The sequence below is a fragment of the Scyliorhinus canicula genome, chromosome 9 (genome assembly GCF_902713615.1).
Source record: "Scyliorhinus canicula chromosome 9, sScyCan1.1, whole genome shotgun sequence".
In the NCBI taxonomy this organism is placed as follows: Eukaryota; Metazoa; Chordata; class Chondrichthyes; order Carcharhiniformes; family Scyliorhinidae; genus Scyliorhinus; species Scyliorhinus canicula.
Genome location: NC_052154.1, coordinates 77,028,514 through 77,131,808, shown reverse-complemented (window position 1 = coordinate 77,131,808; position 103,295 = coordinate 77,028,514). Strand labels below are relative to the sequence as shown.

The following is a 103,295-nucleotide window of genomic DNA, read 5'->3' as shown; positions in this document are numbered from 1 at the left end:
TACACACAGTATATCCCTATTTAAACCTGGACAGCTAATTAATTTCCAGGGAAACTGAACACAGTACATTACAGCAATAGTCCTTTGGGGGCAAGGCAGAGGCAAGGTCAAAACACGGACAAAGGTCAGATTACCAGAGTGGGTTCTATTCAGGCCAAAGTCCAGTCTAAATCAGCGTTTTCATAGAGTACAAGGTCAGCTCCATGCACACAGCAAATTCTTCACTCTCCTTCCGCTCCTAACAGGATTGATTGATATTTATTGTCACATGTACCGAAGTACAGTGAAAAGTATTTTTTTGCGACCAAGGGAACATACACAGTACGTGCATAGTAGACAAAAGAGTAATCGACAGAGTACATTGACAGTGGTGCATCAACAAATAGTGATTGGTTACAGTGCGGAACAAGGCCAAACAAGAGCAGCATAGGGCGTCATGAATAGTGTTCGTATAGGGAACAGATCAGTCCAAGGGAGAGTCGTTGAGGAGTCTAGTAACTGTGGGGAAGAAGCTGTTCCTATGTCTGGATGTGCGGGTCTTCTGTATCTTCTGCCTGATGGAAGGGTCTGGATGAGGGCAAAGCCTGGGTGTGAGTGGTCTCTGACAATGCTGTCTGCCTTTCTGAGGCAGCCAGAGGTGTACAGAATCAATGGCAAGCTTATGTGATGCGCTAGGCTGAGCTCACCACACTTCGTAGTTTTTTGCGATCTTAGGCCGAGCAGTTGCCATACTAAGCTGTAACGCAGTCGGATAGGATGCTTTCTATGGCAAATCTGTAGAAGTTTGTGAGAGTCGATGCAGACATGCCAAATTTCTTCAGCTTCTGTAGGAATTAGAGACGTTGTTGGGCTTTCTTGACTGTTGCATCAATGTGAGTGGACCAGGACAGACTGTTGGTGATGGTGACCCCCAGGAACTTAAAAGCTGTCAACCATCTCTACTTCAGAGCCATTGATGTAGACCCATGGGGGGGGGGGGGGGGGGGGGGGGTGTCGTGCTACGCTTCCTGACGTCGATGATCAGTTCCTTGGTGTTTCCAGCATTTTAGGGAGAGGTTATTTTCGGTACACCATGCAACCAAGTGATCTATCTCCCTTCTGTAGTCTGATCTGTCGTTGTTTGATGCAGCGCTTTGCTTCTATAGTCTGGTTAAGTGCACAGCTGATCCTTGTTGCACTGATTCCTAATACACGATGATCAGAGGATTAGATAGGGTGGACAGTGAGAGCCTTTGTCCTCGGATGGTGATGTCTAGCACGAGGGGGCATAGCTTTAAATTGAGGGGAGATAGATATAGGACAGATGTCAGAGGTAGGTTCTTTACTCAGAGTAGTAAGGATGTGGAATGCCCTGCCTGCAACAGTAGTGGACTCACCACACTAAACGCATTCAAATGGTCATTGGATAGACATATGGATGATAAGGGAATAGTGTAGATGGGCTTTAGAGTGGCTTCACAGGTCGGCGCAACATTGAGGGCCGAAGGACCTGTACTACGCTGTAATGTTCTATGGGTTTTTTCCTTCGTCTGCCATGTGACTTCTGGATAGAGTGAAACTCTGTTAAGAAACTGGAGAATATTATGAGAAAAGCCCCATGATTCGAAGATTCTGCCTGTTTTCGTGCTCCTCCACCTTCACCTTCAACGATGTACACAGGCCCCCCAGGGTTCCCAACTCCACCTCCACGGATACAATCCGGTCGCTTTCATTGGAGCCCACCGCTCCACCTTTAGCAGCTCCGTTTCTTGCGCCTTGTGGCCATCTAAAATGGCGTCCTGGAAAGGATGTTGAGAGAATTGGCCAAATTCAAGAACAAGCAGGCTGTAGCTCAAATAAACACTGACAAATAAACTGCAGCCCAGACTCCGGAAAAAGGCCATCTCCAGGCATCCCACGAACAATAGGACTTGCATGACAATTACACCTACCTACCAGACACAACGGCACCTGCATTCCTTATTTGGAAGCGCCTACGTGCCCCAGACATCTACGGACATGGCCGGTAAGGGCATGCTCTGCCATCAAGGTGGCGGGCCTTGATCGACCAAAGTGATCGGACCCTGATCAATTGATTGGTGGCATCCCAGGGACCTCCCAAAAGGGCTCAAAATCAATAAGGATAAAAAGTGCTACCCTACACTTGCTCTCTGCAGCAGCGACGGAACAAAATGACTTTCACAGGCTAACGCGAGAAAGACCATCACCCAACCAACAGGAGGAAGATCAGAGCCAGGAACAGACCTGACTAAGTACCAAACATTGAGGACTTCAAAATTCAGGATACAGATAAAGGCCAATATCTGTCTGGTACTTGCTATTCACTCTGAAGTTAAGGTCTCGTATGAACTTACTCTGTCGTGCAACTTATGTTGAAAGTATGATTGTGTAACAATAACATTGAATGCATGTGAATAAATATTGATTGATTTAAAGAAATAGATTTGCAGTGATTTGTCCACCGTATACAGGTTAAGACACGCTGTGGATAGCAACAGCCTCGAGGCACTTTTCCACACGGTCCATTGTCACTCTCCATGGCTCTCAACCAGTCCCCTTGTATCTCTCTTCTCTGCTGCCAGAGTTCATCCCTGATAAAAGCCATTGGTCGCTCCCTTTGTGCCTTTCCTGCAGGTGTGACCTTTCCCCGCAGGCGCCGATCCTTTCCATTCCGCTGCCACTTTCTCGATCATTGCCGAGCTTTCCCTCCAATTTTTTGGTAGGGTTTTTAACCGATATTTGCTGGGTCTGGTAGCTAACTGGCATAACAATCCGGGGGAGAACCCTACCCCCTTCAACCCCATTGCACCTTTTTCCATTGGAGTTATCCCGCTAACGGGGTTAAAAGTGTCGAAACCATTGCCTCCAAGCTGGAGCCGCCTTCTGTGTGGCTACTTACACCATGGCCACCAACAGAAGTCTCCACCTAGGTTCTTTAATAATATTACTGCAACAAATATAGACCTTAACCTCAGCTTTTAATAACACTACTGCAACAGCTATAAAATACAATATATATAACAATGTCTTACATTAACCACATTCTTTGAGGAGGTAACTAAGTGTGTAGATGAAGGTAGAGCAGTTGATGTTGTATACATAGATTTTAGTAAGGCGTTTGATAAGGTTCCCCATGGTCGGCTCATGAAGAAAGTAAGGAGATGTGGGATAGAGGGAAATTTGGCCAATTGGATAAGTAACTGGCTATCACATAGAACATAAGAACATAAGAACTAGGAGCAGGAGTAGGCCACCTGGCCCCTCGAGCCTGCTCCGCCATTCAATTAGATCATGGCTGATCTTTTGTGGACTCAGCTCCACTTTCCAGCCCGAACACCATAACCCTTTATTCTTCAAAAAACTATCTATCTTTACCTTAAAAACATTTAATGCAGGAGCCTCAACTGCTTCACTGGGCAAGGAATTCCATAGATTCACAGCCCTTTGGGTGAAGAAGTTCCTCCTAAACTCAGTCCTAAATCTACTTCCCCTTATTTTGAGGCTATGTCCCCTAGTTCTGCTTTCACCCGCCAGTGGAAACAACCTGCCCGCATCTATCCTATCTATTCCCTTCATAATTTTAAATGTTTCTATAAGATTCCCCCTCATCCTGCTAAATTCCAATGAGTACAGTCCCAGTCTACTCAACCTCTCCTCATAATCCAACCCCTTCAGCTCTGGGATTAACCTAATGAATCTCCTCTGCACACCCTCCAGTGCCAGTACGTCCCTTGTCAAGTATGGAGACCAAAACTGAACACAATACTCCAGGTGTGGCCTCACTAACACCTTATACAATTGCAACATAACCTCCCTAGTCTTAAACTCCATCCCTCTAGCAATGAAGGACAAAATTCCATTTGCCTTCTTAATCACCTGTTGCACCTGTAAACCAACTTTCTGTGACTCATGCACTAGCACACCCAGGTCTCTCCGCACAGCAGCATGCTTTAATATTTTATCATTTAAATAATAATCCCGTTTGCTGTTATTCCTACCAAAATGGATAACCTCACATTTGTCAACATTGTATTCCATCTGCCAGACCCTAGCCCATTCACTTAACCTATCCAAATCCCTCTGCAGACTTCCAGTATCCTCTGCACTTTTTGCTTTACCACTCATCTTAGTGTCGTCTGCAAACTTGGACACATTGCCCTTGGTCCCCAACTCCAAATCATCTATGTAAATTGTGAACAATTGTGGGCCCAACACGGATCCCTGAGGGACACCACTAGCTACTGATTGCCAACCAGAGAAACACCCATTAATCTCCACTCTTTGCTTTCTATTAATTAACCAATCCTCTATCCATGCTACTACTTTACCCTTAATGCCATGCATCTTTACCTTATGCAGCAACCTTTTGTGTGGCACCTTGTCAAAGGCTTTCTGGAAATCCAGATATACCACATCCATTGGCTCCCCGTTATCTACTGCACTGGTAATGTCCTCAAAAAATTCCACTAAATTAGTTAGGCACGACCTGCCCTTTTTGAACCCATGCTGCGTCTGCCCAATGGGACAATTTCTATCCAGATGCCTCGCTATTTCTTCCTTGGTGATAGATTCCAGCATCTTCCCTACTATTGAAGTTAAGCTCACTGGCCTATAATTTCCTGCTCTCTGCCTACCTCCTTTTTTAAACAGTGGTGTCACGTTTGCTAATTTCCAATCCACCGGGACCACCCCAGAGTCTAGTGAATTTTGGTAAATCATCACTAGTGCATCTGCAATTTCCCTAGCCATCTCTTTTAGCACTCTGGGATGCATTCCATCAGGGCCAGGAGACTTGTCTACCTTTAGCCCCATTAGCTTGCCCATCACTACCTCCTTAGTGATAACAATCCTCTCAAGGTCCTCACCTGTCATAGCCTCATTTCTATCAGTCACTGGCATATTATTTGTGTCTTCCACTGTGAAGACCGACCCAAAAAACCTGTTCAGTTCCTCAGCCATTTCCTCATATCCCATTATTAAAATTCCCTTCTCATCCTCTAAAGGACCAATATTTACCTTAGCCACTCTTTTTTGTTTTATATATTTGTAAAAACTTTTACTGTCTGTTTTTATATTCTGAGCAAGTTTACTCTCATACTCTATCTTACTCTTCTTTATAGCTTTTTTAGTAGCTTTCTGTTGCCCCCTAAAGATTTCCCAGTCCTCCAGTCTCCCACCAATCTTTGCCACTTTGTATGCTTTTTCCTTCAATTTGATACTCTCCCTTATTTCCTTAGATATCCACGGTCGGTTTTCCCTCTTTCTACCGTCCTTCCATTTTGTTGGTATAAACCTTTGCTGAGCACTGTGAAAAAGCGCTTGGAAGGTTCTCCACTGTTCCTCAACTGTTTCACCATAAAGTCTTTGCTCCCAGTCTACCTTAGCTAGTTCTTCTCTCATCCCATTGTAATCTCCTTTGTTTAAACACAAAACACTAGTATTTGATTTTACTTTCTCACCCTCCATCTGTATTTTAAATTCCACCATATTGTGATCGCTCCTTCCGAGAGGATCCCATGAATCAATCCTGTCTCATTACACAGGACAAGATCTAGGACCGCTTGTTCCCTCGTAGGTTCCATTACATACTGTTCGAGGAAACTATCGCGGATACATTCTGTGGTGAATGTAATATCGATGTATATATGTTAATTCACACTGTCTTTGTAAGCGCAGTAGCGCTATCCTACCACTAGGGGGGAGTAGCGCTGGGAGCACTCAGGAACTTGTACTGGGCTCCAACCTTGGCTCCGCCCATGACTCCTCCCCCTAGTGCAGCTGTATAAATACCCGTGTCCAGAGTCAGCCTGAGTTCACTACGAGTTCATCGACAGGTAACAGGCTGGCTCTGAAGTAAGTCGATTAAAGCCTAGATTCACATCGGAAACACGTGTCTGGTGAATTGATGGTTACATCACATTCTATAAACTCCTCCTCAAGGTTGCCTTGACCGACCTGGTTAAACTAATCGACATGTAGATTAAAATCCCCCATGATAACTGCTGTACCATTTCTACATGCATCAGTTATTTCTTTGTTTATTGCCTGCCCCACCATAACGTTACTATTTGGTGGCCGATAGACTACTCCTATCAGTGACTTTTTCGCCTTACTATTCCTGATTTCCACCCAAATGGATTCAACCTTATCCTCCATAGCACCGATGTCATCCCTTACTATTGCCCGGATGTCATCCTTAAATAACAGAGCAACACCACCTCCCTTACCATCCACTCTGTCCTTCCGAATAGTTTGATACCCTCGGATATTTAACTCCAAGTCGTGACCATCCTTTAACCATGTTTCAGTAATGGCCACTAAATCATAGTCATTCACGATGATTTGCGCCATCAACTCATTTACTTCATTCCGAATACTACGAGCATTCAGGTAAAGTACACTTATGTTGGTTTTTGTACCTGTTTTGAATCTTAACATCTCCAGTTTTATTCCTTTTAGTATTACTGGGCATATTCACTGAGCTCCCCTCAGTCTCTGTACCTTGTACAGTCGCCCTTTTTGATTTTTGACTATGTCTTCTCTGCCTTGCGCTTTCCCCCTTACTTCCTTTTGCTTCTGTCCCTGTTTTACTACCTTCCAATTTCCTGCATCGGTTCCCATCCCCCTGCCACATTAGTTTAAACCCTCCCCAACAGCTCTAGCAAACACCCCCCCGAGGACATCGGTTCCAGTCCTGCCCAGGTGCAGACCGTCCGGTTTGTACTGGTCCCACCTCCCCCAGAACCGGTCCCAATGCCCCAGGAAGTTGAATCCCACTCTCTTGCACCATCTCTCGAGCCACGCATTCATCCTATCTATCCTGACATTCCTACTCTGACTAGCTCATGGCTCTGGTAGCAATCCTGAGATTACTACCAGAAGACAGAGGGTGGTGGTGGATGGAAAATTTTCAGACTGGAGACCAGTTATCAGCGGTGTACCACAGGGATCAGTGCTGGGTCCTCTGCTATTTGTGATTTTTATCAATGACTTGGAGGAGGGGGCTGAAGGGTGGGTCAGTAAATTTGCTGATGACACTAAGATTGGTGGAGTAGTGGATGAGGTGGAGGGCTGTTGTAGGCTGCAAAGAGCCATTGATAGGATGCAGAGCTGGGCCGAAAAATGGCAGATGGAGTTTAACCCTGATAAGTGCGAGGTGATTCATTTTAGTAGAAAAAATTTGAATGCGGATTACAGGGTCAACGGCAGGGTTCTGAGGAATGTGGAGGAACAGAGAGGTCTTGGGTTCATGTCCACAGATCTCTGAAGGTTGCCACTCAAGTGGATAGAGCCGTGAAGAAGGCTTATAGTGTGTTAGCGTTTATTAACAGGGGACTTGAGTTTAAGGGCCGCGGGGTTATGCTGCAACTATACATGACCCTGGTGAGACCACATTTGGAGTATTGTATGCAGTTCTGGTCACCTCATTATAGGAAGGATGTGGAAGCATTGGAAAGGGTGCAAAGGAGATTTACCGGGATGCTGCCTGGTTTGCAGGATATGTCTTATGAGGAAAGGTTGAGGGAGCTAGGGCTTTTCTCTTTGGAGCGGAGGAGGATGAGAGGCGACTTAATAGAGGTGTATAAGATGATGAGGGGGATAGATAGAGTGGATGTTCGGAAACTATTTCCTCGGGTGGATGTAGCTGTTACAAGGGGGCATAACTATAAGATTCAGGGTAGGAGATATCGGAGGGATGTCCGAGGTAGGTTCTTTATTCAGAGAGTGGTTAGGGTGTGGAATGGACTGCCTGCTGTGATAGTAGAGTCGGACACTTTAGGAACTTTCAAGCGGTTATTGGATAGGCACATGGAGCACACCAGAATGACAGGGAGTGGGATATCTTCATCTTGGTTTCGGACAATGCTCGGCACAACATCGAGGGCCGAAGGGCCTGCTCTGTGCTCTACTGTTCTATGTTCTAAGGCTGTTGTTTTCTCTGTCTAATACACCAATTGCAAAACCGGTCTAGCAGCTGTATTAAATTTCCCTTTGGGATTTGGGAAGGTGACACTTACCATCTGCCATACCATAACACAATCTTCCACTGACACGTGTCTTGGGCCATTTTACAATTTAAAAAATAAATAAATTTAGAGTATCTAATTATTTTTTTCTAATTAAGGGGCAATTTAGCATGGCCAATCCACCTAGCCTGCACATCTTTGGGTTGTGGGGTAAGATCCACGCAGACAATATGGAAACTCCACACGGACAGTGACCTGGAGAGAACCCAGGCCCTCTGCGCCGTGAGGCAGCAGTGCTAACCACTAAGCCACCGCGCTGCCCTCCTTTTACAATGTTAAAAGACGCTCAGATGATTGTTGTTTCAGTGGTCACTGCTCAACAATGTCTGCTCCTTCTGTACCTGCCACTCACCCACAACCCAGGCTCTGCCAGTGGAGGGTTACTGACCACACCCCTCCTCCCATTGGTTGACGAAGGGACGGGGCGGGGCCTGTGCGTGATGACGTTAGCACGTTAGGGGCAATGGAGTCTAACAGCCGCTTGGATCGGCCAAGCTGAATTTGTTGTGCGGAGGAGAAGGGCAGGGCGCCGGGGTCGGTGTCTGAGCGGCGGCGGCGGCAGCGGCAGCGGCCTCCTGTCCGGTGGAAGGGGGGGGGGGAGTTGCCTGGTGAGTGAGGGATCGGCAGGGGGCTGGGGAGGCATCGGGATCCCCCTCCGGGAGAGGGAGAGAGCAGGGTCAGTGTGAAGGGCAGTGGCCGGTATGAGAGGCCCTGGCACTTCGTCGTCATGGCAGCTCCGAGGCTCTGGGTCCTGGAGGCCAGGTTACTGTGCCCAGAATCTGGCCGTTCAGTCCAGGCTAATTGGAGAACTGGGAACCATTGAATTATGGAATGGATGCAGCATAGAGGGAAGCCTTTCTGCCCATCGTCTCTGTGCTGGCCCGGCCATCTTGAAGGAACAGTTCGTTTCGTGCCGCTCCCCTTGTCCTTTTCTCGTAGTGCTACTTTTCCTTTTAAATAATGATTCCATTCTCGTTTGGAAGACTTGATTGAACCTGCATCCATTGCACTGTCAGGTAGTGCATTCCAGATCCGAACCGTTCGCTGTGCATGGCAAAGTTTCCCCTCATGTCACCATATTACCATATTTATTTTTGTAATTAAATCTGTGTCTTTTCCAACAATGGGAACAGTTTCTCCCTATCTACTCTGTACAGACTACCTCACGATTATGAATACCTCCCCTCAAACCTTCTCCAAGAAGAACAGCCCGAGCTTCTTCAATCTTTCAATTTAACTGAATTTCCTCCTCCCGAGAACAATTCCCATGCGAAGGTATGATGCCCAGGACTGGATGCAGTAATCCAGGCGAGAGTGAACCAGTGTTTTAGACAAGTGTAGCATCACTTTACTTGTGTGCTCCATGAATCTAATTGTAAATCTCAGATTGCCATTTGCTTTTTTAACCTTGCTCTCAATCCTTATCTGAGGAAGGATGTTCATGCTACAGTGGGAGTACAGCAAAGGTTTATCACACTGATTCTTTGGATGGTGGACTGACATATGAGGAGAGATTGAGTCGGTAAAGATTGTATTCGTTGGAGTTCAGAAGACTGAGTGGGGAATCTCATAGAATCTTATAAAATTCTAACAGGCTGAGACAGGATCGATGCAGGAAGCATGTTCCACATTTTGGGGGAATCCAGAATGAGGGCTCACAATCCGAGGATACAGGGTAGGCTATTTAGGTCTGACTGAGGAGAAATGTATTCACTCAGAGAATGCTGAGCCTGTGGGATGTGTTACCACACAATGTTTTATGTTTTTCAAGAAGGAGTTAGATGTATCTCTTGGGGTGATGGGGATCATTGACTTCAGGAAGCGAAGTATCATACACACCCCATCAATGGTGTCAAGATGGAGATGGTTGACAACTTCAAATTCCGAGGTGTTCACATCACCAACAATCTTTCCTGGTCCACCCATGTCGACAGTACAATCAAAAAAGCACTACAGTGCCGATACTTCCTCGGGAAACTGAGGAAATTTGGCATGTCCACACTGACTTACCAATTTTACAGATGCACAATCGAAAGCATCCTATCTGACTGCATCACAGCCTGGTATGGCAACTGTTCGGTCCAAGACTGTAAGAAACTACAGAGTGTCGTGAACCCGCCTCACATCCATCGACTCTTGTCTACATCTCCCACCACCATGGGAAAACGGGCAGCATAATCAGAGACCCTCTCACCTGGGTTATTCTCTCTTCCAACCTCTTCCATCGGGCAGGAGATACAATGGTTTGAGAAATCGCACTAACAGATTCAAAAACAGCTTCTTCCCCACTGTTACCAGACTCTTGAATGACTCAACTCATCTCCCTACGCATCTTCTCTACTGAGTAGTACTACACTCTGTATGCTTCACCCAATGTCTGTGTCTATGTATATACATTGTGTAGTTATCGGATGACCTATTTTTAAAAAATGTATGGAACGATCTGTATGCAGAACAATACTTTTCACTATACCTCGGTACATGTGACAATAAATGCAAATCAAAGTATATGGGGGGAAGGTGGCAATAGCTATTGAGTTGGATGATCAGCCATGATAGTGAATGGTGGGCAGAGCAGGCTCAACGGGCCTACTCCTTGCCCCTATTTTCTGTGTTCCAATGTAATTTCTCCTGCCATCTTAAATGATTATTACACATAGAACATAGAACAGTAAGAAGTCTTACAACACCAGGTTAAAGTCCAACAGGTTTGATTCAAACACGAGCTTTTGGAGCGCAGCTCCTTCCTCAGGAGAATGGCGAGGTATGTTCCAGAAACATTTATATAGACAAAGTCAGAGATGCTGGACAATGCTTGGAATGCAGGCATTTGCAGGTAATCAAATCATTGCAGATCCAGGGAGAGGGATAATCACAGGTTAAAGAGGTGTAAATTGTCTCAAGCCCGAACAGTTGGTAGGGTTTTGCAAGTCCAGGCCTGATGGTGGGGGGTGGATGTAATGCGACATGAATCCAAGATCCCTGTTGAGGCCGCACTCATGCGTGCGGAACTTAGCTGTAAGTTTTTGCTCGGCAATTCTGCGTTGTCACGTGTCCTGAAGACCGCCTTGGAGAACGCTTACCCGGAGATCAGAGGCTGAATGCCCTTGACTGCTGAAGTGTTCTCCGACTGAAGGGAACATTCCTGCCTGGTGATTGTTGCACGATGCCCGTTCATTCGTTGTCGCAGTGTCTGCATGGTCTCGCCAATGTACCACGCTTCGGGACATCCTTTAGAACATAGAACAGTACAGCACAGAACAGGCCCTTCGGCCCTCGATGTTGTGCCGAGCAATGATCACCCTACTCAAACCCACGTATCCACCCTATACCCGTAACCCCCCCCCCCCCCCTGCCATACCCGTAACCCAACAAACCCCCACCCCCTACTTTTTTTAGGACACTATGGGCAATTTAGCATGGCCAATCCACCTAACCCGCACATCTTTGGACTGTGGGAGGAAACCGGAGCACCCGGAGGAAACCCACGCACACACGGGGAGGACGTGCAGACTCCGCACAGACAGTGACCCAGCCGGGAATCAAACCTGGGACCCTGGAGCTGTGAAGCATTTATGCTAACCACCATGCTACCGTGCATATACATTCTTCTGTTCCTGCACTACCTTTAGAATTGTACCCTTTATTTTATCCACGTTGTCTTATCACAATAATTCACTTCACTTCTCTTCATTAAATTTCATCTGCCACTTGTCTACCCATTCCACCAAACTGTCCATGTCCTTTTGAAGTTCCTCACTATCTCCCATGATTCACTATACTTTCAAGTTTTGTATCATCCACAAATTTTGAAATTGTGCTCTGTGCACCAAGGTCTAGGTCATTCAGGAAATGCAGGGATCCTAACTGTGGTGCCTGGGGAACTATAAGCCTTTCTCCAGTTTGAAAAAAATGCGTATATTTAGCTGTGAAATTGGTTAGCTGTAAAATGTGTTGCAGGTTTGTGTATTCCTGACACTCTTAAGATACACACAAATGAGTCTTACACATATATAACTTTACATGGTTTGTATGGAATTGGACCATATCTCGTAGAGCTGAGTTTACAGTGTTCTTGAAAGGCACAGGAAGTTTCTTTAGATTAATAGGTTGGGCGGGTTGTGGGGATGGGGTGGACGCGTGGGCTTAAGTGGGGTGCTCTTTCCCAGAGCCGGTGCAGACTCGATGGGCCGAATGGCCTCCTCTGCACTGTAAATTCTATGAATCTGGAGCACTATACAGAATTACTTTTGTTGTTCAAACCCTGCAATATTTTCACCTCTCTCTATTCCTGTCACCACCTTACAAACTGCAGGGTTTACACTCCTTCCAATTATGGCCTGTTGTACATCCCCCACTTTTCTCCATTGAGGCTGGCTTATGGACTGGAACTGTCTCCTTAAACTTCTCTGCCGTGCCTCTTTTAAGACTCTCCTTAAAATCTGCCTCTTTGATCAGGGCTTTAGTCACCTCTCACCATTTGTCGTGGCTTAGTGTCAGTATTTGTCTGATAATGCTCCTGTGAAGTGGCCTGGGATGTTTTATTCAAATTTAAAAGTTGTAGAAATGCAAGTTGTTCTTAATTTCCATTGTGAAATTTTGTTTTCTGATGTTTTAGGTATTACTATCCTGTCGTTCTGACTATTTCTCGGTATACAATGAGGAGCTGCTCTGTGCCTGGATGGAATCGCCTAAGGGCTGAGGTGCTTCCTCAGCTACTGTCCGATGTCGTCTGCCCTTTGAAACGCCATTTGTCCAGTAGCTGTCGGAGGGGACGCTCAACAGTACCTGTGTCAAACGTGAGCCCATTGCCTTCCCAGGCCCAGGTTGTAATCTGTGGAGGAGGGATTGTAGGTTCCTCGGTTGCATATCACCTCTCCAAACTGGGCTGGAATGATGTTGTGCTCCTGGAGCAAGGGCGGTAAGCACTGAAGAGTACAGTAATGAAAGTGTGTGGAGAAAATATTTCCCCTATTGAATCTGCTAACAGTTTAGTTTTCTCCGAAGAAGCCGATAAACGGCTGCCTCCTCTGAATGAACCCTGACGTTGACCCTCTCAGGACAAACTTAATTTACTCAAGCCTGAGAAACCCAGCCATGTCGCTAACCCATTCTCCCGATTTTTGGGGACTCGAGTCCCTCCACGCCAGTAAGATCCATCTCCGGGCTACCAAGGAGATAAAGGCCAAAACGTCAGCCTCTCTCGCCCCCTGGACTCCCGGGTCTTCCGACAGACCAAAGATCGCCACCTCTGGACTCGGCGCCAACCTCGTTTTTAGTACAGTGGACATGACGTCCGCAAATCCCTGCCAGAATCCCCTGAGCTTCGACGTACCCAAAACATGTGCACATGATTTGCAGGTCTGATCCACCACCCTCCGGTGTGTCTCCTGGGAGCATTGCCACGTCCGCCTTCAAACTGTTCAAATATGCGAGCTCTCTTGACGGCCCTCTCACATTTCCCCTCCACCCGCCGATCAACCATTACCCTTCTTAGGCCAACCTCCAGCTTGTGCCTCCTCAGGCCCGCCCTCGGGAGTTCACTGCCATTGACCTCCAATTTGTCTTCAAGTGCTAGTCCCTCCCCTGTCAGCAGAAAAATTCCCACCCCACGAACAAAATAACAATCCCAACCCCCCATAACAAACTGATCACCTGCTCGCCCCCCCACTGTGCTTCTGTGAGCTAGCCCGCTCAGCTACCCTGGTAGCCCCCGCCCATAGCAGCAAATATCTTACCCCCCACTAATCTCCCTCCTCCCGCTCGATCATGTATATGCAAAACATAACAATCCCCAACAAACACAAAGAAGAAAATTCCACCCACCACCCCCTATTAAGAACAAAGTTAACCCGCATAGAAAAGTGAGCAACGGCCCAAATATTGGTGCAAAAACAATACATACAAATCCAAAGAGAAAAGAAACTTAACAGCATAGGTACAGAGTTACTTGCCCCTAAGTTCAACATCCTCCATCACCTGCCAGTCCCCTGTCCTTAACAAAATTCATCGCCACATCCGACTATCCAAAATAAAGTTCTTGACCCTCATATGTGACCCACAAACAAGCTAGGTACAACATGTCAAACTTCACCCCGTCTTGAAGAGGGATGATTTAACTTTATTAAAGCTCGCCCTTTTGGCCAGTTCCGCACCCAAGTCCTGGTAAATGCACAGCTCGTTATCTTCCCAATTGCAGCTCCTCGTCTGTCTAGCCCACCTCAAGATCTGTTCCTTGTCCAGGAACAGGTGCATTCGTACCACCATTGCTCTCGACGGATCATTCACCTGCGGCTTCCTCATCAGTGCCCTGTCCACCTCCAAGGGCCGAGTAAACTCATCTTCCCCAACAGATTCTCGAACATACGCGCCACATATGCCCCTGCGTCCGATCCCTCGCTGCCCTCCGGGAGGCCAACGATCCTGAATAGTGCTTCAGACTTGTCTGCCTTTTTCCTTAACTGAGGTTCTCCCTCTGCTCATGGGTGACAGGGCACTCAACCGGATTCAATGCATTTACCGCATCTCTCCCCTCGCCCTTTCCCCGTCCTTCTAGAACCATGACAGGGCACCCCTTGTCCTCGCTTTTCACCCACCAGCCAACTCCAGTATGATTGTACCATGAAACACAATTTCCCCCTTCCCTTCAGCATTCTACAGGGACCATTCCCCCCATGACACCTTTGCCACCCATCCCCCCTTCCCACGGCACTTTCCTTTGCAATCGCAGAAGGTGCAACACCTGCCCCTTTACCTACTCACTGTTCAAACACTCCTTGCAGGTTAAGCAGCATTTCACTTGCACTTCTGTGAACTGAGCAACTGGAATCTATTCAGCCAACACAGTTTATCCCCCTGTGTTTGTATGTGGTTTTTCTTATTAACTTAGCCATACCACTAAGTGTTCAAACTGCCCTGGATTTAAGACAATGGCATGAGATAGTGATATATATATAATCAAGAATGAGTGACCTCTTGTATGTTCTTGACATGCACCATGGCATGGAAGTTGCAGAGGGTGATTGTGATGATCTATTTCCAGCCTGTGTGCCTTTGCCATCTCTCATGATTCCTTTGATGTTGACAGGTTGGCTGCAGGAACCACACGACTCTGCGGCGGGATTGTAAGCACTGTCAAGCACATCAGCGTAGAAACAAAAATGGCTGATTATTCAAACAAACTTTATCAGCGGTTGGCACAAGAAACTGGAGTCCAGACAGGTAAAGGCTTTCTTTGGATATTGCTCGGTACTTTCTTGGGTTAGGATAAATGGGCACCATCATTTTCAGTGGGCGGGGGAGGGGAGGGGTTCTTCGGTAGATCCAAATCGATGAGCAGAACGATTTTTTCACTTCGAGGAGAAATTCAATTATTTCAGTAACTGGGATACAGAAATTAAATTTTCAAGGACGCAGTTAATATATGATGGAGAATGATAATCTGAATGTTTGGTGTTCGGAGTTGTGGGGATTTAGCAGGAATTCTGGAGAGATGGTGCACGCTGAGGAGTGTTTCTTTTTACACAGTACATCATTACAAAATTTCTTGTTATCCTGTTTGTGGGAAGTGACTACAGTGTTTGTGCAGCGAGCAGTTTGTGTTTCCTTACATGATTCTTTCAGTTTGTGTGGCCCGAGGCTCCAGTCTCCCTGGTTGCGCGGGGCGACGTCTGCCGTCTCCCTGGTTGCGCGGGGCGACGTCTGCCGTCTCCCTGGTTGCGCGGGGCGACGTCTGCCGTCTCCCTGGTTGCGCGGGGCGACGTCTGCCGTCTCCCTGGTTGCGCGGGGCGACGTCTGCCGTCTCCCTGGTTGCGCGGGGCGACGTCTGCCGTCTCCCTGGTTGCGCGGGGCGACGTCTGCCGTCTCCCTGGTTGCGCGGGGCGACGTCTGCCGTCTCCCTGGTTGCGCGGGGCGACGTCTGCCGTCTCCCTGGTTGCGCGGGGCGACGTCTGCCGTCTCCCTGGTTGCGCGGGGCGACGTCTGCCGTCTCCCTGGTTGCGCGGGGCGACGTCTGCCGTCTCCCTGGTTGCGCGGGGCGACGTCTGCCGTCTCCCTGGTTGCGCGGGGCGACGTCTGCCGTCTCCCTGGTTGCGCGGGGCGACGTCTGCCGTCTCCCTGGTTGCGCGGGGCGACGTCTGCCGTCTCCCTGGTTGCGCGGGGCGACGTCTGCCGTCTCCCTGGTTGCGCGGGGCGACGTCTGCCGTCTCCCCGGTTGCCCGGGCCGACGTCTGCCGTCTCCCCGGTTGCCCGGGCCGACGTCTGCCGTCTCCCCGGTTGCCCGGGCCGACGTCTGCCGTCTCCCCGGTTGCCCGGGCCGACGTCTGCCGTCTCCCCGGTTGCCCGGGCCGACGTCTGCCGTCTCCCCGGTTGCCCGGGCCGACGTCTGCCGTCTCCCCGGTTGCCCGGGCCGACGTCTGCCGTCTCCCCGGTTGCCCGGGCCGACGTCTGCCGTCTCCCCGGTTGCCCGGGCCGACGTCTGCCGTCTCCCCGGTTGCCCGGGCCGACGTCTGCCGTCTCCCCGGTTGCCCGGGCCGACGTCTGCCGTCTCCCCGGTTGCCCGGGCCGACGTCTGCCGTCTCCCCGGTTGCCCGGGCCGACGTCTGCCGTCTCCCCGGTTGCCCGGGCCGACGTCTGCCGTCTCCCCGGTTGCCCGGGCCGACGTCTGCCGTCTCCCCGGTTGCCCGGGCCGACGTCTGCCGTCTCCCCGGTTGCCCGGGCCGACGTCTGCCGTCTCCCCGGTTGCCCGGGCCGACGTCTGCCGTCTCCCCGGTTGCCCGGGCCGACGTCTGCCGCCTCCCCGGTTGCCCGGGCCGACGTCTGCCGCCTTCCCGGTTGCCCGGGCCGACGTCTGCCGCCTCCCCGGTTGCCCGGGCCGACGTCTGCCGCCTCCCCGGTTGCCCGGGCCGACGTCTGCCGCCTCCCCGGTTGCCCGGGCCGACGTCTGCCGCCTCCCCGGTTGCCCGGGCCGACGTCTGCCGCCTCCCCGGTTGCCCGGGCCGACGCCTGCCGCCTCCCCTGGGGCGTCCTCCGCCGTCTGCCCGGCGGCGCGGAGCGACATCAAGGGGCGATGTTTCGATCCTCTGTAGGGGATTGTCATTGCCTGGCACTTGAGTGGTGTGAATGTAACTTGCCACTTGTCAGCCCAAGCCTGGAAATTGTCCACGTTTTGCTGCTTTTGGACATAGACTGCTTCATTAGCTGAGGAGTCGCAAATGGGTCTGAACATTGTGCACTTATCTGCAAACTTCCTATCTTCTGAATTTATGATAGAAAGGAGCTCATTGATGAAGCAGATGAAGATGGTTGGGCCTGGGACACTACCCTGAGGTACTCCATCCCGGCATTCAGCTCTTTTGTCCATGTTTGAACCAACGCTGTAATGAGGTCAGGAGCTTAGTGTCCTTGGCGGAATCCAAACTGAGCATCTGTGAGCAGGTTATTGCTGAGTATGTGCCGCTTGATATACTTTTGATGGCTCCTTTCATCACTTTGCTGATGTTGGAGAGTAGACGGATAGGACGGTAATTAGCTTGGTTGGATTTGTCCTGTTTCATGTGTACAGGTCTTGGGCAATTTTCAACATTGCCAGTGTTGTAGCTGTACAGGGACAGCTTGGCTAGGGGTGTGGCAAGTTATGGAGCACAAGTCTTCAGAACTATTGCCAGAATAGTGTCAGGGCCCATAGCCTTTGCAGTATCTATTGCCGTCAGCTATTTCTTGATATCACGTGGAGTGAATCCTATTGGCTGAAGACTGACACCTGTGACCTCCCGAGGAGACCAAGATGGATCTTCCAATCGGCACTTCTGGCTGAAGATTGTTGCGAATGCCTCAGCCTTGCCTTTTGCACATATGTGCTGGCCTCAATTTAAGATGGAGATATTTGTGGAGCCACCTCCCCCAGTCAGTTGATTAATTGTCCATCGCCATTCGCGGCTGGACGTGGCACGACTGCAGAGTTTAGACCTGATGTGTTCATTGAGGAATCACTTAGCTCAGTCTTATGTTATTTGCATACAAGTAATCCTGTGTTGTAACTTCCCCAGGTTGACACCCCATTTTTTGGTATGCCTGATGCTGCTCCTGGGATGCTCTCCTGCACTCTTTATTGAAGCAGGGTTGATCCCCTGGCTTGATGGTAATGGTAGAGTGGGGGATATACCGGGCCATGAGGTTGCAGATTATAATTGGATGCAAAGTCTTGAGTTGCTTGATGTGTTCGAAGTCTATCCTATTTAGCACGGTGGTAGTACTATACAACACAATGAAGGGTATTCTGAATGTGAAGATGGGACTTTTCCTTCGCAAGGACAGTGTGGTTGTCACTTCTACCGATACTGTCGTGGACAGATGCATCTGCAGCAGGCAGGTTGGTGAGGATGAGGTCAAGTATGTTCTTCCCTCTTGTTGGTTTTCTCACCACCTGCTGCAGTCCCAGTCTAGCAGCTATGTCCTTAGGACCTGGCCAGCTCGGTCTGTGGTGGTACTACTGAGCCACTCTTGGTGATGGAAATTGAAGTCCCCCACCCATACCATATTCTGCGCCCTTATCACCCTCGGTGCTTTCTCTAAGTGGTGGTCAACATGGAGGAGTCCTGATTCATCAGCTGATGGCGGCTGGTATTCACCAGTAAGATTCCAGTGCAGCAGTGAGGCTGTCCTTGCATCTGGAGTTACTGTCTTCACAATGAGAAGATAAATTGAGGTACTATCTGTTTTCTAAGAAAATGGCAAGTATCCCATGGAACTATTTCAAAGGAGAGCACTGAGTTCTCCTGGGTATTCTGGCTAATGTGTATCCCTCCATCAACATTACAAAAACTGATAATTTGGTCACCCTCACAACCGGGAACCACTGCATTAGTGTGTGTGGGAGTTGCTATGTGCAAATTCGCTGCCGGGTTTCCTACACTAAAATGGTAACTTAAGTGTTTTGGCTTTAACGTGCTTTGGGAGGTGCCGAAGTTGTGAAAGCTGCCATGTAATTACAATTCTGTCTTCCTATGGGTAGAGGTTACAGTGTTTCTGCCTACATGTCTCCACATAATAATCTTTTATTGTCACAAGTATAGGAGTTGTTAGAACATTTGCATAATCAAATTGACTGTGCTCAGAAGTGTAGCTTAACCAGGTCTCTTTGCATTTACCAGGTTATATTCAGACTGGTTCAATCTCACTGGCTCATACTCAGGACAGGCTCATTTCCCTGCGTCGTCTTGTCTCACGATTACAGTAAGTAAAACAAATGGCAGACTTGAAATAATTGATCTGAAGTCCCTTTGGAGTGTTCAATGGTTTGAAGTTACTCCACATTTGTAGCAGTTACTTTATTTAAGTTTAAGTAAGACTTGATGCACTCTGTACCGTGTATTTAAGCTTTACAGAACCAGCACAGACCATTTGCTTCAAATGCTCTATTTGTGTGCTGTTACCATTTTTTGGTAACTCGTTGCCCATGAGAATGGTGTTAGTGGAAACAGTCAATGATTTCAGAAGGAGATTGGGTTGGCACTTGAAGGAAGCAAACTTGCAGAACTGCGGGGATTGAGCGGGGCAGTGGAACCGACTGGATTGCTCCACAGGATGCCGGCATGGACTCGGTGAGCCGGTTGGCCTGCTGCTGTGCAGTAAAGGACTCTATAACACTACATATCATGCGAGGCTTGGAGGTTTTACATTAGAGATTATTTTGGAAATGGCTTCCATATCTCCTCTTCTTGAGCATCTGTTTTAGAAAATTGCAAATGGCCCTGAATGGGTTAAGCCGCATCTTTGAATGGCAGAGCTTTGACTCCAAATCTTCACTGTGCTGACATTGTCTGCCAACGTCCACAGTTTACTTAATCAATTCTTAAAACTGATGGTTCACCACCACCTTCACAATTAGGAATGGGCAGTAAATGCTGGCCTCGCCAGTGATACCCACAGCCCAGAAATGAATTAAAAATGACTAACTATTACTATATTTTTAAAAGGCTGTCAAAATATTGCAAAATGCCATTGCACCACTTAATGTAACTTTCAGAAAACTTAACTATTTCGAACAATAAATGCTAATTTAACTTTTTCCCCAGCCTTTGTATATTTTTTTAAAAGTGTTTAAAATAAATTTCAGAACCCACTTATGAATTGTTTTCCAAATGCAATTCACGAAGGCAGAAAAATTTCTATCAATCCCTAAAATTTAAAAATCAGTTTTAAAAACGGGAATTGTTAGCAGCACAGCTATTAACTTTTTTCGGATCGCTACCTTTCTGTTGGATAGCAGTAGCAATATAATTTTAACACATTCCAGTACCACCAAGCTGAATAGATAATCAGAATCACCTTAAATCATTGAATCCAATCATTCAATTCAATCCAAAATTGCCAACTGTTTGTTTGACAGCCCTGTGTCAGGAATTAGACTAAAATTTACAACAACCAAAACTTCATGGTATCCATACTGAGAGTCTGTTTTTTACAATATAATAAATTAGTTGACCTCTAATTCCAGTTTAATTCAAAACTCATTTTTCAGGATTTTGGTGGCGGCCATGGTTTGATGGATCGCACACAGGGTGGCTCCTGCATGGAGGTGGTGGGTTTTTTGAGCTTTCTGCCCACCTGATGGGTGATTTCTGGTGGCAAGTTGTGAAGAGAAAGGTGTGTGGTGCATTCTCCCCCAGGCTGGAATGACTATGGGTGCCAGACCGGGCAAAGGTCGATGAAAGCCCTAGCCAGTGAGGCTTTTGAGGCCTTTTATCGGGGTTTGGGGAGATGGCAGGGAAGAGCGGATATAGGATGCTATTTGGATGTGTTAGTGCTTCCAGAGGTGAGGGTGGAGAAACGGCGAGCGAGGGAGGAGCCATTGTGGTTGCAGGAGATAGTGGGAGAGGATGGGGTCGATGCAATCAAGGAAGGCTCTGGGACTGAATGGCTTCCCCATATATAAAAGGTTCTTGGGGGAATTGACCCCACACTCCTGAGACTGGAGGGAGACTGGACTGCTGGGTATGTTGTTTTACTCTGGTAATGAGGGTGCTGGTTGCAGAATCCTTCAATTGTACTGTATTGGACAGTGGCTGCAGATCTACTGTGTGTGGAATTGACTGGTTAAAATGGTACCTGGACTTTTGAATGCTGAAAATCGTTATAAGGTTAAGGAATTTGAAAGTTCCACAAGTTTCCGGTTTGGGGATGATAATACTCTGAAGTCGCTGAAAAGACGGTGATCCCTCGGAATATTGCCAGAGTGAATCATTTCATTAGCACGGATGTTGTATGAAGTGTGATACCTTTGCTGAGCTGACCGTCGATGAAGAAAGCACACATGAAACTGGATATGGAACAGGATAAGGTAACAGTTTTTGGAAAGATGGTGGATTTACAATTTACACAGTCGGGATACTATTGAATTCCATTACTGACAAATAATATTTCAGGTGCAGTTGTTAAGGATGCGTTAATGGCAGTTGGAAATGGGACTTCAGCTGCTAAAAAGCTTGTTGTATTAAAACAGCACAGACAATTTGCGCATCCGTCTCCTCAGAGACTGAAACATTTATTAAAGGACGCAGGGGTAAGCGATGAAGACTATACTAAGCTGATAGAACAGGTTAGTGATTGCTGTGAAGTTTGTAGGAAGTACAGAAGGACACCATCACGACCAATAGTAACCTTACCTTTGGCCAGGGATTTTAACGAGATTGTGGCCATGGGTCTTAAGATCTGGGATAAAGCTAACAATATATTTAGTTGCATTTTGTAGATTTTGCAACCTGATTTAGTCAATCAATTATTGTACAACATAAAGAAAAGAGAGTAATTCTGGATCAAATCGTGGAAAAATGGTAGGGACAGGAATGGGCCCACCGGCAAAAGTCCTTACGGACAATGGGGGAAAACTTGCTAATGATGAGTTTAGGGATATGTGTGAAAACGTGAATATCACAGTTATGAATACGGCTGCGGAAAGCCCATTTAGTAATGGTGTGTGTGAAAGAAACTATGCCGTAATAGATGACATGCTCTGGAAAATTTTGGCAGATAGACCAAACTGCAAGTTAAATTCAGCTTTAGCATGGGCGGTACATGCAAAGAATTCATTGCAGATGGTTGGGGGCTATAGTCCCTATCAATTGGTGTTTATAGAAATCCTAAAATTCCGTCCATTTGGATGACCAGCCTCCAGCTTGGGAAGGGACTACAATTAGCTCTGCCTTTGCTGAGCATTTAAATGCATTACATAGCAGTAGAAAAGCTTTTTTGGAAGCAGAAGTCTCTGAAAGAATTCGCAGAGCTTTAAGGCATAATGTACAGCCATCAAATACTGTTTTTCAGCAAGGAGACATAGTATACTGTAAGAGAGACAATTCTAATGAATGGAAAGGCCCAGGGAAGATCATAGGCATAGATGGCAAAACAATTATTTTGCAACATGGCAATCAAACTAACTGTTCGGGTACATTCATCAAGGATAATGAGTACAGATTTCAAATTTAGACAGAGCAGACAGACATTCTTTTCTCTTTTTTAATAAATTTAGAGTGCCTAATTCATTTTTTTCAATTAAGGGGCAATTTAGCATGTTCAATCCACCTACCCTGCACATCTTTTGGGTTGTGGGGGTGAGACCCACGCGAACACGGGGAGAATGTGCAAACTCCACATGGACAGTGACCCAGAGCCGGGATCGAACCTGGGACCTTGACGCCGTGAGGCAGCAATGCTAAGCACTGCGCCACCGTGCCGCCCAGAGCAGACAGACATGACGAGGAACCAGGGTCATCAGGTCGGCACATGTTACAGAACTATGAGGACCAGTTAACTGATATGGACAGGGTTTCTGTAGAGGAACACAATACTTCTGATGAATAAGAACAGCCCATTTTTCCGAAAGGACAACTGCCAAATGTTGGTACAAAAGTAACATACTTGCCTGAAGAGTCTAGTCAATGGAAGGATGCAACTGTCATTAGTAGAGCAGGGAAGGCCAGTGGAAAGTATAAACATTGGTTGAATGTACTCCGTTCAAGGGAGGGTGTTAAGACAATGGATTGGGAACATGGCGTTCAAAAATGGAGGGCACAGAAACGCAGTGCCAGTTCAGATAGTACATCAGATAGTGAACAGGTTCGCAGGAAAAGGTCGAGAACTATTGAAAGGATATCCCATAGCAGAAGGGAAAGATCAAGCAGTAGCAGTACAGAACGAGATATTAGGTGAAGATGGGGACGTAGTTTATTAACATCTTGGACATTGGTAAGACTATAAATACTACCAGGAGTAGAAGCCCACATGCACATGAGATTTTGGTGGCTTCCAATAAATTAGATGAAAAAGTTATCAAAGATGCCAAACAGTAAGAACTGCATAGTTGGAGTGAATTTGGGGTATACACGGAAGTACTGGATAGGGGACAAAGAGCTCTATTCCAGAGATGGATTTGTACGGAAAAGGTTCTTCCAGATGGAACTTATAAGGCAAAGGCCAGGCTTGTGGCAAGGGGATTTAAAGAAAACTTAGAAGATCAGGATTTAAGGGTAGATTCACCTATGGCAGGAAAGGTTATTTTAAAAATCTTCTTGGCTCTATTAGCCACAAAGGTATGGAAATTCAAATCTATAGATATAGAAGCTGCCTTTTTGCAGGGGCATTTTTCTCTGTCCTCCAAAAGAGGCAGCTAACACAGAAGGGGTATTCTGGAAGTTGAACAAATGTGTATATGGATTAATGATGCATCTAGAGTCTGGTATTTTTCGGTAAGGTCAGTTTTGTTAAAGTTAGGCTGTTGCCAGTTAAAAGCAGATCTGGCAATGTTTTACTGACACTATAAAGGAAATCTTTCTGGCATCTTTATGATGCATGTCGATGATTTTTTGTGGGGTGGGACTAGTGATTTTGAAGCTATTGTAATCTCTGGTTTGAGGAAAGAATTCAGGGTTGGAAGTCAGGCTTCCGGTGCATTTAAATATATTGGACTGGAAAGCGGACAGACTTAGTTAGGGGCAACTTTACATTAGCAATCTTATTTGGAATGCATCAGTCCAATAGCAATTGTGGCCGGGTTTCACAAAAAGACGCAGTGGTTTCAAAGATGGAAAAAGAGCAACTGCGAAGTTTAATTGGGCAACTGAATTGATTAGGTAGACAGACTAGACCGGATGTTAGTTTTGATGTCTTGGAGTAGAGTACAAAAAATGAATGATTGCAAAGTGGAAGGCATAACAAGAGCAAATAAAGCGTTGGTCAAACTAAAAATGCGGGAGTGTGTTTTGAGGTTCCCGGTTTTAGGTGACCTTAGGCAAATGAAACTCATAGTTTATAGTGATGCGTCCTATGCAAATTTATGTGATGGGGTTTCAAGCGCAGGAGGTTTTATAATTTTCCTTTTGGGGAACAATGGTAAATGTTGCCCTCTTGTGTGGTAAACAAAGAAAATAAGGAGAGTGGTCATAAGCACTTTGGCTGCTGAGACATTAAACCTTGTTGAGGCGGTGGATATGGCCTATTATATATCTCCAATAGTGACAGAAAATTTGGGATTAGGGGATTTGGGTAACATACCCACTGAGTGTCACATTGACAATAGATCCCTATGGGAAAATGTGCACTCTACAAAAAGTGTCAATGAGAAAGGGTTAAGGATAGATATCGCAAGTTTGAAGCAGATGTTGGACAGGGGAGATAGCAAAAATTAAATGGGTCGACAGTAGCTTTCAATTGTCCCACTGTTTTTCGAAAGGAGGGGCTCGTTCACAGAAACATTTGGATATTGTTGTAAAAGATGTTTTATTTTTTATACATATATACGGAATGAAACAAAATGTGTAAACAAAGTTCAAACAGATCCATCGATGGGACAATACGAGTTCCAGTTCCCCATATTATTTCTGCTGCATGACAATGTGTACACTCAACCTATGAAGTTGATCACCACCAGATGAAGAATGGTGCTGGCAAAGAGAAAGTCTGCAAATGCTCGTTCAGGTGAGATGCCAATGAAGTCTCCTTTGTTCTGAGGGTTGATCTGTATCCGCAAGCAAACTGCCAGCATGAAGGCCCCCACACAGGCGATGAATCCGGTCAGGAAGGTACCGACTAGCGCGTAGTAGAGAAACTGAGCTTCTCCGCTCAGCGCCATGTACAGCAGGTACAAGTCCAGCAGCTTCAGCCGGAGCGGAGTCCCCGCCGCGTATTCCTGAGAAAAGCGACTGAGCACTGACAACACCGAACCGCGCGCGCATCACTCCAGAGAAGCCGAGCCTACTTTTGGATATTGCTAATGAAGGGCGCCTATTTCTGTGACTTTGTTTTGTTTTCCTTCCAAAACTAAAAAAAAAGGGGAAATTGCATGTGTTTTTGAGTTTCTTGTAATTTTATTTTCACCAAATTATCGTTTTTTCTCCAAGGAAGGGGAGACTTTTTTCATAAATGTCTCATTTATGTTAAGTATCCAGTAATTCACAGTGATATGTAAAGAAACAATTCACCGGGCGGACCGCACCGCGTAATCAGGCAAAGCAAAGGGTGGAGGGGTTTGCCTCCTCATCAACACCTCCTGGTGCTTGGATGTGGCGACCTACTGCTCCCCGGACCTGGAATACCTGACCGTGAAATGCCGCCCATACTGTCTTCCACCTGAGTTCACTTCAGCCATTATCACAGCGGTCTATATCCTATCTCAGGCAGAAGTGAGGAAGGCGCTGGACGAACTGTACACAGTTATAAACAACTATGAAACAGAACACCCAGAGGCCTTGTTCATCGTGGCTGGAGACTTCAACAAGGCCAACTTCAAGAGTGTACTGCCAAAATTCCACCAGCACATCTCCTGTCCCACCAGGGGCGACAACACTCTTGACTACTGCTACTCAAAAATCAAGGGCGCCTACCATTCCATCCCCTGACCGAACTTTGGGACATCAGACCATAAGACGGTGCTCCTTCTCCCGGCTTACAAGCAGAAAATCAGACGGGAGAATCCAGCTAAGAAGGTCGTGCAGTGCTGGTCCGAGGAAACAGAAGACCTCCTATGTGACTGCTTAGCGACAGTGGACTGGTCCATATTTAAGAACTCAGCGACCGACTTAAATGAGTATGCCACCACCATCATAAACTTCATCAGTAAATGTGTGGACAACAGCGTGCCAAAGAAAGCAGTACGTACGTTCCCCAACCGGAAACCATGGCTCAATTGCGAGATTGACTCCCTACTGAAGGACGGGCCTGAGGTGTTCAAGTCAGACAACCCTTGCCTATACAAGAAATCCAGGTACGACCTCCGCAAAGCCACCCGAGATGCCAAGAGAGAATATCAAATCAAGCTAGAGTCACCGACAGACTGTCGGCAGTTGTGGCAAGGCCTAAACAACATAACTGACTACAAAGCGAAGCCAAGCAGTATCTCCGGCAGCAGCGCACCCCTCCCTGATGAACTCAATACATTCAATGCTCGGTTTGAGCAGGAAACCAACATTCCGCTGTCGAGTGTCCCAGCAGCCCATAACTCACCCACACCCACCATCACAGCTTCCGAAGTCCGATCGGCCTTCCTGAAAGTGAACTCCCTGAAGGCGACGGGCCTGGACGGGATCCCTAGTTGTGCACTCATAGCCTGCGTGGACCAGCTGGCAGATGTGTTCGTCGACATCTTTAACCTGTCCCTACTCCACTCCGAGTTCCCCACCTGCTTCAAGAAGACCACCATCACACCGGTGCCAAAGAAGAACCAGGCAACGTGCCTCAATAACTACTGCCCGGTGGCCCTGACTTCATTCGTAATGAAGTGCTTCGAGAGCTTGGTCATGAAGCGCATCACCTCCATACTCCCAGAACGCCTTGATCCACTGCAATTCGCATACCGCTGGAACCGGTCCACAGCAGACGCCATTTCCCTGGCCCTACACTCATCCCTAGAGCATCTCGACAACTAGGACTCCTACATCAGACTCCTATTTATTGACTACAGCTCTGCCTTCAACACCATAATCAAAGCCAAGCTCATATCAAAGTTCCAAAACCTAGGACTTGGCTCCTCACTCTGCAACTGGATCCTCGACTTTCTGACCCACAGACCACAATCAGTAAGAATAAACAACAACACCTCCTCCGCAATACCGGGGCCACGCAAAACTGCGTACTTAGTCCCCTTCTCTACTCCCTGTACACACATGACTGGGTGGCAAAATTTGGTTCACATTTTGAATCATCTACAAATTTGCTGATGATACGACCATAGTGGGCCGGATCTCAAATAACGACGAGTCCGAATACAGGAGGGACATAGAGAACCTAGTGGAGTGGTGGAGCGACAACAATTTCTCCCTCAATGCCAGCAAAACTAAAGAGCTGGTCATTGACTTCAGGAAGCAAAGTACTGTACACACCCCTGTCAGCGTCAACGGGGCCGAGGTGGAGATGGTCAGCAGTTTCAAATACCTATGGGTACACATCACCAGAAATCCACCCACGTCGACGCTACCACCAAGAAAGCACAACAGCGCCTATCCTTCCTCAGGAAACTAAGGAAATTCGTAATGTCTAACCAACTCTAACCAACTTTTACAGATGCACCATAGAAAGCATCCTATCTGGCTGCATCAGAGTTGGGTATGGCAACTGCTTGGCCCAGGATCGCAAGAAATTTCAGAGTCGTGAACACAGCCCAGTCCATCACACGATTCTGCCTCCCATCCATTGACTCCATCTACACCTCCCGCTACCTGGGGAATGTGGGCAGCATAATCAAAGACCCCTCCCACCCGGCTTACTCATTCTTACAACTTCTTCCATCGGGCAGGAGATACAGAAGTCTGAGAACACGCACGAACAGTCGCAAAAACAGTTTCTTCCTTGCTGTTACCAGACTCCTAAACGACCCTTTTATGGACTGACCTATGACTCATTCTATGCCGGTGCATGTACGTAGTTACATTGTGTACCTTGTGTTGCCCTAGTATGTATTTTCTTTTATTTCCTTTTCTTTTCATGTACTTAATGATCTGTTGAGCTGCTCGCAGAAAAATACTTTTCACTGTAGCTCGGTACACGTGCCAATAAACAAATCCAATCCAATCCAAGAAACCTCAGGTAGCCTTTGGGGCATGTGATGAGAGGATAGAGTTTTTGTACAGAGTTGTGTTCAAAGAAAATAACGGTGTTTGTGAGAAGGAGTAGAACTTTTGACTCTTTATACAACAGCAGCTAAATGGCTAACGCTCCGTTGTAAATCTACCGCCTCTCAACCTATACCTGTGACCTAGATTGCCCCACAAGGGGCATTTGTCTAATCAATCCCTTTTAGTATCTTGTATACATCGAACAGATCCCTTCTCGTCCTTCTGAACTCCAGCAAGTCTAAACCCAAATGGTTTAATCTCTCCTCATACGTCAACCCTTTCATCCCCGGACTCAATCTGGTGAACCTCCTCTGAACTGCCTCCTATGCCACCACATCCTTCCAAAAATGAGACCAAAACTGGACACATTACTCCAGATGTGATCACACCAACACCCTATACAATTGCAACAACACTTCTTTACCTTTATACTTTTAGCAATAAATGCTACCATTCCATTTGCCTTTTTAATGACAGGCTGTACCTGCATACTCACTTTATGCAATTCATGAACAAAGACACCTAGATCCCTCTGCACAGACGCATTTTGAATTTGCTTTCCATTTAGATACTTTGTCTTTCTATTTTTCAGCCAAAATGAATAACCTCACACTTAACTCCATCTAGCCTATCTATATCTGTCTGTAAAATATTTGTCCATTGTTGCAGGCGTGAACCTGTGGTTGTTAGAGATGGGAGCCATAGTGGGCATTTTGGTCGAAGTGTTGTCTCATCAGATACCACGTTCGGCGTGTGGCTGGGCTTCTTGAGTATTTGGCTCGAGCGGATGGGAGTACGGTTATAACTCGGGCTCGGAGGGATGTCCCTATGCAGGAACTCTCTTCCAGTCTCACCCATTCCGCTCCAGGTTCTTTCACCCATCTCCTCACTCTTTCTGTGGCCACCCAGAGGTAAAACTGAAGGTTTGGGAGGGTTGGGCCTCTCATGCTTCTTCTTCTTTGCAGGACCCTTATCTCACACACACACACGCATGCACACACAGACACCCCCCCCACACACACCACATACTACACTTACACTTACGCTTCATTTGGTCGTTTGCATTCTCCCTGCTAGTGAGAGTGGGAGTGTGTCCCACCTCTACAGGTCCATTTTTACGCCCTCCACTAGACTCATCAGGTTCAATTTGTGAATCCGTGTCCAGTCGTGGGCTATTTGGATATCCAGGTAACGATTTGGGCTTGTAGTCCCTCCAGTTCTGTTCCTCTCCCTTGTGGGTTCACCCGGAAGATTTCACTCTTGCTCAGGTTGCATTTGTAGCCTCAGAAGGCTCCAAACTCCTTCAGCATATTCATGATCGCTTCCATGCTGGCCTAGGGGTTCGAGATGTAGAGAAGCAGATCATCCTCATAGAGTGAAACTCTATATGCTCTCTGTCCCCCTCTGAATACCTCTCCAGCCGTTTGTCATTCTCAGGGTGATCGGCAGTGGCTTGATTGCCAGAGCGAACAGCAGTGGGGATAGCGAGCATCCCTGCCTCGTTCCCTTGTGCAGCTGGAAGTATTTAGAGCTGGTGGTGTTTGTCCGTTCACTCACCATGGCTAAATGTCACCTGTGAGGAACTTTTTTAAATGCCTTCTGGTAGTTCATAAAAATAACATTCATATACATTACTGATCTATTCGTCAGAGAATGTAATCAGATTCAGCAGGCATGACCTACCATTTACAAAGCCATGCTGACACTCACTAATCAGCTGACAATTGTCTAGGAGTTCAGTTGCCCTATCCTTAATTGTAGATTCTAATAATATCCCAACAACAAATGTTAGGATAACTGCTCTACAACTCCTCTGTAACCTTTCAGAAGTGGGGATGTCTGCGGATGACTGTACAATGTTCGGCATTGTTCATGACGCCTCAGATAACGAAGCAGTCCATGTCCAAATGCAGCAAGACCTGGACAATATCCAGGCTTGGGCTGACAAGTGGCAAGTTACATTTGTGCCACACAAGTGCCAGGCAATGACCATCTCTTACAAGAGAGGATCTAACCATTGCCCCATGGCATTCAATGGCATTACCATCGCTGAATCCCCCACATTCAACATCCTGTGGGTACCATTGATCAGAAACTGAACTGGACTAGCCACATTAATACTGTAGCTACCAGGGCAGGTCAAAGACTAGGAATCCTACGGCGAGTAACTCATCTCCTGACCCCCCCCCCCCCCCCCCCCCCCCCAAAGCCTGTCCACCACCATCTGCAAAGCACAAGTCAGGAGTGTAATGGAATACTCTCCACTTGCCTGGATGAATGCAGCTCCAACAACACTCCAGAAGCTCGACATCATCCAGGCAGAGCAGCCTGCTTCATTGCTCCCCCTTCCACAAACATTCAAACCCTCCACCACCGTCGAACAGTGGCAGCCATGTGTACCATCTACAAGATGCACTGCAGTAACTCACCAAGGTTCCTGAGACAGCACCTTGCCTACCCACGACCGCTACCATCTAGAAGGACAAGAACAGCAGATTCCTGGGAACCCCACCACCTGGAGGTTCCCCTCCAAGTCACTCACCACCCTGACTTGGAATTATATCATTGCTTTTTCCCTGTCGCTGGGGCAACATTCTGGAGCTCCCTCCCTAACAGCACAGTAGGTGTACCTACACCTCAAGGACTGCAGCGGTTCAGGAAGGCAACTCGCCGCCACCTTCTGAAGGGCAATTAGGGAAGGGCAATAAATGCTGGCCTAACCAGCGACGCCCACATCCCGTAAATGAATTTAAAAAAAAAAGAAAGCCAAGATCAAATGTCAAAATCCTCGTTTGTTCGTGGTGATTAGAGTGGGCATAGATGGAGCTCAGCTGGTCGTGGTGCAGTTGCTGCTGACCGTGCTCTTGCCTTGGCAGTACTGTGTGCAACCGAAGATGTTGCCTTGACTTGAGAATGTCAGCTCTGCTGTGCAGGTCATTAGAGCTCACTTTGAGGGATTACAGGGTACCTGTGGAAGAGTGGTGGAGGCACTCTTGCACTCAAAAGAGCACTGTCCCTAGTTAGGGATCACCTTCGTGTCGTAGAAATCCTGCTGCACGATGTATTGGATATCCAGACATATTCGGAAGATGAAGACCAGGTGGAATGTGGTGGGCAGCAGGGTAGCATGGTGGTTAGCATAAATGCTTCACAGCTCCAGGGTCGATTCCCGGCTGGGTCACTGTCTGTGTGGAGTCTGCACGTCCTCCCCCTGTGTGCGTGGGTTTCCTCCGGGTGCTCCGGTTTCCTCCCACAGTCCAAAGATGTGCGGGTTAGGTGGATTGGCCATGCTAAATTGCCCATAGTGTCCTAAAATAGTAAGGTTAAGGGGTGGGGGGTTGTTGGGTTACGGGTATAGGGTGGATACGTGGGTTTGACTGGGGTGATCATGGCTCGGCACAACATTGAGGGCCGAAGGGCCTGTTCTGTGCTGTACTGTTCTATGTTCTATGTTCTAATGTCACCTGATCCCGGTCCCTGGCAAGAGGTGGGAGATTAATTCCTGATTGAGTTCGAGAATTGGCTGGCCTGCTTTGGTAATCTTGATTTGATGGCTGGGAGTACCAGATTTGATGGAACACAGCGTATCCCGTTTGCGAGGCCAGGGGTCGGTAAGGTCGACTGATTATCTTGTTCTCAACGCTTATTGTGAGGGTTTAGAAGAGGCCGAATGGGTCAAGTTATTCCCCCTGGCTGGGGCCTAGATTGTGGACTGCTTGGGCGTCAGAGAGATGGCACGGTAGAAGTGATGGTGTCTTATGTTTCGATCGTTGGAATCCTTGAGAAATCATGGAGAGTGCTCATTGATCCTGCCTTATCCTTTTCCTTCTCGTGCAACATGGAAGACGCCTTTATTCTGCTATTTACCCTGTGGTTCTTCAATAATCCTGATTGACACTCTGTTGATCATGTGTTGACTTTTTACTGCTGTCTTTTCTTGTAGGGGAGTGCAAAATGTGAGAGTGGTGACCTGTGCAGTTGATTATCCTTATCCTGTTATTCTGTTCCAGCAAGATCATTTTGAGTCAATTATGGGAAGTGTGATTTGTGCACAATTTTGCTCTTTCTAGTTATTGAGTCTTCTAATCCTTGTGCTTGGGGGAAGGGAGTGCTTTTTGTTACCCCTTGTATCGTGTGTTATGAAGACGAGTGGAGCTGGGGTGGGGTGAAGGGTGGGTGGATATGGTTAGTTCAGTCCTCACTAAGATTGAGGATCGCGCTTCAGGTTTTTTTTGGTTTTATATATTCTTTAAATTAAGAATTTGAGTCTTCATCCTTCTTTGGCCTGGGCAGAGTTTGTACCGTGGGTAGGCCTTCTGTCTCCTCGAGATTGAGCTTTTCCTTTTCTCTGTTTGGATCTCATGGTGGTACAGAGGTTGTAGCACTGCTGCCTCACAGCGCCAATGCCCGGGTTCGATTCTGGCCTTGGGTGACTGTCTGTGTAGAGTTTGCACGTTAAGTTTGCACGTTCTCCCTGTGTCTGTGTGGTTTTCCTCGGGGTGCTCCGGTTTACTCCCACAATCGTTTCTCCATTTCTTAACCGGGTGAGCATAGTGTTGGTTCCTATCCTGATTTAGCCTGTTCGTTGGGACGGGGGTTGGGGGGGGGGGCCTTTAAGGGTGTTGTCATAATTATGGAGGCACGATGATACTGTGGTTAGCATTGCTGCCTCACAACGCCAGGGACCCAGGTTCAATTCTGGCCTTGGGTGACTGTATGGAGTTTGCATTTTATCTTCTTGTTCTGTGTGCTTTCCTCCGGGTGCTCCGGTTTCCTCCCACAGTCTAAAGATGTGCAGGTTAGGTGCATGCCCTTCGTGCCCAAAGATGTTTAGGTTAGGTGAGGTTGCAGGGATAGGGTGGGGAAGTGGGCTTGGTAGGATGGTCCTTCAGTGGGTTGATGCAGAGCTGAGGGGCTGACTGGCCTCGTACTGCACTGTAAGGATTCTGTTGTCTGGTGGAATTGCGTGAGTAGGTTTTTTTTCTGCTCTTATTTTCCTTCCTTTTCACCGTGGGAGGTCCTGTAGGCCTGACCATAGTCTGAACATGTTGTTGTTGCCGATACTCTCTTTCTCCATTCTTAATTGTGGTTGGCCCTTCGGTGTGTTTTCGGGGTTCAGTTATGTTATGTAGTATGTACGTAACTCCCTGTAGATCTGGGGTTTCCATGTATTCTCTTTTGTTTTTGCAATGACTAATCTGCTCCTGGTTTATGTATGGGTGCAGGCGGTCTGGAATCCGAAAAGAGAAGGCTGTGTTGGGTCATTGGTGGTAATGGTGTTGAGGGGGATGTACATCGATGCGCATTGAATGGTATGGGAAGTTTATTCTGATCTCCGTTGATGATTGCGGGGCTGAACATTGTAAGTGGGTGTGTGACAATTTGTCATGCTATCATGTTTTCATGATCTTATCCCGTTTCTCCATTGATCTCTGGTAGGGCGATATGACTTATCTAGTTTTGTCTAACGGTGGTATTAAGCCAGTTGTGATGATGATCCCCTGTTCCATGCTGTGCTCATGTGCGTTAAGCTGTTTGGTTTTTTTTGTTCCTTAATGTTTGGTGATGTATTATTTTGTAATTTTCTTTTATTATGCATACTTAGCCTGCTACTATACTCCCTATACATACACGATTGTGCGGCAAAGTTTGGCTCCAACTCTACCTACGGGTTTGCTGACGACTCGACCGTAGTGGGTCGGATCTCGAACAACAAGTCAGAATACAAGAGGGAGATAGAGAAAGTAAAGAGTCAGATAGAGATAGAGTCAAAAAAGAGAAGAGAGCTGGTCATTGACTTAAGGAAGCAAGTATCGTACACACCCCTGTCTGCATCAACGAGGCTGAGGTGGAAATGATTGACAGCTTCAAATTCCTAGGTCTGCTTATCACCAAAAATCTGTCCTGGTCCACTAACGTCGACACTACGACCAAGAAACACAACAGCGCCTATACTTCCTCAGGAAACTAAGGAAATTTGGCATGTCCACATTGACTCTTACCAACATTTAAAGCTGCACTATAGAAAGCATCCTCATAGAATTTACAGTGCAGAAGGAGGCCATTTGGCCCATCGAATCTGCACCGGCCCTTGCAAAGAGCACCCCACTTAAGCCCACGCCTCCACCCTATCCCATAACCCCACCTAACTGTTTTTTTTCTTGGGTACTAAGGACAATTTAGCGTGGCCAATCCACCTAAGCTGCACATCATTGGACTGTGGGAGGAAACGGAGCACCCGGAGGAAACCCACGCAGACATGGGGAGAACGTATAGACTCCGCAGAGACAGTGACCCAAGCCGGGAATAGAAGCTGGGACCCTGGAGCTGTGAAGCAGCTGTGCTAGCCACTATGCTACCGTGCTGCCCCATCCTATCTGGCTGCATCACAGCCTGGTATGGCAACTGCTCAGCCCAGGACCGTAAGAAACTAGCTACAGAGTCGTGAACACCACCCAGTCCATCACATGAACCCGCCTCCCATCTATTGACTCTGTCTACATCTCCTGCTGCCTTGGGAAAGCAGGCAACATAATCAAAGACCCCTCCCACCCGGCTTACTGACCCTTCCAACTTCTTCCATTGGACAAGAGATACAAAAGTCTGAGAACTCGCACTAACAGATTCAAAAACAGCTTCTTCTCTGCTGTTACCAGACTCCTAAATGACCCTCTTATGGACTTATGGACTGATCTGATCTCTTCACACATCTTCTCTACTGAGTAGTGCTACACTCCTGTATGCTTCACCTGATGCCTGTGTCTATGTATTTACATTGTGTATTTTATGTTTACCCTATTATGTATTTTCACGTACGGAATGATCTGTCTGAGCTGCACGCAGAACAATACTTTCCACTGTACCTCGGTACACAAGACAATAAACTAATCCAATCCATTTCAAATGTAAAACCTCAATAAACGTCCATAAAAATGTATTTCAGTTCTTCTTTTTATTCATTCATGGGATGTGGCATCGCAGGCTGTGCCAGCATTAATTGCCTATCCCTAATTGCTGTGGATGGATCTGGAGTCACATGTAGGTCAGACCAGGTAAGAATGGCATATTTCCATCCCTAAAGGACATCGGTGGACCTGATAGGTTTTCACGACAAACAACAATTGTTTTGCGGTCATTACCAGATTTTTTTTTGTATTGAATTCAAATTTCACCATCTGCAGTGGCGGGATTTGAACCTGAGTCCCCAGAGCAGTACTCTGGGTCCCTGGATTACTAGTCCAGTGACAATATTACTACGCCACTGTTCTCTGGTTGTACAATCTTAAAATCATCTTATTTAATTAACCACATTCACACTTTCATGCAATTGATCCTATTAGGAGACTTGTCAATAAAAGATTCTTAAACGTTCAAGATAAGGAAACTTTCACACTTGCCTGCAGTATCCTTTCAGTTTCCTTTCACTCAGCAATTCTTGTTTTAGTTTTCTTGGCACAGAAACTGGCAGCATTTGTCATCAGCTTGAACTCTGGTTTCAACTTTGTCATTATTTTTCAACTTTTGAACTCGTTTCAGCAGCTCATCTCAGTACTCTAACTCCTTATTCTTTCCCTTCATTTCTGAGTTCTGGGAGCACTTCCAGCTACTACCTCAGTTGCTAGTGCTGGATTAATGTACAGTGCAAATCACCATTCCTGGTTTCTCGCTGCTGGTATTCTTTATTTCCCTTCTCTTTCATATTTCTGAGAATTTGTATATCTTCTGTTGTGCAAAAACATGGGCTGCATAGTTGTAGCATATGCCTGTCTTTATCTCACTCGAATTTGCCCAGGGTTAGTTGGCTGGCTCTGGATTCAGTCTGTCGCCTTTTGATAAAGGACTTTTCAGGACCTGCTGAAAAGTGACAAAGCTGCCACACAATACTTATCAATTTAAAAAAATTTCTCAACACTGCCGTTGCTTAACTGTCACTTTCTGGTACAAGTCCAGGCCTAAACTGCTGAAAAACAACACCAGGTGTGCCACAAGTAACTGTTCAAATTTCTTATCTCTGGCCCTCTCAGCATTCTTTAATAAATTTCTGTAATAATGCTGGTAGATTAATGCTCCTTGAAGCTTTTACTTCCTTAACTGACTAGGCAGCTAACCATAATGGCCAGAGGATCGACTTAGACCAAAGTATATAAATAACTGTTAGTCAGCTCCTGGTTGTGCACTAAATTTGGAGGCCATTAATTTGAAGTAAGTGTTCTTTTTGTCTGTTCATAGGTTCATAGCTGACCCCCTATTTTATTTAAGCTTTAGTGAGACTTGAAACACTCAATATTTGAGCTGGGATTTGCAATGTGCAAATCAGATTCATACTATGTATTGTTCACCTTTGGATTATAGACATGGCCTAATCTTATTTCTCCCACTTGCATGTGTGTTTACACCTAGAACATAGAACACTACAGCGCAGTACGGGCCCTTCGGCCCTCGATGTTGCGCCTACCTGTGAAACCATCTGAAGCCTATCTGACCTACACTACTCCATTTTCATCCATATGTCTATCCAGTAACCACTTAAATGCCCTTAAAGTTGGCGAGTCTACTACTGTTGCAGGCAGGGCGTTCCACACCCCTACTACTCTCTGAGTAAAGAAACTGCCTCTGACATCTGTCCTATATCTATTACCCCTCAATTTAAAGCTATGTCCCCTCGTGTTGGTCATCACCATCCGAGGAAAAAGACTCTCACTGTCCACCCTATCTAACCCTCTGACTATCTTATATGTCTCTATTAAGTCACCTCTCAGCCTTCTCCTCTCTAACGAAAACAACCTCAATTCCCTGAGCCTTTCCTCGTAAGACCTTCCCTCCATACCAGGCAACATCCTAGTAAATCTCCTCTGAACCCTTTCCAAAGCTCCCACATCCTTCCTATAATGTGGTGACCAGAACTGCACGCAGTACTCCAGGTGCGGCCACACCAGAGTTATGTACAGCTGCAGCATGACCTTGTGGCTCCGAAATTCAATCCCCCTGCTGATAAAGGCTAGCACACCATATGCCTTCTTAACAGCCCTATTAACCTGGGTGGCAACTTTCAGGGATTTATGTACCTGGATGCCGGGATCTCTCTGTTCATCTACACTACCAAGAATCTTGCCATTAGCCCAGTACTCTGCATTCCTGTTACTCCTTCCAAAGTGAACCACCTCACACTTTTCCGCATTAAACTCCATCTGCCACCTCTCAGCCCAGCTCTGCAGCTTATCTATCTCCCTCTGTATCCTATAACATCCTTCAGCACTATCCACAACTCCACCGACCTTCGTGTCATCTGCAAATTTACTAACCCATCCTTGTACACCCTCTTCCAGGTCATTTATAAAAATTACAAACAGCAGTGGCCCCAAAACAGATCCTTGCGGTACACCACTAGTAACTGAACTCCAGGATGAACATTTGCCATCAACCACCACCCTCTGTCTTCTTTGAGCTAGCCAATTACTGATTCAAACCGCTAAATCACCTACAATCCCATACTTCCTTATTTTCTGCAATAGCCTACCGTGGGGAACCTTATCAAACGCCTTACTGAAATCCATATACACCACATCAACAGCTTTACCCTGATCCACCTGTTTGGTCACCTTCTCAAAAAACTCAATAAGGTTTGTGAGGCATGACCTACCCTTCACAAAACCGTGTTGACTATCGCTAATCAACTTGTTCTTTTCAAGATGATTATAAACCCTATCTCTTATAACCTTTTCCAACATTTTACCCACAACCGAAGTAAGGCTCACAGGTCTATAATTACCAGGGTTGTCTCTACTCCCCTTCTTGAACAAGGGGACAACATTTGCTATCCTCCAGTCTTCTGGCACTATTCCTGTCGACAAAGACGACATAAAGATCAAGGACAAAGGCTCTGCAATCTCCTCCCTGGCTTCCCAGAGAATCCTAGGATAAATCCCATCTGGCCCAGGGGACTTATCTATTTTGACATTTTCCAAAATTGCTAACACCTCCTCCTTTTGAACCTCAATTCCATCTAGCCTGGTCGACTGAACATGAGTGTTCTCCTCGACAACATTGTCTTTCTCCAGTGAAAGAACTTTCCACTACTATCCTTGATTGGCCCTAATCTTACTCTAGTCATTCTTTTGTTCCTGTTATACCTATAGAAAGCCTTAGGGTTTTCCTTGATCCTATCCGCCAACGACTTTTCGTGTCCTCTCCTCGCTCTTCTTAACTCTCCCTTTAGGTCCTTCCTGGCTAACTTGTAACTCTCAAGTGCCCTAACTGAACCTTCACGTCTCATCTTTACATAAGCCTCCTTCTTCCTCTTGACAAGTGCTTCAACTTCCTTAGTAAACCACGGTTCCCTTGCTCGACAACTTCCTCCCTGCCTGACAGGTACATATTTATCAAGGACACGCAGTAGCTGTTCCTTGAAAAAGCTCCACATTTCGATTGTACCCATCCCCTGCAGTTTCCTTCCCCATCCTATACATCCTAAATCTTGCCGAATAGCATCATAATTGCCTTTCCCCCAGCTATAATTCTTGCCTTGCGGTATATACCTATCCCTGCCCATTGCTAAAGTAAACATAACCGAGTTGTGATCACTATCACCAAAGTGCTCACCTACATCTAAATCTAACACCTGGCCGGGTTTATTACCCAGTACCAAATCCAATGTGGCCTCGCCCCTTGTTGGCCTGTCTACATACTGTGTCAGAAAACCCTCCTGCACACACTGTACAAAAACTGACCCATCTATAGTACTCGAACTATAGTATTTCCAGTCAATATTTGGAAAGTTAAAGTCCCCCATAACAACTACCCTGTTACTCTCGCTCCTGTCGCGAATCATCTTTGCAATCCTTTCCTCTACATCTCTGGAACTATTCGGAGGTCTATAGACAACTCCCAACAGGGTGACCTCTCCTCTCCTGTTCCTAACCTCGGCCCATACTACCTCAGTAGACGAGTCCTCAAGCGTCCTTTCTACCGCCGTAATACTTTCCTTGATTAACAATGCCACCCCCCCCCCTCTTTTACCATCTTCTCTGTTCTTACAGAAACATCTAAATCCTGGAACCTGCAACAACCACTCCTGTCCCTGTTCTACCCATGTCTCCGAAATCGCCACAACATCGAGATCCCAGGTACCAACCCATGCTGCAAGCTCACCCACCTTATTCCGGATGCTCCTGGCGTTGAAGTAGACACACTTCAAACCAGCATCTTGCTTGCCGGTGCCCTCTTTCGAACTTTTAACCCTATCCCTGACCTCACTACTCTCAACATCCTGTACACTGGGACTACAATTTAGGTTCCCATCCCCCTGCTGAATTAGTTTAAACGCCCCCGAAGAGCACTAGCAAATCTCCCCCCCCCAGGATATTGGTACCCCTCTGGTTCAGGTGAAGACCATCCTGTTTGTAGAGGTCCCACCTACCCCAGAATGAGCCCCAATTATCCAGGAAACCAAAACCGTCCCTCCTGCACCATTCCTGTAGCCACGTGTTCAACTCCTCTCTCTCCTTATTTCTCACTTCGCTAGCACGTGGCACGGGTAACAACCCAGAGATAACAACTCTGTTTGTTCTAGCTCTCAGCTTCCACCCTAGCTCCCTGAATTTCTGTCTCAAATCCCCATCTCTCTTCCTACCTATGTCGTTGGTACCTATGTGGACCACAACTTGGGGCTGCTCCCCCTCCCCCTTAAGGATCCCAAAAACACGATCGGAGACATCACGAACCCTGGCACCTGGGAGGCAACACACCAACCGTGAGTCTCTTTCGTTCCCACAGAACCTCCTGTCTGTTCCTCTAACTATAGAGTCCCCAATGACAAGTGCTCTGTTCCTCTTCTCCCTTCCCTTCTGAGCAACAGGGACAGACTCTGTGCCAGAGACCTGTGCCCTATTGCTTACCCCTGGTAAGTCGTCCCCCGCAACAGTATCCAAAATGGTATACTTGTTATAGAGGGGAACGACCACAGGGGATCCCTGCACTGCCTGCCGGTTCCCTCTCCCTCCCCTGACGGTAATCCATCTACCTTCTTATTTTACCTGAGGTGTGACTACCTCCCTATAACTCCTCTCAATAACCTCCTCCGCCTGCCGAATGATCCGAAGTTCATCCAGCTCCAGCTCCAGGTCCCTAACGCGGCTCTCGAGGAGCTGGAGTTGGGTGCACCTCCCGCAGATGTAATCAGCAGGGACACTAGAGGTGACCCTTTCCTCCCACATTCTGCAGGAGGAACATTCAACTGCCCTAGCTTCCATTCCCACTGAACTAACTTCCCAACTACTGAAAAATAAAAATAAAAAACTTGTTAGTTTAGCAATCCAACAGACAGAACTTTTTTTTGGTTAGAGGAGGAGGATGGGTGGGAGACACTACGTAAGTAGTGTTTTGGGTAAAGCTGTCACTCGAGAACAGCCCCTTCACAAACCACCTTCAACTTACGCTGACCGCACTGCACGTATGCAAATCTCCCCGGAACAGCCAATCAGAAGCTCTGCTCTGCTGCCCTCTGCTGGATACTTGCCTTCCGTCGAACTCCTCTGGTCACTTGTGCAGGTGCACCTTCATCTTACGCTGACCGCACTGCACGTATGCAAATCTCACCGGAACAGCCAATCAGAAGCTCTGCTCTGCTGCCCTCTGCTGGATGCTTGCCTTCCGTCGAACTCCTCGGGCCACTTGTGCAGGTGCACCTTCAACTTACGCTGGCCGCACTGCACGTATGCAAATCTCCCCGGAACAGCCAATCAGAAGCTCTGCTCTGCTGCCCTCTGCTGGATCTGTTCAGATCCATGTCCCTACTGCAGTGTTTTTCAAACTTTCTTTCCCGGGACCCATTTTGAGCAACCTTCGTGACCCATGCAAGCCAACCTTTGCGACAAACGCCACATTTGCTTATCTTAAATGCAAAAGGGGAGCCTGCTTTGTCCTCACGATCTCACTTAAATCAGGTGCAAAGGAGGAGGGGAAATGCGTATATCAGGTACAGACTTCAACCAGTTCCTTTGTGCCGTCTTAATCCAACCGTCGACATGTAGGTCCTCACAAACGACAAAGCCATACCTCAAAAAATCATCTTTATTACTGCTTTGTTCCTGAGTTAAGTTTCTGCTTTGTCGACTGTAGATCAGAGGCCTGGAGAGTGTGCAGAGCAAACATTGGTACTGCTCTGCCCTGCCCTGGACTGTCCTGAACAGATTCTGTTGTGAGATCCTGTCCAATAGGTAAACTGCCTATTTGAGTCTCTGGCCGTCTCTTACTTTGCAGAAAACCATTCATCTTCACGGTTCACTTTCCCTGCTTGCCAGCAGCTGGAAAATGGAAGCAACATTGCTCCGTGATTTGGCGCCAAAGGCACATTCCTGGAGGGTGCTTAATGTCAAGTCTGTGCAGGGTGCATGACCTGCTCTCTGCTGCTGCTTATTTTCATTTAAAAGGTGGCAGTGGCCGCCAGTCTCTTTTTTTTTTTGTTTGCAATATGTATTTTGTTTTGGATAGGTAGACTGCAAGGATCACAACATAACCAATAGTAAAGAGCATTATTTCAGCTGGTATCGCAATCTAGCTTTAAAAATCCATTATCTTTCCAGAATGCAATTTCATTATAATTCACGTCAAAATGCAAAAATGGGAAATTTCTTCAAGATAGCAATTTCGAGTCGTGACACAAAAGTTTAATGCTCGAGAAAGTACAACACCGAAGCCTGCTTTTTCCAAACATTATGCTGTTCTCTGTGAATACCAAAATAAGTGATAGACTTTTCAGAGTTCATATCATTTTACATCAAAGTTCGGTTTATATCACAATAGGGCAATCCTTCTCAGCAGAGACAGGGACTTATTTTCAAATTGCAACCTCAAATACTAAAATAAAATGTAAAATGCCGTGGACTCCATGCCTGAGAATAACCATGTTAATTGTCGTTTCTGAGCCCGTCGCTCAGTGAGGCCCAGGGCTTTACCAAATCCAGCCCCCCCAAAATAAAACCTGGTGCCCAGTAACCTCCAAAAACCAAACCACAAACCAAGGGCTGGGTCTCACCTCAGACGGGGCTGAGGGTTCAGTCACCAGGGCCTGTCTCAGCAGATGAACTCTCAGGCCTAATTTCTCCAGATAAATCACCGAAAGGAGCAGCACATGGAGCCTTGGGCGCATGTGCACCAGGAATCGGATCAAAATACTCAAGGGGGTATCGTCCTCCCGACCGTGTGGATGGAGCGGCTTCGCCTCCCCCCTCAATCGCCGGGTCTCACTCATCCCCAGAGCCTGGCACGAAACCTCCCGAACACCAGCGGACACTCAGTCGTCCCCACACAAACCAGGGGTGAGATCTGACCCGGACATTTAAGTTTCTCTCTCCACCCAGCTGACCATCCCCCATTGCTGACCTGCCCTCTCCACTGAAGCCGCGCACGTTTTCAAACGTGGCCCCCATTCTCAAAGTAAAAGTCGGGCGCTCCTCCTGTCATTGGGACCACCGCAGTAATGGCACGGACAATAGTATCGCGACCCTGACTTTGAAAAACCCTGCTGTACTGCACTGAGCGTGTCCCAAATCTTCTGATATACTCTAAGAACAGACACTACAGAAAACTTCATTCAATAGTGTATCTTTAATGCTCTCATTCTACCCAATTTTGTGGTTGGGTATTTCTGTTTCCAGTCTTTGGTCTCTGGGCTCATTTAGCACAAGCTGTCCTATTTCTTTGTTTCTATTTCAATGTCTGTGGCACACCTAGGCACTTGATAACTGTATCAAAGCTTAGTGCGTGAAAATTAGGTTAAAAAGCATTTGGAATTGATTATATTTCAACTATTCACAAATTTCTTTGTGTGTGGCTCCATTCAGAAAATAGGATTTCCCTTTTTCCTAGTGATACATAGAAACATAGGCGGCAAATAGAAACAGGAGGAGGCCATTCGACCCTTCATTGTTATCATGGTTGATCATCAAGATCAATACCCTGATCTGGCCTTCTTCCCCCATGTTCCTTGATCTCTTGGGCCCCAAGAGCTCTTATCTCATTCTTCTTTAAAATTACACGATGTTTTGGCCTCAACCACTTTCTGTGGTAGTGAATTCCACAGATTCACCTCACTCTGGGTGAAGAAATTTCTCCTCACGTCAGTCCTAAAAGGTTCACCCCATATCCTCAAATTATAGACTCCCCACCGTTGGGAACATTCTTTCTGAATCTACCCTGTCTAACCTTGTTTGAATTTTGTAAGTTTCTACGAGATCTCCTCTCACTCTTCTAAACTCCAATGAATACAATCCTAACCGACTTAGTCTCTCCTTATATGATACTCCCGCCATCCCAGGGATCAACCTGGTAAATCTTCGTTCCACTCCCTCCATCGCAAGACAGCCTTCCTTAGATAAAGACACCAGAACTGCACACAACACTCCAGGTGTGGCCTCACTAATCCCCTATACGATTGTAGTAAAACATCCCTCTTCTTATGCTCAAATCCTCTTGCTGTGAAGGCCAACATACCATTTGCCTTTTTAAAAAAATTTAGAAAATTAAAAATCCAATTAAGGGCAGTTTAGTGAAATCCACGCAGTCACGGGGAAATATGCGAATTCCACACAGACAGTGACCCTGGGATGGGATTGAACCTGGGTCCTCCGCGCCACAGGCAGCAATGCTAATCACTGCACCACCGTGCCACCCAGTCATTTACCTTCTTTACTGCCTGCTGTACCGGCGTGGTTCCTTTCAGCAACTGATTCACAAGGACACCAAGTTCTCGCTGAGTATCCATCTCTCAATTTACACTCGATGAATAATAATCTGCCGTACTATTTTTGCTACCGAAGTGGGCAACTTCACATTTATCCACATTATACTGCATCTGCCTTGCATCTGCCCACTCACTCAGCCTGTCCAAATCCCAAATGATAAGTGTGTTTTTGTAGCATCAATGCCCCCTTTTCACACCTAGAACCTTGAGTCAGTAGAAAATCCAAGGTAGTGTTTTTCACAGAAGCGTTTCAGAATAAAGCTTATTCATACAACTCTTGCAATGCCGAATCCCTCGAAATATCCTCAAAAGCTCATATCCTTTCAGACCTCCAAATTGAATTCTTAGACTTTCCATAAAGTGGTTGCTTTAATGAGGGAGGTGTGGGTTAAAACGGCCTACAGAGTGCATGTATGGGGTTGATTAGCAGCGCCACACGGCTTTGCATTTGAAGTTTTTATATCATCAGAATTTCAGGGTTGGGTCTGAAAACTAATCAAAATGTTACATTGTTTTTATTGCAACACGCAAACCAGACTCTCACATGGACACTTCGTTATGAGTGTTAAAAGCTATCATGTTTTATTTGGTGAAGAAGTTTTCACTGATTAATATATTAGAATCTTTGTCCAGTCCTGGCCATACAATGCAGGTCAGAAGAAATGTATGTGCAACTTGCTATTAAAGAAAAAAGACCTGTATTTGTAGAGCGCTTTTCACAACCACTGGATGTCTTGAAGCGCTTTACAGCTCAGGAGGTACTTTTTTTGAAATGTACTTCTTATTGTAATATGGGAAACTCGGAAGCCAATTTGTGCTCAGCAAGCTCCCATGAACAACAATGTGATTATGACCAGGTAATCTGTTTTTGTTTTGTGTGATGTTGATTGAGGGATAAATATTGTCCAGGACCCTGGGATGACTCTCCTGTTCTTATTGAATGTACGTTCTAAAGTTCACAATCCAGTCATGATTCCCTATATTCGTAGGTTATTAATCTTGAATGTGTGATTTATGTACCAAAATCTGTGCAGGATAGCAGGTTCAAATTTCTGAAGATTTTTATTGTATTTCAATTAAACTCTGTTAAAAGCATCTCCAATGCACTCTTTCAAATATGCAGGTTCAAGACCTACACTCTTGAGCTCTTGATCTTATAGAGAGGAGAGTAGACACATATTTCTCACTCGCACCTGTGTAAGCCATGGAATGGCAATGGAGCAAGTCACTTATCTTCACCCATGACGATAGAGATATGTGGATTTTTGGAGGAGCTGAGAGAACAGAAATGTATGGGTAGCTTCCACAAGACAGCAACATACAAAAACAAACAAGGTGCAGTGGCTCAAGTGAACAACTGTGAAATCACATTAAGCTATTAAGTTTATGTAACCTCTATAGCAGTCTTGAAGATGTTCTGGCACTAACTGACACCCTGGATTTTATTCGAGCTGCTTTGAGATCACAGGCTTTAATCGAGTAAAACCAGTGAAAATGCAAAATAACCATCTTGTATTAATTGTATATGTGAAATTTATTCAGAAGTCTTCACAATGAGGTATGATGGCCCATGATGAAGGGTCCTATGATCAGCACTGCTGTCTAATTGTATTGATAGCAGTGCACACCAACATGCTCACTTTTCCACTTGGGAGTGTGTGTGTTTTGTAAGATTTGTATTACACAGGGTATTGAATGTGATGTTCCATGTGTGTTATCAGGGTTATGGGAATCTCTTGTGACATCATCAGTCCGAAACAAGTCGCACAACTGCACCCTCTGGTAAATATCCATGACCTGGTTGGAGCAATGCACGTCCCAGGGGATGCAGTAATTTCACCACCAGATGTTGTTCAGGCACTCGTGACGGCTGCTGTACACAATGGTGAGTTTCCATTTCAGTCAGATAGTCTTTGAATAGTGAGCAATCAAATGACACTTCCACAGAGGAATTCTGTTTGGTACCTTACAGTTTGTACACACCATCCCATATATTTGGTTTGCTTTGTGATATGATGTGCATGTACTTTTTGAAGGTGTTTGTATCTTAAAACTATTGTCATTCAATACACACCTCAACAGGATGGGATGTATTATTGCCATGACTGGTAGACAGTCGGCAAACAGCAGGATACGATACTTAGTCCTTTAGTAAATCCATCTGAATGCAATCTTCAAATAAAACGCACACACTATTGTTTCACCAATCCCTGTATATGATTGGTATGTTGATGTCAAAGAGAAGAACGTAACAACTTTTCACAAGCAATAGAACCTAGAGTATTCATCTTCATCACTCTACTGGGTGGCAGGTTCAGTAGGATGGCCGCATGATGTAATGCTGGATTTTTGGTGGGTCTGTTGAGTCTGGAGACCATGTTCTTTGTCCCACTATTGGATTTCCACTATGGTCCCATTCTGTGGCATTCCATAGAGGTAGGAGCATAGTAGATCATATGGCTCCTTGAGCTTGCTTTGCCATTCAATGTAATTTTGGCTGATCCTCTTTCTCAGTTCTACTCCCCATATCCATTGATTCCTCGAGAGATCAAAAATAATCTATCCCAGCCTTGAATATGATCAATGATGGATAATCTACAAACCAAAGATTCATTGTCCTTTGAGGGAAGAAAGTTCCCCTCATCTCAGTCCTGAACGATTTATTCCTAATCTAGAGACACTGCCCCTGTGTTCCAGATTCCCCAGTGGGGGATACAGCCTCTGTGTCCGCCCAAGCCCCTACAAAATCTTGCATGTTTCAATGAGATCTCCATTCAATTTAGAGAACATAGGCCCAATATACTCAGCTCCTCATGACAACACTTTCACCCCAGGAAATAATTTAGTGAGTGTTACAGTGCAACCTTTGTCAAGTAGGTCCCGACATTTGGAGCCCAAAACTGCACACTACCCTAAGTATGGTCTCATCAAAGCAAATTGTGGCAAAATGTCCTTATTCATGTACTCTAATCCCCATGTAATCAAGATCAATATGCCATTTGCTGTCCTAATTTATTGCTGTACCTGCATGCTAATTTCCGTTGTTCCTTATATGGGTCCACCCAAGTTGCTCTAATCATCACCTTTTAGAAATTTCACATCTTTAAAAATTAAAATTGCTTTTTTCATGACTATTAATATCAATGTGAATAACCTTGCGCTTCCCTGCATTATACTCAGTTGCCACCTGCTGCCCCATGCACTTCACCTGTTTATCTGCAGCCTCTTTGCGTCTTCACAGTGTACATTGCCACTTTGCATCATCAGCAGACTTGGATACATTATTTTGTCTCTCTGTCAAAGACATTAATTTAGATTGTAATAGCGGAGGGCCTTGAACTCTTTCCTGTAGCACTCCACTAGTTGTAGCCTACCAACTTGAAAATGACCAGTTTATCCCTATTTTCTTCTTCCTGGAAATTAACCAATCCTCTATGCTAATATATTATCCCCATCTCCCATGAGCTCTTATCTTGCGTATCAACATACGTGACACTTTATCGAATGCCTTTTGGAAATTAAAAGTATGCTACAACTACTGATTCCCCTTTATCTACCCTATTTCTTACATTCTCAAAGAACTCTTAGGTTTGTGAAGCAAGACTTCACTCTCTTAAAACCAAATCAACTCTGATCATTTTAATATCTATATTAAATACTTGGATGAAAGGACCGTGTATTGCAGCTAAATTTGCTGCAATACAAAGATAGGTAGGATAGCAAGTTGTGAGGAAGACACTAAGATTATGCAAATGTAATGTAGATACGTTAAGTGAGTGGGCAAGCATTATTTGACCTTTAGAATATAATTTGGTAAAATGTGAGATGGGCTACTTCGATAGGAAGAATGAAAAAGCACAATTTAAATTTTAAATGGCGAGACTGCAGAATGTTGCAGTCCTGAGGGATTTGTAAGTGTCCTTCCTGTTTATTCCGTGTCTATTCTCTTATTTCTTATTTTATTTTTGCCACTACATTTTTTGATCCACGGATGATATATGAACATGTGTCTTTAAGGCAGCCTGTATCTTTAATTTAAGGAGAAGAAAGCAGTGGCCTGTGTCTTTAATTCAGAAAGTAGGCTCCAAAAGGCCGTGCTATTTCATTTTTAAAATAAATTTTCACCGTTGTTTCCAATTAAGGGGCAATTTAGCGTGGCCAATTCACCTACCCTGTACATCTTTGGGTTGTGGGGGTGAGACCCACACAAACACCGAGAGAATGTGCAAACTCCACACGGACAGTGGACCGGGATCGAATCCGGGTCCTTGGCGCTATAAGGCAGCAGTGCTAACCACTCCACCACCGTGCTGCCCGAGGTTGTGCTATTCTAGATTGGTGATTGCAAACTGGCCAGAGTCAGTGATGACTCTGTTTGACAGATTTGGCTGGCGGCCAATGTATGGAACTAAAGACTGTGCTCTGCCCGGTAACTGGTGGTGATTGGATCTGATCCAGCTGGATTGTTTTCAGAGTCATGAGGTTCCAGTTTGAGTTCACTTTTGATTCAGCAGCCTGGTTGAAGAGGTCTAACAAGCTCTCCAAAAATATCTAACTAATTCTTTACGTAAGACCACTGTGAGGGCTGACTCTCTCTCCAGGACTGACACCCAGTCAGTCTCTTGAGAATGCAGAGGCCTGAAGTCAAACCATGGGCTGGAAGCAGTGTTTGACGTGAAATAAAGTGTGTCAAGAAAGATATAGGCCTGAAAGATATAGGCCTGAATGATATAGGTGACACAGTAGCACCGTGGTTAGCACTGTTGCTTCACAGTGCCAGGGTCCCAGCTTCGATTCCTGGCTTGGGTCACTGTCTGTGCGGAGACTGCACGTTCTCCCTGGGTCTGTGTGGGTTTCCTCCGGGTGCTCCGGTTTCTTCCCACAAGTTCCAAAAGACGTGCTGTTAGGTAATTTGGCCATTCTGAATTCTCCCTCTGTGACCCAAACAGGTGCCGGAATATGGAGACTAGGGGCTTTTGACAGTAACTTAATTGCAGTGTTAATGTAAGCCTACTTGTGACAATAAAGATTATTACAATTATTATATGAACCTCGAGCTGAAGGCCCAGTTTGCTAAAACTAAAGTTATTCTCCAGAAGGCTGGCGGCTGCTTGAGAGTTTTGAATTTTTTAGCCTGTGGGGACCCTGAGTAAATAATTCTGCAAAGAAGACCACTACCAGCTGAAAACCAGAGACTTCAATCAGCAAGCGTGCTAAAGAACCACCATTTTAAGCAAAGACTTAACTTTAGACCTTCATCCTTATTATTTTACCCCTTTTCACCTCTCATTGTGTTTGTGTGGATAGAGGGTGGAACAGTTAAAATGGGTAGTAGGTATTAGCTTGTCGTCATTCAGTTGTAATTACAGCATATTTCATGATCGTTCTTGGTATGAATAGACAGTGATTGCGTTTCAGCTTACTAACCTGGTGACTAATTATTGGGCAACCAAGGGCCAAAGACTTGGGGAATTTTTATAAGAATTGTAATGGGCCAGGGTTTAGAGAACTCCCAAGTATATCATGGCGTTCACCTGACCTGTAACTGTTTATTAATTTTGGTTATGATGAGCACAAGGGTCTGTCTTTCAGGTGTTATTCAACAGAGGCCTTAAGCACTTTTAATCAACAACAAGTTTTATTCTACAAATTTAGTTAACATTTTTATAAACGCACACAGTAAGCATTTTTATAAACTACCAACATAAATACCCCACACAGCTACAGTAACCTACGTATAATCCTTAATAAATTCCCCCCTTAAGCTGTTCCAATTTAATAACAAGATCCCATAAACCAGAAAACTCTTTTTCAAGGTGTGGCCCAGCACACGGCACTCAAGACCTGGTATGGATGCCCTTGTTTCCTTTTCAAAACAGCAGGTTTGAATTCCTTCCAGAAAACAATTATTTCTTTTAAGTTGTCAAGTAATCTGGAAACAGCTTTTAAAATGCAAATAGAGAGACACTTCTTTTTCGGCCTATACTGTACAAACCAGTTCAAACTCGAAGCGAAAGTAAAACTAACTCCCAGAGCCACAGCCCAGCTCCACCCACACAATGACATCACTGAAGCCATGTGATGAGACAAAAACATTTCTTAAAGGGACACTTCCATGACAGAATTGTTGGTTAATTCACTTATGTTGTGACTCTGGGGGATGCGGGGCTGGAATTGACTGCGCACTTCCCGTAATAATGACGTAACAGATCTGGGTGTCCTAATACATGAATTACACAGTTTACATGCAGGTACAGCAAGTAATTAGGAAGGCAAGTGAAATGTTGGTCTTTATTGCAATAGGAATGGAATATAAAAGTAGGGAAGTCCTGTTACAGCGATATAGGACTTTAGCGAGACCATACCTGGAATACTGCGGACAGTTCTGCCTCCTTATTCGAGGAGTGTTGTGCTTGCATTGGAAATAGTTCGGAGAAGACTCACTCAGATGATTCCCAGGAGCGAAGGGGCCATCTTTAGAGGAAAGGTTGAGCATGTAGGAAATTGGAGATCAGGCCAAAATCCGATTCACCAGGATCTTATTGAGTGACTTGTCAGGCTCGAGGGAACAAATAGCCTATTTGTGCTCCTTAAGACTTTCCTGATAATAGATCCTAGCATTTTCCTGATGGCCTTTATCAGGCTAACTGTTAGTTCCCTGTTTGCTCTCGCTTTCCTTTATTGAATATTGGTGTTACATTTGATCGCTTCCAATCTGCTGGGACCTAGAATTCTGGGGACTTCAGAAGAATCGTAACCAGTGCATGCTCCATCTCTGCAACAACTTCTTTTAGAACTCCAGGGTGTGGGTCATCTCTTCCTGGGGATTTGTCAGCTTTTAATCCCTTAAGTTTCTCTAATACTTTTTCTCTGCTGATATTAATTGTTCTTACGTTTCTCACTCTTGTTAGTCCCTTGGTTATTCTCTATTTCTGGTATGCAACTTGTGTCTTCCGCTGTAAAGACATATTCAAAATATGTTTCAATGTCCCTGCCATTTCCTCCTTCCTCAAGATGATTTTCCTGTCTCTATCTCTGAGACCAAAATTTACTTTAGCTTCTCCTCTTTTATATACTTGTAAAAGCTCTTATAACTTATTTGTTTTATATTGCATGCTAGTCTACTCATTTTCCCCCTTTTCATTATGTTTTCATCACCCTTTGCTGTTTTCTAAAACAGTCCTAGTCCTCAAGCTTACTAGTATTCTTTTCAACATTATTTTTTCAATCTAATGGCATTCTTAAGATGGATCATTCTCACTGAACTTTATTTTTGTTAGATTTTTAAAATTTCTACAAATAAACAGTAGGAAAAATTTACCACCATGTTTTTCTTGTCTATTTACCTCATCATCTTTAGCCAGCTCTCTACTCATATCTAGATAATTTGTTTATGTTTAAGATTCTTGTCTTATGCTAAAGAATATTGCTGTCAAACTTAATTTATTTCCCAAACCTCCTTTTTTGACTCCTTAAGACCCACTTATTTGACCAAGTCACCTCCCTGAAACACTCTCTTGGGCTTAGGGTCTATTTTCCTTGTGCCTCATTGAAGTACTTGGGGATAGTTTTCTACATTAAAGGCACTCTATAAATAAGTGCTACGATCATACCAGAATAAACTTGGGAATGTCTAATCAAACCTTCTTTACCTCTCTACCCGTCTCTCCTCCTCTAAGTTACTTCTTCAAACCTACTGTTTTAATAAAACTTTCGATGTTCTGATGTCTCTAATTCTGTGCTTCAAGATCAAATTTTGATGGATAACACTCCTGTAAAGTACCTTGGATGTTTTTTACTATGTTAAAGGTGTTAGAAATGTAATGCTCTGAATTCTGAGATCTATTTAAACGTTGTTTACTGCAGGTGTCCAGATTTTCGAAGGGGCCAGTGTCAATCATGTGATGGTCGAGAAGGGTCATGTGACTGGAATTGAAACTGACAGAGGGCATATAGAATGTGAATACTTTGTGAACTGTGCAGGCCAGGTAAACAATACAGACTCCATGGATCAGTGGAACACTCTCCATTCTGTCATTTGCACAAATTAGGATGCTACTGACCTCCATTCTGTCCATTTTCCTCCTGTCATTCAGAAAAGCTGAACGCAACTTAATTTGAAAACAAAATAAAATCTTGTCAGTTCTCTCATCGCAGCAATATAAATATCTGGGGCTGAATTCTCCGCCGTCGGAATTCTCCGTTTTGCCGGCAGCCCAGGGGTTTCAGAGAAGCCCCACAATGGGAAATCCCATTGACCTGCTGGCGTAACGGAGAATCCTGACGGCAAGCTGAACCAGAAATCTGGCACTGCGGAACGGAGAAACCCGCCCCTCAAAAGTGTGTTTGAGTTATGAAAGGTTGCTGAATGCTGCTCTTTAATTTCAAGTGGCATACAGTGGAAAATATTCTACATCTCACAAGTAATTTTAAGTTTGATTTACCTGCCTACAGGGATGCCTGCTACAAAACAAGACAATTTTAAAATGTCTCTGTTACAAACATGTATCAGAACAGGTTACAACACCCCCCCACACGACGAGCAGTTCCTCAAACGCGGTCGTGAACATCCCGCATCTTTTCTCAAACCCCTGTGCAGAACCCCTTAACTCATACTTTATCTTCTCCAACCGTAGAAAGTCATACAGGTCACCCAACCAAGCCGCTACTCCTCTGTGACAACGGTGACTGCCACTCCAGTAAAATTCGTCACCATGCAATCAGAGAGGCGAAGGCCATGACATCGGCCTTCTTCCCCCCATGAGTCCCGGTTTCACCGAAACCCCAAATATCGCCACCAAAGGGTCAACCTCCTCCTCCCTGCCCAGAATCTTCCCAATTTTTTGCAACCCCAAAACATGTGCGTGTGATTTGCTGGTCCCAGCCCACACCTCTCACTCTCATCTGCTACCCCCTGAAAGAACTCACTCATTCTCGCCTGAGTCAAATGCACCCTGTGCGCTACCTTAAATTGTATCAGGCTCATCTTTGCACAGGAGGAGGTCCCGTTTACCCTATGCAGGGCCTCACACCATACTCTCCAATTGATCTCCCCTCCCAACTACCATTTCTCCTTGATCTTCACCACCCTCTCGCCTCCCTGTCCCCCCAGTCATTTGAATATATCCACAATTCTTCCCTCCCCTTCCACACTCGGAAGCAGCAGTCGCTCCAGCAGGGTGTATCCCGGCAACCTAGGGATCCTCCTCCTTTTGTGCAAAGTCCCTAACCTGCAGATACCTGAACTCACTCCCCCTCGGGAGTTCTACCCTCTCCCTTAGCTCCTCCAGACTGGCGAACCCATTCTTCAAATACAGATTCCTCACCTTGGCCAGCCCCACTTTCCTTCACCTCCTGTATACATTATCCATCCCTCGGCTCAAACCCCTGTTGCTCGTACAGCGGCGTTAACACTGACATGACTTCCACCTTAAAATGCCTCCTCAACTGATTTCATGTCTTCACCATGGACTGCATCACCAGACTCCCTGAATACCTACTCAGAGCCATTGGCAACGCCTTCAAACTGGACCCCTTACAAGATTCCTTCTGGTCCTCCCAACCCGTGGCACCTTCCCTGCCCATACAAAGTCCGAAATGATCCAATTTCCGAAAAAGGGCCTTTGGTATAAAGGTCGGGAGGGCCTGAAAAATAAACATGAACCTCAGCTGAATATTCATTTTCACCACTTGGACCCTCCCCGTCAACGTCAACTGCAGTGCATCCTACCTCTTAAGATCTTCTTTGGCTTTCTCCACCAGCTTCCTCCCTGGCTTCCTCCATCAGCTTCTGCAAAACAAGACTGACCATTTCATGGTGATTCATTCTAATACACAGTCAGAAACTGGACTCTTTTACTCCATACCTAAACTTTACAATGTCATGTTCCAAACTTTGAATTTGATGACTTGCATACAACATTCAGAGGTTTTCTAAAAATATTGGAGCAGTTTTCTACCTTCCATTTCCCACATTGGCTTTATATTATTCAGCATCAAATGCTCAGAATGAAGCAATAACCATCTGCATAGTAAGTTGGCCAAGGTTTTCTTGTAGAATCAAAGTGCTGCAGTGCATTTTATATGCTTGGGTTTGGTATGTGAAGTTAACACTCTTTCTCTCCCCTTGCCCAGTGGGCCTATGAACTCGGGTTAATGAGTGAGGAGCCCGTAACTGTCCCGCTGCATCCATGTGAACACTTTTACCTGGTGACACGGCCTCTCAAGCAGGGTCTGCGTCCTGACACACCAGGTAGGGAGACTGACTTTACACATGCCTGCTTGGAATTAACAACTTGTTTACATCAATGTGGTTTTTAAGTAGGAATTGGTGTGCTTCCCGAAGAGGGTTGATGGCACTTTCAGAAAACCGTGTCTATTGGAGCTGATATATGAGCTCAAATATTGAGCTTCAAACTGGTTAACGCAGCATCAATCTAAAGCTGACCAGACAAATATCTTATTAAGAATAAGATTGAAAGCTATGGGGTCCATTTTTTGTTGATTTCCCCGTCAAATTCCTTTTTACATCCGCTGGTGGAATTCTTGTATCCACACAACCTCTGCTGTTTGGTCAGCTAAGGCAGTAGCTCTTGTGCATCAAATGCTGAGCCTTCATCCTGTGGGATTGTTACCTGGACCATCCAGGCCAGAACACTCCTGACTTTTATGACCACATAGCTGGAGTGTTTGGCAGGGCTGAGGCTCAAATTCGGTATGTTTTTAGTTTATGAAGCCAACTTTAAGCATATGAGGATTGAACATTCATCACAACATTAAACGTGAGGTACTGATGAGATGCACACCAGAAACTCTATCCATGCTGTCTAATGGCCTATTTTGAACAAAAACAGCTTATAATTATAAAGCACTTTCAGTGCAATAAAATATCTCGGGGACATCACTTGGGCATTATAAGACAAAGTATTACAGCAAGGAACAAAAGGAAATTGGTCATTTGACCAAAAACTTGGTCAAAGAGCGAGGTTTCAAGGTGCTTTCTCCAGGAGGAAAGCACGGTGGAGAGATTAGGGAGGATACACCAGAGCTTCGGGCTGAAGGCACAGCTTGCAATGATGGAGCGATTGAAAGTATGACACCATCTTTATTGGCTTGCAGTTTACACTGATGTATCTTTTGTCCGAACTCTTGTTTGCAAAACTCTTAATCTTCTCCCCCGCATCTTTCACAGGGCTGTGTCCTTTCTGATGAACTGTGTTCCTTCCTTTCCCAGTAATCATGGATCTTGACGGTAGGATATATGTCCGCAACTGGCAGGGTGGCGTGCTCTCTGGGGGCTTTGAAAAGAACCCCAAACCTATCTTCACAGAGGGCAGGAACCAGCTGGAGTTCCAAAGCATGCTTGAGGACTGGGATCACTATGGTACGTGGTCGTAGGGAATCTGGGTGGGGGATCTTGCATGATTTGGACATCAGACAGGCAAGTGCAGGGAATGGAAATTGGAAAATGCAGCTAGATGTGGCTAGTTCAGTGTTGAAGCTGGACTCAATATACATGTCTGTCAGTCAGGTGATAGTTCTGTGTATGCGTGTGCATGTCTAAGCCTACTGAACAGGAGATAAAATACATGGGTAACATAGAATCCCCAGGCGGCCCAGTGGCACAATGATTAGCAGTGCTGCTTCACGGCGCCGAGGACTCTGGTTCAATCCTGGCCCCAGATCACTATCTGTGTGGAGTTTGCGCATTCTCCCTGTGTCTGTGTGGGTCTCACCCCCACAACCCAAAGATGTGCAGAGTAGGTGGATTGGCCACATTGAAAGTGCCCCTGAATTGGAAAACATTTTAAAAAGGGAAAGAAACATAGAATCTCTGCAGTGTAGAAGGAGGTCATTCGGCCATCGAGCCTGTCTAACCCTCCAAAGGAACACCCTTCCTAGGCCAATTCCCTGCCGTAACCTCATCCAACCTGCACATATTTGGACTGTGGGGGGGAAACCAGTGCACCCGGAGGAAACCCACACAGACACGGGGAGCACATACAAACTCCACACAGTCACCCAAGGTCAGAATCAAACCCAGGTCCCTGGCGCTGGAAGGCAGCAGTGCTAACCACTGTGCTACTGTGCCATCCATGAGAGTCATGAAAAAATGGCAGGTTAAAATCTTTTATTTTCAGTTCTTTAGAGATGGGACTAACTGCTGCTCATTCATCACCTTACTTTTCTATAAACAGACAAGACATCGACATGACCTCCACTTCCCACTGCAACTTTCCTTTTTTGTCCTGTAGAGTCTGCATTAGCCCAGAAATCCATTGTTAATGGGCTGCATATAGTTATATTATTATGATATGCCCGTCGAGATGGCAACACAGACTTGGCACAGTGCCACATCAATGCTTGGGCCAATTTTCCTACTTGGTGTTGGCAATGTAAGTGCTGTGAGCATACAGAAATGACAGGCATGGATAGACCTCTGGTCCACAAATCTGTCCCATGCAGTCATGATGCCTGTAGTATTGTGTTTGGACATCTCTCCCTATCCACCAGCAGCCACATAACGTAGGCAGGCGAAGAATCAGAATAAAAACTTGATGCATTGACAGTTCCTCCCAAAACTATTCCAGATTCCTGTTGACCATGCTATATTACCTTGGAAGGGAAAGACCATTCGGGGAGTCCTGCACTTTGTTGCCCTCCAGTGACGGTGTGGTGGATCGCTTGACAATTATGTCTTTGGGAGAGGTGGCTATGCCTTTAGATTGGTACCCCAGCATATTCGGGGCGTGTAGGTGTGCCAGAAATTGAGCCTGAGAGGAGTTAATGGGATTATTACTCAATGTAAATACTCTGGAGGCCTCAACTGGTTTGGGTCACTGTGCGTAGTCTGCACGTTCTCCCTGTGTCTGTGTGGGTTTCCCTCGGGTGCTCCGGTTTCCTCCCACAAGTCCTGAAAGACGTGCTTGTTAGGTGAATTGGACATTCTAAATTCTCCCTCTGTGTACCCGAACAGGTGCCAGAGTGTGGCGACTAGGAGATTTTCGCAGCAACTTCATTGCAGTATTAATGTAAGCCTACTCGTGACAATAAAGATTATTATTATAACTGTCAGACCCCAGAGACATGATGTTGAATAATGAATGTGGTTGAATGCTCCAATTTATTTTTGCAACTATTATGTTGACAGAGCCACTCCTGAGTGCGTTGCTGCGACGGATGCCATCTCTGGAGTCAACTGAGATCCTGCAGCTGGTAAATTGCCCAGAATCCTTCACTGCCGACATGAGGTGCATCATGGGAGAGTCAGCAGCTGTGCAGAACTATTTTGTTTTGGCAGGAATGAACTCTAGTGGCTCGTCCTTCGCAGGCGGAGCTGGGAAGTGAGTGGTTCACTGAACACTGGGTGGGGCACAGTTATAATGTATGAACGCAAATGGGTGAAACGTTTCATAGCAAGTGTGGCCACAGGAGATGCGATGGGGCATGGGTTCATTGAGAGGTGTCAGGGAAAATAGTGATGACATGAAAATGTGAGAGAAATCAAATCAGTTGGAATGTTTTCTGATGGTTATATATTTAAAAAAATAATTAGAAAATGTAAGCTGCTCAAGGCAGTGATGTTTGGTTATGCAAATGGAACTAGTGCTTGTCACATTGATGACCCTAGCAACACTGCAAGCAGATGTTTATACAAGGCAAGCTGGTTACAATGGGAAACAGAACATAAGGATTTTGAATAAGGGTTGAAGGAGGAGGCAAAGTGTGAACTTTGCATTTACACTCTTTAGTAGACTACGAAGGAAGTGCACACTGACTTGTAGAAAGAAGTAAAGTTTTATTACAATAACGATTATTTACATGGCACGAAAGATCCCAACCGGGTATCTCCTCTATGTAGGTACCCAAACTGGCCAACTTTATACAGAGCTACACGTGGTTTAGGGTTCCCTGCCCCCTTTAATGAGGGAGTTCATATTCAGCAAGGCTCACGGGAAGTTTAATCATTGCCACTTTGTAAATCCTGTGCGCGTTATGACACACTCTAAAAGGTAGACTTGTGAAATGAAGGTAATTAAGTTTGACTTCTGAAGAGGTTCGTTCAGATAAGGGAAGATCAAAATAGAAAAAACTATATTTGGAGATGATTAAACCAATGCAAGGTTAGCTGTTTCAGACCTCGGGCACAGCAGGAATAGCTGTTTAACTCCCAGCAAGTCGTGTCTGTGAAGAAAACCTGTCTTGAGAAGCCAGTTAATTATTTTACCTCAGAAGCAAATCCCAAGGAGCTATAACTGCCTGCTGTGGAAACACGTTGCTGGGTTTTTTTTAAAGTTGGAAAAAAAATCTAAGATGTTGTGGAATACTTGGGGTGATTTAGTTCTAGAGTTTCCAGACTTGTGTCTATGTCAGAGCAGTCAATTTCAAATTTTCCTCAATGCTATTGGGAATTTGCGTTTTAAGTATCAAGTCTTCAGTCGTTGGTGAATCCCTGGTAGAAATTCTGCAGATATTTTGTTGAAGCATATAATAGCAGCATGCAGAGACTAGGAGGGAACTGGACAGAGGAGGAGAAGATCTGACCTGTTTTTAGTTTCTCAGACTGTCTTATCGAGCTAGTACCCTTTAGCAATTGGTGCCAGATCATCCACTCCAAGGTTTGCTAAAATCAAAAAACCTAAAGTATAATGGCTTAGGATGTCTTGAATTCAGCACAAAATTGAAGCAGATGGAGAAAATCTAAGATGCATGGTGTTAGATTCACTCGGGCTTAGCTGCTAGTCACCCTTTTTCTTGTAACCCAAGATGCCTTCCCTTGGACATGACGTGAAATGTTCAGACATGACTTTAATTCCACAAACTCACTTATTTGAGGGATTATTTCTTTTTACTCCTGGACAATATTTTTGGGATTTCAGTGACTGACGTGCTAGACTGTGACATATACTGCTTCTTCCTGAACGTATAGGTGGGATTAGTGTCCGTAGTCCTGATGCCAATACTTCCACCCGGAGTGTGAAGGTGGGACTAGAGAGTCCGACAGTGATCAATGTTACTATATGCATCGGCTAGATAGAGGTGTTTATCTATGATCAGGTGGCTCTAGTGCAACAAGGTTCTTAATTGATGTATCTGGTAAAATGGGCATAATGTTAGCCCAGATCATCATGGAAAAGAGTTTTTGATTAGTTGGTTTTGATATGATGTTCACTGACAAGATATGAGGACGCCATTACTGCTGATTCATTGAACATAGTTGTTCCCTTTCTTAACTATTTATTAATTTCCATTTAGAACCCTGTTCTTGTGATTCAGCAGCTCCTATAGTATGATTGATGGGTTTTTTTAATGCTCATTTCCTGAAAGCTTTTGGTTGTTTTGACTTTGTCTTCTTTCCCTTTGCAGGTACTTGGCTGAATGGATGGTGCATGGATACCCTTCAGTAAATGTCTGGCCATTGGACATCAAACGCTTTGGGCGGCTCCAGAGCAGCCGCACATTCCTTCGCCATCGTGTCATGGAAGTGATGCGTAGGTTTCCAGAGAACCGATATGTAAAGGAACAGTGATTGGGAGAAGGAGCGGGGCCTGACGCTGTGCTGAAGAGACCTTTATCCCTGATGAGTATATCAGATGTAGAAAACAGGATGCTGGCTGGGTGGGGTATCTAGCAATATTGTTCACTGAAACTCCAGTCTTTGCTGAAGTTCCTTTAGGGCTAGGGGTGTTGGCAGAGGTTCTGTTGATTTGGAGGCTTGAGGATGTATTTATGGGATTACCAGACGCAAGGGAAATGGGGTGGCGGGGTGCAGTTTCTCACCTGTTGTTCACAGAATAAATTCTTAAATTCAACCGGGGCTCCATTGCCCACCAGGAGAAAGGGCGGCAGTTTATTGGGTCAGTCACCTTGATACTGTCCCGCAAACCCCTGTGAAGTGTGATGTGGCCGATTGTCCTTTTTGACTCTCACATGGCTTCCAGTATCTAGCTGCGTACAATGTAAGAGGATTCCATCTTGTCATCCTGGATGGAGAGTGGTTTTGACATTGATACCGAAAATGGAGAAATAACGGAAGATGAGCAGAAAGAACAGTCTAATTTTTTCCCCCAAAGGTGTGCAGGTTAAGTAGATTGGCCATGCTAAATTGCATCTTAATGTCCAAAGATCTGCAGGTTAGCTGGGTTACGGGGATAGGGTGGGGGAGTGGACCAGGGCGGGATGCTCTTTCGGAGGTTTGTGTCAAGTGGTCTCCTTCTGCACTGTAGGGATTCTATGGTTTCTATGAAAAATGCAACGCAAAGTTGTTTAATTTGACCTTTGTTTATCTGACTTTTTAAATTCAATCACTCTCCCCGTGCTTGTGTGGTCTCACCCTCACAACCCAAAGATGTGCAAGGTAGGTGGATTGACCACACTAAATTTCCCCTTAAAAAAATAATAATAAAATGCAATCACTGCTGATATGCCAAGCATGGGAGTGTTTTATCTTAGCTGTTGTTCAGCTTGTCTGCTGTTTTGAAGATTGACAATTTGTAGTCTTTTTGCTTAGTTGACAGCTTTAAAACCACTTATAAGAGCAGCTGTAATTTGTGGTGTCTGATCCTTTGCTGCCTGTGCATTGTGACTGGTCTGGGTTGCAGACAGGGAGAAGCTGAGGGCAACGCAGACCTCTTTTTAAAAAAAAAAAGCTCACTTTTTGTTTCCCTTTCTGATTGCAGCTCTCATGTTTGAACTGAAGGTTCCTCGTTGGGATTTCCAGACTGGCCGACAGCTCAGGACCTCCCCCCTGTACGATCGCCTGGATGCACAAGGTGCACGCTGGATGGAAAAGCATGGTTTTGAGAGAGTCAAGCACTTTGTCCCACCTGGAAAGGGTAAGCATATCTAATGCATTTCATAAGTGAGTAAAGCAAAGCATCTTGATACCTGTATTGTGGCCGTCAGATATGGCTTTGGGTGGTAGTATGACATTTTTGAACCTAAATCTACATCATTAACAGTGCAGGTTACAGGGCGAGGGGATGACTTCAGAGATGGCGATCTGTACAATGATAAATGGTAACTGGCTCTGCAGAGAGGAACTAAGTAATGCGGCTAAATCTTAAGTGTCTTTCATAACCGGGCATTCAAAAGTGGTTTACAACCAATGGAATACTTCTGAAATGTAATCACTGTTGTAGTGCAGAACTTAAGTAAGTAAAATCTTCACATCCATTCCATTGGAAATAGACCCATTATGCAACTAGTCATTTTAATGGTTATCTGTACTTGCTCTCTCTATTTTTAGGAATTGTATGTTTGAAACCTTATAACCTTTATTAGTGTCACAAGTAGGCTTACATTAACACTGTAATCAAGTTACTGTGAAAATCCCCTAGTCGCCACACCACAGGGCCTGTTTGGGTACATAGAGGGAGAATTCAGAATGTGCAATTCACCGAACAAGCATGTCTTTCGGGACTTCTGGGAGGAAAAGCGGAATACCCAGAGGAAACTCACAGACACAGGGAGAATGTGCAGACTCTGCTCAGTGACACAAGCTGGGAATCGAACCTGGGTCCCTGGTGCTGTGAAGCAACAGTACGAACCACTGTGCTAACAGCCATCCAATTCACACCTCTGTATTTTTCTATGTTTTTCTTTCAAAATGAATTACCTCATATTAGTCTACATTAAATTGCATTTGCCTTCTGACTGCCCAATTGGCTAAACCGTCTCTTTCACAGCCCTCTTCAATGTTGGCCAAACCTCGATTTTTATCTTGTTAGAAAATATCAAGGTGGTGCTTTCTATACCCAAATGGAAGTCATCTATAATAACAATATTCTGTATTAGTGTCACAAGTAGGCTTACATTAACACTGCAATACACCAAGTGCAAAAATGGGGGCCATCAGGACACCAATTTCAACTCTTTTGAAGTCCAGGAATCGTGACTTTGATGTCCAACATTAATTTTTGTGCTTTATCCTGTTGTGTGTCCCACAATCAGTCTGTGGTCTGTATGTGCACCTTCTTCCCTTGTCTGTCCCACATTTATCTATAGCCTCTTATGCACTTTCTGTAATTGGCTGTCCCTTGTTAATCTGAAATCTCAATCTCTGAACTACTTATTTTTTGTCTTTCCAGATTTATTGGAATTAGACCAGAGTAAGACGTTCTACAAACCAGACTGGTTTGACATTGTAGGAGCAGAGGTCAAGTGCTGTAAGGAGGCTGTTTGTGTCATTGACATGTCATCTTTCACCAAGTTTGAACTCAGTGTAAGTTTCTGCTGAAGCAGGAATGCGTGCTACAGCTGGATCAATACTGATCCCCTCAAAAATATCCTAAAGGCTGAAAAATATAAGTGGCTGAAAATTACAATAGGGTAGCGTGCAACTAAAGAAGGTGAAGTATAGCAATACTTTGCTGTAGACTTGGGAACATGAATTGAGGGTGAAATCCTGAGGATCTGAATTGTGAATCCCTTACCAGATCTCCCCTACCTCTGTGCCGTTTAAATCCATCAGAATGGTCTTGCAGATTGTGGGGAGGAAAGAGAACATAAAAACACAAAATAGCAGCAGGAGTACCTGCTGAACATAACCTTTTTGACACAAAATGTGCCCAACTCAAATTATCCAGCCTCCACTGCTCTCCGAAAAGAAATTCCTCCTCACCTCCGTCTTAATTTGAAGATACCTTATTTTGATATGCCCCTAGTACTAGATTCCTGCAAGAAGAGTACCATGGGCGAAATTCTCCGACCCCACGCAGGATCGGAGAATCGCCCGAGGCCGACGAAAATCCCGCCCCCGCCACGGCAGAAATTCTCCGCCACCCGGGAATTGGCGGGGTCGGGAATCGCGCCACGTCGAGCGGCGAGCCCCCTGCGGTGATTCTCCGGCCCGCGATGGGCCGAAGTCCCGCCGCTGAGAGGCCTCTCCCGCCGCTGAGGTTTGAACCACCTCTGGTGGCGGCGGGATCGGCGGCGAGAGCGGGGTCCTGGGGGGGGGGGGGGGGGCGCAGGGCGATCGGACCCCGGGGGGTGCCCCCACGGTGGCCAAGCCCGCAATCGGGGCCCACCGATCGGCGGGCGGACCAGTGCCGTGGGGGCACTCTTTCTCTTCCGCCGCCGCCACGGCCTACACCATGGCGGAGGCGGAAGAGAATCCCCCAGCGCCGCTGACGTCACCACCGGCGCATGCGCGAACCGGTGAAGACCTTTCGGCCAGCCCCGGCGGCGGGCGTCAAAGGCTGTTGGTGCCGGTTTTGGCGCCAGTCGGCGTGGTGCCAACCGCTCCGGCGCGGGCCTAGCCCCCAAAGGTGCGGAGAATTACGCACCTTTGGGGAGGCCCGACGCCGGAGTGGTTGGCGCCATTCCGCTACGCCGGTACCCCCCCCCCCCCCCCTCCCTGCCGGGTAGGGGAGAATCCCACCCCATGTTCTCAGATCTACACTGTCATGCCTCCTCAGAATCTTCTGTTTCAATAAGATCATATCTTGTGCTTCTAAATTCCAATGAGTATGGTTCCAACCTGCTGAACATTAGCTCAAGGCAACCTCTTCATCCCTGGAATCAAACTAATGCACCTTCTCTGAACTGCTTCCAATGCAAGTTGAAGAAGATTGTGGAGTCATTTGGTCATTTACAGCATAGAAGGAGGCCATTTGGCATATTGAGCTCATTCCGGGCTCCTGCAGAACAGTCCAGTCAGTTCCATTCCCTGCTTGATCCCTGTAACCCTGTAAGTTTGTTTCCTTTAGTGCATATCCTTTTGAAAATTATTGATTCTTTTCCTTCCACCATGCTTGTGGACAATGAGTAATCATAGAATGTTTTCAGCTCAGAAATAAACCATTAGGCCCGTCTTGTCTATGCTGGCTCTGAGAAGCTCAAATACTGAGTGTGTTATGCTTAAATAAAGTAACTTCCAAATGTGGAATCTGCTTCAAACCATTGAACAGACAATCCAAAGGGACATTTTGTACAGGCCTGTCACTGGTTTTACTTATTGTAATCATGAGACAAGGTGACCCTGGAAGATTAACCTGTCCTGAGTATGAGCCTGTGAGATTGAACCAGTGTGGATATAACCTCTCTGAAAGGCCTGGGAATTCCAGTGGTGGATCAGGAACAGGCAATCATTGAGGCAATAGGAAGTTGTAAGGATCACAATCACATTAATTAATTCACCATTGAATAGGTTGTATTTCACACGGTTGCAAAAGTGCATGGAACCAAATGCTGTTAAGTTGACCTAAATTGGGAGATTTCAGGAAATGAGAAGTCCACCCACGTACAGTGAAAAGCATTTCAGAAGTTGATCTAGGGAAATGAAATATGGTTTGCAAATAAATGCAAAGCTCATAAGTGAAGGGCGGAAGAGGCAAATTGTGGAGGCTCTGACCACAATGTTCCAATTCTCCTTGAATTAGATTCTGAAATGGTCCAATTAGATTGGAAGTTGACAAATGTTGCACTGTGTTTCAAGAAAGAAGGGAGAAAGAATATAGACGAATTAGCCTAACACCAGTTGTTGGAAAAGTGATAGACTCTATGATTAAGGAAGTCTTAACAATACATTTAGAAACGCATAGTATGATTAGAACAAGTCAACATGGTTTTACTAAAGGGAAATCCTGTTTGACAAATGTATTACATATTTTTGAGAATATAACTAGGAGGATAGATAAAGGAGAACTAGTAGATGTAGCATACCTGGATTTCCAAAAGGTTAATAGGCAAGATAAGAGCTTAAGAGAGTTGGGGCAGCACGGTGGCACAGTTGTTAGCATTGTTGCCTCACAGCATCTGGGACCCGGGTTCAATTCTGTGTGGAGCTTGTACTTTCTCCTCGTGTCTGCGTGGGTTTCCTCCGGGTCCTCCGGTCCTCCCATAGTCCAAAGATGTGTAGATTAGGTGGATTGGTCATGCTAAATTGCCGCTCAGTGAGTTTATAGAGATGTACAGGTTTGGTGGGTTTACGGGGATAGGGTATAGCAATGGGCCTAGATAGGGTGCTCTTTCAGAGGGTCGGTGCAGACTCCATGGCCTCCTTCTGCCCTGTAATGGTTCAATGTTTCTAATATTTTAGCATCGATAGAGGATTGGTTAATGGATAGAAAGCAGAGAGTGGGCATGAATGGTTCTTTTTCACGTTGGCAAGCAATGAGCAGTGAAGTGCTGCAAGAATCAGTGCTGGAGCCTCAGGTATTTACAATCAGATAAATGTTTGCTGATTCTACAAAGTTAAGGGGAAAGGTAAACGGTGGGGAAGACAGGCTGCAAAGAGTAAGGTGAAGTGAGTAGGCAGCACGATTGCAGATGGGTGTAATGTCGGGAAGTGTGAAATTATTCACTTTGGTTGTAGAAATAGAAAAGCAGAAGATTTTTTAATAGGTGTGAAACTCGTAAGTGTTGATGTTCGAAGAGACTTGGGTATGCTCAAAAGAAATGCAGAAAGTTAGCATGCGGGTAAAGCATGCACTTGGAAAGAAATTGCATGTTGGCCTTCAATAAAGGGGATTGGAGCACAAGATAAAGAAACCTTACAATTGTAGAGGGTTTAGTGAGACTGCATCTAGAATACTGCATGCAGCTTTGGTATTCACAGTTAAGAAAGATATACATAATTGGAGGCAGTATAACTAAGGTTCACTAATTTGGGATGAGGGGGTTGTCCTCTGATGAGAGGCTAAGTAAATTGGGTTTATATTCTCTGAAGTTTAGAAGAATGAGGTCTCATTGAAACCTGCAATGTTCTGAAGGGGCTTGATGGGGCAGATTTTATACCCTGGTCAGGGGACACCGTCTCAGGATAAAGGGGCCAGCCTTTTAGGATTTTAGGATTGAAACAAGGAGAAATTACTTTACTTAAAGGGTTGTGAATCTTTGTATTTCCCTACCCCAGAGGGTTGTGGATGTTCTATCGTTCAATACATTTAAGACAGGGATAAGTAGAATATTGGTGTCTCAGAGAATTTTTAAAAAAAAAGTATTTTTATTAAGGTTTTGCAGAATTTTTCATAATAAAACAGTAGTAACCATAATAACAAAACAAACTAGAGTGAACATTAACATAGTACAAAAAGAGAATATACAATAACAATTAAATAGACATTACCCCACGCAACCCAGTCTTCCCAAACCATTGAGTCTCTCCACATTAATAAAATCCGTCTCCGGGCTACTGGGGAGCCAAAGGCCAAGACGTCGGCCTGGTGTCTCAGACAATTAAAGGATATGGGAAGCGGATGCGAAAGTGGAGTTAAAGTCCAGGATCAGCCACAATCGCACTGAATGATGGAACAAGCTTGACAGACCATATGGTCTCCTCCTCCCATTTCTTGTGTTCTTGTGACACTTCTGTTTAAAAAGGGGAAGGTGGGTGGGGTAAATCTGGAATCTGTGGACCTGTCAGCCGAATGCAATGAAGTTACTGTGAAAATCCCCTAGTCACCACATTCCGGCGCCTGTTCGGGGAGGCTGTTACGGGAATCGAACCGTGCTTCTGGCCTATCTTGGTCTGCTTTCAAAGCCAGCGATTTAGCCCTGTGCTAAACAGCCCCTTTTTTTTTTGCTGCTTTACAACCCTCTGTGTGCACTCTTTTTATCCATGGATCCCTTTGATCCTTGATTCTGGTAGGATCTTGCTGTCATTGGCATGTTACTTTGGACTGATTTTTTTTGGTTGTAAAATTGAACTGCATTTTCAAACAATAGAGCCACTGAACTGTGCCAGACTGCAGTCCTCATGAGTTTGACATGCCTCTGATCTGATGTCAGTAGCAAATATCCTTCCTTTTGTGCATGTCAAAATCATTTGGATAAATGGAAACAAAAGAGGTTCAGCTGCACAGCACTACTGTGTCTCACCAATCTGCAAAGTGTCAATTTACACCCATACAATACTTTCTGAGCTGCCTTCATACACCTCTTAATACAATGATGTCCAATATATTGGTCATTTGAGAATCCAGATATTGCTAATTGCATTTATGATTAGTAAAATAAAAGAATAAGCATTTATCTCCATATTGGCATGGTATATGAATGTTTATCATAGTTTTTGTGTATGTTTATAGGTTAAAATGGAAAAAGCAAGCATTTTTTGATTCAGTCTTTAGTTCCCAGTATATAGAATGGTGTTACTAAATAAATCTACACATGTGAAGTATGTTTATGTGGATATGAGAATGTACCCAAATTGATTTTAACCAGTACTTGTGCAAGTGGCTAAAACAATGTCTTTGGAGCTACACGTGGCTAGTCAGTAATTTATTTTAGATAAAGCTGCTTAATCCCTTTATCCTGTTCCTCAATTTCTTTTAATGTGGGACCTTATCAAATGGCTTCTGAAAATCTCATTTCAGCTCATTGATATCAGTAGTTTGCCATCACAGAAGTTAGACTTTAATTTCCTTATTCAGCCACTTCTTTTGATGCCCAGTTTAGTAAGTGGATTTGCCCAAGGGACTTACAGTGGAATTGAAATTCTTCACTGTCAACCTTGTTTTAAAAAGATTTAATCCAATCAAAAATCCAAAGGATGAAACTTCACTTTTTAAAAATAAAAAAGTCTAATTTGAAGTCTTGGAGTACTTTTCCATGTAATCCTGTTTACTGGTTATGTAATGGCATTATTTATGTCATGCCAACATTTTTTTTGGGATCTACTGGAGCGGCCTTTTGAGACTACACCAGTTGCCATCTCCAGATGCAACTGATGGTGCGCAGACCCAAATCTCATAACTGAGAAATGCTTTGCGTTTCTTTAGTTTCTTACCACGTCTCAGCAATATATGAATGTCCTTCACATGCATTGAGCGTCTCTGAAGTGACTGTTACGCGAGTAAAATCAGTAGCTGCTGTGTGAATAGGATTCCACAGCCCTAGCTTCCAGTTACTCTTCCCGATGAAGAGGAGACTGCATTAGCTTATCTCTGGAGTTTTCAAAATTAAAAAAAACAAACATTTTTTCCATTTAAGGGGCAACTTAGTTTGGCCAATCCACCTACCCTGCACATCTTTGGGTTGTGGGGTTGAGACCCATGCAGACACGGGGAGAATGTGCAAACTCCACGTGGACAGTGACCCGGCACCGGGATTGAACCCGGGTGCTCGGCACTGTGAGTCAGCAGTGCTAACCACTGAGCCACCTTGCCGCCCACCATCTCTGGAGTTGGTGGTTGAAAAACTAATGTTGATCAGGACCAATGTTTCCTCTGAACTGCGTGAGTTCATGATTGCGCAGAAGCCTAGAACTTAACCAAACAGGCCACGCACAGAAAGCCATTCCTTTTAGTTCTGTATATGCATTGTGTGCTGATCAGACTCTCTGCTCAAGTCCTCAGGTGGCCAGGCACTAGAAATACTGCAGCACCTCTGCTCCAATGACTTGGATGTTCCTGTGGGACACATTGTGCACACAGGAATGCTGAATGAACGGGGCGGCTACCAGAATGACTGCAGCGCAGTGCGACTCAACAAACGCAGGTACTTGTTCACATGTCTGCTCAGAAGCCACTAAAGTTCGTCACCAGGGAATCACACATTGTCATTTGAAACCTGCCATCAGAATATTATTACAGCTTCCTTTACGTACAATGGCTGCAATAGTGTTTATTGAGGAAATGATCAGCAGAAAGTGTGACTGCTTCTGCTTCCAATCTTCTGCTACCATCCCACTCCTCAAAAAGAACAATGACTCTTGACTCTTTTGTTCTTGCAAACTACCACCTCCAACCTCCTTTTCCTCTCCAAATTCCTTTAGCATACTGTCAGCTCCCAAATCTGTGCCCATCTTTGTAGAATGTTTGACAGGTATGCTGATACCCAACTATCCCAACACCAAATCTCTTGATTCCACAGTCTCTTGTCAGACTTCTTGTTAGACACCCATACTAGATGAGAAAAATGTCCACCAATGAAATATTAGGAAGATCAAAGTCTTTGTTCTTGCCACAGACTTTGTTCCCTAATTACTTATTCCATCCCTTTCCTTGGCAGCAGCCTGAGACTGAACCAAACATCTGTAACCCTGGAGTCATATTTGACAATCTGTTGAGCTTCCAACTACACATCCGTGCCATTTTGAGACCACCTCTTTCATTTCTGTAATATCATCTGGCTCCATACCTGTCTCAGTTAATTTGCTGTTGAAACCCTTATCCATGCCTCTTGACTACTCCAAGATATGCCTGGCCAGCTTCTCTCATTATACTGTTCGTAAACTTGAAGCCAGCTACAACTCTGTTGCCAAATATCTTTCACATGAAGTCCCATTCACTCATCATCCCTATGCTCACTGGCGTTTATTAACTCCTGATGAACAACACCATGATTTTAAAATTCTCCAACCTCGTTTTCAAATTCCTTCATGGCTTTGCCTGATCTCTGTAATCTACTCCAGCCCCGTAGCCCTCCAATGTCTGGACTCCCCAATTCTGACATCTTCAGCATTCCCAATTTTGAATTGCTCCACCATTGATGTCGTGTCTTCCATCCTTAAAACTCTGTCTAATTCTCCTTTCTCTTAACATGCTTCTTAAACTTAGGGTGGCACGGTGGCGCAGTGGTTAGTGCCGAGGACCTGGGTTCGATCCCAGCTCTGGATCACGGTCCGTGTGGAGTTTGCCTATGCTCCTCGTCTCTGCATGCTCTCACCCCCACAACCCAAAGATGTACAGGGTAGGTAGATTGGCCAAGCTAAATTGTCCCTTAATTGGAAAGAGATTATTAGGAACTTTAAATTTAAAAAAAACACTCATCAGGTGCTCCTTAAACTTGCATCTTTAGTCAAACCTTTGGTCACGTACCTGACTAATGTCTTGGTGTCACATTTGGTTTGTTAATGCTCTTAAGAAACACTTTGGGATATTTTATTACATTAAATACAAGTTGTGTTTGATTTGGCAAGTAAAATGTTGCCACAGTACACTCCATGTACAAGGATAGGAACTTCGGCCTGCTTTGTTCAAAGAGGTCCAGTCGATATAAAGAGTGTCTAAATGTCGGAATGGTGGGTGTAGTTGAAAAATGCAAGTCCAGGAAGTGTTGGCCTTGTTCCCAAGTTTCACAGTGCACTTTGAGAAAACTTTGATATCTATGGAGACTTTGTGTTGACCTGTTGCTGGCACCTTCACATTCATTTTGCTATTTTGTCCCATCCCAGTCCATTACATGGTGATGTTTGACATGAGATGCTGAACTAATTTGAGAAGAGTTGAGATCTCTGTCCAAACAGGAGTAAAGTATATTGATTTTTTGCATTTTTCATTGTATTTGGCTTTGTTGACGCTTGCTGAACAAACTTAAAGAAGTCATTAATTTATTGCCAAATGTGTTGCGATTCTGCCTGCTGTCTTTGAAAAGTCTTCTATTTTTGCAAAGAGTTTTTGTGCCGTGTGTTGCAATTAAAACAATTTGTTCCCTGTTTATTGCTGACTTGCATAAACAGTGGGAATACTGTACCAGATTAAAGTCTTGCTTTAAAGGATATTCATTGAAACTGAACATTCAAATGGCAAAAGAGGAGAGGTCTCAGAAAAAAGGCCCCTCAGAGATGAACGTAATTGTGGTAATTAAATTGTAATCCTGCTTGTTGGAGCTCTTTGCCACACCTTTTGAGTAGAGTGAGCGGGGCAGTGAAGGTGTTGTGTTGACACCCCTCTCTGCAGTGATGTTGAGTCTTCTATGTGCTGTAAGGCGAGTAAATTTTGTTGGAATTAATATGTGCTTTTGTTCAATTCTCAGCTTCTTTATCATCTCTCCCACAGACCAGCAGGTACACTGTTGGTCTTGGCTCAAACAGCATATGCCCAAAGATAGTCAGCTACAGCTGGAGGATGTGACCTGGAAGTACACAGGTATTGCACACTTAGTCACATGCCACACCTAACTTGGCTGTTCTGAGAGCCATAAGTCACATTTTCACCTGTAACTACTTTCAGGACAGAGCACTTACTATTTCAGGATGGAGGGCTCTGATTTGAAAAACATTTGAGTCTTACCACGTCAGAAGAAATGTTTTCAGTAACTTCACAGCATTGTGTAAAGTTACTGAATACTGCATAGAGTCTCTATGGCACCAGCGTGAGAGTTAAACAAAGCAGTGTGAGGGAAAAGTCACAACAGAAACTTTGAGCAAGTTTTTTTTTCAGTTGATTACTTGCCTTTCCTACTAGAACCTTTTGAAATAAAATGAACTGCATTTGAGGCTGAAGTGAATGATTTAATTCTGTGACCTCAATAGCTCCACTTGAGCCAGGTGTTGACTTACACAATTGTTATATTTGAGAGTTTTAGCATCAGTGAGTCACACAGTTACTTTTTTTTTCCACTTTGAATTTTCTTTTATTTGAGCTACAGATTAAGGCTGATTGTATGGGGCATATATCACAGCATAATATAGTGCAGAAGAGGCCCTTTGTTTGGCCCATTGAGTCTGCACAATGAATGAAATACTCCTGACCTGCCTGCCTAATCCCATTTGCCAGCACTTGGCCCATTGCCTTGAATATATGACGTGCCAAGTGCTCATCCAGGTCCCTTTTAAATGACGTGAAGCAACCCACCTCTATCACCCTCCCAGACAGTGCAATCCAGACTGTTTCCACCCTCTAGGTAAAAAAGGTTTTTCCTCAAATCCTCCCCATAAACCTCTTGCCCATCATATTGAACTTGTGTCCCCTTGTAACTAACCCTTCAACTAAGGGGAACAGCTGCTCCCTATTCACCATGTCCATGCCCCTCATAATCTTGTAAATCTTGACCAGGTCGTCCCTCAGTCTTCTCTGCTCCGGCGAAAACAACTCAGGCCTATCTTCATAACTTAAATGATACATCCCAGGCAACATCCTGGTGAATCGCCTCTGCACCCCCTCCAGTGCAATCACATCCTTCCTATAATGTGGCAGCCAGAATTGCACACTAATTCAGCTGTGGCCGAACCAAAGCTCAATGCAGCTACAACATGACCTCCCAGCTTTTGTAATCTATGCCTTGATTGATAAATCATATACCTTTTTCATCATCCTATTAACCTGCCCTTCTGCCTCAGCACACCAGAATTGTTCCTCAGAATTTCCCAGTGTCAGGCAATTTATTGAATACTTCCTTGTCCCATAGATTCTGAAGTTCCAGGAAAGAGGACAGAGGATGGTTGATGAAGAAACTGGATTCATGACACTAGGAAAACACTGAGCATATTTGTTTTAAAGAATGCTCCAGATTCTTATCCATGTTGGCCTCAGCTTGAGTTCACAGGCAACCTTGTGACTGAAATGTGGTCCGTTAGAGTGTAGCATTCGGATCTAACTGAATCCTGTGTGCAAGTAGCTACTGAAGTTCTGTACTTGAGTTTTGAAGAGGTGACCAGGTGTGTAGATGAGGGTAGGTAACATAGAAAATAGATGCAGGAGTAGGCCATTCGGCCTTTTGAGCCTGCACTACCTTTCAATATGATCATGGCTGATCATGCAAATTCAGTATTGTATAACTCCTGCTTTCTCTCCATACCCCTTGATCCCTTTAGCCGCAAGGGGCATGTCCAGCTCCCTCTTGAATAAATCCCAACAAACTGGCCTCAACAGCTTTCTGTGATAAAGAATTCCACAAGTTCACAACTCTCTGAGAGAAGAAGTTCTTTCTCATCTCAGCCCTGAATGGCTTATTCTTAGGCTGTGACCCCTAGTTATGAATGTCCCCAACATCGGGAACATTCTTCCCGCATGTAGCCTGTCCAGTCCCATCAGGATTTTATATGTTTCTATGAAATCCCCTCATTCTCCTCAACTCCAGTGAGTACAAGCCCAGTCAATCCAGTCTTTCTTCATATGTTAGTCCTGCCATCCTGGGAATTAGTTTGATGAACATTCACTTGACACCCTCAATAGCAAGAATGCTCTTCCTCAAACTAGGAGATCAAAACTGCACACAGTACTCAAGGTGGGGCCTCACCTGCAGCAAGACATCCCCATTCCTATACTCAAATCCTCTCCCTATGGAGGCCAGCCTGCCATTAGCTTTCCTCACCGCCTGCTGTACCTGCATGCCGACCTTCAGCGACTGTTCCACAGTTTTCACAGTAACTTCTCTGCAGTGTTAATGTAAGCCTACTTGTGACAACAAAGATTATTTATTGGGTAGCACGGTAGCATAGTGGTTAGCACAATTGCTTCACAGCTCCAGGGTCCCAGGTTCGATTCCCGGCTTGGGTCACTGTCTGTGCGGAGTCTGCACGTTCTCCCCGTGTGTGCGTGGGTTTCCTCCGGGTGCTCCGGTTTCCTCCCACAGTCCAAAGATGCGCAGGTTAGGTGGATTGGCAATGCTAAATTGCCTTTAGTGTCCAAAATTGCCCTTAGTGTTGGGCGGGGTTAAAGGGTTATGGGGATGGAGTGGAGGTGTGGGCTTGGGTGGGGTGCTCTTTCCAAGAGCAGGTGCAGACTCAATAGGCCGAATGGCCTCCTCCTGCACTGTAAATTCTATGATCTCACATTAACCACATTTTATTGTATTTGCCCACTAAGCCAGCCTGTCCAATTCACCCTGCAGCCTCTTTGCATCCTTATCACAGCACACACTGCCACCTAGCTTAGTGTCTGCAAATTTGGAGATACAGAATGCAATTCCTTCATCCATATTATTAATGTATGTTGTGAACAGCTGGGGTCCCAACATTGAACCCTGTAGTACCCCCACTAGTCACTGCCTGCCACTCTGAAAAGGATTCTCTGCTCCTTGTCTGCCAACCAGTTCTCTAGCCACGTCAATACATTACCCGCAATACCATGAGCTTTAATTTTGCTTACTAATCTCTTGTTTGGGACCTTATCAAAAGCCTTTTGAAAGTCCAGATACACAACATCCATTGGTTCATCCTTGTCCACTCTACTGGTCACGTTCTCAAAAAATTCTGGAAGATTTATTAAGCATGATTTCCCTTTGGTGAATCCATGCTGACTTGGACTGATCCAGTCCTCGCTTTCCAAATGGTCAGTTATTTTATCCTTAATAATTGACTCCAGCATTTTCCCGACCACCGACTGCAGGCTAACCAGTCTATAATTCCCCATATTCTCTCCCTTTTTTTAAAAAGTAGGTTTACATTAGCTACCATCCAATCAATTGGAACTCTTCCAGAGTGTATAGAATGCTGGAAAATGATCATCAATGAGTCCATTATTTCTAGGGCCACTTCCTTAAGTACTCTGGGATGCAGAGCATCAGGCCCTGGGGTCTTTAATCCCATCAATTTCCCCAATACAATTTCCTGACTAATAAGGATTTCCTTCAGTTCCTCCTTCATGCTCGACCCTCTGTCCCCTAGTATTTCTGGAAGGTTATTTGTGTCCACCTTGGTGAAGCCAGATCCAAAGTATTTGTTCATCCGGTCTGCTATCTCTTTGTTGCCCATTGTGAATTCATCTGATTCTAAGTGTAAGGGACCCACATTTGTCTTCACCAGTCTTATTCTCTTCACATATCTATAGAAGCTTTTGCAGTCATTTTTGTTTTCTGCAAGCTTACTCTCATTCTATTTTCCCCATCTGAAATAAAACCCGCTGTCTTCCTTGCTGAATTTTAAATTTCTCCTTCAGGCTTGCTCCTTTTTCTGGCCAATTTATATGCCTTCTCTTTGGCTTTAACACTATCCCTGATTTCCCTGGTTAGCCATGGTTGAGCAACCTTCCCCGTGATACTCTTGCGCCAGACAGGGATGTACAATTGTTGAAGTTCATCCATGTGTTCTTGAAATGTCTGCCATTGCATATCCACCGTCAACCCCTTAAATATCCTTTACCAGCTTATCCTAGCCACTACACATCTCAAATTTGCTTTCTTCAAGTTCAGGACCCTAAACGGTGTTACTCACCACCTTATTGAAGAATTCTACCACACTATGGTCACTCTTCCCTAAAAGATCTCGCACCACAACTTTGCTAATTAATCCTCTATAATTGCACAATACCCAGTCTAGGATTTCCTGCTCTCTAGTTGGGTTCCTCGATTGGTCAGGAAAACCATCCCTTATACATTCCAGGAAATCTTCCTCCATCGCATTGCCACCAGTTTGATTAGCCCAATCAATATGCAGATTGAAGTCACCCATAATAACTTACTACATACATCTCTAATTTCCTGTTTGATGCCAACCTCAACCTCACAATTACTGTTTGGAGGTCTGTACTGTATACAACTTCCACAAATGCTTTTTGCCCTTTGGCGTTCTGCAGCTCCATCCATACAGATTCCACATTGTCCAGGCTAATGTCCTTCCTTACTATTGAGATAATCTCTTTAACTAGTAACGCAACCCCACCATCCTTTCCTTTTCTTATGTCTTTCCTGAATATTGCATACCCCTGGATGTTGAGTTCCCATCCTTGGTCACCCTGGAGTCAGGTCTCCGTGATCCCAATTACTCATATCCATTAATGATTGTTGGCGCAGTTAAATCATCAACCTTTTTACAAATGCTCTTCACGTTGAGACACCGAGCATTTAGGCTTGTTTTTTTTTTTTGTTACATTTATTGCCCTTTTAGAATTATGATGTAATGTGGCCCTTTTTGATTTTTGTCTTTTGTTTCTCTGCCTTCCACTTTTCCCTTTACTCCTTTTGTTTCTGTTGCCACCTTAGTTCCCTCCGACTTCCTGCGACGGTCATCATCCCCCTGCCATATTAGTTTAAACCCTCCCCAACAGCACTAGCAAACATCCCCTAGGACATTGGTTCTGGTCCTGCCAAGGTGCAGACTGTCCGGTTTGTATTGGTCCCACCTCCCCCAGAACCAGGAATTTGAATCCCTCCCTCAAGCCACATATTCACCTTGGCTATCTTGCCATTCCTATTCTGACTAGCACTTGACACTGGTAGTAATCTTGAGATTACTATGTTTGAGGTCCTGCTTTTTAGTTTAACTCCTAACTCCCTACATTCAGCTTGTAGGACCCCATCCAGTCTTTTACCTATATCGTTGGTGCCTGTATGCACCACGACAGATGGCTGTTCACCCTCCCCCTTCAGAATACCCTGCAGCCGCTCCGAGACACCCTTGACCTTTGCCCCGGGAGACAAAACACCATCTTGGAGTCTCATTTGTGGCCACAGAAACGCCTATCTATTCCTCTCTGAATCTCCTATCACTATAGCTCTGCCACTCTTTTTCCTGCCCTCCTGTGCAGCAGATCCAGCCACGGTGCCATAAACCTGACTGCTGCCACCATCCCCTGGTGAGCCATCTCCCCCAACAGTATCCAAACGGTATATCTGTTTGGGAGGGAGATGACTGCAGGGACCTCTGCACTGCCTTCCTACTCTTCCTTTGTCTGGTGGTCACCCAATCCCTATCTTCCTCAGTACTTTTTACCTGCGGTGTGATCAACTTACTGAACTTGCTATTCACGATTTCTTCAGGATCGTGGTTGCTCTGAAGTGAATCCACCTGCAGCTCCAGAGCCGGCAAGCGGTCTGACAGGAGCTGCAGTTAGACACACTTCCTGCATGTGAAGGAGTCAGGGACACCGGATGGGTCCCTGAATTCCCACATCGCACAGGAGGAGCATGACACTGGTCTGGGATCTTCTGCCATGACTTGACCTTTAAGTTAACTTTCCAACAACGCCAAGAGAGAATAAGAGAAAATAAAATAGAAAAAAAAAAATAAAAACTACTTTCTAGTCACCAGCCAATCACTTACCTGCTGGCTGTGATGGCACAATGACTGAGTTGACTTCTCTCAAAATCCTCTTCTGCTGCCTCTGTTGGATGACCTTCCTCCTGTTTGTCACTGGAGGGGTTCTTCAACTACCCACAGAACAGTCTGAGGTGACTGAGTTGACTTCTCTCAGAATCCTCTTCCGCCTCCTCTGCTGGATCTAGTGCAGTTGATGTAGTTTATATGGATTTCAGCAAAGTCTTTGACAAGGTCCCACATGACTGGGACTGCTTTAGTGACTGGAAGCCAGTGTCCAGTGATGCACCACAGGGATCTGTGCTGGGTTCCCACGAGCCCAAGAAAAATTACCTACTCCCAACAACAATAATAACCAGTGCTTTCCCCACCCCCCCAAATAGCTGATGGTGAATGATTTATTTTTTCTAAGATCAAAACATGTATTTGCAAGAATGTTGCAACCATAGTCGTCTTGACATCAAGGCTGCATTTGACCAAGTATGTCAAGGGCAGTCAGGGCACTTAGAGACAGGAAGGACGTCACCGTGAATGCCATCTTATTGAGCAGTATGGCCGCTCCCACTAGCCCTCATTCTGTAACATGATTGATATGTCTGTCCTACCCAGCTTTTTCTTGCCCTCATGCAGTCCTTCTAGAACATAGAACATAGAACAGTACAGCACAGAACAGGCCCTTCGGCCCTCGATGTTGTGCCGAGCAATGATCACCCTACTTAAACCCATGTAACCCGTATACCCGTAACCCAACAATCCCCCCATTAACCTTACACTACGGGCAATTTAGCGTGGCCAATCCACCTAACCCGCACATCTTTGGACTGTGGGAGGAAACCGGAGCACCCGGAGGAAACCCACGCACACACGGGGAGGACGTGCAGACTCCACACAGACAGTGACCCAGCCGGGAATCGAACCTGGGACCCTGGAGCTGTGAAGCATTGATGCTAACCACCATGCTACCGTGAGGCCCTGATGGTGAATGATTTATTTTTTCTAAGATCAAAACATGTATTTGCAAGAATGTTGCAACCATAGTTGTCACTCTCTGTCGGGAGTGTCTCTTGGAGGAAGATTACATTGGTCTTCAGGCTTTTAAGATGGGCGAACACTCTGGATCATTTCACCATGGGATGGGATTGTGCCCCTCCCCCTCCTGCAGGGTCAACCAGTGGGTATACCCCTGCAATCCAGGGTTTCCCTTTGTTTGGGTGCTCTTTTAGATGCCCATGTTCTTGCTGTCACCATGTGTGACCTGTTGTAACCAGCGTTCTGCCCAATCCCCCCCTCCCCCCGGGCCTGTGTACCCCTCTCGTCTCCTTCTCCCTGTGGGCCTTGATGCTCTCCAGCAGGCCCACAGTGCAGAGTCTGCAATCACCGCTCTGGTTTTCCCCACTGCCTCCTTGAGGGGGGGGCAGGGCATCTGCGACCGCTGCTTTCACTGTTGTCATCATTCCCAGCTTGATCGCTTTCCTGTGCTTCAGGAGCTCCTGCTTTAGGAACTCCATCCACTGACTTATTGGTGGGTAGACCGGCATGGGTGTCGGTGACCCGGTTCGGTCAGCAATGTCTAGCTCTAACTCATTTCACGTGTTCACCGCCCCGGCTTTCCTCTCCTGGCTTCTGCTGGTTTTACCGTCTCTTTGGCCCCTTGGATAGTTTGAGGGCATCCCTGTGCGTTAATGATGATCTTGGAGAGAATGGGGGGGGGGGGGGGGTTTGCTAGCTTGGTGAACTACGTGCGGGCAATGTAATGTTTGGGGTTTTACTGTTTTACTGTTCTTTGACACTGGGTCCTCCGCGATCCTCTTCTCAGTTGTGAGCAAGGTGACTTCTCCCAGAATTAGAGAATTAGGTCTGTGCGCATTCAGGACCCTGACTTTCACGTTGCTTGCCATTTTAACACATGACCCTGCTCCCATGCCCGCATGTCTGTCCTTGGCCTGCTGCAATGATCCAGTGAAGCTCAACGCAAACTGGATGAACAGCATCTATTTTTTGGTTAGGCACGCTACAGCCTTCCGGTCTCCGCATCGAATTCAACAACTAGCTCTGCCCCACCACGACTCCTTTGTTTTCATTCCATTTCATTTTAATTATCTTCTATCTTTTATTTCTTTCTTGTTGTTATTTATATATATTTCCCCCCCACTCTTTCCCCCTATCTTATCCCCCCTTTCCTTACCTTTTCTCCCCTTTGCTTCTTCCTTCCCTCCTTTTTTTCCATTTTACCTCTCTCCCACCCATGTACCCCTCCCCACCACTTCTACATCTGTCACAGCTTACCCCCTGATCTTAGTTTCTCTGTTTAGCCTTTCGCACATTTTATTCTCTCTGGGGACTGCCCATTAGTACTCTTTTCCCTTGGTTTCTGTGGCTATGACTCATCTTTCATTCTCTCACTCCACAGTATAAACATCTCCCACTTTCTATGCCTTTTAGCTTTGACAAAGGCTAGACTCGAAACGTTAGCTCTTTTCTCTCCTTACAGATCCTGCCAGACCTGCTGAGATTTTCCAGCATTTTCTCTTTTGTTTTCTCCCAGACTTCTCCTCAGTTACTTTTCACTACTGCTCTCTGTTGGTTGCTCTTTGACACTTGGTCCTCCAAGGTCCCCTTCTCCGTTGTGGTGAACAAGCTGACTTCTCCCAGAATCGTCACCCCCCCCCAGTTATTACATATGATCCAGATTTCTCAGGTTGTGGATAATTTCTTGTTCCACTTGAATCCTGTAGTAATAAAAGGTTATAGTTCTGCTTCTCCATATTGACACTGTCCCATAGCCTAGAAATCAGGTGACCGGGTTCCAGATTTCACCAAGGATCCAGGATCTGTTATATAACATTTTGTGACAACTAATGACTGCCTATTTTTACACCAATAGAATTGCAGTCATTTAGTATTTCCTGCTCTTACTGACTGCTAGGTGACCAATTCCTTTGGACAACTTGCTTCTGCCATTTTATTTTTGACCTTGCTTTCTGGAAAGTGTTGGGAATCTGCTACTGTCACCGGAACAGCAGATCACTTACTTCATAGACACTGCAGGCTTTAGCTTGTACTTAGCTCTGTCTAAGGAAGCAGGTTTAAACAGTAGGCTGCTTGCTATCACAAAGATCTCTACTACTATGTGGATGAATTGGCAGGGTGGAAATTATGCTTAAACTCTGTAGTACTCAAATGTAACTCCTCTCCGGTCCTATGCCCAGTGCTGGACACAGACATTCACAAACTTGATATAGCTTGGAGGTGAGTATAGCTCACAGAAAAGTCATGTCGTCAATCCTTAGGGTCATAGGTCAGAAACATCAGGACAGGTGCCTGTAAAGTGATTTTGTAAAGCTATATAAAATGTTAAAAGGTACAGAGAAGATATTTCCCAAAAAAACCCTCAAACTGAATGTCAAAAGTAGATGCCACATTTTAGGATTTCTTTAAAAGCATATTGCCACAGGGATGATTTGGTGTAGAGTTTCACTTTTATGTATTGGTTTTTAACTAGCTCAGCTAGGTGGTTAAATACTAAACATTAGTGTTATTGCATAATTTCTTTAAAAACAAAGAAATTCTTCAGCCTTTCTTGCTAGTCAGTAAGCAACTTTCACCCAGACCATGCAATAGAACAAAGAGTATAGAAGGAGGCAGTAGTCTGTCCACAGGCAGAGCAAAAAAGGTAACAAGTACGAGAAGGGAGGTGGTCAATGCAGGACTGAGGGCGTTGTACCTAAATGTGCACAGTATACGGAACAAGGTAAATGAGCTAGTTGCGCACATTGAAATTGGCCGATACGATGTTGTGGGCATCAGAGATGTGGCTGCAAAGGGATCAAGGATGGGTTCTAAATATCCACGGATAGTGTCCTATCAAAAGGACAGGTAGATGGGCAAAGGGGGCAGGGTTGCATTGTTAGTATGGAATGAAGTTAAATCGATGACGAGAAACAATATAGGATCAGAAGGCATAGAATCTCTGTGGATAGAGTTGAGGAATCGCAAAGATAAAAAGACCCTGAAGGGAGTTATGTACAGGCCCCCGAGCAGTAGTCAGGATGTGGGGCAGAAAATAAATCAGGAGATAGAAAAGGCATATAAAAAAGGCAATATTGCAACAATCATGGGGACTTCAATATGCATGTGGATTGGGAAAATTAGATTGGTAGTGGATCCCAAGAAAAGGAATTTGTGGCATGTCTGAGATTTTTTTTTGGAGCAGCTTGTGACAGAGCCGACTAGACAACAGGCAATTCCGGATGTAGTGATGTGTAATGAGGCAGACTTTATTAGGGAACGGAAGGTGAAGGAACCCTTAGGGAGCAGTGAACACAATATGATAGAATTTACCTTGCAGTTTGCGAGGGAGAAGCTGGAATCAGATGTAATGTAATTACAATTAAATAAGGGTAACTACAAAGACATGAGGGAGGAGCTGGCTGGAGTTGATTGGAAAAGGAGCCTAGCAGGGAAGACAGTGGAACAGCAATGGCAGGGGTTTTTGGGGGTTATTAGGGAGGCACAACAGAAATTCATCCCAAGGAGGAGGAAACATGCTAAGGGGAGGACAAGGCACCTTATAGGAAGGATGTGGAAGCATTGGAAAGGGTACAGAGGAGATTTACAAGAATGTTGCCTGGTATGGAGGGAAGATCATGGGCGGGATTCTCCGTTGCCCGTCGTAACGCGGGTTTCCGGCGAGAAAAATCGGTGTTAATCACTCACTCCGGCGTCGGGGCCTTCTTTTAAGCTGGCAATCTCCGTTCCCGGAAGGGCCAGCAGCTGACTGACGCGATACGCGTCAGTTTCACCAGCTGCGGAAGTGGTGAGACCCGGCGTTTTTTGGAGGAGGAGGAGGAGAGAGACAGACCCGGCATTTGGGGGGGGGGGGGTTCCGGCATTTGGGGGGGGGGTTTCTGGCATTTGGGGGGGGGGGGGTTCCGGCATTTGGGGGGGGGGGGAGGTTCCGGCATTTGGGGGGGGGGGGAGGTTCCGGCATTTGGGGGGGGGGGAGGTTCCGGCATTTTGGGGGGGGGGGGGGTTCCGGCATTTTGGGGGGGGGGGGGGTTCCGGCATTTTGGGGAGGGGGGGGGGTTCCGGCATTTTGGGGGGGGGGTGGGGTTGCGGCATGGGGGGGGGGTTGCGGGCAGTGGCGTGCAGAGAGGGGGGGCGACGGATGCCCGGGGCCAACGCACCGTCGCCCCCCCCTCTCTGTACGCCGCTGCCCCCTACCCCAACCCCCCCCTCACCACCCCTACCTCCCTCCCCACCATCCCTACCCCCCTCCCCACCACCCCTACCCCCCACCCCTACCTCCCTCCACACCACCCCTACCTCCCTCCCCACCACCCCTACCTCCCTCCCCACCACCCCTACCTCCCTCCCCACCACCCCTACCTCCCTCCCCACCACCCCTACCTCCCTCCCCACCACACCTACCCCCCTCCAACGCCGCCCCCCATTTCTCGCAACGCCGCAACCCCCCCCCCCCCCCCCCCTCAACGCCGGGTCTCCCCCCCCCCTCAACGCCGGGTCCCCCCCCCCCTCAACGCCGGGTCCCCCCCCTCAACGCCGGTACCCACACCCCGTCCCCCTCCCTCTGAAGGCCGGTACCCACACACCCCCCCCCCCCTCTCTCCTCCCCCCCCCCCTTCCTTCCTCCGTTAGTGGGGGGGGGGGGTGCGGCGTTAGTGGGGGGTGGGGGGGTGCGGCGTTGGAGGGGGGTAGGGGTGGTGAAGGGGGTAGGGGTGGTGAGGGGGGGTTGGGGTAGGGGCAGCGGCGTGCAGAGGAGGGGGGCGACTGATGCCCGGGGCCAACGCACCGTCGCCCCCCCTCTGCACGCAGCTGCCCCTACCCCAACCCCCTCCCCTCACCACCCCTACCCCCTTCACCACCCCTACCCCCCTCCAACGCCGCACCCCCCCCACCCCCCACTAACGCCGCACCCCCCCCACTAACGGAGGAAGGAAGGGGGGAGGAGGAAGGAAGGGGGGAGGAGGAAGGAAGGGGGGAGGAGGAGGAAGGAGGGGGGAGGAGGAAGGAAGGGGGGGGAGGAGGAAGGAAGGGGGGGAGGAGGAGAGAGAGGGGGGGGTGTGTGGGTACCGGCCTTCAGAGGGAGGGGGACGGGGTGTGGGTACCGGCGTTGAGGGGGGGGACCCGGCATTGAGGGTGGGGGGTTGCGGCGTTGCGAGAGATGGGGGGCGGCGTTGGAGGGGGTAGGGGTGGTGGGGAGGGGGGTAGGGGCGTTGGAGGGAGGTAGGGGTGGTGAGGGGGGGTGGTTGGGGTAGGGGGCAGCGGCGTACAGAGGGGGGGGCGACGGTGCGTTGGCCCAGGGCATCCGTAGCCCCCCTCTCTGCACGCCGCTGCCCCCAAACCCCCCCCCCCCGATGCCGCAACCCACCCCCCCCGAAGGCGCAACCCACCCCCCCCCCCCCCCCGATGCCGCAACCCACCCCCCGGATGCCGCAACCCCCCCCGGATGCCGCAACCCACCCCCGATGCCGCAACCCACCCCCCGATGCCGCAACCCCCCCCGATGCCCCCCCATGCCGCAACCCCCCCCCGATGCCGCAACCCACCCCCCCCCCGATGCCGCAACCCATCCCCCCCCCCACCCCCCCGATGCCGCAACCCACCCCCCGACACTGAACGGCGTCAACCATCATCAATGGTTGACGCCGTTTTAAAGCAACTGTGATTTTCGCCGACGTGACCCGTGGCCACGTCGGCGGGACTTCGGCCCATCCGGGCCGGAGATTTGTGGACACTTAAAAAAAAATGAAATCCCGCCGGCGCCAGCTGTTTTCAGAGGCTGCCGGCGGGATTTGCACAACGCCGGTTTTTGGCCGGTGGGAGATTTAAAAACCCTGCGGGAGCGGAAATAACGCCGCTGCCCGCCGATTCTCCGACCCTGCGTGGGGTCGGAGAATCCCGCCCCATATGAGGAAATGCTGAAGGACTTGAGGCTGTTTTCGTTAGAGAGAAGAAGGTTAAGAGATGACTTAATTGAGGCATACAAGATGATCAGAGGATTAGATAGGGTGGACAGTGAGAGCCTTTTTCCTCGGATGGTGATGTCCAGCACGAGGGGACATAGCTTTAAATTGAGGGGAGATAGATATAGGACAGATGTCAGTGGTAGGTTCTTTACTCAGAGAGTAGTAAGGGCATGGAATGCCCTGCCTGCAACAGTAGTGGACTCGCCAACACTAAACGCATTCAAATGGTCATTGGATAGGCATATGGACGATAAGGGAATAGTGTAGAGGGACTTTAGAGGGGTTTCACACGACGGCGCAACATCGTGGGCCGAAAGGCCTGTACTGCGCTGTAATGTTCTATGTTCTATGGCTGATGAAGAATGTCAAGGACAGCATAAAAGCAAAACAAAAAGCATACAAAATAGTGAGGATTAGTGGGAAGCTAGAGGATTGGGAAGCCTTTAAAAGCGAGCAGAGAACAACTAAAAAAAGCAATGGGGGGAGAAGATGAAATATGAGTGTAAGCTAGCTAGTAATATAAAAGAAGATAGGAAGAGTTTTTTTCAATACAAAAAAGGCAAGAGAGAGGCAAAAATAGACTTTGGACCACTGGAAAATGAGGCTGGAGAAGTAATAATAGGAAACAAGGAAATGGCAGAAGAACTGAATAGTTACTTTGCATTAAGCTTCACGGTGCCAGAGCTCCAGGAGAATCAGGGGGCACAGGTGAATGTGGTGGCCGTTACTAATGAGAAGGTTCTGGGGAAACTGAAAGGTCTGAAGGTGGATAAATCACCTGAACCGGATGGACTACACCCCAGGGTTCTGAAGGAGATAGCTGAGGAGATTGTGGAGGCATTGGTGGTGATCTTTCAAGAATCACTGGAGGCAGGGAGCGTCCTAGAGGACTGGAAAGTAGCTAATGTAACACTGCTGTTTAAGAAGGGAGGGGGGGCAGAAGATGGGAAATTATAGGCCGATTAGCCTGACTTCGGTCATTGGCAAGATCCATTATTAAAGATGAGATTGTGGAGTACTTGGAAGTGTATGATAAAATAAAATAAAGTGTATGATTCAGCATGGCTTTGTCAAAGGGAGGTCATGTCTGACAAATCTGTTAGAGTTCTTTGAGGAGGTAACAAGGAAGTTAGACAAAGGAAAACCAGTGGATGTGATTTCTTTAGATTTCCAGAAGGCCTATGATAAGGTGCCGCTCAGGAGACTGAAGTGCCTTTGACAACGTGCCACATAGGAGACTGAAATATGTTAAGAGCCCATGGTGTTAAGGGTAAGATCTGGCATGGATAGAGGATTGGCTGACTGGCAGAAGGCAGAGAGTGGGAATAAAGGTTTTTTTATTTCAGGATGGCAGCCGGTGACTAGTGGTGTGCCTCACGGGTCGGTGACCACAACTCTTCACAATATACATTAACGATATGGATGAAGGAACTGAAAGCACTGTTAAGTTTGTCGACGATGTAAAGATACGCAGAGGGACAGGTATTATTGAGGAAGCAGGGGTCTGCAGAAGGAGGGGCTATGAGAGTGGGCAAAGAAGTGGCAGATGGAATACAATGGAAAAGTGTGAGGTTATGCACTTTGTAAGGAGGAATGGAGGCATAGGCTATTTTCTAAATGGGAAAATGCTTAGGAAATCAGAAGCACAAGTCTTTGTTCACGATTCTCTTACGGTTAACGTGCAGGTTCAGTCAGCAGTTAGGAAGGCAAATGTAATGTTGGCATTCGTGTCGAGAGGGCTAGAGTACAAGAGCAGGGATGTACTTCTGAGGTTGTATAAGGCTCTAGTCAGACCCCATTTGGAGTATTGTGAACAGTTTTGGGCCCCGTATCTAAGGAAGGACGTGCTGGCCTTGGAAAGGGTCAGAGGAGGTTCACAAGAATGAAGGCTGGAATGAAGAGCTTGTCGTATGAGGAATGGTTGAGGACTCTGGGTCTGTACAAGTTGGAGTTTAGATGGATGAGGGGGATCTTATTGAAACTTACAGGATACTGCAAGGCCTGGATAGAGTGGACGTGGAGAGGATTTTTCCACTTGTAGGAAGAGCTAGAACCAAAGGGCACAATTTTAGACTAAAGGGACAATCCTTTAAAACAGAGATGAGGAGGAATTTCTTCAGCCAGAGGGTGGTGAATCTGTGGAACACTTTGCCGCAGGAAGGCTGTGGAGCCACATCACAGTGTCTTTAAGACCGAGATAGATAGGTTCTTGATTAATAAGGGGATCAGGGGTTATGGGGAGAAGGCAGGAAATGGGGTTGAGAAAATATCAGCCATGATTGAATGGCGGAGCGGACATGATGGACCAAGTGGCCTAATTCTGCCCCCATGTCTTATGGTCTTATTGGGATGTATCTCATCCTTTCTGGCTGTGGGCAGAGGCAAATAGAGACCTAGACATGAGTAATTTGACAAATCTGCAAAGGCAGTAAAGCCAATCAGTATTTTTACTCCAAAACCCATGTGAGAAGCTTTGGACAGATTCACAGGAAGAAAACAGGATAAAGAGTCTTTTTAATATGAAGATTGACTCGGAAAATGTTGTGAGCTCATTGTTTTGTGGTATTACGTATTGGTTGATCTAAATGGGTTTGATAAAAGCAGTTGGTATTTCATTTCATCAAATTGTTCTGGCACAGAAGGGGGCCATTCATGCTAGTTCTTGACAAGAGCAATTTAGTTAGTCCCATTCCCCTGCCATTTCCCAGGAACCCTGTAAATGTTTTCCTTTCCGGTGCGTACCCAATTCCCTTTGGAAACCGTGATTGAATTTGCCTCCAACACACACCATGGCTATGCATTTGAGATTGTAATTAATTGCTCCATTAAAAAAGGTTTCCCTCGTGTCACCTTTAGATCTTTCTGTCAATTTGCTTAAATCTGTGACCTCTGGTTCTCAACCCTTCCACTAATGGGAACAATTTCTGTTTGTGTACTGTCTAGACTCCATGTGATTCTGACCACCTCTCAAATCTGTTCGCAACCTTCTCTACAAAGAACAGCCCAGCGTCTCCATTTCACCCACCTAACTGAGGTTCTTCATGCCTCAAACCTTCCTAAAGTGCAGTGCCCACAATTGGGCACAACAGTCGAGGCAAAGGCAGTATTTTATAATTTCCTAGCTTTTGTACTCTATGCCTCTATTTATAAAGCCCAGGATCCCATATGCGTTTTTTAAAATGCTTTCTTAACCTGCCCTGCCGTCTTCAGCAATATGTACACATCCCAGATCTCTCTGTTCCTGCATCCACTTTAGAATTGTGCACTTTAGTTATATTACTTCTCCCTATTCTTTCTACCAAACTGTATCACTGCACACTTCCCTACATTAAACTTTAATCTGCCGCTTGTCCACACATTCCGCTAATTTTGTCTTATGTTCTCTTAATGTCTATCAATATTTTCCTCGCAATTACGATCAAGTTTTGTCATGAACAGTTTTTGAAATCACACCCTGCGCACCCAAGTCTAGATAATTTGTATAGATCAAGAAAAGCAGCAGTCCTAATGGCGAATCCTGGGGAACCCTACTATACACATTTCTCCAGTCTTAAAAAAAAAAACAACTGGTCACAACTACACTCTACTTCCTGCCATTCAACCAACATCGTGTCCATGGTGCCACTGTACCTTTTATTCCATTGGCTTCAGCTTTGCTGCAAGGCCATGTTCACCACATCGACTGCATTACCCTGATCAATCCTCTCTCTTACCTCATCACAAAATTCAATCAAGTTGGTTAAACACAATTTCCCCTTAACAAATTTCTGCTAGCTTTTCTTAATCAATCCACACTTATCCAAGTGACTGCTAATATTGCCCCGAATTATTGTTTCCAGAAACTTTCCCAGCATGACAGTTAAATTGAGTAGCTTGTCATTGCTGGGTTTATGCTTGCACCCAAGTAGGATGTACTCCGCTGCAAATTCCCAGGGCTCAAATCTCCGCCATCGGGATGCTCCGTTTTGCTGGCAGCCCTACAATGGGAAACCCCATTAACCAACCGGTGAAACGGAGAATCCCGATGGCGTGCTGAACCAGAAATCTGGCACGACGGGACAGAAAAACCCGTCCCATGTATCTCTGCAATTTCTCGTTATTTCCAGTGAAATGAATCACTGAATGATTAGTTATCTGGCCACTTTTTATCATGCCTGGATTTTCCAAGAAGCTGCAGTCATCATTAGATTGCTGCTGTGTCCAAACATCTCCCCAACCTAATGTTGCTGCGCATTTCTATCGGGGTCTTCTGAACCCGGTATCCCTGAAATTCAGAGTACAGTGCCCCCAGAAATCTCTAGTGGATCATAAGAGTCAGGGGAAGACAAGACCCCTTTACAGCATACTTGCTATATGGCTAGTTTAAATGTCCAGTCTGCATGCTAGTCATTGAATGTTGGTGAATGAGTGTGTGTGGGTGATTATGGAAAAGACTGAGACCATTTGGCCCATCAAATCCACATTGGATCTCTGGAAAACAGCTAGTCAATCCCTTTGTCATCCTCAGTAGGCCTCTGAGAGTCCAAAGGAGCAGGGAACTGCCCGTCAGAAGTTGGAACTTCCACCGCAATTTTCAGTGGAGGTCTGCATGCCCACAGGTCCCAATGCGTAACTTAGTTGTATGTGCAGTATCCTCCAATCCATAGATTAGAAGATTTGGCCCATGTTTTTTTGCTAAATCTACCGTTGAAAACTGTTATGTGAAATACATTGTTGTCTAGTTCAGATCACAAAGTTGCAGCCCTGGGTTATGCTATTGCATGATTACATGTTTGGCAGTGTGAGCTCACCCCTGGATGTGATGTGTTTAGACCAGTTACAGGAGTGATTGGTACCATCTGCTGCAAAGAGTATCTACCCTAATAGACCCTAAACTCTTAACAGAAGACCAAAGAGATACTAGTTCTAATCAGCAAAAGGTAAATTTGTGGCACGTATTAGGAAGCTCTCTTTCACGCTATGTGAAACTAACCTCTGAATAGAATAGTAAAGTCAAAAGCTGTGGCATTATTTGAGAAACAGTTGGAGATTTCAGTGGATGCTCTAAGTTTATAAAAAGGCAGGCTTGTTGAATTTACTGTTAGGCAGTTCTGCTTGGATACTATCTACCTGTCCTTGGGCCACACTATGTGACCATAATATTGGGTTTAAAGTTTGGAATATGTCGGATACAAAATGACTCCGTGTGCAGCGAGCTGCTGAGAAAGTTCCAAAATATCTCACTTTATTCACTTCCTTCACTTGCAATTCCTCTCTTGAAGTTGCCAACATTACTGACTTCTAGATCCCAAGGCAATCTTGTCCACATGCATCCCTTTTTGAGTGAAGTAATTATATTGAAATTATTCGCTGCACCATTTCTGAGCGTTTTGGATCCTTATTTCGAATTTTAAAAAATATACTTTAATTCAAATTTGAACAATCACACATCACAATATTTACAACTGAAATAACCATGTAGCAAGCCCACCCACCTCCCCATCCCATTAGTAACAACTAGCTCTCCAAAATGTAATATAAACAGGCACCATCTCTTGTGGAACCCCTCACTCTTCCCCCTCGAGGCGAATTTCACATTTTCCAAGCACAGGAACTCCACTCCAAAGCAGATGGTAGAGATTCTGACCTCCACCCTAAAAGGACCTGCCTGCGAGCCATCAGTGAGGTGGAGACGAATACATCTGCCCCTGCACCCGTCTGCAACTCCAGCAAGCCTGACACCCTGAATATGACCACCAGGGGATTGGGTTCACATGTAAGATCACCGCCGAGGTGCTGAAGAACGACCCCAAAACATCTCCAACTTTGGGCAGGACCAGAATATTTGTACATGATTGGCTGGGCCCTTCCCACAACGCTCACACACATCCTCCACCGTTCAAACAACCGTCTCATCCTTGATTTTGTCAGATGCGCTCTATGTACCACTTTTAACTGAACCAGCCCAGCCACCTACATGAGGTTGAGCCATTCACCCTCCACAACACTCGTATTACAATCCCTCCAACACCTCCATCCCCAACTCCTCGTCCCACTTGGTTTTGACCCCCTCCAGAGACACTCTGACCTCCTCCAATATCCTCCCATAGCTCGCCAAGACAACTTCCAACACCCCCACTGACAAAACACTGTTCAACATTGAGGAGGGCGGTGCCGCCAGGAATGTTGGGCAGACCTTTTTTATAAAACCCCGCTACTGCATATACCTGAATCTCTCAACCCAAGGGACCCATATTGTGTCTCCAGCTCCTCCAAGGGCACAAATCAACCTTCTAAAAACAAGTACTTTACTTCCGCCAGCCCCCACTCCTCCCAACCCCGAAACCTTGCATCGATCTTCCCAGGCTCAAACCCATGATTCCCTTGGATTGGCATCATCTTCGACCCCACCCCCAATTTAAAGTGCTGGCAAAACTGCCTCCAACCTTTCAATGTGGCCACCATTACTGGGCTTCCCGTATACCTCCCTGGAGTAAACTGGAACGACGTTGTTGCTAGCGCCCGCAATCCCAACCCCTTACAGAAACCAGCCTCCAACTTCCCCATGGCATCTCTCACTCCCTACTCCAACCCCTCACCTATTAGACGTTTAGCTGCTGTAGTATAAAGAGTCAAAGGTTCTGCTGCTTATCCACAAAACACCTTTAATTTCCTTCAACAGACTTTGCACAAAACCTGAACATTACATCACCTGACCCAAGGGCCACCTGAAGCCCTTTTACATAATCAGTGTCAATTATTGGATGCTTACATAAATGGGACAACTAATTGGAATGTCTCTTAACCCATTACTTAACTGTCTCCCCTTCCTTGGAGGAAAAAAAATAATTAGGTGAAACAAAGTTACAAAAAACTCAAAAACACACACGCTATTCCCCCCCTCCTTTTTTTTTTCTCATTTTGTTTTTGGAAGAAGAAAAAAAACAGTCACAGAAACAGGCGCCCTTCTTTAACAACATCCAAAAGTTTCTGTGAACTAGCCCCTCTTTTTGTAAAACAGTCTGACAATTCATAGCTACTGTCAACCTATTTAATTTTTGCTATCTCCCCTCTGTCCAACAGCTGCTTCAAACTTGCAATGTCTATCCTTAACCTTTTTTCATTGACACTTTTGTAGAGTGCACATTTTCCCATAGGGATTTATTGTCAATGTGACATTCAATAGGTATATTTCCCAAATCCCCTAATCCCAAAATTTCTGTCAATATCTGAGATAGATAAAAGGCCATATCCACCGCCTCTACAAGGCTTAACGCCTCAGCAGCCAAAGTGCTTTTGACCACTCTCCTTATTGTCTTTGTTTCCCACACAAGAGGGCAACATTTACCATTGTTCCCAAAAGGAAAATTATAAAACCTCCTGCGCTTGAAACCCCATCATATAAATTTGCATAGGGCGCATCACTATAAACTGAGTTTCAAGTGCCTACGGTCACCTAAAACCGGGAATCTCAAAACACACGCCTGCATTTTTAGTTTGACCAACGCTTTATTAGTTCTTATTCTGTCTTCCACTTTAGGATCATTCATTTTTGTACTCAACTCTAAGACATCAAAACTCACTTCCGGTCTAGTCTGTCCACCTAACCAATTCAGTTGCCCAATTAAACTTCGCTGTTGCTCTTTTTCCATTTTTGAAACCACTGCGTATTTTTGTGAAACCCGGCCACGACTAATTGCTCTTGGACTGATGCTTTCCAAATAAGATTGCTGACATAAAGTTGCCCCTAACTTAGTCTGTCCGATTTCTAGTCCAATATATTTAAATGCACCGGAAGCTTGACTTCCAACTCTGAATTCTTTCCTCAAACCAGAGATTACAATAGCTTCAAAATTACTAGTCCCACCCCACAAAAAATCATCGACATGCATCATAAAAATGCCAGAAAGATTTCCTTTATCGTGTCAGTAAAACATTGCCGGATCTGCTTTCAACGGATAACAGCCTAACTTTAACAAAACTGACCTTACCGAAAAGTACCAGACTCTAGATGCACCATTTAATCCATATACACATTTCTTCAACTTCCAGAGTACCCCTTCTGTGTTAGCTGCCTCTTTCGGAGGACGGAGAAAAATGTCTCTTTGGAGCTGATGCCTCTGCAAAAAGGCAGCTTTTATATCTATAGATTTGCATTCCCATGCCTTTGTGGCTAATAGAGCCAAGAAGATCTTTAAAATAACCTTTCCTGCCGTAGGTGAATCTACCCTTAAATCCTGATCTTCTAAGTTTTCTTCAAATCCCCTTGCCACAAGCCTGGCCTTTGCCTTATAAGTTTCATCTGGAAGAACCTTTTCTGTACAAATCCATCTGTGGGGTAGAACTCTTTGCCACCTATCCGGTACTTCCGTGGATACCCCAAATTCACTCCAACTATGCAGTTCTTGCTGTTTGGCATCTTTGATAACTTTTTCATCTAATTTATTGGAAGCCACCAAAATCTCACGTGCATGTGGGCTTCTACTCCTATTAGTATTTGTAATCTTACTCATGTTCCGAGATCTTGATAAACTACGTCCCCTGTCCTTTCAATAGTTCTCGACCTTTTCCTGCAAACCTGTTCACTATCTGATGTACTATCAGAACTGACACTTCGTTTCTGTGCCCTGCATTTTTTGAACTTAATTTTCCCAATCCATTGTATTGACTCCCTCCCCTGAATGCTGTACATTCAACCAATGTTTATACTTTCCAGTGGCCTTCCCTGCTCTACTAATAACAGTTGCATCCTTCCATTGACTAGACCCTTCAGGCAAGTATGTCACCTTTGTACCAACATTTGGTATCAGAAGTGTTGTGTTCCTCTACATAAACTCTGTCTATATCAGTTAACTTGTCCTCGTGGATCTGTAACATGTGCCTACCTGATGACCCAAAATAACCTCTCCATCTCTATAAAAATGACTACAGTAGAAAGACTGGCAGGCACTGGAACAAGACAAGGAATAATTTTGACTGCCAAATTTAGCTTGTACCCTGAAAAAGCCCAAAATCTCTTAAGCCACCCCATTATATCCCCCACCAAAGCACCCGGAATGGAAATGTACAGCAGCAAACCATCCGCATACAGGGACAACCTATGTTCCACACCCCCTTATCCCCTTCCATTTTTCTGAGCACCTCAGCGCTCTGGCCAAGGGTTCAATTGCCAGTGCAAGCAGGAGGGGGGTCATAGGTCACCCCTGTCTCGTTCCCCTATGCAAAGGAAAGTAACCTGTGTTCATCTTGTTCGTACGCAAAGTTACCCTCGGGTCCTTGTACAACAACCGTACAAACTTAGGCCCATCCCAAACCTCTCCAATACAGCAATCAAAAGCTCCACTCCACACGGTTGAACACTCTGCATGCCACCACCTCCTTTCCTTCTGCTGGGGAGAGCACCACATTAAACACACATTAGACAACAACTGTCTTCCCTTCACAAACCTGTCTGCTTTTCCCCAAACCCCTTCGGGAGCCACCCCTCCAACCTAACCGCCAACACCTTTGCTGAAATCTTGGCATTCACATTTACCAACAAAATCAGCCTATACACCCACATTTTTTAGCAGCAATGAAATGGATGACTGTCCCATCGTCTCTGGCAGCACCCCCTTCGCCACCGCATCTGCAAACATCTCCATGAACTGCAGCGCCAACTTATCCAAGAATGTCTAATATAACTCCAACGGGAAACCATCCGGCCCGGTGCATTTCCTATCTGCGTCTTGCCTATCGCCACCCACATTTCCTCCATCCCCACTGGCTCCTCCAGCCCCGCCCTCTTATCTCTCACTTTGGCACATTCCAACTGTCCCACAAACTCCCTCATGTCTGACTCATCCTCCAGAAGCTCCAACTTATATAACTTCCTGTAAAACTCCTCATAAAGCTTACTCATCTGCTCTGATGCAGCCTCCTTCTCCCCCGTCCTATCCTGCCAACAAGCGACTGGTCATTTCCCCGTACTAATATACAACCCTCTTCGCCCGCCTCAACTGCCGAATTGCATTTCCTGTGGACAAGTCAAACCTCACCTGCAGCTCCATCTTCCTCACCTGAAGCTTTGGCTTCAGTTTTGTATACCTTCCATCTACCTTCAAAATTTACTCTCTCAACTGTTCCCGCTCCTCTATTACCACCTTATCCACCTGTGCCTTGAATGAGATAACCTCACCCCTCACTACCCCTTTCAATGTTTCTCACAACACCGACGGGGACACCTCCCCGATCCTGACATCCACATAATGCTTAATTACCCTGCCCAACAACCCCACATCCAGCCTCCAGGCTGGCCTCTGTGCCGGCCCCTTTTCCAGGACCACGTCCACCCAATGCGGAGCTTGGTCCGAGATACCAATCGCCGAAAACGTTGCCTGCCTCTCCCCCTCCAACAGTGCTCTACCCATCACAAAAAAAATATATTCTTGAATACACAGTGTGTATACATGAGAAAACTGAGTACTCCCTTTTCCTCGGATGTAGGAACCTCCATGGGTCTACCCCTTTCATCTCTTTCATAAACGCAACCAACACCCTCGCTCTCCCTGAGGGGGTCGAGGACCGAGGCTTAGACCTATCTATCTTCGGATTCAACACTGTATTCAAGGTAGATCCCCCCCTTAGTATTAACTGGTGTGTATACAAATCAGTTATGGCCACCAATATCCTCTTCATGAACCTTCCATCATTCCAATTGGGGCGTAGACACTAACCGGCACCACCAACCTACCTTCCAGTGCACCAGTCACTATTGTATACCTACCCCCCTGATCACTGCTTTCTCCATCTGAAAGTTTACCCTCTTACCCACCAATACAGCAACCCCCCAGGCCCTACTATCGAAGCCTGAGTGAAATACCTGGCTTACCCAAACCTTCCTCAGCCTCACCTAATCCTTCCCCCTTAAATGTGCCTCCTGCAGCAGCACCATGTCGACTTTCAAACTCTTTACATACAAAAAAAACTCTTGTTCGCTTCACCGGTACCCCCAGCCCACCCAAATGGATGGGGCGGGTGTCTCATCCCTTCCCTCTACCCCCTGCCCTTTCTGTCAGTCATTAATACTGCTCCCGTCCTACCCCTAGTCGCTACACCCCCCTTCCCATAACCCCCCTGTCACTTCCTCTCAGAACCACCTCTCCCAGTATCATCCCCATCCCCCCCTTTTCACACTTCCCAGGCCCATTGAAACTTGTTCATACAGGTTTCAATGACTGTGGCCCCACCCTCCACCTTGCTCCCGTTCACCAACGGTGGCCGCTGCCAGATCCCCCACACCAAAGAAATGCACCAATACCAATCCCCCCCCCCCAAACCCAACCCTTCAAACTCCCATCACAATCGGTGCACTAAGCCCCTAATCCAAAAAAAACCCATCCCAACCCAAACACCCCTTACACAATAACAACATAACTGAAAAAGCAGAACAAGTCCAAACTCAGTCCAGTCCCAAGACTTCAGCCTTCACAAACGCCTCTGGCCTTTTCTGTTGTCACAAAATAATAGCCTCTGCCGTTGTGTGATCCTTAGCTTCCACGGGTAGACCATACCAAACCACACGTTGCGGTTATACAACGGCACCTTCGCCCGACCAAAGGCCATCCATCTCCTCGCCAGCTCCATCATTAGATCCTTGTATACACATATACCACTCCCTTCCCACATTACACCTTGTTTCGCCGTCACCCCATTTCAACACCTTCTCCTTCACCTGATAACGGTGGAAGCAGACGATCACAACTCTCGGCGGTTGAATCGCCGAGTGAACTGTGGGCCCGATCCAACCCTCGTAGCTGGAGGGGTTCCTCCCCCTCCCCCATCAGCTTGGCAAACATCCCCGCAAAGTACTCCGTAGGCCTCCAGCCCCTTGTGCAAATCCACAAACCTCAAGTTCTGCCTTTGTTACCTGTTCCATCAGGTCCTCCACTTTTGCTCTCAGCCCTCTATTACTCTCTACCACCCTCCGCAGCTCCTCGCCTATCGAGGTGAACTGGTCATTATGCTGCGACAATGTCTACCCCACACCCTTCAGTTTCTCTCCTTGCGCATCGCTGTAAAAGCCTTTGCCAGAGTCTCCTTCATTGGGGCAAGGGTCTCACCCACCCACTCCTTGAGTGAGGTGATAATTTCCGTCCAATGCCTGTAGAAATGTTTTATAAACAGCCGCTGAAATTCCACAGCCATCACCATCACCTTGGCCATCTTTTCCACTGCAATGGGTTTCTTCATTATGAGTATTCCTTGATCGCTCCTCACAGATCAGATGCATATCCCAGTGTCAGTTAGTTGCCCTCCTCTGTACTCTTTTCAAAGTCAAAATGTTTGTCGATGTACACAGATGAAACTGAGTTGGTGCCCTACGTGAGCTCACTAACACCCAGAAGGCAAATCTGGGAACTTTCCCTTGAGTTATAAAGGAGGCTGGCAATCTGTAGCCTTCAAACTCATTGACCACATTCATTTTGAGATGCAATAATCGGAGAGCGAGTTCAGGCCACTATTGGGAGACAGCTCATTTGCATATGCAATAATAGAACCATTAAAGTTATCTTTTTCATTTCATGGATGATTGGTTTCCAATAACCAAAACTATTGGTATTTCTTTATTCATTCCACATTGTATGAAATGCTGATGGCAAAGATCCATCAAGGCAGAAATTGCATCTAGATGTTTGTCAGGCATTGGTAATGCTAAGATAGATAACCTTGCACAGATTGTGAGGAGTGAATTAGGAGTCATTGATCTGTGATGTGGATTTTTGGGTGTTCGCTTCGGGAGAATCGAGCAATTACATGTCTTAAAACTCTGTTTTTTCTTTAGCATTGAATTTGATTGGTCCTCGTGCAATGGATGTCCTTTCTGAATTGTCTTATGTGCCAATGACTTCTGATCACTTCCCCTCGTTATTCTGTAAGGTGGGTTATAGAATTATGTTGTCGGTACATGTTGTGTGTCAACACAGAACAGTCTGTAATAGCTGAGGACCTTATGGATTTGGGATGAAATTGATGAAAACTTCGAATGATCCTCTTGCTAGCCACTTTCTTAATACATTGGCAGCAAGGTATTTCAGCTGTTCACGCCAATACCCATTAGCTTTCTCCTTGATTCACAGTGAAGATTTGAAAAAGGAGTCTTCACCCTTGCTCCCTGTTATGTTGTAGATGCTCATTTCAATGGATGTAGCACAGTATCTCCTGAATTTTACCTCCCTGCTCTTTCCGCGACGCAGCCACAGTTGTCATGTTTGTATCCAGCTGGATCTTACCATCTGGCATCTGTTGTGTTGCTCCAATTTCCGTGTCGTCCCCTGCTCCAACACAACTAAAGGTAGGAATACTGCTTGCCTATTCCATTGGAGAGGAGAGAATAATCTCCTCTTTTTCTTATTATAGATTCCTGTTCCTGCTAAGTACAGTAATACTGGGAATTCTACTTCTTGAGATCAGAAGCTAACATTGTATAGAATAGCAGCGGCGTTAACATGTAACTCGTGCAGTGCTGTGTCTCAAAGAGTCACTTGCAACAGGAACAGGACCTGCAAAAACCAGCTTGATGCTTGCAGAACCTATTACCTCAACCAGAAGGCGGCAGTTGGATGAGGGGCAGCTTCTTCACTATTTTCTCTGCCTCCCATTCTCCACTCTTGGCACATCCCCTTTTTTTAGTCTCTTCAATTAACACAGAAAAATAATGATTTCCTGGTTTCCATTCAGAGAAAGGTTTCCATTCAGAGAAAGGAAGAGCTGGTGCTAGAAATCAGTCTGTACAGCCACTTTTATACAATGAAAGCGCTACATTAATCGCTGTAGTGGGTGGACGTTACATACGCGTCAAATAGCTGCATAAATCCTGCACCATTCAAATCTACTGTACTAAACTGAAAAGCGATATCAATGATATGGGGTGGGGGAGGGGGGATGGCGGCGGGCGGCATGTATTTATGAACATTATATTCTGCAGTCTCTCCTTCCCTATGTACGGTAGGCGTTGTCTATATAGTATGCAAGAAACAGTATTTTTCACTGCATACTCATACATGTGGCAATAATAAATCAAATCAAATCAAAAATGTTTGTTTGCTGAGGAGAGGTATACAGTGGAGAGCGGGTATCGCATGTTTACTAATTATGTTTTTAATGAGAGGGGTTCACAGCAAACTGGGTGGATTGATATTTACTATATGTTTCTAATTAACAGGAGATGAGTGTTGGTTACGCTAATGGTATCCGAGTGATGAGTATGACACATACAGGAGAGCCTGGCTTCATGCTGTACATCCCTATCGAGGTGAGAACCACACTGAAGTTTAGTTAACAAGTTGGGTGACAAACACTTGTGTTGCTTTTTGTATTGTCTGAAATTCTCCATTACAAAAAAGGTAAGGTAAAGTCGCCAGATGATCATAGGCAGCTTTCCCCTTTGAGGCGGAGAGCTGACTGGTGGTGATTTAACTTGAGGGTCACCACAGGGACAAGGTTGAGCAGGCGAGTTTTCATGAATAACCTCAGCCGGTACAGGAATTGAACTCGCGCTGTTGGCCTCACTCTTCATCACAAACCAGCTATCCAGCCAACTAAGCTGAACCAGCCCCCATTATAATCATTATCTGATAAGTGTGCAACTTTTCAGTTAGATTTGTTCAGGGAGACGCGAAGTTGTCTGGAGCTACCTCATGTGGACATAATGAGAACGAAGATTTATGTTTCTCAATTTTCAAATTATACTGTTTAGTAGACAAAACAGTGAACCATGTGGAGCAGTTCAATCTCAGCCTGTGCTGTTAATCACCACTGAGCTGGCAATAGAGGCATAGCTGTCCTTGGATTCAGTATCTTGGGCTAGAAAGAGGGTAAAGATCAAGCCAGAACTCCTGGACCCAACTGTTTTCTGATGAATATTGCTCGTAAATGTGTGTTTTTATTAAATTTCCTCAGGGTTGGACTGTGCAAGTTAAATAACAGTGCCAGGTTCATGCATGTTGGCATCTTCAGGAGACTCAGCAGTAGCCAGTCTGGTGGTTAAGCAGTCATGTCTCTGACACTGCTGTTCTATTTTTCAGTATGCACTTCACGTCTACAATGAAATCATGAATGTAGGACAGAAGTATGGAATCCGAAATGCTGGGTACTATGCACTGCGCAGCCTGCGAATCGAAAAGTTCTTTGCGTTTTGGGGTCAGGACCTGGACACGTTTACAACACCATTGGAATGTGGTCGTGAATTCCGAGTCAAGTTTGACAAGGTACTTAACTGTGTCTGGAATTTAACTGGGAAGATTTCGCATGAAATGAACATCAGAATATGCTCTTCATTTTGTGAGGTCAAGTGGGGTGCAAGAGTGCGTGCGTGTGTGTGTGTGTGTGTGTGCGCCACACAAGACCGCTGATTCACCTGATGTCCTCTTCACAGGCAAGGAGAGAGGACATGACAATAGTGGAAGGGCCAAGTGGAGAGGGACCAGAGATCGCCTGAGGGGCTGCAAAGGAGCCTTGTGTCTTAGTGTGTGACTATGAATGTGATCTTGCCAGACTCATCTGAACTGATTTAAATGGGGCAAGGAGCAAAAAAACACCGATGGGTTCTGAAATCTATTTATAAAGTTACGCATGTTCTACCTTGGGGCAGAGAATGGTGTTGCTCATTTTGTGTCTCTGTATTTCTGGGGTTAACCTCCTCTTTTTTAATTGTAGGGGACTGATTTTATTGGCCGTGAGGCTCTGTTGCAGCAAAGACAGCAGGGAGTTTGCCGTCGGTTCACCATGTTTATCCTGGATGATCATGACACTGACCTTGACCTTTGGCCCTGGTGGGGAGAGCCTATATACAGGAATGGCCACTATGTTGGCATGACAACCAGTAGTGCCTACAGTTACACGCTGGCCCGCCATGTCTGCTTGGGCTTTGTTCACCAGTATGATGAAGATACTGGAAACAAACTGGTGGTGACCCCAGACTTCATCAATCGTGGCGACTATGAGATTGAGATTGCCGGACAGCGCTTTAAGGCGAAGGCCAAACTTTACCCATTCAGTTCCCTGTTTACACAGAAGAAGAGGAAGGATGAGATGGAACTGAGCAGCTTTCAAGGGAAATAAGAGCCACAGCAGCACCTTTGAGTTAAGGTGATGATGGGTCAGTCATGCACTCCCCAGGAGGGAGGCTGAAGACCATTATATCGGTGTTGGTTTGCAAAGCTAATTTCTCCTGCACCTCACAGACACTTTGTGTGCATGTGTGTATATATAGACACAGATAAAGAATTGATCTACGTCTCTCAGATCCAACACCATGGGCAGGTATCACTCCTAGGTTTTATTAGTTAATGTACAGTGGAAAATGCTGCCCTCTCTTCGGAAAAGTGAGTGTCATTCTGAGATTGGAATTCAGAGTTGCCTATATCTTTTTCTCTCTCTCTCTCTCACTCACACACACATAGATGAACTCTTGAGTGTGGGAAGTAGGTGCTGACCTGTGCATCTAGCACCGAAATGGCACATAGGCGCAGACCTATTGTACTGATGGTGTAGGCCTCTGGAACAGTACGCGCAGGTTGAGGAATGTTTAGCCGTTCCTCCAATTTGCAAGTGAATCACTGAATTAAGTACCTTGATTGAAATGTTGTTTCTCCTCTTCCCTCATTTTCCCTGGAGTATACTGCCAGCTGAGTAGTCTTTATCCAGCTTCCAGGAGCTAAATGTGTGTAAGCAGCCTGAAACTCTAGGTCAAGATCCTGCCAAGTTGTGCAGTGTGTCTTCACAATTTTTTGACAGAGCTCGATTACAAGGGTAGTTTTTAGGGAAATTCTAGGAGTACAATATTTAACTGATCTGCTAGTAACTCGGCTAATATAATCCACCCATTCAGAGTGGTATGTTTTGATTATATTGACATTGAAATGGAAAAGACAATAAATATAAAGGTAATTTTAAAAATGATTTGTTGCATAACAAATTAAGGATCAGCTTGGATGACAGTTTTGTGATTAATTTGTAGGAGGAGGAAGTGGATGAAAAATGACTTTTCTCCTGGTTATGCATCTGTTTTGTAAGGGAGACACAGGCTGTTGTTCAACACAACTCAAGTGATATTATTTCTAATAAAATTAGACTACCTTCCTTCAAAATAGTCATTTCAAAATCTACAATAAAGGACAGAAAGAAAAAGCTGATCATTGAGCCTGTCCATCTGTGTGGGACTCCTGCTTGTATCATTAATCCCATCTGTGCTTCAATTTCTTACAATGAATCTGTACTTGTGCTTCAAAGTAATCACTGGTCAGTGTGCTGCAGTGCATTATAAGAGCATCTCTTGACTAAATGTGTTAGCCAATCCAGGTGGCTGTGGCAGAGGTGGTACTGGAGATTACGTTGTCCATAGGCTATGTCTGGCATAAGTGGCGAAAATCAGAAGCCTCCCATTGTGTTCATTGGTTGTGGGCAACACTAGGCACCATTTATTGGCCATCCATATTTCAGGATTCACACAATCTCAGTCTGTTGAAGTTCAAATTATTTTTTTTATATTCAAGGACTTTTCTTTAGGGCAAAATTACACAACATGGAACATATGTATTTAGCCACCCTGGGGTGATCTTGTAGAAAATTCACATTTCCTCTTTCAAGTCATGAAAATCCTTTAAACAGTCAGAAAATGTCAGAAACGTGAAATGGCCAACCTCCTCCCTTGATTAAAAGAGATTTAACTTTTTTACTGGCACCATGGAAACTACCACTGGTCAATTCAGCTGATGCAATCAGTACAGATCTGTATAGTCCAGATTTGTGCTATTAAAAGGATGAAAATGTTCTTTCCTTGCAAAATTTCAATCTTGAGGTAATTTATTCAAGCAACCGACATATGGCAAGGTGCTTCATTTCAAATCATTATGGTAAAACATAAATTTATGGTATGCTTCATTATTTATTCCCAGTGACATACAGGACAAAAATAGATATGTATGTATATATCTGGTACTTGGATGTTATTTCTTGTATTCCCATTTTACTTATCCCTATTTACTGTAGATTTTACCTTTTCACTGCCATGACAATGTCTTGGATTGAAATGTTATCATAACCTAATACTAATAATAATAGAAGTTTCTTGCTAATTTTTACATTGGTCACATCTACAAAATTCACATGATCACACTGTGTCGTGCTACTTTCTTTCAAGTTTTCGGCTTCAGTATCTTTGACTGAAAATCCTCTTCCCATGTTAGCTTGACCATCTGACTTGACAACATCAAACAGGTCTGCATATGCGTGCTCTGTCATGTATTCTGAAAAATTCCTCTGTTCCTTATCGCAGTGGTGCCCAAATGCTTTTGGTCGCATACCCTTTTTCGGATTTACAAACTTTGTGCATACTCCTATTAGCAGTTTATCTTTTAACTACCCCTCCGATGGCCCTATATATTATTATAATTATACATTACAGGTAAAAATATGTCTCTTTTTTTTACTACTCATTAATGTGATTAATGAGTTAGATTGTTGGAGAATAAACTCATGAAGTTGGGAAAATGGGTGATAGTTCCTATCGCAAACCCATTTTGATGCACATGCAGCGATAAACATTTTGACTTCATTACAGTGAATGCCAAAAATGCTGTTTCACAAAAATATGTTGTGAATGGCATCAAAGCCTTCTAGTTGAGGATACGCTGCTTGCATTTGGATGCAAAAATCTGTCAAGTGCTTTTGTTGGAACTGAAATCTTGAGTGCACCATTTGTTACCATGTCAAGGAGGGTCTCTTGTTTTTTTTTATTGTTGGCACTTCGTGTAACATGGGAATTGCAGGAAAATAGGACAAAGGGTAGCAACGCAGCACTTGGGTGTCGTCCATCTGGGAGAAGTAATCATGTAACTGCAGTGCCGGTTCAGTGATATGTTGCTCGATGTCACCTTTAGTGCGGCTGTGCAAGTTTAACTCATTAGTTGTCAGGAATTCATATTGATTTGGAAATATTCCAGTGTTGTTTCGGCCATACAATGAATCCAAATTCCAGCTTTTTAATCATGGCCTCAGTTTTGTCCTGAACCTTGAATATTGTCGGGCTTAGCCCTCAGAGGCTGATATTTAGCTAATTTCAGCGAAGGAAAATGCTATTCGATTTGATCAGCCAATTGCTGAGAGTATGGCCAATGTCTGCAGTAAAATCCATACACAACATTGTTCAATTGTGTAGTAGGTAGAATAAAATTTGGTTATTGTAATAGGCAGTTTACAGAACATACTCACCAGATCACGCTTGAAAAACCCAAAAGAAAATGCTTACTGTTAGATGTAATTCTGCAATTGGGCAGCACTGCTGAACAATTCTGAGTGCGCTAATAACTCCACAAACAAACAATATCAGTGGAACTCTTTGCAAACAAAAGGGATTTATTCAAGTTTTGCGCCTTTTATGAATTACCCAGAAGCTTGGGAGATCTGTTTCCCATTGTTTTCATCGTGGCAATGTCTCAACTAATCAGAGTCAAATTACCAACCAATCAGCACCCTTTTCTCCTGTAGTATCAATTGTCATCAGTTGAAATTGGCTTTTTTTGCATTTTCCCTGACTAGTGCAAGATTAAAGGTTTCTGCAACATCTCTCTTTTCAAGTCTTGTTTTATTTGTTTCAAGAGGGATGGGGGGGGGGGGGGGGGGGGGGGGGGGGGGGGGGCAGGAAAGGAAGTGAGAAATACACCCTGAATTTTCATTCCTACGTCATACAAATGTATGTGCTTCATCGCTTCTCGAGGAAATTCCACCCAAGTTAGATTAAATGCAGCAACATTTCTGTTTTGTCATACGGTGTCAGCA

General features: G+C 45.6%; 2 protein-coding genes across 4 annotated transcripts; one reads left to right on the top strand and one right to left on the bottom strand.

Moving 5' to 3' along the window:
• Positions 1 to 8,486: 8,486 nt before the first annotated feature.
• On the top strand, positions 8,487 to 103,082 carry pdpr (pyruvate dehydrogenase phosphatase regulatory subunit). Of its 3 annotated transcripts, XM_038806969.1 has the most exons (18): positions 8,487 to 8,635; positions 12,646 to 12,948; positions 15,115 to 15,248; positions 19,178 to 19,259; positions 45,590 to 45,753; positions 51,735 to 51,856; positions 54,003 to 54,120; positions 55,102 to 55,251; positions 57,019 to 57,211; positions 59,235 to 59,359; positions 60,548 to 60,703; positions 61,958 to 62,091; positions 68,161 to 68,309; positions 70,569 to 70,681; positions 96,301 to 96,395; positions 97,681 to 97,770; positions 98,543 to 98,725; positions 99,174 to 103,082. In XM_038806969.1, the coding sequence occupies exons 2-18, from the start codon at positions 12,686 to 12,688 to the stop codon at positions 99,576 to 99,578; spliced, it is 2,676 nt and encodes an 891-aa protein (XP_038662897.1). In that variant the 5' UTR covers positions 8,487 to 8,635; positions 12,646 to 12,685; the 3' UTR covers positions 99,579 to 103,082. The 3 variants fall into 3 exon arrangements, with proteins under 3 accessions (XP_038662897.1, XP_038662898.1, XP_038662899.1); XM_038806970.1 differs by lacking the exon at positions 8,487 to 8,635 and having other exon boundaries at positions 12,692 to 12,826; XM_038806971.1 differs by lacking the exons at positions 8,487 to 8,635; positions 12,646 to 12,948; positions 15,115 to 15,248; ... (1 more) ...; positions 45,590 to 45,753; positions 51,735 to 51,856 and having other exon boundaries at positions 54,006 to 54,120; positions 55,060 to 55,251.
• LOC119971439 (dolichyl-diphosphooligosaccharide--protein glycosyltransferase subunit DAD1-like) lies at positions 24,787 to 25,242 on the bottom strand (the record flags this gene model as incomplete). The annotated part of the gene is made up of 1 exon (XM_038806972.1): positions 24,787 to 25,242. A coding segment is annotated over one exon (318 nt), but the record flags the coding sequence as incomplete, so codon positions are not given.
• Positions 103,083 to 103,295: the final 213 nt, after the last annotated feature.

Bases quoted from the DNA above. Each gene is read 5' to 3' on its own strand.
- pdpr (XM_038806969.1), top strand. From the start codon at position 12,686: ATGAGGAGCTGCTCTGTGCCTGGATGGAATCGCCTAAGGGCTGAGGTG. The intron at 51,857-54,002 runs GTAAACAATACA...CCCCTTGCCCAG, and splicing joins TTGTGAACTGTGCAGGCCAG to TGGGCCTATGAACTCGGGTT. The intron at 54,121-55,101 runs GTAGGGAGACTG...TTCCTTTCCCAG, and splicing joins TCTGCGTCCTGACACACCAG to TAATCATGGATCTTGACGGT.